Source organism: Asterias amurensis, chromosome 22 (genome assembly GCF_032118995.1).
Source record: "Asterias amurensis chromosome 22, ASM3211899v1".
NCBI classification, from domain to species: Eukaryota; Metazoa; Echinodermata; class Asteroidea; order Forcipulatida; family Asteriidae; genus Asterias; species Asterias amurensis.
The window spans coordinates 7874800-7996695 of NC_092669.1; the positions used below are offsets into that span (position 1 = coordinate 7874800).

Sequence of the window (121896 nt, forward strand, 5' to 3'; positions counted from 1 at the left end):
GAAAAGCCGAATTAGCGTGATTATTTCTTGAGGATACCCCACCCGAGTGTGCCGGTGCAAATTTGAACTCCGTCACTGTTATATTTTGGCGGTAATCGACGATTTTTGGTCAAATTATGACGTCACTTTTGCAACAAAAAATTGTAATTCCCAAGGTTTTGCGAATTTTGCATGACTCCACACAGGAAAGTTGTTCAGAATGCTCAACTTGGTAGATTTGCACCGTCAAAACGCGATTTCCAGAGTTGACTATTAGAAAAACAAGATGGCCGCTCTTCCCTTTTCCCTAACCGGGGAATACAATTTTAATTTTCGAGCAACCCCGAAAAGCCGAATTAGCGTGATTACTTCTTGCGGATATCCCACCCGAGTGTGCCGGTGCAAATTTGAACTCCGTCATTGTTATATTTTGACGGTAATTGACGATTATTGGTCAAATTATGACGTCACTTTTGCACCAAAAAGTTTTAATTCCCAAGGTTTTGCGAATTTTGCATGACTCCACACAGGAAAGTTGTTCAGGATGCTCAACTTGGTCGATTTGTACCGTCAAAACGCGATTTCCAGAGTTGACTATTAGAAAAACAAGATGGCCGCTCTTCCCTTTTCCCTACCGGGGGAATAAACTTTTTAATTTTCGAGCCACCCGAAAAGCCGAATTAGCGTGATTACTTCTTGAGGATACCCCACCCGAGAGTGCCGGTGCAAATTTGAACTCCGTCACTGTTATGTTTTGGCGGTAATCGACGATTTTTGGTCAAATTATGACGTCACTTTTGCAACAAAAAGTTGTAATTCCCAAGGTTTTGCGAATTTTGCATGACTCCACACAGGAAAGCTGTGCAGGATGCTCAACTTGGTCGATTTGCACCGTCAAAACGCGATTTCCAGAGTTGACTATTAGAAAAACAAGATGGCCGCTCTTCCCTTTTCCCTACCGGGGGAATAAACTTTTTAATTTTCGAGCCACCCGAAAAGCCGAATTAGCGTGATTACTTCTTGAGGATACCCCACCCGAGTGTGCCGGTGCAAATTTGAACTCCTTCACTGTTATATTTTGGCGGTAATCGACGATTTTTGGTCAAATTATGACGTCACTTTTGCAACAAAAAATTGTAATTTCCAAGGTTTTGCGAATTTTGCATGACTCCACACAGGAAAGTTGTTCAGAATGCTCAACTTGGTAGATTTGCACCGTCAAAACGCGATTTCCAGAGTTGACTATAAGAAAAACAAGATGGCCGCTCTTCCCTTTTCCCTACCGGGGGAATAAACTTTTTAATTTTCGAGCCACCCGAAAAGCCGAATTAGCGTGATTACTTCTTGAGGATACCCCACCCGAGTGTGCCGGTGCAAATTTGAACTCCGTCACTGTTATATTTTGGCGGTAATCGACGATTTTTGGTCAAATTATGACGTCACTTTTGCACAAAAAATTGTAATTCCCAAGGTTTTGCGAATTTTGCATGACTCCACACAGGAAAGTTGTTCAGAATGCTCAACTTGGTCGATTTGCACCGTCAAAACGCGGTTTCCAGAGTTGACTATTAGAAAAACAAGATGGCCGCTCTTCCCTTTTCCCTAACCGGGGAATAAAATTTTAATTTTCGAGCAACCCCGAAAAGCCGAATTAGCGTGATTACTTCTTGCGGATACCCCACTCGAGTGTGCCGGTGCAAATTTGAACTCCGTCATTGTTATATTTTGGCGGTAATCGACGATTATTGGTCAAATTATGACGTCACGTTTGCACCAAAAGGTTGTAATTCCCAAGGTTTTGCGAATTTTGCATGGCTCCACACAGGAAATCTGTTCAGGATGCTCAACTTGGTCGATTTGTACCGTCAAAACGCGATTTCCAGAGTTGACTATTAGAAAAACAAGATGGCCGCTCTTCCCTTTTCCCTAACCGGGGATTAAAATTTTAATTTTCGAGCAACCCCGAAAAGCCGAATTAGCGTGATTACTTCTTGCGGATACCCCACCCGAGTGTGCCGGTGCAAATTTGAACTCCGTCATTGTTATAATTTGGCGGTAATCGACGATTATTGGTCAAATTATGACGTCACTTTTGCACCAAAAAGTTGTAATTCCCAAGGTTTTGCGAATTTTGCATGACTCCACACAGGAAAGTTGTTCAGGATGCTCAACTTGGTCGATTTGTACCGTCAAAACGCGATTTCCAGAGTTGACTATTAGAAAAACAAGATGGCCGCTCTTCCCTTTTCCCTACCGGGGGAATAAACTTTTTAATTTTCGAGCCACCCGAAAAGCCGAATTAGCGTGATTACTTCTTGAGGATACCCCACCCGAGTGTGCCGGTGCAAATTTGAACTCCGTCACTGTTATATTTTGGCGGTAATCGACGATTATTGGTCAAATTATGACGTCACTTTTGCAACAAAAAATTGTAATTACCAAGGTTTTGCGAATTTTGCATGACTCCACACAGGAAAGTTGTTCAGAATGCTCAACTTGGTCGATTTGCACCGTCAAAACGCGATTTCCAGAGTTGACTATTAGAAAAACAAGATGGCCGCTCTTCCCTTTTCCCTAACCGGGGAATAAAATTTTAATTTTCGAGCAACCCCGAAAAGCCGAATTAGCGTGATTACTTCTTGCGGATACCCCACCCGAGTGTGCCGGTGCAAATTTGAACTCCGTCATTGTTATATTTTGGCGGTAATCGACGATTATTGGTCAAATTATGACGTCACTTTTGCACCAAAAAGTTGTAATTCCCAAGGTTTTGCGAATTTTGCATGACTCCACACAGGAAAGTTGTTCAGAATGCTCAACTTGGTCGATTTGTACCGTCAAAACGCGATTTCCAGAGTTGACTATTAGAAAAACAAGATGGCCGCTCTTCCCTTTTCCCTACCGGGGGAATAAACTTTTTAATTTTCGAGCCACCCCGAAAAGCCGAATTAGCGTGATTACTTCTTGCGGATACCCCACCCGAGTGTGCCGGTGCAAATTTAAACTCCGTCACTGTTATGTTCTGGCGGTAATCGACAATTTTTGGTCAAATTATGACGTCACTTTTGCAACAAAAATTGTAATTCCCAAGATTTTGCGAATTTTGCATGGCTCCACACAGGAAAGTTGTTCAGAATGCTTAACTTGGTCGATTTGCACCGTCAAAACGCGATTTCCAGAGTTGACTATTAGAAAAACAAGATGGCCGCTCTTCCCTTTTCCCTAACCGGGGATTAAAATTTTAATTTTCGAGCCACCCGAAAAGCCGAATTAGCGTGATTATTTCTTGAGGATACCCCACCCGAGTGTGCCGGTGCAAATTTGAACTCCGTCACTGTTATATTTTGGCGGTAATCGACGATTATTGGTCAAATTATGACGTCACGTTTGCACCAAAAGGTTGTAATTCCCAAGGTTTTGCGAATTTTGCATGGCTCCACACAGGAAATCTGTTCAGGATGCTCAACTTGGTCGATTTGTACCGTCAAAACGCGATTTCCAGAGTTGACTATTAGAAAAACAAGGTGGCCGCTCTTCCCTTTTCCCTACCGGGGGAATAAACTTTTTAATTTTCGAGCCACCCCGAAAAGCCGAATTAGCGTGATTACTTCTTGAGGATACCCCACCCGAGTGTGCCGGTGCAAATTTGAACTCCGTCACTGCTATGTTTTGGCGGTAATTGACGATTTTTGGTCAAATTATGACGTCACTTTTGCAACAAAAAGTTGTAATTCCCAAGGTTTTGCGAATTTTGCATGACTCCACACAGGAAAGCTGTTCAGGATGCTCAACTTGGTCGATTTGCACCGACAAAACGCAATTTCCAGAGTTGATTGTTAGAAAAACAAGATGGCCGCTCTTCCCTTTTCCCTAACCGGGGAATAAAATTTTAATTTTCGAGCAACCCCGAAAAGCCGAATTAGCGTGATTACTTCTTGCGGATACCCCACCCGAGTGTGCCGGTGCAAATTTGAAGTCCGTCATTGTTATATTTTGGCGGTAATCGACGATTTTTGGTCAAATTATGACGTCACTTTTGCACCAAAAAGTCGTAATTCCCAAGGTTTTGCGAATTTTGCATGACTCCACACAGGAAAGTTGTTCAGGATGCTCAACTTGGTCGATTTGTACCGTCAAAACGCGATTTCCAGAGTTGACTATTAGAAAAACAAGATGGCCGCTCTTCCCTTTTCCCTACCGGGGGAATAAACTTTTTAATTTTCGAGCCACCCGAAAAGCCGAATTAGCGTGATTACTTCTTGAGGATTCCCCACCCGAGTGTGCCGGTGCAAATTTGAACTCCGTCACTGTTATATTTTGGCGGTAATCGACGATTTTTGGTCAAATTATGACGTCACTTTTGCAACAAAAACTTGTAATTCCCAAGGTTTTGCGAATTTTGCATGACTCCACACAGGAAAGTTGTTCAGAATGCTCAACTTGGTCGATTTGCACCGTCAAAACGCGATTTCCAGAGTTGACTGTTAGAAAAACAAGATGGCCGCTCTTCCCTTTTCCCTACCGGGGGAATAAACTTTTTAATTTTCGAGCCACCCGAAAAGCCGAATTAGCGTGATTACTTCTTGAGGATTCCCCACCCGAGTGTGCCGGTGCAAATTTGAACTCCGTCACTGTTATATTTTGGCGGTAATCGACGATTTTGGGTCAAATTATGACGTCACTTTTGCACCAAAAAAGTTGTAATTCCCAATGTTTGGGGAATTTTGCATGACTTCACACAGGAAAGTTGTTCAGGATGCTCAACTTGGTCGATTTGTACCGTCAAAACGCGATTTCCAGAGTTGACTGTTAGAAAAACAAGATGGCCGCTCTTCCCTTTTCCCTACCGGGGGAATAAACTTTTTAATTTTCGAGCCACCCGAAAAGCCGAATTAGCGTGATTACTTCTTGAGGATACCCCACCCGAGTGTGCCGGTGCAATTTTGAACTCCGTCACTGTTATATTTTGGCGGTAATCGACGATTATTGGTCAAATTATGACGTCACTTTTGCAACAAAAAAATTGTAATTACCAAGGTTTTGCGAATTTTGCATGACTCCACACAGGAAAGTTGTTCAGAATGCTCAACTTGGTCGATTTGCACCGTCAAAACGCGATTCCCAGAGTTGACTATTAGAAAAACAAGATGGCCGCTCTTCCCTTTTCCCTAACCGGGGAATAAAGTTTTGATTTTCGAGCAACCCCGAAAAGCCGAATTAGCGTGATTACTTCTTGCGGATACCCCACCCGAGTGTGCCGGTGCAAATTTGAACTCCGTCACTGTTATATTTTGGCGGTAATCGACGATTTTTGGTCAAATTATGACGTCACTTTTGCAACAAAAACTTGTAATTCCCAAGGTTTTGCGAATTTTGCATGACTCCACACAGGAAAGTTGTTCAGAATGCTCAACTTGGTCGATTTGCACCGTCAAAACGCGATTTCCAGAGTTGACTGTTAGAAAAACAAGATGGCCGCTCTTCCCTTTTCCCTACCGGGGGAATAAACTTTTTAATTTTCGAGCCACCCGAAAAGCCGAATTAGCGTGATTACTTCTTGAGGAAACCCAACCCGAGTGTGCCGGTGCAAATTTGAACAACGTCATTGTTATATTTTGGCGGTAATCGACGATTATTGGTCAAATTATGACGTCACTTTTGCACAAAAAAGTTGTAATTCCCAATGTTTGGGGAATTTTGCATGACTTCACACAGGAAAGTTGTTCAGGATGCTCAACTTGGTCGATTTGTACCGTCAAAACGCGGTTTCCAGAGTTGACTGTTAGAAAAACAAGATGGCCGCTCTTCCCTTTTCCCTACCGGGGGAATAAACTTTTTAATTTTCGAGCCACCCGAAAAGCCGAATTAGCGTGATTACTTCTTGAGGATACCCCACCCGAGTGTGCCGGTGCAAATTTGAACTCCGTCACTGTTATATTTTGGCGGTAATCGACGATTATTGGTCAAATTATGACGTCACTTTTGCAACAAAAAATTGTAATTACCAAGGTTTTGCGAATTTTGCATGACTCCACACAGGAAAGTTGTTCAGAATGCTCAACTTGGTCGATTTGCACCGTCAAAACGCGATTTCCAGAGTTGACTATTAGAAAAACAAGATGGCCGCTCTTCCCTTTTCCCTAACCGGGGAATAAAGTTTTAATTTTCGAGCAACCCCGAAAAGCCGAATTAGCGTGATTACTTCTTGCGGATACCCCACCCGAGTGTGCCGGTGCAAATTTGAACTCCGTCATTGTTATATTTTGGCGGTAATCGACGATTATTGGTCAAATTATGACGTCACTTTTGCACCAAAAAGTTGTAATTCCCAAGGTTTTGCGAATTTTGCATGACTCCACACAGGAAAGTTGTTCAGGATGCTCAACTTGGTCGATTTGTACCGTCAAAACGCGATTTCCAGAGTTGACTATTAGAAAAACAAGATGGCCGCTCTTCCCTTTTCCCTACCGGGGGAATAAACTTTTTAATTTTCGAGCCACCCGAAAAGCCGAATTAGCGTGATTACTTCTTGAGGATACCCCACCCGAGTGTGCCGGTGCAATTTTGAACTCCGTCACTGTTATATTTTGGTGGTAATCGACGATTATTGGTCAAATTATGACGTCACTTTTGCAACAAAAAATTGTAATTACCAAGGTTTTGCGAAATTTGCATGACTCCACACAGGAAAGTTGTTCAGAATGCTCAACTTGGTCGATTTGCACCGTCAAAACGCGATTTCCAGAGTTGACTATTAGAAAAACAAGATGGCCGCTCTTCCCTTTTCCCTAACCGGGGAATAAAGTTTTAATTTTCGAGCAACCCCGAAAAGCCGAATTAGCGTGATTACTTCTTGCGGATACCCCACCCGAGTGTGCCGGTGCAAATTTGAACTCCGTCATTGTTATATTTTGGCGGTAATCGACGATTATTGGTCAAATTATGACGTCACTTTTGCACCAAAAAGTTGTAATTCCCAAGGTTTTGCGAATTTTGCATGACTCCACACAGGAAAGTTGTTCAGGATGCTCAACTTGGTCGATTTGTACCGTCAAAACGCGATTTCCAGAGTTGACTATTAGAAAAACAAGATGGCCGCTCTTCCCTTTTCCCTACCGGGGGAATAAACTTTTTAATTTTCGAGCCACCCCGAAAAGCCGAATTAGCGTGATTACTTCTTGCGGATACCCCACCCGAGTGTGCCGGTGCAAATTTAAACTCCGTCACTGTTATGTTTTGGCGGTAATCGACAATTTTTGGTCAAATTATGACGTCACTTTCGCAACAAAAATTTGTAATTCCCAAGGTTTTGCAAATTTTGCATGACTCCACACAGGAAAGCTGTTCAGAATGCTCAACTTGGTCGACTTGCACCGTCAAAACGCGATTTCCAGAGTTGACTATTAGAAAAACAAGATGGCCGCTCTTCCCTTTTCCCTAACCGGGGAATAAAGTTTTAATTTTCGAGCAACCCCGAAAAGCCGAATTAGCGTGATTACTTCTTGCGGATACCCCACCCGAGTGTGCCGGTGCAAATTTCAACTCCGTCATTGTTATATTTTGGCGGTAATCGACGATTATTGGTCAAATTATGACGTCACTTTTGCACCAAAAAGTTGTAATTCCCAAGGTTTTGCGAATTTTGCATGGCTCCACACAGGAAAGTTGTTCAGAATGCTCAACTTGGTAGATTTGCACCGTCAAAACGCGATTTCCAGAGTTGACTATTAGAAAAACAAGATGGCCGCTCTTCCCTTTTCCCTAACCGGGGATTAAAATTTTAATTTTCGAGCAACCCCGAAAAGCCGAATTAGCGTGATTACTTCTTGCGGATACCCCACCCGAGTGTGCCGGTGCAAATTTGAACTCCGTCATTGTTATAATTTGGCGGTAATCGACGATTATTGGTCAAATTATGACGTCACTTTTGCACCAAAAAGTTGTAATTCCCAAGGTTTTGCGAATTTTGCATGACTCCACACAGGAAAGTTGTTCAGGATGCTGAACTTGGTCGATTTGTACCGTCAAAACGCGATTTCCAGAGTTGACTATTAGAAAAACAAGATGGCCGCTCTTCCCTTTTCCCTACCGGGGGAATAAACTTTTTAATTTTCGAGCCACCCGAAAAGCCGAATTAGCGTGATTACTTCTTGAGGATACCCCACCCGAGTGTGCCGGTGCAATTTTGAACTCCGTCACTGTTATATTTTGGCGGTAATCGACGATTATTGGTCAAATTATGACGTCACTTTTGCAACAAAAAATTGTAATTACCAAGGTTTTGCGAATTTTGCATGACTCCACACAGGAAAGTTGTTCAGAATGCTCAACTTGGTCGATTTGCACCGTCAAAACGCGATTCCCAGAGTTGACTATTAGAAAAACAAGATGGCCGCTCTTCCCTTTTCCCTAACCGGGGAATAAAGTTTTGATTTTCGAGCAACCCCGAAAAGCCGAATTAGCGTGATTACTTCTTGCGGATACCCCACCCGAGTGTGCCGGTGCAAATTTGAACTCCGTCACTGTTATATTTTGGCGGTAATCGACGATTTTTGGTCAAATTATGACGTCACTTTTGCAACAAAAACTTGTAATTCCCAAGGTTTTGCGAATTTTGCATGACTCCACACAGGAAAGTTGTTCAGGATGCTCAACTTGGTCGATTTGTACCGTCAAAACGCGATTTCCAGAGTTGACTATTAGAAAAACAAGATGGCCGCTCTTCCCTTTTCCCTACCGGGGGAATAAACTTTTTAATTTTCGAGCCACCCGAAAAGCCGAATTAGCGTGATTACTTCTTGAGGATACCCCACCCGAGTGTGCCGGTGCAATTTTGAACTCCGTCACTGTTATATTTTGGTGGTAATCGACGATTATTGGTCAAATTATGACGTCACTTTTGCAACAAAAAATTGTAATTACCAAGGTTTTGCGAAATTTGCATGACTCCACACAGGAAAGTTGTTCAGAATGCTCAACTTGGTCGATTTGCACCGTCAAAACGCGATTTCCAGAGTTGACTATTAGAAAAACAAGATGGCCGCTCTTCCCTTTTCCCTAACCGGGGAATAAAGTTTTAATTTTCGAGCAACCCCGAAAAGCCGAATTAGCGTGATTACTTCTTGCGGATACCCCACCCGAGTGTGCCGGTGCAAATTTGAACTCCGTCATTGTTATATTTTGGCGGTAATCGACGATTATTGGTCAAATTATGACGTCACTTTTGCACCAAAAAGTTGTAATTCCCAAGGTTTTGCGAATTTTGCATGACTCCACACAGGAAAGTTGTTCAGGATGCTCAACTTGGTCGATTTGTACCGTCAAAACGCGATTTCCAGAGTTGACTATTAGAAAAACAAGATGGCCGCTCTTCCCTTTTCCCTACCGGGGGAATAAACTTTTTAATTTTCGAGCCACCCCGAAAAGCCGAATTAGCGTGATTACTTCTTGCGGATACCCCACCCGAGTGTGCCGGTGCAAATTTAAACTCCGTCACTGTTATGTTTTGGCGGTAATCGACAATTTTTGGTCAAATTATGACGTCACTTTCGCAACAAAAATTTGTAATTCCCAAGGTTTTGCGAATTTTGCATGACTCCACACAGGAAAGCTGTTCAGAATGCTCAACTTGGTCGATTTGCACCGTCAAAACGCGATTTCCAGAGTTGACTATTAGAAAAACAAGATGGCCGCTCTTCCCTTTTCCCTAACCGGGGAATAAAGTTTTAATTTTCGAGCAACCCCGAAAAGCCGAATTAGCGTGATTACTTCTTGCGGATACCCCACCCGAGTGTGCCGGTGCAAATTTGAACTCCGTCATTGTTATATTTTGGCGGTAATCGACGATTATTGGTCAAATTATGACGTCACTTTTGCACCAAAAAGTTGTAATTCCCAAGGTTTTGCGAATTTTGCATGGCTCCACACAGGAAAGTTGTTCAGAATGCTCAACTTGGTAGATTTGCACCGTCAAAACGCGATTTCCAGAGTTGACTATTAGAAAAACAAGATGGCCGCTCTTCCCTTTTCCCTAACCGGGGATTAAAATTTTAATTTTCGAGCAACCCCGAAAAGCCGAATTAGCGTGATTACTTCTTGCGGATACCCCACCCGAGTGTGCCGGTGCAAATTTGAACTCCGTCATTGTTATAATTTGGCGGTAATCGACGATTATTGGTCAAATTATGACGTCACTTTTGCACCAAAAAGTTGTAATTCCCAAGGTTTTGCGAATTTTGCATGACTCCACACAGGAAAGTTGTTCAGGATGCTCAACTTGGTCGATTTGTACCGTCAAAACGCGATTTCCAGAGTTGACTATTAGAAAAACAAGATGGCCGCTCTTCCCTTTTCCCTACCGGGGGAATAAACTTTTTAATTTTCGAGCCACCCGAAAAGCCGAATTAGCGTGATTACTTCTTGAGGATACCCCACCCGAGTGTGCCGGTGCAAATTTGAACTCCGTCACTGTTATATTTTGGCGGTAATCGACGATTATTGGTCAAATTATGACGTCACTTTTGCAACAAAAAATTGTAATTACCAAGGTTTTGCGAATTTTGCATGACTCCACACAGGAAAGTTGTTCAGAATGCTCAACTTGGTCGATTTGCACCGTCAAAACGCGATTTCCAGAGTTGACTGTTAGAAAAAACAAGTAGGCCGCTCTTCCCTTTTCCCTAACCGGGGAATAAAATTTTAATTTTCGAGCAACCCTGAAAAGCCGAATTAGCGTGATTACTTCTTGCGGATACCCCACCCGAGTGTGCCGGTGCAATTTTGAACTCCGTCATTGTTATATTTTGGCGGTAATCGACGATTATTGGTCAAATTATGACGTCACTTTTGCACCAAAAAGTTGTAATTCCCAAGGTTTTGCGAATTTTGCATGACTCCACACAGGAAAGTTGTTCAGGATGCTCAACTTGGTCGATTTGTACCGTCAAAACGTGATTTCCAGAGTTGACTATTAGAAAAACAAGATGGCCGCTCTTCCCTTTTCCCTAACCGGGCATAAACTTTTTAATTTTCGAGCCACCCGAAAAGCCGAATTAGCGTGATTACTTCTTGAGGATACCCCACCCGAGTGTGCCGGTGCAAATTTGAACTCCGTCACTGTTATATTTTGGCGGTAATCGACGATTTTTGGTCAAATTATGACGTCACTTTTGCAACAAAAAATTGTAATTCCCAAGGTTTTGCGAATTTTGCATGACTCCACACAGGAAAGTTGTTCAGAATGCTCAACTTGGTCGATTTGCACCGTCAAAACGCGATTTCCAGAGTTGACTATTAGAAAAACAAGAAGGCCGCTCTTCCCTTTTCCCTAACCGGGGAATAAAGTTTTAACTTTCGAGCAACCCCGAAAAGCCGAATTAGCGTGATTACTTCTTGCGGATACCCCACCCGAGTGTGCCGGTGCAAATTTGAACTCCGTCACTGTTATATTTTGGCGGTAATCGACGATTATTGGTCAATATATGACGTCACTTTTGCACCAAAAAGTTGTAATTCCCAAGGTTTTGCGAATTTTGCATGACTCCACAAAGGAAAGTTGTTCAGGATGCTCAACTTGGTCGATTTGTACCGTCAAAACGCGATTTCCAGAGTTGACTATTAGAAAAACAAGATGGCCGCTCTCCTCTTTCCCTACCGGGGGAATAAACTTTTTAATTTTCGAGCCACCCGAAAAGCCGAATTAGCGTGATTTCTTCTTGAGGATACCCCCACCCGAGTGTGCCGGTGCAAATTTGAACTCCGTCATTGTTATATTTTGGCGGTAATCGACGATTTTTGGTCAAATTATGACGTCACTTTTGCAACAAAAGATTGTAATTCCCAAGGTTTTGCGAATTGTGCATGACTCCACACAGGAAAGTTGTTCAGAATGCTCAACTTGGTCGATTTGCACCGTCAAAACGCGATTTCCAGAGTTGACTATTAGAAAAACAAGTAGGCCGCTCTTCCCTTTTCCCTAACCGGGGAATAAAATTTTAATTTTCGAGCAACCCCGAAAAGCCGAATTAGCGTGATTACTTCTTGAGGATACCCCACCCGAGTGTGCCGGTGCAAATTTGAGCTCCGTCACTGTTATGTTTTGGCGGTAATCGACGATTTTTGGTCAAATTATGACGTCACTTTTGCAACAAAAAGTTGTAATTCCCAAGGTTTTGCGAATTTTGCAGGACTCCACACAGGAAAGTTGTTCAGGATGCTCAACTTGGTCGATTTGTACCGTCAAAACGCGATTTCCAGAGTTGACTATTAGAAAAACAAGATGGCCGCTCTTCCCTTTTCCCTACCGGGGGAATAAACTTTTTAATTTTCGAGCCACCCCGAAAAGCCGAATTAGCGTGATTACTTCTTGAGGATACCCCACCCGAGTGTGCCGGTGCAAATTTGAGCTCCGTCACTGTTATGTTTTGGCGGTAATCGACGATTTTTGGTCAAATTATGACGTCACTTTTGCAACAAAAAGTTGTAATTCCCAAGAATTTGCGAATTTTGCATGCCTCCACACAGGAAAGTTGTTCAGGATGCTCAACTTGGTAGATTTGTACCGTCAAAACGCGATTTCCAGAGTTGACTATTAGAAAAACAAGATGGCTGCTCTTCCCTTTTCCCTACACGGGGAATATACTTTTTAATTTTCGAGCCACCCCGAAAAGCCGAATAAGCGTGATTACTTCTTGCGGATACCCCACCCGAGTGTGCCGGTGCAAATTTGAACTCCGTCACTGTTATAATTTGGCGGTAATCGACGATTTTTTGTCAAATTATGACTTCACTTTTGTACCAAAAAGTTGTAATTCCCAAGGTTCTGCGAATTTTGCATGACTCCACATAGGAAAGTTGTTCGGGATGCTCAACTTGGTCGATTTGCACCGTCAAAACGCGATTTCCAGAGTTGACTATTAGAAAAACAAAATGGCCGCTCTTCCCTTTTCCCTTCCCGGGGAATAAACATTTTAATTTTTGAGCCACCCCGAAAAGCCGATTAAGAGTAATTACTTCTTGCGGATACCCCACCCGAGTGTGCCGGTGCAAATTTGAACTCCGTCACTGTTATAATTTGGCGGTAATCGACGATTTTTGGTCAAATTATGACGTCACTTTTGCACCAAAAAGTTGTAATTCCCAATGTTTTGCGAATTTTGCATGACTCCAAACAGGAAAGTTGTTCAGGATACCCAACTTGGTCGATTTGCACCGTCAAAACGCGATTTCCAGAGTTGACTATTACAAAAACAAGATGGCCGCTCTTCCCTTTCCCTACCCGGGTTATAAACTTTTTAATTTTCGAACCACCCCGAAAAGCCAAATTAGCGTGATTACTTCTTGCGGATACCCCACCCGAGTGTGCCGGTGCAAATTTGAACTCCGTCACTGTTATAATTTGGCGGTAATCGACGATTTTTGGTCAAATTATGACGTAACTTTTGCACCAAAAAGTTGTTATTCCCAAGGTTTTGCGTATTTTGCATGACTCCACACAGGAAAGTTGTTCAGGATGCTCAACTTGGTCGATTTGTACCGTCAAAACGCGTGTTCCAGAGTTGACTATTACAAAAACAAGATGGCCGCTCTTCCCTTTTCCCTACCAGGGGAATAAACTTTTTAATTTTTACGCCACCCGGAAAAGCCGAATTAGCGTGATTACTTCTTGAGAAAACCCTACCCGAGTGTGCCGGTGCAAATTTGAACTCCGTCACTGTTATATTTTGGCGGTAATCGACGATTTTTGGTCAAATTATGACGTCACTTTGCAACAAAAAGTTGTAATTCCCAAGGTTTTGCGAATTTTGCATGACTCCACGCAGGAAAAGTGTTCAGGATGCTCAACTTGGTCGATTTGTACCGTCAAAACGCGATTTCCAGAGTTGACTATTACAAAAACAAGATGGCCGCTCTTCCCTTTCCCTACCCGGGGAATAAACTTTTTAATTTTCGAGCCACCCCGAAAAGCCAAATTAGCGTGATTACTTCTTGCGGATACCCTACCCGAGTGTGCCGGTGCAAATTTGAACTCCGTCACTGTTATATTTTGGCGGTAATCGAGGATTTTTGGTCAAATTATGACGTCACTTTTGCAACAAAAAGTTGTAATTCCCAAGGTTTTGCGAATTTTGCATGCCTCCACACAGGAAAGTTGTTCACGATGCTCAACTTGGTCGATTTGCACAGTCAAAACGCGTATTCCAGAGTTGACTATTAGAAAAACAAGATGGCCGCTCTTCCCTTTTCCCTGCCCGCGGAATAAACTTTTTGATTTTCGAGCCACCCCGAAAAGCCGAATTAGTGTGATTACTTCTTGCGGATACCCCAACCTAGTGTGCCGTTGCAAATTTGAACTCCGCCACTGTTATATTTTGGCGGTAATCGACGCTTTTTGGTCAAATTATGACGTCACTTTTGCACCAAAAAGCGGTAATTCCCAACGTTTTGCGAATTTTGCATGTCTCCACACAGGAAACTTGTTCAGGATGCTCAATTTGGTCGATTTTCACCGTCAAAACGCGTATTCCAGAGTTCACTATTAGAAATACAAGATGGCCGCTCTTCCCTTTTCCCTGCCCGGGGAATAAACTTTTTGATTTTCGAGCCACCCGCAATGCCGAATTAGCGTGATTACTTCTTGCGGATACTCCACCAAAGTTTGCCGGTGCAAATTTGAACTCCGCCACTGTTATATTTTGGCGGTAATCGACGATTTTTATTAAAATTATGATGTCACTGTTGCAACAAAAAGTTGTTATTCCCAAGGTTTTGCGAATTTTGCATGACTCCACACTGGAAAAGTGTTCAGGATGCTCAACTTGGTCGATTTGTACCGTCAAAACGCGATTTCCAGAGTTGACTATTACAAAAACAAGATGGCCGCTCTTCCCTTTTCCCTGCACGGGGAATAAACTTTTTAATTTTTACGCCACCCGGAAAAGCCGAATTAGCGTGATTACTTCTTGCGGATACCCCACCCGAGTGTGCCGGTGCAAATTTGAACTCCGTCACTGTTATAATTTGGCGGTAATCGACGATTTTTGGTCAAATTATGACGTAACTTTTGCAACAAAAAGTTGTTATTCCCAAGGTTTTGCGTATTTTGCATGACTCCACACAGGAAAATTGTTCAGGATGCTCAACTTGGTCGATTTGTACCGTCAAATCGCGTGTTCCAGAGTTGACTATTAGAAAAACAAGATGGCCGCTCTTCCTTTTTCCCTGCCCGCGGAATAAACTTTTTAATTTTCGAGCCACCCCACTAAGCCGAATTAGTGTGATTACTTCTTGCGGATACCTCAACCGAGTTTGCCGGTGCAAATTTGAACTCCGCCACTGTTATATTTTGGCGGTAATCGACGATTTTTGGTCAAATTATGACGTCACTTTTGCACCAAAAAGTTGTAATTCCCAAGGTTTTGCGAATTTTGCATGCCTCCACACAGGAAAGTTGTTCAGGATGCTCAACTTGCTCACGAGAAAAGCGAAATAATGGTGGTCCACAAACTGGAAATGGGGGTTGTCACTAGGTTTTTTGAAAAACCAAATACCCAGGTATGTAATGTTTTCTCTCCTCACACCCCCACCCCCCTTTCTCTTTTTTTTCGGACGGAAAAGTGGCGTCCACCCCCCCCCCCCCACGCCACCTCTGGATCCGCGCCGTTAAGTGACCGTAAAAGCGCCTCTTGAGTGTAGTTCTCGTTTCACCTATAATATTGAACACCACAAACTCTGCAAGATATACGATATATTATTATTGTTCCTCGACTGACAAAATGCCGACATATAGCGATTCCACTTACGTTTTATATTGATTGGTCGGTTTTGTGTTGACGAGTATTCAGAGAGATATTCATGCATAACTTTATTAAATCACTATTTTTCTATCACTGAAGATCCACTATGTACAGGCTATAATCGCTATGTGATTTATGAATTGCTATACTAGCCAAGGGCGTCGCCGATCGCTACTGAAAAGTGGGGGGGGGGACGGGCGAGCAAGTTTTAAAAATACCTTACATTATTTTCACCCATACCATTATACCTTCATGTCTAATTTCTGTGTTACACGTCTTCCCTATTTTTTGTTTGACCAGGAAGCGAGTTACAGGGGGTAGTAATTAACAATAACATCATCCGATGGAGTTTTGGGAATGGGTTTCCCTCATGTAAAACCGAGATTCTACCAAATACAAACATCGTATGCACAGTCCTTTTTAATTGTAACAACATCGCAACAAATTTATTAGATAAAATTTCGAGAATTCTTTATGTTTTGTTTCCTTTCTTTTTCTTTTATTTTAAGATATTTTACCTTCAAATTTACTACAATTTCTACCGCGTGTATCAGCTGACCTGAGCCGAAATTCCCGTCCTGCACAATGGCTCAACCAACCCCTCTCTTTCACACTCTTTTAAAACATTTTGATTTATAGTATTTGCTATAGCTGTCTTTAATATGTTTACTTGTATATACTGTTTTTGTGAACGTTATTGTCTTTGAATTTTGGTCAAATAAATAAGTATTTATGATCTTTAGAAAAACTGACCGTGCAGTATGTTGTTCTTCTCGAAGTTTTGAGTCGAGTTTTGCACATTGATATCAGGTTGGATTCTTCAATATAAGATTTTCAGAAGCAAGGTTGTGATTGGACACTCATGTTGTCTAAATTTATCTGTGCTCTTCTTCGTCCGAAAATCCCTTTGACACAACTGAACAGTGGGCAAGCCGAGTAAGACTTTGCGGAGTAGCACTAGCACACAGAACTTAACTCGTCCCACGAGTTTTGTGAATTGGACGGTTGGTTGATATCCATTTTGCTTCTTTGACAACTGAGCCCAAACTGCTCCTATGGATTTTACTGAATTTTGTGCCTTGTGATTGAAAAATAAAAGGAAAACATTTTGCACACTGTATCGTATATTATAGTGGTTTCCATGTATCCCACCATAGATTCCGGAGACTCGGTGTCAGCAATAACCTTAAACCTCTCGACCCCCTCGAACCCCACAACCCAGGACCCCTCGACATCCGCCCCGTGTTCGAAGAATGTCCCAATTCCGCATTCATAAAATGTCGCTTTACGGCCGAGTAAGAATTAAAGATGATTTTTTTTATGTCAGATTTTTTGCCCCCCCAAAATAAAAAAATTAATTTATTTGAGTGAATGGTATTTCATTATTTTCTCGCAACTTCGATGGCCGATTAAGCTCAAATTTTCACAGGTTTGTTATTTTATGCATATGTTGAGATACACCATGGAGAAATGGATACACCAACTGTGAAGGCTAGTCTTTGACAATTACCAATAGTGTACAATTTCTTTAAAGAACGAAAATAGGCCCCAAATACCATTCTGAGCGTGGTCGATCAGAATCATGATCAGAATAAAGATGAAATTGAAGAAGACATTTCACCGTTTGTCCGCAATTCTTTTATTTGAACAAACATTGCAATAACATCAAGAAAATTATGTATATTTTATACTTTGGTGCATATTTTCTAAAGACAGTCAGTTAAAAAGTGGGGGGGGGGACATCTGATATGCTGCCCCCCCCCCCCGCCCCAGTCTGAAAAGTGGGGGGGACACATATGTCCCTCCCCCCCCCCCCCCCCCCCCCGCCATCACCACCACCATCACCCATCGATGCCGGGCATAGGGCTACGTATTCAATTATCATAATCTCAGCTCATTTTTAACGTGTATAATGAGTGGAAACTCACGATAAATGCACATAAATTAGCTGCGATCATTCACAGTAGTCAAGGAGCCTTTTCTGATTAGCTCTAGCCGGTGTCCGCTGTCAACAAAACCGTGTCCCTCTTGTCGAAAATGGTACATTCCAAAAGAAGAATGAATCAAAATGATGGCTGAAATCCTAGTGGGTAATAGTATAGAATCGCCAATTTTTCGCACCTATAACACCACAATTCCAATATGTGAGGAACTGACATGCTGCTTATTATGAATACTGGGATCATTTCATAACATTGTGTCCACCTATATGCTGAGCTTTAAATTATAGCACAAAGCTCATCAGATAAGCAAAAGAACTGGCTGATAAATTAGATGTTTGAGTGTGTCAATGCGTACATCTGCATCAAGTTCAGCATGACACTCGTATACACAACGCGACCAATTGCCATCAACAATGCCAATAACGGCATGGAGAAAACGGATTCCAAGTTCAAAGACAAAGGAATTCAAGTTAGTCTGATGTTTCGACAAGAATCTTTCCGTGGTCGCTTTGTTCCACCTCTCAGGTAAGTTGCATTTAGCTGACATTTTATTTTGATGGGAATGAGGTCGGGTCAATAAAGTAGCACAAACAACCACAGCCACTTGCTTGGACATAATAATTATGTTTACAATTTGAGCAATTAATATTTTTAAATTGTAGCTAGTCCTGTGATACAAATCTCTAGATGATGCTGTTTGTTAATATAATGTCCGTGTTTTGCTTAACTTAGCATACTTGAATGTAAGCGATAGTGTCCCTACGTTAATCGATGATTGTCGGCAAAAAGCAACATGCGTTTCATGGTGCCCATTTTGAGCTGCGTAAGCCGACAATTATTTTGCAAATTCTGTGCTAAGCAACAAATTAGCAGGACCAGTCAGAATTGGCAGTGGGCATGGTTTTGGGGTTGAGGTTATGCCGGTAATTAGCACAATTTTGTTAAACTGATCGAATTTCAGGCTGATCTGGGAAATCAGAGCATGCGGTAGGAAGAGAGATATTTCTAGTACATAATGGAACTATTATGATGCATGTTATCCGCCAAGTGTGAGCATTCTTGCACCCCGGTCGTTTAATAGGCAGCATCTCCTTGGATCCGATGCAGCCTGCGTCTCTTAGTTGTCAAGTGTAATGTGTTAATGTACACAGGTGTCATTGACCTGGAAACACTGACTGGATTCTGTACAGTCACATCTTTACAATTCAGACCAGTCGACCATAACACTCTATAGGTTCGTTCATGGTCGCATATCATTACTGACAAAACGCTTGTCTAAATTTATAATAGGTACGATCATCAATGGATTCCTTTGACAAGGTGACAGCATTTTTCGGTCGTAGTCTTCAATTTCATGCTGACGATGGGAATGCAAATAAGTGCCCGAATTCATAAATGAAATTATGCGACAGGCACATTGTGTTTTGTTTCTCAGCATAAATGGTGCCAGTAGAACAAAGAAGGATCGCGCCGACTGAATTCAGCTTTTCAAACTGCGCAGACTCCTTTCCGTCAGTCAATCACGATTTGATGAACGCATTATTCCGTCACAGCCGCACGTCGTTACCATAGAGAAAGGTCAACTCGGACGACCCTCCGTCGTTCAATCACAACGGGCAATTAAAAAACTAATCGAGTTTACAGTTTCAAGTGAAACGTGGGTAATTGGAAATGTCACCAGGCCTACTAGGCCATGGTGGGCTGTTGTTGTCTACGGCTGTCTCGTCAAATCGTGTAATATTATTGTTAGATAACAATTTATGTTATGCTGTTGTTTATTAGTACAACAGTAATATTCATATCAAATACAAACCTCGACCATCTTCATATTCCTCTTATATCTACAAACGAAACATGCATGAGTTTGGGTTGACCCTCCTGAAATATCAGACAACGGGGCTCGGTTTCACCGCTTCAGAAGTTTCAGATTAAAAGGCCTGCATCAGTCTTTTCTCTTTGTGATACTGGCCATCAACTCTTTCCCATCAGATGAGTATTAACAATATATTAGGCAAAAAGGGTAAGGGGCTTACATTTAAATAAGTAACAATTATTTTATGTTTTCATCAGAGAAAAATATTGACAGTTAGGGATCGGCAGGGATATTGGCAGTATTTGCACCAGGAGTGTCATTTATGACAGACAAGCTGCATTACAAATTTGCATTTTATATTCTTCTTCTTTGATATTACATAAGCCCCAACCCCATATTCCCATTGCCCAGCCTTATGGATGCGCCGCATTTAAAAAATGTCTTTAGTAGAATACAATGATCCACACACATTTGCCTCCAAATTTGCATGGTTTTCCTTTTACTTTGCGAACTAACACGGTCGGCCTATTATGGGAGTCAAACATTTTTTAACTCCCATAAATGGCCGACCGTGATTATCGACGGGGTAAAAGGAAAACCAAGCAATTTCGAGCGATACTTGTGTGGTTCATTATATTCTACTTTTAAAATATCTTTCCAATCATATGCATTCTATAACAAACGGTTACAAACGCTTTTCAAAGACCAACTCGACCGATCCAAGGCAACGTGTTCATTTAATATTTGCCTCGAAATTGGGTGGTTTTCCTTTTACTTTGCGAACTAACACGGTCGGCCATTTATGGGAGTCACCATAAATGGCCGACCGTGATTGTCGACGAGGTAAAAGGAAAACCACGCAATTTCGAGTGATACTTGTGTGGATCATTATATTATACTTTTAAAACAAACGGTTACATACGCTTTTCAAAGACCAACTCGACCGATCCAAGGCAACGTGTTCCTTTAATATTTGCCTCGAAATTACGTGGTTTTCCTTTTACTTTGCGAACTAACACGGTCGGCCATTTATGGGAGTCCATGGCTGACCGTGTTGTTAGCGACGAGGTAAAAGGAAAACCAAGCTGCGCAATTTCGAGTGATACTTGTGTGGATCGTTGTATTCTACTTTTAAAATATCTTTCTAATCATATGCATTTTATAACAAACGGTTACAAACGCTTTTCATATACCAACTCGACCGACCCAAGGCAACGTTTTCCTTTAACTATTTTTTAAATGTACGATGCAGCAAGTTAACTAACCTATTCCAGCTACCCACATATACGATGTTATTATTATGGTAGTCCTATCTTCGGAGTTGAAGGTTGATATGAAATTGGTTTTCCAAGAATATCTAAATTTTAAATTTAGGAATACGTGTATCGATGTGTTTTCTCTGTGTGAAGGATGAAGATGAGTGTTTTCGTCGAAGGACAATTCTAAATATTCTGTCTCCAAGGCCAAGGTTACTCGATTCTTAATCGCCGCTCTGTTGATCCTTGCCGCGCTTTATTAGAGCCAATTTGAATCCACTGCATCTTCATGTTCAACCTCCTCGATACACTATAACATAACGAATACAAGTAACTCAGAAAGCTATGAAGAAACAAAAAACGAAAAATCTACATTTTTTTTCCATTTCGTTAAACACGCGCCTATCGTCCGACGTGTTGGCTGGGTGGGCAGCTTATTTATGTAACAAAACCTTTCGTCGCGAACCCCGCTTGAAACAACGCTGATTGGTTTATACTACCTAAGGTACTGCACGCACGCCCTTGACAAATTGCAAGTTTTTTGACGCAATCCACTTCAATAAATCGTGTTTTTAGGAGGCTACGACGTTATCTTAAACTGCAAAGACACGACTTTCGGTACGACCGATATTGACAAAATTATAATTTCTAAAAATATGTGTCTTCAAACCTTATATGTGACTACAATTATTTTGTTACAATGGGTGATAATTACAGTCAGTGAATAACCATAAACAAATCGATGGACTTAAACCGTGCCATGGTTGCAATATCGACCTAACTTGAAGCTATATAAACTGATATGCTTAACCCTTTGAATAGCTTCCAAATTAGAAGTAAAAAGTAATTGTTGTAAATTTTCTCAAACTCATTTAAAATATCAACACACAGCCGATTGTATACGCACTTCCCTGTCTACCATAATTGTTCAATGGAACTCAAACGTAACTATCCCGGGCTACTCGAGAGCTATTAAATTACAAGAAATCGTAGGCCTACGTTCTAAAAGGAAACGGACACGTTTGGTCATTGGACCCGCTCGATTAATTCAATCCTATATCAATGTAGATGTAGGCCCCTATACAATAAAAAACTATCATGAGAACATTTTACTTCACAAGGTGGTCGCGTTTTTGAGATATCTCCGGAACTCCGGATAAATCCTCATGAGTAGACAATCTGAGAGGCGTTACCGCGGTAAACGCCTCTCAGGTCATAAACACTGATAAATCCTCATGAGTAGACAATCTGAGAGGCGTTACCGCGGTAAACGCCTCTCAGGTCATAAACACTGATAAATCCTCATGAGTAGACAATCTGAGAGGCGTTACCGCGGTAAACGCCTCTCAGGTCATAAACACTGATAAATCCTCATGAGTAGACAATCTGAGAGGCGTTACAGCGGTAAACGCCTCTCAGGTCATAAACACTGATAAATCCTCATGAGTAGACAATCTGAGAGGCGTTACCGCGGTAAACACTGATAAAACGCCTCTTGGGCATAAACACTGATAAATCCTCATGAGTAGACAATCTGAGAGGCGTTACCGCGGTAAACGCCTCTTGGGCATAAACACTGATAAATCCTCATGCGTAGACAATCTGAGAGGCGTTACCGCGGTAAACGCCTCCCAGGTCATAAACACTGATAAATCCTCATGAGTAGACAATCTGAGAGGCGTTACCGCGGTAAACACTGATAAAACGCCTCTTGGGCATAAACACTGATAAATCCTCATGAGTAGACAATCTGAGAGGCGTTACCGCGGTAAACGCCTCTTGGGCATAAACACTGATAAATCCTCATGAGTAGACAATCTGAGAGGCGTTACCGCGGTAAACGCCTCTCAGGTCATAAACACTGATAAATCCTCATGAGTAGACAATCTGAGAGGCGTTACCGCGGTAAACACTGATAAAACGCCTCTTGGGCATAAACACTGATAAATCCTCATGAGTAGACAATCTGAGAGGCGTTACCGCGGTAAACGCCTCTTGGGCATAAACACTGATAAATCCTCATGAGTAGACAATCTGAGAGGCGTTACCGCGGTAAACGCCTCTCAGGTCATAAACACTGATAAATCCTCATGAGAAGACAATCTGAGAGGCGTTACCGCGGTAAACGCCTCTTGGGCATAAACACTGATAAATCCTCATGAGTAGACAATCTGAGAGGCGTTACCGCGGTAAACGCCTCTTGGGCATAAACACTGATAAATCCTCATGCGTAGACAATCTGAGAGGCGTTACCGCGGTAAACGCCTCTTGGGCATAAACACTGATAAATCCTCATGAGTAGACAATCTGAGAGGCGTTACCGCGGTAAACGCCTCTTGGGCATAAACACTGATAAATCCTCATGAGTAGACAATCTGAGAGGCGTTACCGCGGTAAACGCCTCTCAGGTCATAAACACTGATAAATCCTCATGAGTAGACAATCTGAGAGGCGTTACCGCGGTAAACGCCTCCCAGGTCATAAACACTGATAAATCCTCATGAGTAGACAATCTGAGAGGCGTTACCGCGGTAAACGCCTCTTGGGCATAAACACTGATAAATCCTCATGAGTAGACAATCTGAGAGGCGTTACCGCGGTAAACGCCTCTCAGGTCATAAACACTGATAAATCCTCATGAGTAGACAATCTGAGAGGCGTTACCGCGGTAAACGCCTCCCAGGTCATAAACACTGATAAATCCTCATGAGTAGACAATCTGAGAGGCGTTACCGCGGTAAACGCCTCTTGGGCATAAACACTGATAAATCCTCATGAGTAGACAATCTGAGAGGCGTTACCGCGGTAAACGCCTCTCAGGTCATAAACACTGATAAATCCTCATGAGTAGACAATCTGAGAGGCGTTACCGCGGTAAACGCCTCTTGGGCATAAACACTGATAAATCCTCATGAGTAGACAACCTGAGAGGCGTTACCGCGGTAAACGCCTCTTGGGCATAAACACTGATAAATCCTCATGAGTAGACAATCTGAGAGGCGTTACCGCGGTAAACGCCTCTTGGGCATAAACACTGATAAATCCTCATGAGTAGACAATCTGAGAGGCGTTACCGCGGTAAACGCCTCTCAGGTCATAAACACTGATAAATCCTCATGAGTAGACAATCTGAGAGGCGTTACCGCGGTAAACGCCTCTCAGGTCATAAACACTGATAAATCCTCATGAGTAGACAATCTGAGAGGCGTTACCGCGGTAAACGCCTCTCAGGTCATAAACACTGATAAATCCTCATGAGTAGACAATCTGAGAGGCGTTACCGCGGTAAACGCCTCTCAGGTCATAAACACTGATAAATCCTCATGAGTAGACAATCTGAGAGGCGTTACCGCGGTAAACGCCTCTCAGGTCATAAACACTGATAAATCCTCATGAGTAGACAATCTGAGAGGCGTTACCGCGGTAAACGCCTCTTGGGCATAAACACTGATAAATCCTCATGAGTAGACAATCTGAGAGGCGTTACCGCGGTAAACGCCTCTCAGGTCATAAACACTCATATCTCTTTACATATCCACCTTCAAAGTGATTTTTTTTAAATGCTTATGCCACCAAAAGCTGTTGTAATAGGATTCTAACCAAAGGTTGTTATCCATTTCGATAACGTATACACCTTCCCTTTAACGTTGTTTGAGAGATACAAGATTACTAATAAATAGGTCTAGATATGTTATGAATATAGAGTTAAACATTTAAAGATTAATTGTATTATAAATTACAATTAAGGTGCTTTAAACTAAATAGGCCGTTGACTTTGATACGGCACATTACTTTCAACTGATTCAGTCAACTCAACGGCGGAGTGTTAGTTATAAAAATACGTGGATTTAAATGAATGAAAAAATATGATTGTAAAGTCACAAAACTAAAAACAACTTTAACTAGTGTCAATACAAATGAATTCATTGTACATTATGAAAACAGCCATTGCCAGATTATCAATTGCCAGAGGGGAATTTTTCATTTATTGTCAGTCTAAGGGTAATCGTGCTAGAAGCTGTTGGAGATCAAGAATATCACATAGCCTCAGGCTTTAATCATAGCTTGAAATCTCCATTAAATCTCCATTGAGTCATGGTTAGGCTGCATTGATTTAATTAGGCCTATCCCAACAGCGTTAGACTGTTCATAATCCACACCCAGCACACAGCAATGGTAACAACTGGAGTAAAATGGCTATGCATAAAATGAACCGCATAAAATGCGACCGGACACAATTGCATTATGGATAACTATAGGAAGATTGGTGGGCGGATCTTAATTCGTTGATGTTGTGGGGTTTTTCTTTCTATTTCATCTGATTTAGGATTGGGGTTTTCAAATAATATATCATATTGGGTTGGTAGAAATAAATATAGGCCCTGACCATAATTATGTACAAAATAAATATATAAAAACAATTGAGCAATTATTTTCAGTTTGAACGAAAGCTAGGCCTAATATTGGTAACATTGTGGTGTCATTGGTGCCAAGATTTGAGTAATATGAAGCTTTGAAAATTTTCCGCCCCAGAAATGTACCCTGATATCCAGAGGAAGAGTCCTATATAGGGCTACCCCAAACATGTACCTAAATGTAGCCCGGGCCTAAATGAAGCCCAAATTTAGGTCCGGGCTACATTTAGGTACATGTTTGGGCTATATTTAGGTCAGGCTACATTTAGGGCTCGGGCTACATTTAGGTGCCGCACAGACGTCTCACTGGAAAACGTTTTACCCCGTGGTTAACTCCGTCCCTCCCCTGAAGAGCTATATGAGGGACAATTCTTTTTCGAGTGGTCTTCCAGTCTTTAAGATTGAAGTTTGCATCTTTTGAGTGACTTTTTACTCTGTCCTGATGCGTGGAGTGAAACCCCCCTAAAAGAGTAAAATAACCACCTCTCTTTTTAAATTGCCATAATATTGAGGAACAACTCGAAATGTAAAGAGTGGTGTTTTTCACTCTTTTACATTTAGAGAGCAGGTCTATGATTCCCCCCCCCCCCCCCCCCGGCCATGCTATCAGTGGGTTTACTTGGCAAAAGGACATCTCACTCGTGTTTATCTTAAAAGTTGGAGAAAGCGATATAGATTTACAACTTGTTTCTTGCTGCTTCTTATTGTTTGGATACTGATAAAATCATAATTAATACGATCATTTGAGCCCGTTTTTCTTCGTGTATAAAAAATGGGTTCAACTTATCATTATTGTTTTGAAATTCACATTTCAAACATTTTGTAATGCATCTTGATGGCATGGATATAAATATTGGAACTGACCAGCGTCGGGATAAGTGCAAGGGATGACACGCCCACGGCTACAAGGGTTAATCATGCACTTGCTTGCAGCTGTTTGATGATGATTTTAGTTGTGACGATGTGTTGTGTGCTCTTCATATTGTTGGATTAATGCATGCCGTGAGTGGGCATACATAGAGGATATGATGAAGTCACTTGTTTTTACATTATGCAATTCAATTGCTTGGAATTGTGGGACATACTCCAGATAGTATTAGAAGCATTGTGTTATATAGCCTTGCTCAAGGCAGTCGCATTATTCGCTCCGAAAAGACGCAGCTGTAAACCCACCCGCCGTATACCCTGTGCATGGTGTGTGCGATCAGTGTTGTAGCTAGGACATTTTTAGTGGTGGGCGCAGCTGAATTTAAACTTGGTCAGGAATTGCGAGCAGTGCGCACGTACTTTGTTGTGAGGATCGTTTTCAGGGCTAAATATTAACATTCCAATCGTGCCAAATGCACATTATGTAAGATTCAAGAATCACAATTTTTAAGTATAATGACAATTGTTATTACAAAAAAAATTGTAAATTTGTTAATACAAAATAATTCTGATGCATTTGTTGTGGACAGACTGTTTTTGAAACAGTTTCTGTTGTTTGCTTGTTGTAATCCCGCCGCGATGAAGTTGAAGTTGAACTTTGAAGGTGGAGTAACTGTCTCGATAGCCTCAGGTACAGTTTCATTCTCAGCACTAACTGAAGCTGTACGAGATACTTTTATATCATCTTCCAATCTTTTCCCGTTTTCCAAAAAAATCGTCCAGCTTACCGTACGTTGCGAGGCCATCTAAAAATTTACACAGAGCGCGCTGTCACACGTGTGGACGAAGTGAACGTGTTTACATGCCTACATCCGGGACACGCGAACTCGCACACTAGACTTTACACAGCCCTTGTACTGTTGTTGTGTGGCGATACTGTTTGTGTGTACATGGAATGCGTGAAATCCCCGCGAAAACCTCACGACTAGACTTGTAGTGCACTCTAGGGTCTACCACAGCGCGCGCTGGTGTACACCACATGTACTTACATACATCGTGTACATGTGCACGGTACCAGCACTGCTGTCAGCCTGTATAGACGGTACGCCTTCTACACTGTACTATAGTCCGTTCAATCAAAACGTCAGGGCACATTTCACGAAGAAAATTTCACAAGATGGCAAGAGGCGCAAGTTACGTGGGAAAACACGTTTGAGATTTTTATTGCTCGTAATTCTGGCTCAAAAAAATTACAAACTGCATTTGAAATGACAAAACACAAAAAAACATGACATTTTAGTCTTGCAATGTAATCAATATCAGTAGAACTTTTACTTTTTTATTAATTTTGGGGGAAATTTTGTGGTGGGCGGCAGTCTATTTTTCAGCTGAAGTGCCGGGCGGAAATTGTCAGTGCTGGGCGGGCCCGCCCACCGCCGCCCACCGTGGCTACAACGCTGTGTGCGATCACACCGAATGACCAACCCGTATACACACTGTCACATCGCACGAATACTGTTCACACAAGTCATCGCACTCGTACACCACTAACCGCATGCGGAGGCCGTCAGGCCGACAGCCTTGTCGGGTCTGTATCTTCCCGTTTTAATGTGTTGTATTGAAAAAATTCCAATAGTGGACGAAATTGGGGGGGGGGGGCTCTAGGATATGCTAGTATGCAGCTCATGAATATGTATATCGTTCGTCAGACCTATCAGACAACACAGGATGTGAGGCAAATGAATTATTCATTTTGACGTCCAATCACGCACTTCCCTTATCACGACCTTTGGACCCTATCATGCGTCCGTGGTGGTGGTGTGTGAGGTAAACATGTCTCGTCTTTCGCGGGCATTATGGTAATGAGCTGACCGTGGGAACTCCTCGCTTATTATAGTAATGAGGTCAGTGGTTTCAACACAGATCCTACAAGGCTGTCGGCCTGACGGCCTCCGCATGGGATGCGGATAGTGTACGGGGGGGGGGGGGGCATCGTGTCGTGTGATGTTACGCACAGTGAATACGGGTGGGTTTTACGCACAGTGAATACGGGTGGGTTTTTATACAGCGGCGGTCTTTTTTCGGAGTGAATAATTCGACTGCCTTGAGCAAGGCTATGTGTTATATCGTTTCCAACAACTATTTATCTCGACTCCTTGTTGAGTGACGACACACACTGATCATTCTGATACATTAATGTTTCTTAAGCTCGATATACATTTGCTAAAGACGTCCTCCCCAAAAACGCGAGTCAAACTACATCGGTATTAAAATGTTTACTCATGAAAATAACTTTACCGATACTTTAATAAGACCAATTGATCTTTGATTGACGTCAAATCATGGAGGTCTACCTCCACCGTCGAAGGATTTGCCTGATCCGTATTTATGCCGGTTTTTTATAAAACATTGATATACAGATAAATGTCACGAAGATTTGACAGTTGCAACGGCCGGAAACACGTATACACTGGCCTTTTACCGCTTTTTTTTTTTTTTTTTTTTTTTTTTCGCTAATAACGTGGCATTTTGATGATTTTATTTTTACAGCAACCATCTTAAAAAAAACATTATTTATGATTCTACACCACTAAATTGCGTACGGTGAGCCGGTGTGCCCCTTTAATTAAAGCAATAGGCTCCAACATTGTTGTTGTGGATTGACAATCAATGATTTTATTTGCCTCGCTTGTGTCAGGATCAGTTACACAGTCTCCCCTATCATACTCTTTCCTGACACCAACAATATGGCACGACGTCGTATTCTCAGCCATCTATCGGCCACAATACGATCACACACTCTCAGGAGACTTGCCCTTTATGCACAACTCACTCAACTCATTGTATCAAAACCAAGCTATAGTTGGAAAGTTATTCTAGCCAGCCTCAAGGGTAGAACTAAGAGATTTGTCAGATCCCTGCAGGTTCAGCAGCGTGTTGATCTTGTGAATACCTTGTGTGCAATAAGATATCAATAATCCCAACAAAACTCGACCATTCTGTTTGACTTTATTTACTATCTGTTCAGACAAAGCCTTTTTCAACCTTGACAGCAATTTAACTTGGGTAAAGAAGTGTTGCTTAATTTAAGCATGGTTTAAAACGTGCACTGATTGATTGACAAGATTTTACAATGGACAGTAGACAAAACTTGTTTTCTATTCACACAAGGTTTATTTTGTAACATTTAATAACTAGCAAGGGATCCTTGCTAGTTTCCTCTACTTTGAAAGGGACCACCACAGGGCTAACTCGACACAAAATTATCGGTAGGATTGAAAAATTAAACCAATAAATTTATGTCGCCCATCTCGTGCGCACGACTTATCGGTATTATCTCGTGCGCACGAGATAAAAAAAAAATAGGGGCTCCGTACCCATCCGTTTCTAAACTCTAAAAGAAAAGCTATGTGAACCATCTCGATCAGTTGAAAAATCCTTGAAAAATCCCATGAGAAATTCGCCTGAGTCCATAAGTTTTTTAAAACTCAGTGTAATCCCCGCGCTGGATTTGAACCAGGGACCTCCGACTCCGACTGGCCCAACTCCATCAGTTTAAAAAAAAAAAGGGGGGGGGGGGGACAAAAAACGATCCAGCAGATGAATGCAGACTTTAACATCAGATAATGTGATTGGGAAGTAAGAGATGACATTAATGAAAATGAGACCAAACCTTCTTACAGAAACTATGGCAGGGCCACCACATGTAAGCGGATGTTTGCAAGCTTACTTTGTAACGAGTAATGGGGAGCTGTTGATAGATATAAAACATTGTGAGAAACGGCTCGCTCTGAAGTAAGTAACGTAGTTTTCGATAAAGAAGTAATTTTTTCCGCGAATTTGATGTCGATACCGCAGATTTAGAATTTGAGGTCTCGAATTCAAGCATCTGTCCTGAAAGCATACACTCAACTTCGTGTCACAAAGTTGTTTTTTTCTTTCACTATTATCTCGCAAGTTCGATGACCGATGGAGCTCAAATTTTCACAGGTTTGTTATTTTATGCATAGGTTGAGAATTGAGATACAGCAAGTGAGAAGACTGGTCTTTGACAATTACCAGTAGTGTCCACTGTCGGGGCCATTCAAGTGTATGTCAGCAAAGTTACCGCTAAATGTGTGTGTAGAATGTGTAGACATTCAAGAAACCTGCAGCTGCACGCAATTAATTGTAAAGTAACTCATGAAAATAAGAGAGGACATTGGAAAATGAGACCAAACCTTCTAACAGAAACTATACTTTTGACTGGGACAACAGCCTTGGACTAGGGCAATAACAGACTGATGTGTAGATAAAGCATAGGGCCTAACAACAGCGCTTGTATATACCATGGGCTGAATGAGCTGAATCCGTTCCTCATTCAGCCCATGGTGTAGACGGGTGCTTTTGTTATTGACTTAGGCTTGGTGGTCAAGGTACCATGCCAACGATCAAACAGCATGCTGCCCTATCAGTCGGTGATGTCATCGTCAGCCAATCACCCGTGCAAGAAAACCATTCTGTCTAATAGTTGACTTTTTCGTAATGTGAGATTTGGATTAACGGTGGAAATCGCTGTATCCTGACTGGACTAGGAACGCTTTAAAGCCATTGGACCCTTTCGGTACAGAAAACAAAAAAAGTTCACAGATTTACAAATAACTTACAGGGTTTACAGAAGGTAGTGGTGAAATACTTCTCTTGAAATATTATTCCATGAAATGCTTTACTTTTTGAGAAAACAGTAAAACAATATCAATTCTCGTTAACGAGAATTACCGATTTATTTTAAACACATGTCATGACACGGCGAAACGTGCGGAAACAAGGGTGGGATTTCCCGTTATTTTCTCCCGACTCCGATGACCGATTGAGCCTAAATTTTCACAGGTTTGTTATTTTATGTAGAAGTTGTGATACACGAAGTGTGGGCCTTGGACAATACTGTTTACCGAAAGGGTCCAATGGCTTTAAAAATTTCCTGGTAGAATATGAAATAATCTATCCATACATACCAGTTGGGAACTGTTGCCGACATTCATAACATGAAATCTTTTCTTTTCAGAACCACCCCAACTCATTTAGAGATTGTTATTACATGGTGTTACCGCAAACTCTTCTATATCTTATCTCCACCATGCAAAGTTTCGAATCCTACTTAAATTTTTCCGTGTTTTTGTGACTTGTTTTCTCTGTTTTGGAAGCCATTTTTTACGTACAAATTTCTCTTTTTAAAATTTCAGTTGCAGCGATTGTTTTTATACATAACGACAGATATGCTCTTCGTTTCAATTTACTGGTACCTTATTTTGGTTGAGACTTTTCAGAAAAGGCTGAAAATGACCGATTACCAGCAGAAGCCCTTTTGACTATTTAATATTCACGTAGAGGTCACGCATGAAAAAACGCTACATATCCCCCCAGATAATAACAAAGGAGATTAGTGTACTGCAGGTAGACTGTACACTAGTTACCTCATTGCCTGTCAATGTGTACAACAGCTCCTCCCCCCCCCCCCCCCCCATGCTGCTTCCGTCCGCCCTCACCATCCGTAATAAAGAAAGGTACCTAACCTCAAATCTCATTGAACCGTACCAAAATACATGACCTTCCCGATTGCCTTTATGACGGTCACCTAAAAAAAGAGAAAGTGGTACAACTGACTGGAAAAGAGCATTTGAGTGTCACGACCAAAGATGGTGTTTTGTCAACAATGGATAACTCTCATAACTATAGGTGAGAATCGGAAACTTGTCACAATGTCTGACTGTTACACCAGTCCGATATTTATCATTGATTAAGGATAACTTTCCGTATGGCGTCACCACTTTTCACTCATTTTTACAAAAAGGGATATATCAATCAGGTAAATTAGATACTATATTATTTTATTTCGAATGAAAAGTGGTGGCGCCATACGGAAAACTTTTCCTTAACTGTTAGTTAGTATTATGTTAACACTTACTTACTCCATAGAGCAACTCCTACATGTACCTTGTTGAGCTGTAAATGGCTCCGCTTTTAACATCGGTCTCATCACTGTCGCCATTAAGCGGAGCCATTTACAGCTCAACAAGAACCATTGAACCATGGAGGTAGAATTACGGCCCGCTAAGCCCCCAAACCATATCCTGGTGTCATGTGTTTTCAGTAGGATAACAGGAAAATCAAAAACTGAATGTGGTTTTTTTTCAAATCATCTATCCATTTTTTTTACAATAAAACTTACACTTCATGGTGTGTTGAAATTTAAAGTTTTGGTTTTACGTTGCAAGAGACAGTCCGCCATTAACGGTGCTTATGCATGCACGACATTGGAGCAACGTCATATGTTTTCACACCTTTCATTGGTTGGTATTTTATTGAATATCCAGAAGCTAGTATGGCGTGCAAAATAAATCAAAAATATTCAATAATTACTACTTAACAAATTTAATTACATTTTTGTCCTATATAGTGTAAGGCATTATGGGTATTAGAATCCAGAGATATCATAAGGCATGAAAGTAAAACACCCCACCCCCCTTGAAGCACACGCACTTCATAAAAAAATGTTTTCCCCCATAACAGACCGGTAATGTTTGGTTTCAGGAGATAAGAAACCAATCTATGATATTTTCTCTTTAATGTAGACTTAATATTTATTACGCTTATCGGAATTTATTACAGTATGCAGTTAATAAAATAATAAAAATTGTCATTTTCACTTAAAAATTTTAATTTTTCCCCCATATTGGCACACCATAGAATCCCAAATATTAACCACCTCACATGATCCATCTAGTGATTAAAGCAGAATGAAACTCAATCTAGCAGATAGTAATTTTGTTTTGAACTTTCGAGGTTGGATGATGTTTCTTTGACTCATTTGAAAGTTGGCAGAATAATTTGCACTAGTGATTTGTACCAAAAATCAATCATTTTATAAATGTTTGAGCATAACCAACGACAGGAAACTTTATTCTCAGCATGATTAAGCCTGATGAAAATACAGACCGTGAGTAAACTGCATAGCTTCTGTCACCAGGTGCAACTTGCACAATCTCGCAGTAAACGGGAATCAAAGTTGGGGTTTTGAAATCATATGAGGGTCGTTAACTAAGACGCGTACGATACATATAGGGGGATTATTGATCAATTTATAAGGTTTATTTAAAATTCAGAAACGCAATGCATTGTGGGAAGGAATATGGGGTGGTTTCTATGCAGTTTCTACGACTCGCGCACAGCAACGCCTATACCTTTGTGTGGGTTCAACAGCGCCCTCTCTTGATATTTTGCTATTCGCGATAAACCATGGACTGCGTGCTATAATATAGTAGCCCTTGTTCCATTGAACTTGATAATCAGGTTTGGACTGCAGTCTGTGCGCAACTTCTCAAAAATGCTATAGTTTCTCTGCAAATATTCATGGTACGCACGCATCAAAGCGTGTTTTGAATACATAGTGAGCTGTGGGTGTCCTTTTTAAATAATATCTAAACCTCAAGTTTGATCAAATAAATGAGTTAGTTTTGTGGATCATAAAGGTTTACATTTTTGATCAGGCCAATTGTTTATTAATTTAAAAAAAAAAATGTAGAGGTTTTTTGATGAAAACTTTTACGTTTTTTGTACTAAAATTTAAGTCTCAGCAAATGTCTATTTTTGTTATAATGTTATCGAATCCCCGCACTAGATTTGAACAAAATGTGCGGGAAAGGTTATTTCTTCCTTCATGTAAATCACTTGTTTATTTTTTCTGATGTTACAGGAAATAGGCAGGGTCACAGCAAACGTCAGTGTGTGCCGTCTACGTTTTTAAAAGGAAACTTATTTTGGGGAAGATGTATGCTGTTTAGTGTAGCCTGTTCGTCAATACTCAAAAGAAACAAAACAAAGCGCTCGCCTAGCGCATTAGTGCTGCTGGAATAGAAGCGCGTATGTCATGTAACCTTGAAGTCATAATCAATTCCATAAAAAAAATTGAAGAAATTTTAACAGTTTGCCCCTTTTTTGACACCGAAAAAATGTGTTTCCCGGTTTCCCACAGTAAAAATGTTAAAACCTAACAAACGGCAAAATTCGTCAAGATACTAAAATATTCGTTAAAATCACTACTACAGTTGGGACTGAGAGTCCCAACTAGAGTAATGACTGTCCTAACTGTACCAATGACTGTCCCAACTATAGTTGAGACCATCCCTACCAAATAAAAATATTATAAAATAAATTTGGTCTATCCCCACTACAGTTGGGACAGTCATTACTACAGTTGGGACTGGGGGTCCCAACTAGAGTATAACAACTGTCCCATCTTCTATGAGGAGACCATCCCCACCACTGAGCTATATTACCAACCCCAGGCCTATCCCACTACACTGAGTTTGGACAATCAACCCATTGGTACAGTTTGGGACGGCAGTCAATTCAGTGTGGCTAATGCAGAGAAATAACCGCAGTCTCAGACTTGAAATCAAGTCTACACAGTCTGGTCCCGACATCGACATGCACGGTACTGTTGAGGTCTATGTGAAATCCCAACTACAGTTGGGACGCCCCAACTTCAACATTCAAGTTGGGACCAGTCCAGTCCCTAACTATAGTTGGAAACGATTATCAAATGGGGACATCACCATGGATGATTAAGTTCCCTTTGTTTGTGCACAGGGTCTGTTACAGTTTCGGGACTGCACAGTGGAGAAATTACTCTTTTTTGTTTTTTAATAGTACAAAATTCTGAACAAACGAACAAAAACAGTAATTGCATGCGCAGTAGCTACCACAGTGTTAGCTTTATTGTCCATCCGATGCGCAGTGAGATTCTGATTCTGCTGGCGTTTCCTGCATTTAAATCCGACTTTCAGAAGGAAGGTTACGCTGATATTCCGGTAATGCAACTATTGATATTGATATGAATGAAATAATGCTTAAATATTTCTGTGATTTTGATAACTTTGGGCCAAGTGTGGCTGTTAAAATTGACGGTATTTGCTCAGTGAACCCTTTATCTACGCATTCGTGCAGACATTTACGTGTTGCGTATTTTTTTTGGGGGGGGGGAATCAAATGAAAATCTGACTTTGAAAAGAATATTGGAATATTGTACAACGCCACTATCTTGTAACTGAGGTCCATGCAATGCATGACATAATCTTTTAACCTCGGGTCCATATGGCGCAAGCGCACACGGAGAGACAGCTTTTCTCGCGTGCGGCGGTTTAGGAAATCTGTGGCGGTACCAGACCTTGGACGTTTGATCTCCTGTTCATTGTAGCTCCTCGTGTATTATTCCTCCATGTTTAAACCATGGAGCGAGGACAAGCCGTCCCTTGTGGTTTTAATGATATCTGAAACAAAAAGTCGCATCCCCTTAAGGTGATCCCCTGGCTGCCGCTTCCCAGGTTGTATCGTAATTTGGGTGTGATCCCTGGCTACACGGCAGTTAACGGTTGTATGGCTTTTGACTGGCACCCTCGAGCAAAGATATTGACAAAATAGGGACACCCCCAATATAGGGCTAGATAGCTCAGTTGGGTAGAGTGCCGTTGGTTGTTGGTTCGAATCCCACTTTAGTCAATTCTTTGTTCAACCCCAAAAATGTATCATTCGAATTAAACAAAATTATCCAAAAAGTGTGTACTTTACTGTGTTTATAAAGACCATTTAAAGGCAGTGGACACTATTGGAAATTGTCAAAGACTAGCCTTCACAGTTGGTGTATCTCAACATATGCATACTAACCTGTGAAAATTTGAGCTCAATCGGTCATCGAACTTGCGAGATAATAATGAAAGAACAAAACACCCTTGTCATACGAAGTTGTGTGCGTTTAGATGGTTGATTTTGAGACCTCAAGTTCTAAACTTGAGGTCTCGAAATCAAATTAGTGGAAAATTACTTCTTTCTTGAAAACTATGGCACTTCAGAGGTAGCCGTTTCTCTCAATGTTTCATACCATCAACCTCTTCCCATTACTCGTCACCAAGAAAGGTTTTATGCTAATAATTATTTTGAGTAATTACCAATAGTGTCCACTGCCTTTAAAAAAGCCTTCATGAATGCTACAATCTGGAAAAAAGAAGAATGCTCACAATGTATTTGCATTGATCTTATTGTCATACATTTTAAAAAACAAATTGCATGTTTGGCAAGATCCACACATTTTTCCTATTTAACCAACAGTCTGCAAATGAAAATATACTGAAAGGTTCAATAAACAACCCCACAAAACAACAAAACAAAACAGAAAGTAATAATTTAAGACATTTCGACTGCTTTAAAGTTTGCTTATTAACATCAGTAGGCCTATCATTGTCAGTGCCATTAACATTGATCCAGTTGTGCATATTTTTTGTCAGGACAAGAAAACATAATTTGAAGCAAGGTGTAGTGATTGTTTGCACCTAATAATATCTAATACCTGTAGTTAATAATGAGTTACTAATGATAATAATTTATAAGAACCCTCAGAACTGCTGATTGACGATTTGAACCAAATCAAAGTTCATTCTTCATTTTTGCCCATAGCTACTGTACACCCTACTCTAAAGAGTGACTTAGTAAGGATGGACAGCTTCTTACCACTGCCACAACAATGGGGTTATTATTGTACGTGTTCTAGTATTGTAGGATGTCCTGAAAATGAAGAGTTTTAGAGATAATTGACCTAAAAAAATGTATTTACCTAAATGCAAGTAAGGTCCCTTCTGGGTTGAAACTCTTGTCCCATTTTGGATGTCATCAATAACCACACAATAAACAAAAATCAACAATAAAACAAACTGTTGCAAGTTATTTTGAATTAACATGAAACAAGTCTAAATCTGGTTCGTTGTACATATTGTTTTAATTTGAAAAGTGTAACAAAAAATAGTAGGGCCTAATTCATGTCACAAGGGGATGATATTTTATGTTAATTTCAAATGTACTATTACTCAGAATTAGAGCATATATATACAATGTGCTCCTCAAGTGAGGAATGTGCATTAATCATACAGCTATATAAATGTTGACTTAACGCTAACTCTTGACTCAATATAAATGCACAAATTTATTTAAGCCTGAACAAAAAATTAAATTACGTTAGAACTGATTTAAGACTGGACACTATTGGTAATGGTCAAAGACTGTACTCTTCACAGTTGGTGTATCTCAACATATAATGCATATAAGATAACAAACCTGTAAAAGTTTCAGCTCAATCGGTTGCCGCCGTTGCGAGATAATAATGAAAGAAAAAAACACCCTTGTCACACAAAGTTGTGTGCTTTCAGATGCTTGATTTTGAGACCTCAAATTCTAAATCTGAGGTCTCAAAATCAAATTTGTTAATAATTCATTCATTCATTGATTCATTTTTATTAAAAAACCAACTGGCAGCACAAAGCTGAATAATGTGGCCTTACAAGATAACAATATTGATAAAATTGCAGAGATAAATACACAAAAATTGCACCACCACGGGGTACATAGGAACATTATATAAGAAGATGACAATAAGTAAAAATAAATATTAGATAAACCACTAAAAGACACTTAAAAAAATGCACATGGTGTTGTGGGAACTCTCTTATACATTGAAACCCCACTATGGAATAAACCAGCTAAAAAGGGAACCCTAGCAGTTAAAAACTGAACAGATGACAAAAACAATGATGGCAAAAATGGGAAAACAAATTTGATAAAACAGGATGTGGGAGACCCTCATTTATGAGGGCATATAGCATTGACAAAAAATATTTACAGCCCACACGTACACCAATAAAACAAAAGCAAATATGGAAGCTCCAGTCTAAGAAGATTGGTTTAAAAGTTGAGTAAGGAATGGGATTGCACTATTGCCATAACGCTTAGTCCTATGTTTAGGCACCGTATATTTAGTAGCACTACCTGCGAAGTCCCATACTGTGAGTGTTGTTGTTATGAGGGAACCAACCAGCATATATATCTATCAGAGGTACTACATTTTACAGAAAAATTAGTACATAATTGATCACGTAATTCTTTCTTGAAAACTACATTACTTCAGAGGGAGCAATGTTGTATACTATTAACCTCTCCCCATTACTCGTAATCAAGTAAGGTTTTATGACAATTATTTTGAGTAATTACCAATAGTGTCCACTGCCTTTAAAGCCATTGGACCCTTTCGGTTCAGAAAAAAAAAAAAAAGTTCACAGATTTACAAATAACTTACAGGGTTTACAGAAGGCAATTTTGAGCATGGAGCTATAAAAAGCTCCATGGTTTGAGTGTATCAGAAGGCGGGTCATGTGATGTGTACATCTGATAAGGTTGGTTCATGCATAGAGTAAGGACAGAGGTTCATGCATGTACTGACCCAAAAATGTAGACCATGTCTGCATAGTTTAGCTGTAGGCATAGAGCTTTAGAGAATGTAGGTCAGGCACATTGGAAAGTGATCATAACTGGAAATCTTCCATCTGACAGTAGCAAAAAAACAAAAAATCAAACTGTAATTTTAGTAAAAAAGAGTGTAATCGCATTATGATATTGTACTAGAGTGTCAATTTTCAATGATATTATGTTACAGTTGAGGTATCGGATTGGAAGCATGCATACCAGAAATGACATATTTGTCATTGTAAGTGACACATGGAATGGAATTGGTATTGCACTTCCTGGTGTACGTTGTACATTGATTGGCATTTAGTGGGACACACTCTCTGAGATTGCAATTGATTCATCATGGATACACTTCATGAACCGCAGCATTTTAAACCAGCAAGGTAAGAATCTTGTACACTGAACGTCTCTGGCCTTTCAACTTACACATTACGTACTTATGTAACAAGCAGGGAGGATTTCCTTCCTCCGAGGTACAATAGTGAAAAGCAGTAATGTATTTGTAAAATAAGTTATTTTATTATCTGTGACAGTTGCGATAGACAGTTAGGATTTACTGTAATGTTAGTTTGGAGAAGATTATCCTCAAATACATTTGCTCTGTTCGTTTGTACTATAAGCAGACTGTTGCCACATATTATAAGCAGGCATGTTGCCATAGTTACTAAATAAGAAGTGTTGTACTAAAGTAAACATGTAGCCTACTGTCGTCAGTAAGTTCACCCAGATGTTGTTCTGTATGCCTGGTACATTGAACTGACTATTGTACACATTATACACACCTAGTGCTTGTAGTTTTGCCACTAAAACAAAAGGATTCAAGGATCTCAAAACGCCTTGGACCTGTCTTAGATTTCATCCAAGTTGATATACTGTTGCTTTCATTGTAACCAAGTACCCAGCCATGTCCAAGGATTGTCTCAGTTCACTACTAGCATGTGTGCATGATGAGGACAATTAATGCAACAGTATAGAGGTATACGTGTAGTGTACAGAATTCTATCATTTTACTTCCTGCTATATTTTACTTTGATGCATTTTGATTAACCTTGTAATGAAACACCACACCAACCTTTTTATTTCTACTTGGGGTACAACAATCATACATAGAGGAATCATTGGAATCAACAAAGAGAAACCAAGTACAAAGCATTTCATGTCCAAAACTAGTGTAAAAAAACTAATTTTTTAGTTTTTTAAAATCCGTTTCAGGAAATTGTCCGAGTATGGAGTATTTGAGTGTAGGCCAAAATTGTTGTTAATCACCAGGCCGGCTGGCAGGCATGGCATTCCAATTGTATGTCTTTAGTATCTTGAGTTTTAAAACAAATAATAATATTAAATAATAATCAAGGTTTATTGAGTCTTGTACTGTTAACAAGGGTACTCAAGGTATTTACATGTAGTATACATTAAAAGAACGCTATTGAATATTCATTTTTATTTTGGCATCGATGCAATGCAAAATTTGTAATCTGTTTTGCACTATTTTCTCGTGATCCAGATGGCCGATCGATTTCGAACTTCTACAGCAGGTTTGTCAGTCTATGTATGGTGAATTACATAAAGTGATTACACTGCCAGCAACTGTTTTGTTAGCAAAAACCAATTCTGTATTGTTCCTTTAAATAAGGATAGGTCATTTAAATTATGAATTGTAAGACCCATTAGCACCTCGTAAGGGTTAACAAGGTGCTGCGGTGCATTCAGTTGCCACAGCCAGGACCACGGGGTGAACCCTTTTCTCTTTTTTGAGTGCACTTGATTTTTTTACATGCATTACAACGGTCCAGGGACCAACGGCTTTACGTCCAATCCAAGTGACGAGGCAACGGTTAAGTGTCTAGATTCGAACCCACACTGCTGATCAGAAACACCAAATTTTGAATTGGGTGCTCTAAACCGCTCGGCCACGACACTTGAAATGTACCAGATAGTGAATGGAGGACTCATAAAGGCCTAAGATCCTTCACTAATCTGTATGTTCCATTCACTTGCACCACTTACATGTACTCTATGGTCCTTGTTAGATGATTGCATTAGATCTAAGCGGTCCGTGAGTCTTTTTAAGTCTTCTTTCAAACGTCATTAAAATGATCTCCCATTATGTACAGCTTCCCATCCTATGTAATCGAACCACATCCATCTCTTCAATACTTGTCTTGTTTATTTTCAGCTTAAAAACTGTTCTGCCATCTGGTCGCTTTTATTACGAATTCGTTTTGTCATGTTTTATGTTCATCTGTCCTTTTGTCTGTTTGTCTGTCTGTCTGGGTTGTCTTGTTTTCTTGTCTGGCTGGCTGTTTTTCAAGCTCATGCTTACCAAAACGGCTTGTACTCTATTTATTTATTCATGTTTACTCTTACTTAAAGATATAAGTGTTGCTTTACTGAGTAATACATGTCAGAGATGCCAAGTCAAGAGGCCAGCTATGCATGAGATTTTTCAAAGAAGGGCGTAATAAAGTAAGAAACTCTGTCAAACTTATCTGTGTTCGACGTGCTTGAGCTCTGACGTCAGTGTGTTGCATTGTTATGACTGAGACGACAGTTTTCGGATTTGTTCGTGCGCGTATAGTCTTGGTGCAAGACATTCTCGTTTTCCTTTCACACACAGTGCGGCCAACTAACTGACAGCGCCTGCATCGCCCATAACAAGAAACGTCTTGCACCAAGACTAGCGCGTAGTATCCGAAAACAACCAGTTTTAAACAGAGCTCCAGCTGGTCATAAAACCGTTTCTCCATAAACGGGAATAGCGAAACTGTCTGAGGTATAAAGAATTGAGACAGAAAAATTGCACAATACCAACAATTAAAATAGGATTATGCAAATAATAGTACAGTAAGTATTGAGACAGATTAATTGCACGATGCCAAGGCATTGCGACAGAATAATTGCACAATATTAAAGCAATTAAGATAATCGCACTACCAAAGCATTGCCACAGGATAATCGCACAGTATCAGCATTGAGAGAATATCATTGCACACTATCAAAGAAAGTATTGGATATTTGAACAGCACTGATTCTATACAAACTTAGCTTTCAGGTTTGATAAAAAAAAAGTTAAAAAAATTATACTCCGAAGTAATAAACTACTTTTTAAAAGGTATTTTTAAAAACCTGAGAGTTTTTTTTTGTCCCTTTCCTTGGGGCGATTATTATGAGTTGTCAAAAAGGACTGATGAATCGTAGTCTTCCAATAGTAATCAAAATTGTTTATAGTTTTTAAAAAGAGAATAAAATATTGACTCAATACCGGGTATGTTTATGTGTTTAACCTAGAGTATTGGATGTATTGGCCAGCAGTAGGCCATGCATGGATCTCTTGATGAGGGTTAGACACACCTTGATGCACTTGACATCACTTGACATCATAGCAGGAACATACTGTAACGTTATGGTGAAAGATGATAGTCATAGTGCTGCCCAACAGTATTCTAAGGAGATGATTAATGTTTCATATGAAATCAAGGAGACAGGCATGTGCATGTAAGTATTCAAAAGGCCTCTACATTACAGAAGCTGAATGTATCATGCAAGCTGTGAATGTATGATACTATTTAAACACTGGGCTTTTTTTGCACATGACATTTTAGGCAGCTTTAAACATGGTTTCAATCCTAGGAGTGTCAAACCTGATATGGTACATGTATGATATGACAATTGCATTAAATGATTCCAATCTGCCTAACATTCCTGCAGTATCAATGTGTGCATTCTGATGCAAAGTAGACAAATCATAATCATGTAAGAAATTATAACACAGCAGGTCTGGCGATTGTGTCAAGTTGATCTACCACTACTAGTAATGTTTGTGATATGCTATATATATGCACCGTATTGTTTATGATGTAGGCCCTATGATCTGATATTGTGGTGCAACTAAACAAATGCAATTTTTTGTTTAACTCTATCAGGAATCATTAAATTCAGCTTCTACTTGGATACTTAGGGTCCACAAAGATATGTAAAGCTGCAAAGTGGCAAAACATATTCTTATTTTTGTCCTTTTTAAGATCTGTAGTTGCATGGTTAACCTTTAGAACACTTTTAGGCAATAAAGCTATAAATACAACAATTTTGTGGTCATACTTATGTCTAATTTGTATCCTTTTGCACAAAATGGTAGTTTAAAATATCGTTTTACTTGTAATTCGTTTTTTCACAAAAAATGGTGTAGTGACTAATTTCAAACGGGAGTAACTCAGCAACACAATACACCCCAAAGCTTAGACACATACCAAATTACTGCTGCTGATGTGTTCTTTCCAGCCATGCATATAACTCAATTTTTGAAATTGCAAACATGTGACTCATTTTCACAGAGCGGGTCACTTTTATCAACTATTTTATTGAAAAGAAGTAAGTTTTTGTTAAAGCTATAGCAACAAACCTACACCATAAGCACAGCAGGCTATGAGCTACTTTTAATCAAGTGTAAAAAGGATTAGCCATGTGTACAGTATTAAAATTATCATTCACACAACATTCATGTGTAGTGTTTATTGTAACCGTTACAGTCACAGCATGAACAAAGCTCAATTCTTAAAGCAAAACACATTTTTACTGTTATTACAATCTTTTTTTGTGTGAAAACTTAGCATGTTTTTAATCTGAGATAATAAAACATTTTTTGAATGGTTTACAATTGGAACAAATAACAACAAATTTATAAAGTAGACACAGTTATAAGACATTTGAGTGTGTAAATTTTCACAAAGCTGGCAATGCTCGTTGAGATGGTGATACTGTATTATCAATTTCATCATTTTTTATCAATTCAGTCCTACATTACACTATGCCAGTGATGCCAAGGGAAATTGACAATAAATGATGCACCTAGCATGGGATGGTCCCTGTAGAGCCTTTGGCCTACATATCCTTATCAGATTGTGCATCAGGGTATTGCTAGCAAATGCTGCTCAATATTGATAAACCATGTACAGGTCTATACACTGGTAAAACAAATTTCAGTTACCTTCCCTCAGTGTCCCAATGAGTTCAATGGATAAGTGGCATTTGTTGTATTTCTGTCAGGTTCAGGGATGCATTTAAATGCAGTATTTATCACATTGGACCAAATTCTGCCTGTCCCTAAGTGTTTTATAACACACCTTGATTTAATTCAACAATTTACCCATGAGCAATTAAGACAAAAGCGATTCAACAACAAAAGGAATTCATTTAATTGCCCCAGATTCAGTTGTTTAGTTGCTGTTCATCACATTCACATCATGAGAGGGTGAGCTGTAACCAAACAAAACATGTAATTCTAACAATGTCGATGGGAACTATTCCCCACAAAACATGCGTGCGCGAGGTCTTGATGCGTGTCGATAGTTCACGGTGCACAAATCTCATACCATGTAAGTTAATCCCATGTGGCCGTGTTTCAGCCAAACGAATTAGCAACAGGGTGTGTTATCTTTCAATTTCCTTTTAACTTTTATACATCGCATGCAATCAACACGGGCTTTCCTTCAAGGTTGTGTACACAACTTTATGCAAATACATTTAGTGTATTTTTCAGTGAGATATTGTTATACTGCTACATGTACATATATTTAGACCTGTACCTTACCCAACCTTTATACAAAGAGCAGGGAGTGACTACACCAAAATGACCTTGACAACCAATCCTTGTCACTGTGAAGCATTTTGTGAAGTTTTTAAGACTTGAATAACAAAGAAGTATCAATTATGTATTGTTGATATCAATGCTACTTGTACAGCTTGTTATTTTAGCAAGTTTACAGTAGGCCTATTGCAAATATTACTGACGTACATTGTGTATTTTGCTTTTAGTTTCAAGTCGGCATTTCCTTGTTGTATTCAAACTTGTATCCTGATCCTTTGAATTGGAAACAAATACATGTACTTGAAACAAAGTCATGTCAGTGTTCAGATTGTTTATACACGTACATGTATATTGGTATATTCAGTGACTTTGTATGTTTGTCAGAATTGTGTCAGCTGATGGTCGGGTTGTATCAAGGATTTTCTTTGTGAGCTTAAGATTTCCAAATACAACATATTGTTGAATAATGAGTGCAACAAGCTCTGAAGATGTTACATGTACCTTTAAAGATGATGCATGGAGGTAGGTACCTGTTATCATACAATTGCTACATGTAGTGTACATTTTGGTGAACGCTTGACAAAACTTTCACAAAATTCAAACAACATGCAATTCCATTACATGCAATTCCATTACATTTTGGAGAGTTTTTAGCAAAAAAGATAAAGTTGTTTGTACTGAGATTTATTGGTTTTGTGCCACAAGTCCCCAAAATGTAACTTTTTATAGAAAGGTTTGTGAAGCATATTTAAACATTTTGACACAATTGGTTTTATGAATGACATGGGGGTACATTACATACAACTATAACTATCACCAAGTGGTACGATTGACAAACTAGTAATGACAGCGGAGGACACCCTTTGCAGATGCAGTTATTTATGTCACTTATGAACTTTCAATGTATACAAACTAATTAGCCCTATCTGATGTCCATTATGTCAGATTGTAAAGTAACATCCTGGTATCAACCATGTTTTAGTTTGGTGTTAAGTGTGTAAACAGGTTGATGTCATGTAATTGTAGATGGCTTGTTGATAAATACAGCCATTTTAAGCATTGTAATTAATCATATAAACTAAAAATAATATATCATATAAATTAAAAGATCATTAATTCAAATATTGATTAATGCCATAAATGAAATTGAGATACGGTTGCATCCAACAGATAATCAAAATAACGGTAGCGTGGAGAATTGAAAATGGGGGCAAAAAAAACAGAAAAGCAAAAGCTTGTGGTAGGCATGCCCTGACAAACAAAAACTAATGGACTAACATGAACATTAACAAGTATTAGGTACGATATTAAAACCATTGGACCCTTTCGTTAAACAGTATTGTCCAAGGCCCACACTTCGTGTATCACAACTTCTATATCAAATAACAAACCTGTGAAAATTTGGGCTTAATCGGTCATCGGAGTCGGGAGAAAACAACGGGAAAACCCACCCTTGTATCTGCGCATTTCGCCGTGTCATGACATGTGTTTAAAATAAATCCGTAATTCTCGTTAACGAGAATTTATATTGTGTTACTGTTTTCTTAAAAAGTAAAGCACTTCATGGACTAATATTTCAAGAGAAGTATTTCACCACTACCTTCTGTAAACCCTGTAAGTTATTTGTAAATCTGTGAACTTTTTTTTTTCTGTACCGAAAGGGTCCAATGGCTTTAAACTAAGACAGAATAGACTCTATGCAAACTTAATTGACATCACAGGGATGCAACTTTTTTTTTACAACGATACGATACATTAGCGTAACCTCATTTATCACTCTATCACATATTACAGTGCTGTCAAGCAACACATGTAGAACGTGGTTTAATCCAATACAATACACTATCAAGTTGGTATGATGGATCTAGGCATACATGTAAGCTTGAAATTCTGAAAAACATAGATCACATGAGATGAATTTTATAGTAAAACCGAGGTGCTGTTTTCTGTATGATCACGATGAGCGACTTAACAGCCAAGATACAATGTTATTCTCTTTTCTGCATTAGAAAAATTATACAACCTTACAGTGAGACTTCATAGTTATAATCAAGCAATTTGATTAACTTTTAATACAGTTTTGTGTCATTATTTCATCGAGTGTTCAAATTAAATTCTAAGTTTTAACGATTCAATAACTCTTATCATAGTACCAACTACCTAAACTTCAGATTCAAACTACCTGTAGCCACGCCACTGGCTGACATCCAGAGCTCTAGCAATGCAAAGGTCCTACCTTCAAATCACACTTGATTCATTTCATGTGGATTATTATCACAGAACTTAGGAAAGTACAGAGTATACAGTACGTGCTTTAAAGTATACATCGGTGTAAGGTGGAAAACAAAACTAAATTAGAGAAATCAATCACAAACTATTTAAACTGTTCAATGAATGCTTGCAACTAAAGTCGTCAGAAGAGAGGTCTAACAAAAAGAGAAAAAGGGTAAAACAAGTATTCCCAAGGCCTTAGAACTGCTTCATATTATGTACCTCATCCCTTCAAATTGCTTTATTTCTAGGCGGAGGAAATATAGCCTAATGTCATGAATGTAGGAGGACTCTTTCTCTGTGCTGGAAACAGAGACACATGTACAGGGTCATAGATAGGCCTACTGGGTTAATATCCGGGGCAGACAATCTTACTGGATTAACATTCCATGGCTGCATGCATGTTTTTGGGGCAGTGGGATATGGACCATTTATTCCTTGTTGTCATTTCCAGGATATAATTCCAATTGTGTTGAGAATTAAACAATAGACAGATTATGCTACAAATGTCACGTGACCTGAGATGGGTAATACTATTACACATCAACAAACACGGCATATTGCATATCAATGTGCGTTAAAAACGCACAATATTGTTGCATTTCTTTTGTTCTAGAAAGCACTGAAGAATATTTTGGAGTTTGTACCATGAGACTTTACGGTGGCTGAACAATGCCAATTATGGGTACAATGTAGTAACCATTCCACCAACTAGGAAATTTTAGAAGAATGTTCATATGATGTCATGTGTTTAGTGCACGGAAAGTGCGGTTTTACATTGCCCTCATTGAAATGATTTCGATTCCAATAGTTTCAATAAAAATCTTCTAAAGAAGCTGGATATTCCTTTACTTTAACCCCCAAATTATTTTATTAGAAGTGGTAGTTGTCAGCTAGAGTCGGACAATTTCACGGTCTGCCTTGGCACAGCCCAACTTCACGCCGTGCACAACACTTTTAACCATGGCGTGTGAGCTCAATCAAACCTCAGTGATTTCTGTAGTCTAACCATAGGATCACAAGAAACCTCTCTTGTAGAATTAATATGTCAAAATGAAAATGTGATGTAAATTAATGTCACAACATTCACCTTTATTAGAAGGGCTTTGTTTTGAGTTAAAAACTTTGTAATTTATCGAAAATACAGCTGATTATGGTCCATCAAACCGAGTCTTCCCTTGACTTGACTGTGTACAATGTAATTGTGTTTTTCTATACCCATCTTAGGTCACGTGATCATGTGTAAACATTGGTAGCGCAATCATTCTATTTTATGCATGTTTAAATATACAGTAGTGTATGGTGAGTTATACACTGTAAAACAAGACAAGCAAAGACAAAAGAAGAGTCAATAAACATGTGTGACATTTTAGAAATAAATAAGGTCACATTAGCAGAATCTTTCCTGAAGTCTTGAAAATGCCACACACAACATAATTGATGCTAAATACAGCGCACCATTTACCCAAATTAGGCTAAGTGTGACTACAAAACATACATTCTTGCACCTCACTGGTGCAAAGGCAATAAAACAGAGAACGTCATAAAACAGAGATCGTCAATAAAACAGATCGTTTTGGGTTTTATTTTTCTATATATGGGATTTTCTGTAATATTTTTGTAAAATTAATCTTTTATAATTCAGCTTTTCATGTAATATAAGTTATCACACAAGTGTGAGTGGAATACGAAAAAACATAGCGCTTATCGTCCCATATCTAACGAGGCCGAAGGATGATTGTTGGCTGTTGTTGTGTTTAGAGGCGTTGACATGACTCGTTTTTTGTCTATTTCGTCTCAGAATGACTAGCAAAGTGTTTAGGAGCATTATGTTTCTTAGAAATGTTTAGGTACGCCATTTTGCTTATCGAAGAGTTGGCTGTAATTAATGGAAGTAATTTTGTATGACAAGCGTCAAACATGCAGCGCGCAAAGTTTAAAATTTCAGAGCGTTATTTCGTGATCAACAGCATGCACGCGCACAAAGTTTATAATGTGTTTTTTGCACGGTTTGTATACGGAGCGTGTTAAATTGACATTTCACAATCCGCACTGTGTAATAAAAACAGAGGAAGTAGGATACAAAACAGAGCTCGTAGCATATATGTTTTTATCCCCCTAGTACTGTAGTTCAAGCTTCTGATTGGTGGATTAGCGCGTACTGGAAGATAAATACATTTATAGACTTTGTGGCTTGTAGTGTTTTTTGTGTGTTTTATAGATAATAGTTTTATGTAAATTTTGTAAATTTGTTGTATAAAAGGCCGAAATGAATTTCCCATTGTGGATAACAAAGTGAATTGAAATTGAATTGGTATAACAATCATTCATCATTCTCACAAAAAAACTAGTGACTGTAAAGCACTACACATGATGAACTTGCAGGGTACTTTCCAAATCTCCAATGAAACTAAACAATTGGGGTCTGTGTTTGGGTGGGTTGCCTGGGTCCAGAACCTGTTGACCTTTTAGCTTGATAATAAGTTCCATAATGAGAATTAACTTTTAATTGTACAGTTTTGTTGTGTTGTTATCCTGTGTTTATCATGCTACACACAATGCATATAACGCAACATAATTCATCAAATGTGGTGCACAGACAAGTACACAGACACGTACAGTCCAAAGTTTTTCCAGCAAAAGACATGAAAGAGGATACATGTATGATAAAATTGTGTTACGTAGTGAACAATTTGATAGTTGAATTTTCCTTTGATGTCTGCCAAGATGAACAATCGTACGTTTTTGTATTTTGTGTTGTGCTTGCAATGTATATGGAACTACAATTGCTTACAACTGGAAATGCATATTGTTGATTGCCATATACAAGCAGTGATACATGTACTGCATATACATGTATATTATGTGTTGAGTATTGAGTAACAGCAGCAGACTCTCAATTCATGGATTTATTCTTTAATAACAGTCTTATCCCTTTCTTTTGAATTTCAGGAAGCAAAGCAGTGGAGATCTACAGAGTCGACTCAAGACAAGGAAGTTGCTTGGAGTAGGAGAATGTGAAGATGGCTCAGTACCAGTGTCTAAGGTAAGGTACCCTAGTCAACCCTGGCTCAGTACCAATGTCTATGGTAAGGTACCCTAGTCAACCCTGGCTCAGTCCAGTGTCTAAGGTAAGGTACCCTAGTCAACCCTGGCTCAGTCCAGTGTCTAAGGTAAGGTACCCTAGTCAACCCTGACTCAGTACCAGTGTCTAAGGTAAGGTACCCTAGTCAACCCTGACTCAGTACCAGTGTCTAAGGTGGGGTACCATATGCAACCCTGACTCAGTCCAGTGTCTAAGGTAAGGTACCCTAGTCAACCCTGACTCAGTACCAGTGTCTAAGGTAAGGTACCCTAGTCAACCCTGACTCAGTCCAGTGTCTAAGGTGGGGTACCCTAGTCAACCCTGACTCAGTCCAGTGTCTAAGGTAAGGTACCCTAGTCAACCCTGGCTCAGTACCAGTGTCTAAGGTAAGGTACCCTAGTCAACCCTGACTTAGTGTCTAAGGTAAGGTACCCTAGTCAACCCTGGCTCAGTACCAGTGTCTAAGGTAAGGTACCCTAGTCAACCATGGCTCAGTACCAGTGTCTAAGGTAAGGTACCCTAGTCAACCCTGACTCAGTACCAGTGTCTAAGGTAAGGTACCCTAGTCAACCCTGACTCAGTCCAGTGTCTAAGGTGGGGTACCCTAGTCAACCCTGACTCAGTCCAGTGTCTAAGGTAAGGTACCCTAGTCAACCCTGACTCAGTACCAGTGTCTAAGGTAAGGTACCCTAGTCAACCCTGACTCAGTCCAGTGTCTAAGGTAAGGTACCCTAGTCAACCCTGGCTCAGTCCAGTGTCTAAGGTAAGGTACCCTAGTCAACCCTGGCTCAGTACCAGTGTCTAAGGTAAGGTACCCTAGTCAACCCTGACTCAGTCCAGTGTCTAAGGTAAGGTACCCTAGTCAACCCTGGCTCAGTCCAGTGTCTAAGGTAAGGTACCCTAGTCAACCCTGGCTCAGTCCAGTGTCTAAGGTAAGGTACCCTAGTCAACCCTGACTCAGTCCAGTGTCTAAGGTAAGGTACCCTAGTCAACCCTGACTCAGTACCAGTGTCTAAGGTAAGGTACCCTAGTCAACCCTGGCTCAGTCCAGTGTCTAAGGTAAGGTACCCTAGTCAACCCTGGCTCAGTCCAGTGTCTAAGGTAAGGTACCCTAGTCAACCCTGACTCAGTCCAGTGTCTAAGGTAAGGTACCCTAGTCAACCCTGGCTCAGTACCAGTGCCTAAGGTAAGTTACCCTAGTCAACCCTGGCTCAGTACCTTTGTCTAAGGTACCCTAGTCATAACTCTGGCTGAGTACCAGTGGGAATGTCAAAAGAGTTGCCAATTTATCTTGTTAAAATAATTTTAAATAAATAAAATCATGTGTTTCCTTCCGTCATGGTTTATTGAGTGCCTTTTTTAAGAACTAAAAAAAGAATGTCACATTTTGGATGATTGAGGAAGTTGTACTGCAGTGATTAACTTTATCCATTCTATCCATTCTATGCCTTAGATCAGTCAGATCCTGGGCAATGATGACCACTATTTGCTCACTCTGCCAAATGGACTCAGGTTATGGCAAGTTGCTACAGCTTTGGTCTTCAGTGCTGTAGCCCTGCTGGTAAGAAAAAATACAGTTTTTGTTTTTATGCAAAAAAAAGAGGACATACTAAACTGTACAGACACTTTCTCCTGCTTATTTATTGGACACATTTGGAATACCTGTAGAATTTTTGAATCTCTAAAAACAATGTTGAAATAAAGCAAAATGCCCCAGGATATCCTGATCCAAAGTACTCTACTAAAATGTGCAGAAGGTCATTTAGTTTGCTGAGTCATTTGATGTGCATGTACAATGAGTCTCACGCTGTAATGTGGACATTGGTGAATGACCATTAAATGAGACGTGAGACCAATGGTAAATTGCAGAAATCAATCCACACTCTTTAGGAAATATGTTGAGGTTTCAGAAAAAAATTGTCTTCATAAACTCGTCTTAAACAGCTCAATCTAGTTGTAGGGAATAAGCAGGAGTAGAGATTAGATCAATAATATGGTAATGTGACTGCTTTTGAAGAACTGTCTATGAGTGGAATAAAAGATACACTTCAGATATTCCCTTGATCTAGATGTAATCCCCCATGTTGATGCTCATACTGCTGTTAAAGGGCTTTTAACAAGATGGTTATTACCAGTCTATCCTCATTTAAAGACTCTAGACACTATTGGTAATTGCAAAAAATAGTTAATGGCCTGACGTTTCGACCCTAGCAGAGTCTTTCTCGAAGGCTAAATGACAACACAACAAACATGAACAGGTAACTAAGTGAAACAAAAGCAGTGAAGTGGAAATACATTAATGGGGTTAGAAAGCATGCATAAAAAAGCAGGGGGTAAACAATGAATAGGGGGACAGGAAAGGGGGGGAGGAAAGGGACTGGCTTGACCACAAGCAAGAAGATGGAAACACAAAGGACAACATCAAGGGTGGTGAGGTTGGGTAAAAAGTAATTAATTAGTGAATGAGGCTCAGGCTAAAAGGCTAGGGGGAAAAAAAGAAGACGGCAAAACAAAAGGTTTATTAGTCGTTTCCTTCTTGGATGTTCAGACCGTGGGGTTGAATGGTCTGGAGGCGTCTAATCCAGAGTTTCTCCCTACTCAAACGCACAGTCTCTCTGTGGTTGCCTCGTGCCTCTATGCCCTGTAAGATCATGTCAGAAATGGAGTGATTAGGAAGATGGAATGTAGGTATTGGTGTTTATCTGTGGGTTTAACAAAGAGATCTGTGGTTAAGCCTTTATCTGTCTTGAGAACCTTGACATCCAGAAAGTGTGTATCCTTGGTTGAGTATTCGCTCGTGAATTTGATGGTCCTGTGGAAGGAATTGATGTGGTTAATGAAAGCTTTGAGGCTTGCTTCATCGCTTGTCCAGATGAAAAAGATGTCATCGATATAGCGCCACCAGACCCACGGGCGGCAAGGGGCTGATGCCAACATGTGCTGTTCAAGATGGCTCATGAAAAGGCTCATACGAGTGGCCATTGCAGTGCCCTGTACCTGTAGGAAATTCTTACCCATGAAAGAAAAGTTGTTTTTTGTTAGAACATGTTGCATAAGGGATACAATGTCTGAAATGGGCGGTGATGTGTCAGAACAGATTCAAGTTTAGTTAAACCAGCTTCGATCTCACTGGTGAATTGCTCAAAACGGGCACTTGAGCAGATGGACCTAAGTTCCACTTCAAGATAGGATATATCTCGGTTGAAGCTGTTGAGACAAACATCACAGTGTTCTGTTAGAATACGAATGAGACTAAGTGGCGTACTATGGAGTGTGTTGTTCCACTGTCTGCGGAGTGGGGTACACAAAGACCCAAGGGCTGGGTCAAATTTCACCTGTAAACCTGTGGGAATGAAACGGGTTAGTGTGTAGAACCTGTAGTTGTCTCGATGATACGAATAACGTAGTGTTTTCTCTTTTAGTTTCCTAAGTTCCTGAAACAAGCAAACGCAACTTTGGTTAGACATGGTGAAAAAGAAACAAACAGGAGCAAATCTGTAGAGAAAAGCAATAAAAAATGTTAATAAACTGAGGCTGGCGGTAACACCAAGGGATGATAATCTAAAGAGGATAAAGGGTGGTTCTGAGAAGAACCTTTGGTTTCAATTGGAGAAAATGTTAAGTTGACAAAAACATGAATAAACTGCGGGAGGAAAACAACATTAAGATACAAAGGGAATTGCACTAAAAAGGAGACAGATTGGTAATTGTCAAAGACCAGTCTCCTCACTTGTTGTAACTCTCATAATTAACAAACCTGTGAAAATTTGAACACATTGGTCATCGAAGTTACAAGATAATAATGAAAGAAAAAACACCCTTGTCACACAAAGTTGTGTGCTTTCAGATGCTTGATTTCGAGACCTTAAATTCTAAATTTGAGGTCTCGAAATCAAATTCTTGGAAATTACTTCTTCAAGAATGAGCCGTTTCTCACTATCCGCAGCTCCCCATTACTCGTTACCAAGTAAGGTTTTATGCAAATTATTATTTTTAGTGTTCACCAATAGTGTTCACCAATATTGTCATTAAGTAAGGACACTTGTCAGCTAATTGATATTCCCCCCCTGGTAGATAGGCTGGAAAAACTATCCCTCCTCAACTCCCCAATGCACCAAGACTGGCTCCCTCCAGCTAGAAACAACAATTTGAGGAATTCCAATAATTAGTCTGACTACCCTCTTGAATAGGCAGTAATATTGTGGTTTAAAGCCATGTTTTTGGTGCAATTGCTCACTACTTTTTTACTTGCCTCTCGCTTACTGCTCTTAGTGCAATTGTTTATTTGCTTCTATTTGTGTTTAACTTTTTTTAGTTTATTCTAATGCTCCATATTTTAAAGTGCATTCAGCTTTGTCTGCAATGTTTGAATGCTTTTAATAAATTAATAATAAATAAGTAGGTTAAGTAGGTTAATGCCCCATATTGTAAGTTTGCTCAATGACATCATGACAGATTTAACCAGCAACATACATGGCGTGTTATATTTCCCTGGATGTCTCATGGGGATGCAATTTTTTATTTAAAATAACTGGAACAAAAATGTCACAACGCTTTCTTTTATCCACACAAATAGGACTAGTGGTGATGGAAATAATGCTATGCTATGCCAATGGAGACTGCGAAGTTGTCCAACTCTAGCTGATACAGCTATCCCTTCTATTAAATCAAATAATTTGATGGTGAAAATAAAAGAATTTGCAGCTTCTTTAGCAGATTTTTGTTGAAAAAATTGGCAGCAAAATTGTTACAATGAGGGCAATTTAAAACAACACTTTCTGTGCACTAAACACATGACATCAGGTGAATATTTTGTATAGGCTTTCCTTGTTGGTGGAACTGTGGTTACCCATTACTGGCATGTACAGCCACCGGTCTTTGGTACAAACTCCAGAATATTCTTCAGTAATTTCAAGAAATGCCTTGATTGAACAATCAAATGCAACAATAATCGTGTCTTTGTAAGGCTTGTTGATACTCAGTATGTCATGCTTGTTGATCTTTAATACCCATCTCAGGTCAATCACGTTACGTTGGTCGCACACGCAGTCTTTTAGTGCATTTATAAGTGTTTGATTTGTGTGTTTTTCTTGCAGGCCATCATGTTTCCTGTGCCATTATTTGATGTCATATTTGCCTCAAACTGTGGTCCAGATGCTATATTGCCCATCCGTCTATTTGGTGCAGCTTTATCATGTATGTATTAGTGATTGATGGTTAGTACCATGGTGTTGTAAATGCAATGATGAATAAGGGGTCACATGACTTACTCCATATTTGCACATGTTTGAATGACTCCAGGCTCTTTGTTTAGTAATTATGATGAGATGAAATATACTTTGACTTGGACTTGATATGCTCTGTGATTAACGCTGTGGTGTCAAGCCAAAAGAATTGTATCAAATGTGCCCTCAACCAAAAAAGCAGCAGACAAACTAATATGCCTCTCTTAAAGACAGCTTCGACACTCTTGGTAATTGTCAAAGACAGGGTTCTCACTTGGTGTATCTCAACAGATAAATAAAATAACAAACCTGTGAAAATTTGAGCTCAATCGATCAGTCGGAAGTTGCGAGATAATATTGAAAGAAAAAACACCCAGGTCACACGAAGTTGTGTGCTTTCAGATGCTTGATTTCAAGACCTCAAATTCTAAATCTGAGTTTTCAAAATTAAATTCGTGGAAAATTACTTCATTCTCAAAAACCATTCCACTTCAGAGGGAGCCGTTTCTCATAATGGGTGTGTTCGTTTAGCTTCCCTGGGTCGACCCTGTCGTGTGGCGGGTTTTTCCCCAGGAAAAACGTGTGCAGATAATTACCCACCTTCGTCCTGGAAAAAAAACGCCACACACCGGGGTCGACCCAGGGGAGCTAAACGAACGCACCCAATAGTATTATACTACCAACCTCTCCCAATTACTTGTTACCAAGTAATGTTTTTTGCTAATAATTACTTTGAGTAGTTACCAATAGTGTCCACTGCCTTTAATATTCATGCATGACGTCATAAGTCTTACCCAAAATGAGGCTACAGGCGCACATCCGCCACCACTGTAATGGCTGCTCCTATAGCATTTTTTGGCTTAGCATTGTGACGTACCTCATACATAAATATTAAGAGAGATCTGTTTTAACATTTGGTTGAGTAGAAATGTTTTAGAAACATCCCTAGTCTGCAGATTTAGGCATTGCCTGAACAAACTTACATTATTCTTGATAACGTAAGTGACTATTAAGAGATGTTGATGTTTTGTATGTCAGGTCTTGGGCTGTTGTTCTGGAGTGCTGTCAAGTCAGTTAGTAGATACATCATTAGATGGACATTGCTGTCACAAGTTTTATATCTCTCTATTCAAGCTACAGGTAAGAGAGACAAAGCAGCCTTAATTGCTTAATCACACACAGACTTGACAAAGTTGTTTGAAATACATGTTATACACTATTTTCATTAGACAACAACACTCTCAATAGTCATTACATGGTGTTACCGCAAACCTTCCTATAACACTCTCAATCAAAACTTGATAAATGTATTCAGTCATCCTAATTGTCAATTTTTTTGGGGGAGTGGCAGTCAGACATGTCAGAAGCTATAAAAACATTAACTGGTGTGTAGCCAGGAATCAAACCTGAGTTTATGCTGGCAGCAGATGCACAAACCTGCGACGTTCAGACAAGCATGTCAGCTCTCTGCCAACTGAGTTATGTAATGAAACAGAAAGTTACATCCTCGTCTGAGTGACGCTTGATGAACAGCTTCTGGCTGGCAACCCCAAACACAGATATTGACTGACAGGGAGACTGGTTAAATAGCTATTGAGGTCATACATGTAGGTTCAACTATCACTCAAGTCAATTTGTCAAGTGTTTGTTGTTGAGTGCACAATGCTTTGCGTATAGGTCTTTCTTTTACATTTTCTTTAAAGGGTTTGATACCTTTTGCAGGTCAAGTTGCTGGCAATGAAGATGTTTGTAATACAATTTACCTGTAGAAGTTTCAGCTTAATTAGTCATAAAGTTTTGAATGAAAAAGTGAAAATCACAGAGCAATGTTTTCGGGAGATGTGTAAATAAGTTGTATGCTAAAAACAAATTTGTCTCTCGAGTCAAAAATAATTTTTAGATTGCTATCATCATTAGCATGAAACAGCGGAAGTTTAATGTAAATCTGTGGACACTGTGTTTTGTGTCACACAAAAAGCACTTTTTAAACGATCAATATGGTTCTGAAACATTTCTTTGAAATAGTTAAGAATGAAACTTGGCTTTATCTAATCATGGCATTGTGACTGATGCTCTGAATGAAAAACCGTTTATAAACATGTACCTTTACACCTGCATACAAGTACATGATGGTTATCCCTAAAACAGATGACTCTAAGCCATTTAGCCACTACAGGTGTGTATGTCATGGGTAAAAGGAAGTCCCAAATACATGGAATACAAGATGTACTTATATTGTGTATGAATGAGTTAAGTGCATTGGTGATATTACACTGTTTCATTCTATCTGGGCCAATTTCATAGAGCTCCAAAACATTTGCTGAAGCATGAAAATAGCTCGCTTATTGTACACATGTTTCTGGCCAAAATTTCATGCCATATACAATGCTTATGACTAGTATTCAGCTGTTGTTTACTTAGCATAACAATGGAGTGGAGTCTTGGCCGGTAATCTGATTTTACTAAGCAATGAAATTTTTGCTTAAGCAGCTCTATGAAATTGGGCCCAGGTCACATGTATTCTATCCCAAGTCCATGGTGTGTCATTACTGACATATGGTCTACTGTATTTACATGTTGACTTACACAGATTGCTCTTATTACATTTATTTGTCTTTCATTTCAGTAATGATGTGTACATTGTGTGGGAGCTTGTCATTCAACTTCCCTAGTGTACTTGTCTTGTTAGTGGTTGTCATGGCAATCACCATCAGCTTGTACTTTTATGCCATCTTATCTGGATTCAGTGCCAAGTGGTTATGGAAACCCAAGATGATCATATACGACATGCCTGTAGATAAGAATGATTGAGGAAAACACTTCTATAAGATTATGGGATGGAATTACCAAAATTGCTGTTGTTTTCTTTTGCCACTGTTTTATTTTAAATATGTTTGATGTGTTTATCTAAGTGAGGGACAAGCTTGTGCTTTTGAAGTTTACAATCCCTTTATTGTTGCAGTTATTTTGTGGTTGAACTGTGTGAGTTTGTTGGGCTCTGCTTCTGTTAATATTCTCCTGCAACGTTTGCTGTTATACATGTATGTGTACGTGAAAGAGTTTTTTTGAAAACCTTTACAAAACTGGATGGCCTTAAACTACAGGTAATATTTTACATACTACCCGTTCTCAACATACATGTACGGCAAATAAATGAAATTACAATCTCGCAGCCAACTTTCTCTTTTCAAATTTTAGACAAAAAAGTACGTTTAACAGAACAATAGGTAGGCCCCTATTGACTGTCAGTGGGTCTCTGGGCACCTATTCTTGGAAACTAATGCTTGGATTGTTTTCAGAGATGTGATGCATGATTTGACAATAACAATCAGTTCTGGCTCTTATCACATGTCAATATTGTAAATATGGATTGAAACTGAATTGAACCTTGAAATTTATCAGACAATTGAACCTCAATAGTTACAGTGTTCTTCAGTGTATAGGGTATTGAAATCAACATTTTTAAACGCCAATTATTTTGAATGGCCTATTAAATTGTTGTTTTAAATTTGAAATACAAAAATAAACTGCCATTATTGATCAAAACATATTAGGTAACTTTGCATTGAATTGTCTGTATATAAATCATACAAACATGTGTATAAAGCTATTTTTCTAGATTGTACATGTAGGCTGGACTTGAAACCATACATGTGGATGTTAAGTCCATTGCCATGGTGCTTACTTGTCATTCAATTGTTGTTGATGTCACTAGTTTTTATGTTCAGCAAATATACTGCATTGTAGTTGATTTTTTATATGCCTTTTGACCGTTTAAGTTACCATTTGGAGTATTATTTTGAAAGATAAGCTGTTCTTCAGTTAAATGTACATAAGCACATTATCATCTAGAATTAAGGCAAACAAAACCAACACGTTTTTATACCTCATGTTGCAGTTGAAGTACTCATAATTGAACTCAGAGATGTTGAGATGTTACTGGTACTGGGTACTCAACTGATGGACTTGGTACTCAGACATCGGAGTACTTGGTACACACTAGTGTTGTACTCAGCCCAGTACTTGATACTCGACTTAATATCGGAGTACTTGGTACTCAGACATTAGTGATGTACACGTACTCGATGGCCTCTCAATCAAGTACACACTACATGTACACGGCCCAGTACTTGATACTAGACTTGATATCGGAGTACTTGGTACTCAGACATTAGTGGTACTCGATTGCCTCTCAATCAAGTACTACACACTACATGTACTCGGCCCAGTACTTGATACTAGACTTGATATCGGAGTACTTGGTACTCAGACATTAGTGGTACTCGATTGCCTCTCAATCAAGTACTACACACTACATGTACTCGGCCCAGTACTTGATACTAGACTGAAATGTACTTGACTACAACTCTGCCAAAAATTTATAGTACCGTAGACTCTTCATTGTCCCATGCAAGCACATTGGATGCATGCATAGACTCTTCATTGGGCCATATGCGAACATATTGGATGCATGCATAGACTCTCCGTTGGGCCATATGCGAGCATATTTTATGCATGCGTAGACTCTTTCGTCATTGGGCTACATGTATATGCGAGCACATTGGATGCATGCGTAGACTCGTCATTGGGCCAAATGCGAGCACATTGGATGCATGCGTAGACTCTTCATTGGGCCATATGCAAGCACATTGGATGCATGCGTAGACTCTTCATTGGGCCATGCGAGTATATTGGATGCATGCGTAGACTCTTCATTGGGCCATATGCAAGCACATTGGATGCATGCGTAGACTCTTCATTGGGCCATGCGAGTATATTGGATGCATGCGTAGACTCTTCATTGGGCCATATGCGAGCGCATTGGATGCATGCGTAGACTCTTCATTGGGCCATGCGAGTATATTGGATGCATGCGTAGACTCTTCATTGGGCCATATGCAAGCACATTGGATGCATGCGTAGACTCTTCATTGGGCCATATGCGAGCACATTGGATGCATGCGTAGACTCTTCATTGGGCCATATGCAAGCACATTGGATGCATGCGTAGACTCTTCATTGGGCCATGCGAGTATATTGGATGCATGCGTAGACTCTTCATTGGGCCATATGCAAGCACATTGGATGCATGCGTAGACTCTTCATTGGGCCATGCGAGTATATTGGATGCATGCGTAGACTCTTCATTGGGCCATATGCGAGCGCATTGGATGCATGCGTAGACTCTTCATTGGGCCATGCGAGTATATTGGATGCATGCGTAGACTCTTCATTGGGCCATATGCAAGCACATTGGATGCATGCGTAGACTCTTCATTGGGACATGCGAGTATATTGGATGCATGCATTGTTTGAAATTACACAGCACAGACCAAGATTGCACAAATAATAAATGGTCGGATACATGTACATGTACATCATAAATGCATAAACAAGTCCTTTGTGTTAGATACACAATTCTGTGACAATACATGTAGCATTTTCAACATAGTTACTGTATGTACACATAATTTTAAGTAAATTTCGCATTTTGACTGAATTTAAAACTACATGTACATTTCTGTTAACTGGTCGAAGTAAGTTTTGTTTGTAATATGGTACATGTATGATATTGCAACTTTGATTTCTTGGTTTTGTAAGTTTAATGTGATTAGATAATTAAATGTTCAGCATTATACATTTGTACTGTCAGTCACACACTGTAAGAACGACACATCCAAGCCCCACTTCTGCACTTGTTAAGATCAATACCAGGGTGTCAACTTGTCTGGAACATTTGACCACTAGTTAATCTCCTGGGGAACTGTTACACAATACAGTTCATGTTATATCACATGGCAGCCGATATTATTGTTATGACCACCTCAAATGTGAAAGTTGTGCTCGTTTTATGCCGTCTAGGTTTTATTTGAAAGAAATTTGGGATGCAGTTTGGTTTTCAGTTTTGTAACATTGTATAAGCATAAAGCGTTAACATTTTTCAGTAAAATTGTCAAAAGTTCACTGGTTTGGAAAAAAACTACCAGGTTATAAATACTGTGTCCAAAGAATTGACCGACTTGCCAGTTGTGGTGAGGGGATCTTGTATGTACATTGTGGCAAATACAAGTACATGTACAAATAATTGTTGGGACATTTCTTCCGAATTTACTTGAAGGTTCCATTGCAATTTAAATGAAAGTATGGAGGATGAAAAGTGGCCATTTGCTTTTCTGTTATCAGAAAAGCAGATAAACAGGTTTTATGTTTTTTTGATATGAATTTTCTCCTTTTCTACTTTTCTGCTACCTGAAAAAGCAGATTGAACGTTTTATGAAAATGCATTTTCTACTTTTCTACTTTTCTGTTACCAGAAAAGCATGTTTTACTTTTAATCCTCATGCTGGCGGACGAAAAGTGGCCATTTGTATTGCCACCTGAAAAGCAAATTTTACCCTGGCGAACGAAAAGTGGCCATCTCTTTTTCTCCTTTCAGATACCAGAAAATCAAATTTTCCATATGTGGCCGAAAAGTGGCCATTTGCTTTTTTTGTGTTCAAAGGACGGCTTGTGAACGTGAACCATAAAATGCCCACAATGCACAATCGCCGAACTGTGTTTGTGTTTGGAAACCAATCACATACGTCAGTGAAGACCTCGCAGGCAGCGCGGCATCTCAAAGGATATATGCCAGTTGAGGTTTCACTGCTACCATCTAATAGGATTCTCTCATTACGCAAGATACACGGTCAGTTTCCCTTGTGGTTCACATTTGGACGTGTTCAATAACCCAAACCCTTCACGGGCAGTTCTTTGAAAGCAACAAGCTTTCTGCTTTTCAGGTAGCAGAAAAGTAGAGAAGGAGAAATATTGAAATGTAAAAAACCATAAAATCTGCTTTTCGGCAATTCAGAAAACAGATGTCCACTTTTCGTCCTCCATATGAAAGAGATGTTAAGTCCAGTAACAAGGTCTTTGTATCTGAGATCCATTATGTCAACAATGTGTGCCTTTTTTGCAGTCTAACTTTATTTGCACCTCACATGAAATACATGTAGACAGAAGTAGATATGTAAATAGTGTACATGTATGTATGTAACAGGAAGTATTATGTGTATTTTAAATGAACAAAGGTGCATTTTTTAAATTGAAATGCTGACGTAAGGAACAGTACTACTTAAGGGAGTAAAATGATGCCCTTAAAGGTGAAGTGGATTACGATGGTTCAGTGCAATAAGCTACTCCCTGGATTTGGTCATGTTGGTATGCAAGGCCCAACCACGTCAAATAACACCACTGGCTAACAAGTAACTCAAGTTCAATTCACTTCATAAATTTATTGTCAGACATTTATAAAACATTACAAGTATTTGAATGCAGCTCAGGGCAACATTCTAGTTATCATAATACTAGTTACATGTATGTCAATTGTACAGTTATGCTACAATGTCCATTTACAATGTATTATTTGCAGCAATTCTGCTGACATTAAACTAGAGTAAACAACTTGCCTTAATACAATGTAAAGTCATCTATTATTTGATTGCACTTGACACACTTTGTGGACATCCCTATTGTACATAATAACAACATCACATCCAAACACATGAAGTTACTGTTGATTGCATATCATTTTTGTTGTTGAGTAACATTAGAGCCCTAGTTATGTTACCTTCAAACAAACTTTATTCTATGATTGTGATTGGTCAACTCAAGATTCTGATTGGAATATTGATAAATGCTAGCATGTGTGCGTCCCATGTCCAATGCAGCTGAAGATGGGGGAGCACTCTAAAGGACTTTTTTTACACTATCACCATCTTGGTCATGTTCCCCGTTTCCATAACAGTAATGAATGCTAACATTCTTTGCGTAACCATGGCATCAGACTATTACTTCGTCCAGCCTCAGTTTGGTTGCAATGAGTGGGAATGGAGTAAAATCAAGATGGCCACACCGTGATCAAGGTCTATGGTCTGATTCCACTGGTGCAATAGGAATCTGATATGATAATGTGATAACTTAACTGACGGCACACACAGAGCAACAGCATTTAATTGGTGGAATCAAAAACAAAAACCTGGAATCTCAAATCAGGGCCTTGCTTGTGAATTGGGTTTTTTTCTGATTGTGTAGGTTTCCATAATTGAGGTGTTTTCCTTCAACATCTGAAACTGACATTTAACCTGAGACTTAACAAAAAGAAGGATGGCACATTAAGAAAATTATAATAAATTTAAAATACCACATGTGTTTGTGGAAAAATTAAGCTGTTGCATTGCATAATGTTAAAGAAATTTGTATTAATGATTGCAATTTTTTGATGACCAGAAACAAGTTTATGTGGCGTAACACTCATTGATAATTTTATTTTTTAACGGCTACACTAGTAGATGAATGGACCAGAAAATTTCTGACGGCTGTTTTTGTAACACAAGTTATCTTACTCCTATCTTTTTGTATCTAACATGTTCGGGGAAGGTATGTACATGTACATGTGCGAAACTAATTTGTTTAAAAAAATGATTTTTTAATATTCACAGGCAGAGTATTGTCATATATTATTTAAAACAGGTGCTAGCAATTTATTAACAGTTTGGTCAATTTCTGTCGAAAAAGGGTGCTACAAGGGGTGCTGCACAACAGTGTGGCACAATTGTTTGATGATGTTAACCCGAGAACGGCGGAGGGCCTTACCATTTCATAGCTGGAGGGGTGTTTAATGATTTCTTTCAACACAACACCCCTCAAGCTATGAAATGGTACAGCCCTCCGCCACCCTCGGGTAAACAACTCCTTATAAGGGAATGCTGTGTGCGTCGCGTATATCGCGTGATGTGGCACAACTGTTTCAGCCGTTGCTCTCGACCAATAGGAATGAAAAAACAGTCTTATAAGAACAGGTGCAAGGTCGCGTGTCACGCCCATGAATTAACACTTTTTACCGGTCATAAACAAAGGTTTATACACACCCACGTGACGCGCTCTCCACCAATAGGAATAGCGAAACTGTCTGAGGTATTATGAATGTGTGTTTATGTTTGTTGTGTTGTCATTTAGCCTCAGGAAGACTCTGCTACATGTGCTAGGGTTGGACCCTCCAAACATGAAGGTCAATAAACACCTCTGGCATGATGTTGTGCTTGGAATCTCGGTTGCGACCGTTAAATGATGATGAAACGTCAGGCCACTAACTATTTTTTGCATTTATACTATTTAGGATCCTTTTGGTTGGTAAGCAGTTTGCAACAGCTAATTTTATTTTCTCAGGTATGTTTGAGATTAGCATACATGATTACTGAACACACGGCACATTTTAAACTTTAGTATTATTTCTACTAGTTCGCCTCTGAGGTATTCTGTTGTTACCTTCAATGACTGGCCCTCGACTTCTTCCACTAGGAGCTGAATTGGTCTTGATGGCCGGAAAACGAACTTGCTCAAATCCTATTCAAACAAAAGGGGAGAATTGTACATGTTAAGACTGGGTTGCTCTAAAAATCAAAGAAGTGGTGGCAGACTTTCAAAAATGGATTTCGTTTAAACTTTGCACAAGTGAAGGCCATCAACCAAAATGTAAAAATAAAGCATAAGTTTTGCATTTACACCTTCGTTGCCATGGCAACGTTCAAAAGTAGAAAATTACCATATTTCACATAATTTAGCTCTTTTCATGAGTAAAAATTACCCAAAGTTGAGGGCTCCACTGTGTAAAAACCAAATAGTAGACCTACCTCTCAGCTGGATATGATAAATATGCATCCTTAATCTTTCCAAAAATGCGTTTGACAAAAGTACAGTTAATTGTGAATGGAAGATTCCATTATTTCAAAAAGGGGTGTTTTGAGGAAAAGTCAATTTGGGAAATACAGGGGGTTGCTAAAATTGTCAGAAGTCCCAAAGTGGCATATTTAGTTTTGCTTCCAGGCATGCCTGATGAGATACTGGTCTGTAAGAATTTCAAAAAAAAAATTGGTATTTGTTGTGGTGGGGAGCAGTGCTGCAATAAACTTCGTCCTTTTTTGAAAAAAATGTGTTTATTTTCAATTTGTATAACAAAAAAATATGAATTTTTGTTTTAATGGATTTTGTTTACTCTTTGCACATGATAATTCCTTCAACCAAAGTGTAGTTTTTGCATTGCACTTTGGTTGCCATGACAACGGTTAAAAATAAGAAATTTGCCATATTTCACCTAATTTAGCTCTTTTCTGAAAATTACCCAAAGTTGAAGGCTTCACTGTTAAAGACCAAATATATTACCTGCCTTTCAACTGAATAATATAGTAAATATACACCCTTGGTCTTTCCAAAAGTGCACCTGACACAGGTACAGTCAATTGTGAATGGAATAATCCACTATTTCCAAAAAGGGGTGTTTTGAACAAAGGTCAATAATTGTGGAAATAGAGGGGGTTGCTAAGTTTGTCAGAAGTCCGAAAGTAGCATATTTAGGAAAGTTTGGCTACCAGGCTTGAAAGATAAGATACTGGTCTGTAGGAATTTCAAAAAAATGTTTTGGTATTTGTTGAACTGGTGAGCAGTGTTGTCAGAAGCTTCATGCTTTTTGGCGATTGTATAGATTTAAAGTTATAAAATAATGCTCTTTTTATGACTTTCTACATGCTTAACAATGATGAAGACTGACAAAATATCAGGACAAAATATAATAAAGCATCTTATGACAACATAACTCCCAGTTGTATAAACAGGCATCACATAATTAAAAAAGCAAGTTTTGTATTTTTTGAACTGTGGAGCAGTGTTGCCAGAAACTTCATGCCTTTAACAAAAAAGGGTGTGTTTTGCAAATTTCATAATCACATGAAAAAATAATGCTCTCTAATTACTTTTTACACGCTGAACAATGATGTTGATTGAAAAAAAACAGGCACACAATAGAGCAAAGCAACTTACAAGTATACAAATATAACTCTCAATTGTATAAACACGCATCACAAAGAGATTCTGTGGTATGTTTGTGGTCATTTACGTTTGGCTATAGCAGCTATACAATCTTAAACAAAATGTTCAATTTTCTTGACAAAATGGACGTTCACAGCTCTTTGTTTGAACATCAAAAATGTCTAACACGTCCTTAACACTGCACAGAGGCATCACATAATCAGTGACTGCGTGTACAATTAATGGTTACGTAAATCAATTAATTTCCAAGTTCCCTAATGGAACATAGCCGGATAACACTATTACCAGCCGAATTAGTTTGGGGTGAGTCTTCGAACTATACATTGTATACAGTTATATTTTTTATACTTGTAAGCTGCTTTGCTTTTTTTTTTTTTTTTCAATCAACATCATTGTTCAGCATGTAAGAAATGCCAATAAAGATAATTAATTTGTTCTGTTTTTTTTTTCTTCAAATTTTACCATGTTGAGGCAGTGTCACTACATGATACAGTTGCCTATTTGTGCTCCCCAGACATGAAAACACAAACAATCGCCCAATCACATCCGAAATGGCAAATATTCCCTAAAGGTGACTGAAGACAGCACAAACTTTCCTACTAGTAATGATGTGCAATGGAAATTTTAAAAAGGGACTTTAAAAGGAGGCGCTTTGTAATGCATCGTCAACAAAATTTGATATGCTTGGGGGCTGGGCATGCAGGGGAGGGGGGGGGGGGGGTAGTATAAAATCCAAAACTTAGGTCATTAAAAATATTCTTGATCAATGTTGGGTAGTCCACAAGGCTACAGGGTGCTCATGAAAGGTGCCGGATTGATGGAAGACTTAAAAGTATTATTTTATATGTTTAAAAAATATATAAAGTTGTTTGGGGGGCTGACTCCGCCTACCCCTTTTGTGACGTCAATCGAGGCAGACTTTGCCTGCAATGCGTATAGTAAACACACGTGCAAAGTACATGTACGTCCAAGTCGTGAGTTGGGACATTTCTAAAAGTGTTTTTCTGCATTCAGCAGCAATACACCTGGTCGGCATTGCCAGAAAAAACCTTTTTTTTTTTTTTTTTTTAACTTACAAACTCACGACTTGATCCGTTACATGTACTTTGCAATTGTGTTTACTCTACGCATTACAGGCAAAGTCTGCCTCGATTGACGTCACGAACAGCGCCCTCTCGGGTCGGGGTCTACTCTTAAATTTGTAAATAACATAAGAACTGATTTTTTAAAACCTTAGTTAACTGTTTATTCACATTCCACTCATCAAAACACATATATTAGTGATGAAAGCTTTATTTTGAAAAAATACCACTTCCAGGTGACTTTAATGTTATTTATTCAATCTAAAGAAAACAAGTTAAAAATGCATTTTTTTTTTAGGCAGTACTGTTACAACAGGATACAATTGCCCAAGTTTTTCTCAAATGTTTTTCTCAAAATGGAAGGACCAATGTTAGCCCGAAATACAACCGAAAGGAAAACATTCTGAGACCCCTGGCAAATTGTAATTTTGAGGGCCAAAAATAGGGTAAAAATGTTGATTTTGCAAATTTCTAAAAACATGCGCTAATGATGTTCTAAAAATAGCATTAGGGTAAAAGTTAAAGCAATAATTTTTTTGTCTCAAGTTAAGCATAGGACGACTCAATGTTTTGATGTGAAAGGTTTTATGAAACAAAGAATGCACATTGGCTGGGTAGAGTTGCAAATGTATGCTAAAATACAGTTTTTAAGACCCCAAATTTGGCAAAAAATAGCCAAAACACAAATGAGCTGTTACCATGGCAACGGGCTATACAGTGATTTCAAAAGTTGAGTTTGTTTGAATGCACCTCAAGTCCCTTCCACCCATAAGGTTTAAAAAAAAAAAAAAATCCTAATATTTTTACCCAATAATAATGTATAATTTTTTGCCATTTGTTGCGTTTTTGCCCTGACAAAGTGCTAACTTTCCTGCAAAACTCTGTTCGCGCACTTAAAATACCAAAACATTTTATTGCATTTTTATGTAGGTTGGTACCTTATCTTCCAACTATAAAAGTGTCATAGTCCACAAAGTGCCACTTTCGGACTTATGGCCCCAGTCGATACCCCTATTTTTCGCTATAAGAAAATATGACAAAAACACCCCTATTTGAAATAGTGGTTTGATCCAAAGTTGATCGCACACTTAATTTTTAAAAACATTTTCTAAAAAGAGTAAACATGGTTGTGCAACATGTGTGAAAGAAAAACTTCAACGTTTTCCCCTTTAGACGTACCAGTGCTTTCAATTTACCTATATTTTAACTCTTAAAAAAGGTAAAAACTTGGAAAATTTGCTGAAAAACTTATTTTGGCCGTAACCATGGCAACCAATGTCTGATATAACTTATTTTTCGATTTTTGTGTATTGTGTACCCATACCTACTCATACATGGAGTTTTGCCAAAATCCATTTTTTGAAGTCTGCCAACATTTTAAAAATATCTTTGATTTTTACAGCAACCCAGTCTTAAACCTTAATGCAAATATGACATTTGGAACCAATAAACCATTTAACCAATTTTACCCATATCAATCTATCAATCATTGACTGGTCGTAATCATGGTAGGGGTGAACTAATCTGCAGTTGTGGATATATTCAGAACTTTGTATCGCCAAACTGAATCACTTTTAACTGAAAAGGATTATTATATTCTAATTTTAAAATATCTTTCTAATCATATGCATTCTATAACAAACGGTTACAAATGCTTCTCAAAGACCAACTCAACCGATCCAAGGCAACGTGTTCTTTTAAATAAATGTTGTCAGATATCTAACTAGCGTCTGTGCAAATGCTTAAAGGCACATGCAGTCTTTTGAATAATTACCGGTAACTTTACATAGGTTTATGTAAGCTATTCTTCAAGCCAACACAGTTATTTCTTCAAATAAATTACAACATACATGTACATATAGGCAACGGAAAATACCAGAAGCCGGAACACCCTTCAATCATGCTGCCTATCCCGGTAGCAATCTCTTCACTTCCATGCAGCAAGTGGAATTGTTAATCACGTCTTATCTTCAGTGTAAACAAACCAAAAACAAGCGGGGCCAGACGGCGCAATTTCATAATTGTTCGTACCATGGAGGTTTTTTCTATTTCTACCTGCATGTTCGGACTAACAACAAGAGTGAAGGATCAAGCCAAAAAAATGGGATATATGCAACCCTGAATAACTGTCGGTCTTTGGTGCACTGTTTTTAAGCTTCTTCTTGCACACGGGCAACACTTGATGTATCGTGTATCGATATTGAATTTTCAATGATATCGGTTATTGAAAAAAACTATGACGCCAACAGACATTAATACTACTAGCTGGTGTTGCAGACAGCTAACAAAAAATAGACCATGGTGAAACGCAAGTCTGCACATTTCATCACAGTCATTGCATCACAATGACAGGGTCTTAATGGTGTTAATAAACAATTTGCTAATTATTGTTATTCTTAAACACCAAACAACACTATTTGATTGAATATGGACAATTCAAAGCCAAGTTTCAACAGTCAACTCTTGTCAATAATACTGTATGTAATTACCTTGTTGTGATGATAGAGAGTGACTCCTTGGCCTGTGTGGTATACTGCTGATGCTACTAGCTCCATCAACTGATTGTAACTCCAATAAAGGACTTCCCTAATCAAGATATAGGATTATAAATCTCATCAATTCTCAATCAATCATATCTATAAAGCAGAGCTCTGGCATTTAAAACAAACACTTTTTCCAGTCTTACAGTCTGATAATCATTCAGATACATTGTTCGTGGGCTTATTTGTCAAAACTTGATCAGTTGGTTTTGAATTTGAGAAATGTCCCTTATGCATAATTATGACTGCTTTTCAGCAACTCTCCCCAAACATCTGCCAAAACCATGCTGTAGTTAAATAATTTCAGTTTTCTTAATGTTCAAGCAGTTGTTTGACCTTTAATGAGTGTAATTACACAACTTTACGTTACAAAATCTGTAGCATTTCAGACAAAACACTTTTATGTTAAAGTTTTATGACTTTAAACTTGGGGGAACAATTCATGTCAATAATGTAATGTAGATACAAAACTTTAACGTTTCATGGCTTAAAACTTGGGGGAAAACTGATGTCAATGATAACAACAAAAGTGTGTACAACTCTGATTTGCCAAAAAGTATGATTTTTAGAAGAATTGGCTGTTCATTGCCAAAAAGTAATGTTTTTTTAAAGAATTGGCTGTTCATGGAGACAGTGACAACATACGTAAAGTGGCTTCCCTACCTTGACTAATTCAACACACACGTAAATACAATGGATTGAAACATACCATAAGTTGAACCCTGCCTTGTAATACATCAGGACTCATTACAGGTAGGTTTGGTTCACTGTTGCTTTGTCTTCCATTCTCAATGTTTATTCCAGCAGTTGTATGAACCCATCTGCAATATACAGTAAGTAAAGCATTGTAACTCTTACATTATTGGGACCTACTGCCCATCTCAGCAAAGTATATGCAGCCAAACCATTTGCACAATACCAATACAGCTGTTCCTTCCCCTACCCCATTCACACACGCATCCACGCCCACAACCTCACGGATCCAGTCTATTGTTGTTCGCCTATTCATTTGCACTTCATATACTTCATTTGTAATCCATATAATTGGGACAATGCAACCCTTCTTAAACAAGAAATCAATAGAAAGACTTGTCCACGAACATGTATATGTCAAGCATTGATTTTTGTAATGGCATATTTAATATTGTATGGACTTCTGATGTTTGAACTAACAAGCTTCCAAAGAACCCAAAGCTTTGAATTGGCGACATGTACTCATAAGCGTGACCACATTTCTCCTATTTTGCATGATTTACATTGGTTTCCGATAAAATACTGTATACAGTATTATACTTTCATTAACATTCTTATGTTTGCAAGGTTTGAGCCCTACATATCTCCCAGACCTCAACTAAAAATATCATCTCCACTCAAAATCTGGGTCTCTCTTAGTTTGTCCCTCGACTTTCACTCAATTTTATGGGGCAAGAGGTTTTGCAGCAGCAGCAGAATTATGGAATAGTCTTCCAGACAACATAAAAAAGCGAATTCACTTCAGACAAAGCTACATAAAAACACATTAATTTTTGCAATAGACATCAGCATTTCTTTCTATAAGAACTACATCTTTCTTTGTGTAATATACTTCTTGTCTCTATTGTCTAACTTTAAATTCTCAATGCTGACTAATTGTTGTACTCACTCAAAGGTTCTTGCATGCTTGTGTTCTTTGTCTTGTGTCTCTTCTGTAGTAATACGTCTGAGTTCATGGTCCCGAGCTAGAAAGTAAATTAGATTGATTGACTTTATTTACTGGAAATATGACACTCGATCACTGCACATTGAAATGAGCTAACTCTGATTAGGAGCCAATAATAGCATTACAAATACAAAAACAACACGCTAACGTACATAAGATTCAGTTATACTGGAAAATCTAATGGTCTTTAGATCTGTCTTCTAAAAACTACTAAAGATTATGAATAGTTTAGAATGTATATCCAATTGAGGAATGGTGATGGAGACAGACTTGTCAGCCAAGTTTCCACTTGCAAGAGATGAAGAAACAGTCCAGATTTCACCTTGTGGTTATAATCACTCAGTGAAATCTGGTTTATCCATTTCAAGAGACTAAGAAACAGTCCAGATTTCACCTTGTGAATATGTTCACTCAGTGAAATCTGATAAACCATTGCCAGAGATGAAGGAACAGTCCAGATTTCACCTTGTGATTATAATCACCCAGTGAAATCTGGTTTATCCATTTCAAGAGATTAAGAAACAGTCCAGATTTCACCTTGTGGTTATAATCACTCAGTGAAATCTGGTTTATCCATTTCAAGAGATGAAGAAACAGTCCAGATTTCACCTTGTGAATATATTCACTCAGTGAAATCTGATAAACCATTGCAAGAGATGAAGAGTCCAGATTTCACCTTGTGATTATGATCACCCAGTGAAATCTGGTAAACCATTGCAAGAGATGAAGGAACAGTCCAGATTTCACCTTGTGATTATAATCACCCAGTGAAATCTGGTTTATCCATTTCAAGAGATTAATAAACAGTCCAGATTTGACCTTGTGAATATATTCACTCAGTGAGATCTGGCTCATCCATTGCATGAGATGAAGAAACAGTACATATTTCACTTTGTGATCATAATCACTCAGTGAGATCTGGCTTATCCATTACAAGAGATGAAGAAACAGTCCAGATTTCACTTTGTGAATATCATCACTCATTGAAATCTGGCTTATCCATTACAAGAGATGAAGGAACAGTCCAGATTTCACCTTGTGATTATGATCACTCAGTGAAATCTGGTTTATTCATTACAAGAGATGAAGGAACAGTCCAGATTTCACCTTGTGATTATGATCACTCAGTGAGATCTGGCTTATCCATTACAAGAGATGAAGAAACAGTCCAGATTTCACCTTGTGATTATGATCACTCAGTGAGATCTGGCTTATCCATTACAAGAGATGAAGAAACAGTCCAGATTTCACCTTGTGATTTCATAGTGCACCATTGATGCATCCAATTTTAATATACTATCGGTCATGACATTTACCATCTTACATGCACATCAATAACATACAATCAGACAGAACCCAATACATCATTACACTTTATTTTGGGTGTGTAGATGCTCGATGCAATGATTAATTTTACCTTGAAAGAACTCTTGTCTTTCAATCCTCTTCTTGGGAGGCACTACAACTCTTGAAGACTCTTGTCCTTTTTTCATTATTTGATATCTTTCCAAAGGATCTAGAAGGAGACACACATTTTAATTTAGAACGATAAAAGTACGAAACAAATTGCAGCGATGCAAGAAGGTACCGTAATTTCCAGCGGATAAGACGCTTGACGGACAGATACAATACCCCAAATTACAAAAAAAATACTTGATGTCCAGCGTACATGTACAAGGAGCCCTGCCGAACAAGACGTAAAATGTCAACAAACGTTGCCTTTTTATTTCTGTAGTAGAACCGCATTCACTGCTTGTACATCAACACATACGGGGGTCACTGTGATGATATAAGAACACAATAACCTAAAGGGATTCTAATTTTGGTATCACGATGATAGATTTTTAAAGATATAGAAGAGTTTGCGGTAACACCATGTAATAACAATCTCTAAATGAGTTGGGGTGGTTCTGAAAAGAACCGTTGGGTTAACTCGACGTTTCGATCGGTATGCTCTGATCGTCTTCTGGAGAATGCTGGACTCTGATGCTGCATGCTGCTTAAGTACTAGGCGGTGGATCAGCGGTGATGCACGAAGGCGGGAAATGTAGGCGGGAAGTGAACTCGATGAAGCGTGGTGAAACCTGTTGTGGAGCCTTGGAGGTTGTGTGGGGGGTGTGTGCTCACTGAACCGTGTCAGTAGGAACAAGCACAGGGGATAGTGAGGGTGTGGGGACTAGGTGACTGAGGGTATAGATGACCCAAAGCAGTCTAATGGTTGGGGCCTAGGGGGTGACCGTGGATATAGCAGATCCATTGGTCGGGAGAAGGGGGAGCCAGATGTCGCTGATGTGGAAGCCGATGTCTTGGGGTACGGTGTCATGCTTGTGGATCTCGATGGCCTCTCTGATGCGTCTAGGGTGCCACGCCTGGATGGGAGCAATGATTTCAGCAGCATCCCAGTTCACTCGGTGGTCAGCGATGTGGGAATGCTTGACGATGGCGGATTTATCGAAGTCCCCCCTCCTTCCGTGTGCTCGGTGTTCCTTAAGATTTTTAAAGGTTTTTATTGTCACACTACACTGTATGAGCGTGCAGACACAAGCGTTTTCCCACTGTTTCCCAATAAATGGACTGTAAGCTACAAGAACCAGCGAACGCTAGAGGGCACTTTGTGCAATCTTTGAAGACGGTATTTTTCTCTAAGATTGCGCAAGCATTTTGGAATTCAAACAATTCTTTAGAAATGTACAGAGTATGTAAAATGTGCAACTTAGTAAAAACCTAGCATCTGTCATCTATTCAGGCTGAAGTCATTCTCTCCCTCTGCTGAGGCTTCATTTTACTCGCTCTCGCCACAGAATAGTTTTGCTTCATTGCTTTCGTTAGGGGGGTCCATACTCGACAAGCTTTGCTCTATATGGGCCCCCTCCAACTCCATCACCTTGTGCTCTGTTTTGGTTTTTGCTTTGTTTTCCGTAATTTATATTTTGCCTTTGCTTGTAAATGTTGTATTATAGTATTACTTCATGTATTATCATTATTCCATTTGCTTGTATTACTTAATTCTTTATTCACTCCTAATTGTTTTGTTTATTTGTTTGGATTTGGAAATAAAGTGAATTGACTGAACTGAATATAGAGCGCTCCAACCATCACCTCTAAATGATAGTTTCACTTTTAATGCATTAAATAATTATGCATATACAAAGATATGTGGCCAGCTAATGTAGTAATTATATTCTGTATCAATATGAAACTATGTTAGTTGGAATAGAAACATCTTTTTTCTGATTTGTACTAACCTTTTGTTTTTTTTCTATGACTTTTAGCTCCTTTAGTCAGTTTCTTGGCTCGTTTCATCATTAATTCTGCTGTAGTAGAATCTTTAAAACCCCTAGAAATTCAGGTATCAAAGTTGATTAACATTAGAGACAATACATCTAATATTAAACAAATATAACATGGTTTTAGGGTGACTAGTCGATACTAGCTTCCCGATGTATTGGAAGTTGTATTGGAAGTTGACATTGACAAAAGCCGACAGAACTAGTTTGCCAACTTCCAATACCGAGGGGAGCTCATATCGTCTAGTCAATAAAATAAACCATATAATAGATGTTAAATTTGCATCGGGGATAAAGAATATTAATTTTGGTTTTTACCCATACACCGATGTGTGTTAGCACTGTATACTCAGTACTTTCCCGAGTCCTGTAAAAAAATATCACAGGCATATTACTCGGGTGGGATTCAAACCCACGACCCTTGCAATTCTAGAGCAGTGTCTTACTAACTAGACTACCGAGGTTGCCCGGCAGCTAGAGGCAGTTCGAATCCTATGTTTTGGCAGCGGGTACCGCAACGATATAATAGATGTTAAATTTGCATCGGGGATAAAGAATATTAATTTTGGTTTTTACCCATACACCGATGTGTGTTAGCACTGTACACTCAGTACTTTCCCGAGTCCTGTTACCCGAGTAACATGCCTGTGATATTTTTTCACAGGACTCGGGAAAGTACTGAGTATACAGTGCTAACACACATCGGTGTATGGGTAAAAACCAAAATTAATAAAATAAACCATGTGATACTACATACATATTCAATTACCGTAACATGATTTGGAGCAAGGGAAAATGACGACTGTGAAATACAATGCGCCACGATATAAAGTTTGTTCGTGTTGGATGTCGCTAGAGCAATGTTGGGCTGGCATGCCGCACATAGTAAATGCGCATGACAAGTATAGTAGCAACTGGGCTGCTCAATTGACTGCTCAATTGACTTGTATGCCCATCTGGGGACAATGGAGGTACAATGTAAGTATCCTTTTGATTCTCTCCCTGCTTGCTAGACCATTGTACTGTACTGACTCATCTGTGGTCAGCTTTGTTCCATCAGCATCAATTGTGTCTGGTGCTTGCATTCTGCCAAAGACACATCTAGGACTCATCCAGTGTCGTAAATATCTGAAATGCCCTATTTCTTACTATGACAACTCCCCAGCCACTTTTCATTTGGAAATTGTGATTTTTGGTGACATTGCTGTAAATCCCAGCCCTGAAGGTGTAAATAACTCAAACTCAGCAGAAGCTAGTCTAAACTCTGCAAATTCCTACTCACGAAACAAGCTTCTCAGTCTCCGTTATGCCCCATCCACACGTGCTACTACTCTGCTGCCTTCCTGTATATTATCATTACAGAACCTTGGCCTTTTTGTAAATCCCAGCACTGTTTACCGACCTACACATCGTGGTAAAAAAGCTGGTCGCCGTAGAACTGTTCATAAACCCCCTATACCCGAAGTTACACTCCCATCTGTTCCAGTACCAGTGACTCCAGCCAAATCTCAACTCAGCCTTTGTGTTCTAAACACACAGTCCATCTGTAACAAGTATGACGATTTTGCTGATTTTGTTCTGCAAAAAGATCTGGACCTTGTTGCCGTTTCAGAAACGTGGCTGAGACCAGACTACGACTTAACATGTCGTCAGTGTACCCCTGCTGGCTACTACTTTCATCACATCCCAAGACCTCACAAGACTGGTGGAGGAGTTGCAATACTGTACATATCTACTTTATCTGTCTCTGTGAAAAGTAATGACGTCCAGTACACAGTTTTTGAATCTCTTCATGCTGAAGTTTCCAGAAACTCTAAATCTGTTCGCCTTGTCATTGTATACAGACCTGAGAGGGATTCAAACGGCCAACATGTGACTTTCTCAAGTTTTCTAAGGGAGTTTGAGAATTTGATTTTGGAAAATCTGCTTCATCCATCGGAAATCATCATCGGAAATCATCATCACTGGCGACGTTTACATTCATGTTGATGACATTCACAACACCAATGCAAACCAGTTTACGCATCTACTTCAGGCTTTTGGTCTTACCCAGCATATCAAGGAGCAGACTCATCGTCTCGGTCATTGCCTGGACCTTGTCATAACTCCTGAAATCTCCCCACCAATTGTCTAAAACTTTGTTATTCTACCTGGATTATCAGACCATTATGCAGTCATGTGTAACTTGAGTCTGTGCAATCCCAAAGTCCCAACCGTTCTTATAAAGAGCCGACAATGGAAATATGTGAATTCTCCCGAAGTGTTCCGCGACATAGGCACCCATTCAGCCAATCTAGAATTTGATCACGACTGCTTGGATTCCTATGTCAGCCAATATGAGAGTACAGTCAGTGACATCTTGGTTAAATACGCACCTTGGAAAACGAGATCAGTCAAGGTCCGAACTGAAGTCTCCTGGTTCAATGATGATATTAGACAGCGAGAAATATTTGTCGTTAACTGGAGCGGAAGTGGCGGAAAAATGGCAAATTGGCAATACAACGACAAGAATATCGCAACCAATGTAAAGTAGTTAGGAATTTTATCAACCAGGCAAAGATCATCCATTATTCATCTCAAGTACAAGAATCCTCAGGAGATCAAAAGAAGCTCTTCAAGATAATTGGTAAGTTGTTGCTCAAACCCAAAACCCCTGTCCTTCCATCCACCTACAATGACCAGGACTTAGCAAATGAGTTCCAGAAATTCTTTGTCACCAAGATTTCAGACATCCGCTCATCATTTTCATCAGTCCCTTACAACGTACCGCAGACATTGCCACATCTTCAACCAGAGTGTAGACTATCTGTGTTTGAGCCTGCCACTGTTGCTGAGATTCAAAGGGTTATTATGAAATCTCCTTCAAAATCCTGTGAGCTGGATCCAGTATCAACATCCATGATAAAGCAAAACATTGATATATTTGTACCCTACATCACTAAGCTTGTAAACGAATCTCTCAGTTGTTTCCCTGATAGCCTCAAAGTTTCCTACACCAGGCCGCTCATCAAGAAATTAAACCTGGACAAGGAGATATTTAAAAACTACAGACCGGTTGCAAACTTTAAATATCTTGGAAAAGTCATCGAGTAGTTTCATCACGTATTTCTGATCACATTCATACTTTCAACCTGTCCGAAGTGTTCCAGTCAGCATACAAGCCTTTCCATGTACCGAGGCTGCACTAGTCCGTGTGAGCAACGATATTCTCTCTTCTATGGACAATGGTAACCTTACAGCACTAGTCCTGCTAGACTTGAGAGCTGCTTTTGACACTGTTGATCATAACATCCTTCTCTCTCGGCTCCAGAATCACCTTTGCATAGAGGACACAGCCCTAGCATGGTGCAAATCGTATCTCTACAATAGAGCTCAACATGTATGTATTGGCACTGCGATATCCGACCCTGTTGTTTTGAACTACTCTGTACCACAGGGGTCTGTACTCGGCCCGCAGTGGTTTACGCTGTACACTTTACTGATTCGTGACATCATCCTGAAATTTAATCTGAGTTACCATGTGTATGCAGACGACACTTAGCTATACATCACTTCCAATACCGAGGATGTAAGTTGCACCATTATCTTAATGTTGTTATCTACATACTAACAGATCACTGCATTAAAAGCAGATCACTGCATTTAAAAACATTACTTCTATACGTAATTTAAGGAACCTTTTTAGTAAATTTGATTGGGGTAAACATCCTTACATCAAAATTTACCCTCTAAAACCCTTTAAGTGATGTTGTTCATTTAACTTGTTGTAGTGTGTATTAATATGTTCCTACCATTCCTGTGTAATCTGGTCTTGTTTGTGACTCTTGTTGGATCTTGGAGTATCATTCAGAGTGTGTATTGGAGGGATAGGGGGTTTGCTGACTAGTGTAGGTCTAGTATCTGGTGATGCACACCATGCTTGTCTAGCTGAGGGTGGTTCAGGAGCTAGCTTGGGTACACTATGTGTATCAGGAACCAGTGGATGAATTCTTGGAATAGATGGCATCTCTGATGGCAACCACTCAATGTCCATCTTAGCCTGCAACAATCAAAGTAGAAATTACAATCAAAGACCATCATTCCCATTTCAGCATAGTCTCATTTTGCATATAAACCTTATTTGCAAATTACATAAAGAAGACAACGATTGTTCTGGTAGACTTGATGTGTTTTGACAGTGTACACGTACTTAAATCATTGTCAATGCACATTGGCTGACACATTGTACTTACATCTGTATAACATATTGCTATGGCTATTTTGATTTTCAAGAATTTTGTAGTCTTTGTTTTGAGGGTTTTTTTTCTTCATTTTTGATACTTGTGAGACTTGCAGTCTGTACTGACAAAGTGACTTTTATTGTGACCTCACCCTTTGCTCAGTAATTAAGATTGAAACACATCTTAAGATTAATCTTTGTGAAGTCCAGCCCAGATGCTTTCTTACCACTTAAGCCCAAGATTATTTTACTGTCACTTCAAGTGGGCTTCACGATTTAGGTTTGAATCATCTCTTTAAATACAAGGAAGTTACAATTGATCAATTGCAAGTTTAGAATGTTTCGAACTTTTCCCTTAATACTTGATTCATCTGTACATCAAGGGTACAATCAATAGATGAAATAAAGCTTATACAACTAACCTGGGCCAAGTCCCATGACATTGGGTCTATCTCATCATATAACATGTCATCCTCCTCATTATAACGTGCAGCTTGTCTTGCTACAGCAAGTCTCTTCCGCACTCTGTAACCTCTCCACAATGCCTGCAACAGAATACAATATTATTACAATCATTATATGGCGCAACCATCAACAGCTAGGCTCAATACACATTGCAATCATTATACCATGATGCTACCATCCACAGCTAGGCTCAATACACATTGCAATCATCATACCATGATGCTACCATCCACAGCTAGGCTCAATACACATTGCAATCATTATACCATGATGCAACCATCCACAGCTAGGCTCAATACACATTGCAATCATCATACCATGATGCTACCATCCACAGCTAGGCTCAAAACACATTGCAATCATCATACCATGATGCAACCATCCACATCTAGAAGGCTCAATACACATTGCAATCATTATACCATGATGCTACCATCCACAGCTAGGCTCAAAACACATTGCAATCATCATACCATGATGCAACCATCCACATCTAGAAGGCTCAATACACATTGCAATCATTATACCATGATGCTACCATCCACAGCTAGGCTCTATACACATTGCAATCATCATACCATGATGCTACCATCCACAGCTAGGCTCAATACACATTGCAATCATCATACCATGATGCTACCATCCACAGCTAGGCTCAATACACATTGCAATCATTATACCATGATGCTACCATCCACAGCTAGGCTCAATACACATTGCAATCATTATACCATGATGCTACCATCCACAGCTAGGCTCTATACACATTGCAATCATTATACCATGATGCTACCATCCACAGCTAGGCTCAATACACATTGCAATCATTATACCATGATGCTACCATCCACAGCTAGGCTCAATACACATTGCAATCATTATACCATGATGCTACCATCCACAGCTAGGCTCAACACACATTGCAATCATCATACCATGATGCTACCATCCACAGCTAGGCTCAATACACATTGCAATCATTATACCATGATGCTACCATCCACATCTAGAAGGCTCAATACACATTGCAATCATTATACCATGATGCTACCATCCACAGCTAGGCTCTATACACATTGCAATCATCATACCATGATGCTACCATCCACAGCTAGGCTCAACACACATTGCAATCATCATACCATGATGCTACCATCCACAGCTAGGCTCTATACACATTGCAATCATCATACCATGATGCAAACATCCACAGCTAGGCTCAATACACATTGCAATCATTATACCATGATGCTACCATCCACAGCTAGGCTCAATACACATTGCAATCATTATACCATGATGCAACCATCCACAGCTAGGCTCAATACACATTGCAATCATTATACCATGATGCTACCATCCACAGCTAGGCTCAAAACACATTGCAATCATCATACCATGATGCTACCATCCACAGCTAGGCTCAATACACATTGCAATCATTATACCATGATGCTACCATCCACAGCTAGGCTCAAAACACATTGCAATCATCATACCATGATGCTACCATCCACAGCTAGGCTCAATACACATTGCAATCATCATACCATGATGCTACCATCCACAGTTAGGCTCTATACACATTGCAATCATCATACCATGATGCAAACATCCACAGCTAGGCTCAATACACATTGCAATCATTATACCATGATGCTACCATCCACAGCTAGGCTCAATACACATTGCAATCATTATACCATGATGCAACCATCCACAGCTAGGCTCAATACACATTGCAATCATTATACCATGATGCTACCATCCACAGCTAGGCTCAAAACACATTGCAATCATCATACCATGATGCTACCATCCACAGCTAGGCTCAATACACATTGCAATCATTATACCATGATGCTACCATCCACAGCTAGGCTCAAAACACATTGCAATCATCATACCATGATGCTACCATCCACAGCTAGGCTCAATACACATTGCAATCATCATACCATGATGCTACCATCCACAGCTAGGCTCAATACACATTGCAATCATCATACCATGATGCTACCATCCACAGCTAGGCTCAAAACACATTGCAATCATCATACCATGATGCTACCATCCACAGCTAGGCTCAAAACACATTGCAATCATCATACCATGATGCTACCATCCACAGCTAGGCTCAAAACACATTGCAATCATCATACCATGATGCTACCATCCACAGCTAGGCTCAATACACATTGCAATCATCATACCATGATGCTACCATCCACAGCTAGGCTCAATACACATTGCAATCATCATACCATGATGCTACCATCCACAGCTAGGCTCAATACACATTGCAATCATCATACCATGATGCTACCATCCACAGCTAGGCTCAATACACATTGCAATCATTATACCATGATGCTACCATCCACAGCTAGGCTCAAAACACATTGCAATCATCATACCATGATGCTACCATCCACAGCTAGGCTCAATACACATTGCAATCATCATACCATGATGCTACCATCCACAGCTAGGCTCAATACACATTGCAATCATTATACCATGATGCTACCATCCACAGCTAGGCTCTATACACATTGCAATCATTATACCATGATGCTACCATCCACAGCTAGGCTCTATACACATTGCAATCATTATACCATGATGCAACCATCCACAGCTAGGCTCAATACACATTGCAATCATTATACCATGATGCTACCATCCACAGCTAGGCTCTATACACATTGCAATCATCATACCTGTATATGTGACGCTGCCATCCATAGCGTGGTATGCTTGTCAATATCTCGTCTCACAATGAAACCTCTCCATCTTGACTGAATTCTTACTGCAGCCTTCCTGGAAAGGAAAACAAAACAAAACAACATTCAAGTTTGTCTTATATAGTAAATGAATGACCTAACAATAAGAATCCATGGTGAACTAGCGGCAAAGAGGGCTGCCAAATTTTCCTGCTGACATGTGAAACACGTTTACACCTTAGCAAATATTTCTACTTCAGTAAGCACAAAAATGTGCTTACCGTTAAAAAGCGCAATGAAATTGTGTCCTAGAATTGAATGAAGTATACCTTTGGAGTTGTAGTTGCGTGTCTGTTTCATGATGGTCATCCCTTAATATTAGGTCATTGTTAGTAACTGGTGACTGATGGACTGGAGTCACTCCACTTTGATGCAGATGAACATTGACTGATGAAGGTGTATTTGCTGCTACACATTCATTAAATGATGAGATAACATCCCTTGAATCCAGCATATTACCAGACTCCTGCATACGTCGATGTTGTAAAGCCTGTGTCAGACTACATTTCATATAGGACGACATGATAGAACATCTCTCTACCAGGTTCCTTGACAGATCTCCATCATGTGACCTATCAGATACATGAGATAATAGCATGTCAAGGAAACATGCAAAAAGTTTAGATCAATCAAAGATTATTGATTGCAAAGAAATCCCCTTTCATTAATATAAACGCAGTATTTCAAAATTTTGGCTCTACACAATAGGTGCGCTTAAAAAACTAAGAAAAAAATTACTATAAATACAATGACTTTGACTTAAAGGATTTGGGTACCTTTTAAAAATGCCCATAGATTTACATTCAACTTACAGGGTTTGAAGATAATGATAGTGGAAAGCTTCCCTTCAAATATAACTTACTGAGGTGCTGTAGTTTAAAAAAAAAATGAGTAAAACAATGTCATGAGAATACCTTTGTAAATGATTAAGATAATTTTCGTCTCACGAGACGAAAATTATTTTCATGACATTGTTTTACTCATTTCCCAAAAACTACAGCACCTCAGCACGTAATATTTTCAGGGAAGCTTTTTTACTATCATTATCTTCAAACTGTGTAAGTTTAGTGTAAATCTGTGGACATTGTATTTTTTGTCCTACAAAAGTTACATAGACCATTTAAGACATTATAATGATTGGAAAGTGAACAATGGATATTTTAAAAAGACATCATCAAAATAGCAAAAAGAATAAAAGTTTATTTGATTATGAATGAACCTACTTTTGGTATAAAGTGTGAAGTTGGTCTTGGGCTTGTAGTTGTGACCTACACATTATTTCATAAGCATTTCTACATGGTTGCAGTGGTGAATGCACAGCAATAACTTCAGTATCCAATGTCTGTAACCATGGTAGCCTCTTCAGCACTTGGCCCCTGAAAATACAACATATTTGAATGTCAAACCTGTAGGCTGTTTCAATTCTTTAATTGAATCAGTCAATCAGAAAAAAAGACTATTCTCAATTCTGGTTCTTATAACAAGAAAGATTTTACTTTTCCGTAATAGACTGTGCAAGTCTTGCAGGTATCAAAAACTGGGGAAAAAAACTAAAATGAAATTCAAAATTCTTGAAAAACACCCATAGCAAGTTGTTTTAGGTAAGGCAACAAAAGGGTAGCGACGAGATCTAAACAGCCATTTAAAACCGGCAGGGTCGTAGGCGTGTGATTAAGGCGTGAGCCAAAGGCAAGGGTTTTTATCCCATGGCCAAGACCCTGCAAGGTTTTAAGCGGCCGTTTAAGAATGAGTCACTACTCTTTTTTTCCCATTTATAAATGCCCTTTTGTTAAAAAACGAAACAATTTCAACTATAGACACTTTGAAACAATGCTCTGTTGCTTTCACCATGTCAAGTTCCAAACTGAGAACAATCCTTTCAACAAAGTTGCAGCTAAATGAATTTTTTTGTGTTTAACATACAATGTGTTTGAAGCACTGTATACTTGGTACTTCTTTTAGTTTATCATACAATGTGTTTGAAGCACTGTATACTTGGTACTTCTTTGTGTTTAACATACAATGTGTTTGAAGCACTGTATACTTGGTACTTCTTTGTGTTTATCATACAGTGTGTTTGAAGCACTGTATACTTGGTACTTCTTTGTGTTTAACATACAATGTGTTTGAAGCACTGTATACTTGGTACTTCTTTGTGTTTAACATACAATGTGTTTGAAGCACTGTATACTTGGTACTTCTTTGTGTTTAACATACAATGTGTTTGAAGCACTGTATACTTGGTACTTCTTTGTGTTTAACATACAATGTGTTTGAAGCACTGTATACTTGGTACTTCTTTGTGTTTAACATACAATGTGTTTGAAGCACTGTATACTTGGTACTTCTTTGTGTTTAACATACAATGTGTTTGAAGCACTGTATACTTGGTACTTCTTTGTGTTTATCATACAGTGTGTTTGAAGCACTGTATACTTGGTACTTCTTTGTGTTTAACATACAATGTGTTTGAAGCACTGTATACTTGGTACTTCTTTGTGTTTAACATACAATGTGTTTGAAGCACTGTATACTTGGTACTTCTTTGTGTTTATCATACAGTGTGTTTGAAGCACTGTATACTTGGTACTTCTTTGTGTTTAACATACAATGTGTTTGAAGCACTGTATACTTGGTACTTCTTTGTGTTTAACATACAATGTGTTTGAAGCACTGTATACTTGGTACTTCTTTGTGTTTAACATACAATGTGTTTGAAGCACTGTATACTTGGTACTTCTTTGTGTTTATCATACAGTGTGTTTGAAGCATTGTATACTTGGTACTTTCTCAAAGTCATGAAAAAGAAATCTACATGCATATTACTGTGGTAGTAGACAACCTTAGCCATTCACAACAATGATGTAAAATGTGCATCAGGGATAAAACACAAACACTCTTCTTCATTCCAGAAGCAAATTCAATACATATAAAAACAAGCCTAAAAGCCTCTTACCTGTACTGATCGTCTTGAGTAACTGGGTTACCCTCGAGACATAAATCTTCTAGATGGATACAACGATTCAATCCACTCAAAACTGTGTCAATGTCTAAAAGCAAGACAAATAAGACAACTATGCATTAGTTCTATTTGGTGTTTTCAAGAGTCTTTTTTGTGATAATTACTTATTGGTGAAAATGACCAAAACATTGCCAGCAACATTTAAGACATTGTTCACCTAAGATTGACTTGTTAAATTAAGAACGTGCTACAAGAAGAAACATGCAAACACATTTTCTGAATTTACTTCATTTTATACATTCTATACTTTACCAGACATCTCAATTTTCTGTTCTTATGAAATCTTCTTTGTTTGGAGTTTATTTTATAGTATTTTCATAAAACGTGACGCTTAAAAGGATTATTGATCACCATAAATAAAGGCTGCTTTAATTCCCTAATACCTAAATGTAGATTTGAGAGATTACCGGTTATGCAGTTGTTACTCATGTCCAATGTCTTCAACATCAAGCAAAATTTCACATCAGCCACATTGACTAGACTGAAATGAAATGCAACAAATTAATCAATAGTAAAATAATAACTTGTACACTTTCTTTAAGTTCTAGATTATTACTTGTTACTCCAACATTGTTAAGTTATTATAGGTAGGACCATTCAGTGGTTGATCTGCAAGCCTCTCTGTTTGGCATGAGAGTTGATCAGTTTAACATCATCACTTAGCATCATTATTTTTTATGCTCTGTTTTAATGACCGAGTTGCCTGATATTGGCTTGATGCATATATCAATGCATATATCAAATGTTCAAGTCAAACTAGCATCCTGAATTATTCCTTCAACAAAGCCAGTGAGAATGAGAGAGATGATGACTACAGTTCAGTATTTAGTGATTTCCTTTTCAATCTTGGGCCAACAACAATTAGCCAATCACATCCACATCCCAGCCAAATCTTTCATGTCTTCATGTAAAAGTCTTGTGAGTAACCTTTAATTCTCACTCATTGAATCCTATGCTTTATGTGGCTACCTCTGATACCTCACATACCATAAAGCTACAGACAGTTACTACATATACACTGGACCTTCAATAATCAACTGTTTTACTTTGTAGTTACAATGTCAATTCTAAATGCAAGTTTGAATATTGAACATCACGGAATTTCTTTAAAGGAGCATGTTGATCGGACGAGTTGGTCTATTAAAATCGTTTGAAACCATTTGTTATGAAATGTATATGGATGGAAAGATGTTTTAAAGGTAGAATATACTGATCTAAACAAGTATCACTCAAAATTGCACGGTTTTCCTTTAACATTGCGAACTATCAAGGTCGGCCCGTTATGGGAGTCAAAGTTTTGACAATTCCATAATCAGCCGACAGTGTTAGTCGACGAGGTAAAAAGAAAACCACGCAATTTCGAGGCATGTTTTTGTAGATCATTGTATTCTACTTTTACAATATCTTTCTAACCATATGCATTTTATAACTAACGGTTACAGAACGCTTTTCAAAGACCAATTCGACCGATGCAACGCTATGTGTTCCTTTAACCATGGTTACCAAGCAATTTGGATGCTAATTATCATACATTGACATATTTTGACATTCCAAAACCATTTTTTTTTTGCTGTAATACATGTACAATGTCTGTTTGTTGATTTGTTTTGCAGATTTTCCAAGTTTACTTTTAGATGTCCATTTAAACCTTGCAAGGTCATTGTTAAGGACCTTGCCTTGGGCTTGGTCCTTAATTGCATGATCACGACCCTGCCAGTTTTAAACAGCTGCTTCAGACAGAGTCACTTCTCTTTTATTCACTTCATTGGTCAAGTTAGATCCTAACTGGATTGATGCTAGGTTTAATCTGGGTTAAAATAACTGAACTAATGTTTTAGCAAATTGAACCTTGGTTGAGTTGAACTAAATCTGGAATGAGATTAATCTCCAGTAAAGATAATGTTTGGACGAGTTCAATTAATCTTAGTTGAAGTGAAACAATCTGAGAGAGGAGCTTACCCATTTTGAGCCAGATGGAGATGTTGAAGTAGGGGCAACCAAGCATCTGATAATATTGCTACACTGCTTATGCTGTTATCATTAAGCTGCAACTCACGAAGTAACACAAGATTATCAACTGGTGGCATCTGAACATGAAGTTGAAAACAAATTGTTCATTACCACTGACATTTAAGCATTATTTGTGACTTTGAGATTGCACAAAGAAATAATTGATTGTGTAAAAATAACGCCCCTTAGGTGAAAGCCATGTTTGATATATTTGATATATTTGCCAGATTTATGAGCACGAGTCTTAACATCCTACATGTAGCAATACAATGACAATACAAACAAGTGTGTATGTATAGCTACAAACATGTACATATTACACCACCAAAGCTGAAAAAGAGATGTTTTACATAAATTTGATACAAATTATCCCTTTTTTAAGAATTTTAGTTCTGTCACTCACCCCCTTCATTTATATCACTATATTGTGCAGATCAACTGCACCATTCACATTATGTCACAAAATAACTTCGTTTTGCCATGGCTCTTTTCGTTTTGCGGTGGCTCTTTTCGTTTTGCCATGGCTCTTTTCGTTTTGCCAAAGCTCTTTTCGTTTTGCCGTGGCGGTTTTTGTTTTGCCGTGGCGCTTTTTGCTTTGCCGTGGCACTTTTTGTTTTGCCGTGGCGGTTTTTGTTTTGCCGTGGCGGTTTTTGTTTTGCCGTGGCGGTTTTTGTTTTGCCGTGACAGTTGTGGGCCACCGTAATTTAACATGAAGGGATAGTTTGTATACTTGTATCGAATACGGGACACTTCAGCACCTTGCAAACTCGGCACCAGCAAACTCGGCACCTCTCAAACTCGGCACCCACAACCTCGGCACCTTGCAAACTAGGCACCCACAAACTCGGCACATTCACAACTACAAACTCGGCACCTGGTTGAAAACACTCAATCTGCCACGGTTACAAGTTCGGCACCCAGTTGGAAATTGAAATAAATCCGGATCCTCGTCGTGTGTATCGACGGGTTCGACGTCGTACTGACGACGATACATACATACAGACCTACCAAGTCTCACGCATTAGGCGTGAGACTCCTGCATTTGGGCTCTGTCTCACGCTCACACGCACAGCAACCATTTTATAAAATAAAACTGAAAACGTGCGGAGTTTCCGGGACAAAAAAAATCTCCGATGCCAATTTTTCAAAAGTTCGGAACCGGTTATGGTCATATAAGCTAGCATAACTACTAATTATTTCAACGAAATTCAAACCAGTTTTTATGGTGTTAATACTACTCTTCGGGTGGTATTTGCTGTTGGTGCCGAGTTTGGTTAAGTGGACCAAAATAGGCCGATGCCGAGTTTGTTTGGTGCCGAGTTTGTTGGACCAAAACAGGCCGGTGCCGAGTTTGTTTGGTGCCGACATTCTTGGTGCCGAGTGGGTGCCGAGTTTGCGAGGTGCCGAGTTTGCGAAGTGCGGAGTTTGCTGGTGCCGAGTTTGCAAGGTGCCGAAGTGTCCGGTACCCCTTGTATCATGTAGTACAATGTCGCATACCTCAACAAGACAGTTACTTTGTATATTGAGCCTTTGTAGCAAACAACATGTCTCAAGTTCTTGCACTGCTGATAGATGGTTATGTGAGAGGTTGAGATCCTGTAGACACACTAAGTTACCAAGTCCCTTGATGCTAACCAGTTGATTATGTCCAAGATCTAAATGAGTTAAACTTGACAGACACTTCAACCCATCTGGAATTCAACAACAATGGAAAACAGTTACAATTGATTATCTGCAACATCATGGCAATGAAATTTTAATTAACATACCACTGTACACACTTTGAGATCACATAAAATTAAGAGTCAATGTCAATTCCTTCAAGTATGCTTATTTGTTCTCACCATTGACAGAATAAAGTGATTACCTAACCATTCAGATTCGGCTGATGTAATTTTTTAACATGATGTTGACATGTGCAATTCAGTTTTTAACTGTGAGACATGTTTTAATAAACCATTTTTGAATTGAATTGAATTGAACTCAATTCAAACCACAGAGGGCCACAGGTTCTGTTGCCCTGGTCTTGGTCTTGGTGCCCCTTAAAATGCTTCCTATAGGCTTAAAGGTTTTGTAGTGGAAGTGACATTGTAAAGAGACAATGGCCTTGCCCTCTCAAAGACGAAATTCCAGGCCCACATGCTATAAGTACAATGCTGTCTCTGAGATAACTGGATGTGCGATTACAGCAGACTTTCTACTGGTAATATGGTGTGACAATTTATATGTTATACATGCACACGATTTAAGTCAATACAAGTACCTGTTCTAGTGATGCTGTTATGTGACAATTGTACATAGTAGAGTTGATTACAACCTTCCAATCCATGAACTGATGTTAGTTGATTGTCTCCTAGAAGCAGTTGAGTCAGCTTAGTCATGTCTCTGCAACATACATTCTCAACTTTGTTGTGCTTCATTGTGGGTAAATAGGATACAATAAGGTTAGTCTCTGCAACATACATTCTCAACTTTGTTGTGCTTCATTGTGGGTAAATAGGATACAATAAGGTTAGTCTCTGCAACATACATTCTCAACTTTGTTGTGCTTCATTGAAGGTAAATATGATACAATAAGGTAAGTCTCTGCAACATACATTCTCAACTTTGTTGTGCTTCATTGAAGGTAAATAGGATACAATAAGGTTAGTCTCTGCAACATACATTCTCAACTTTGTTGTGCTTCATTGTAGGTAAATAGGATACAATAAGGTTAGTCTCTGCAACATACATTCTCAACTTTGTTGTGCTTCATTGTAGGTAAATAGGATACAATAAGGTAAGTCTCTGCAACATACATTCTCAACTTTGTTGTGCTTCATTGTGGGTAAATAGGATACAATAAGGTTAGTCTCTGCAACATACATTCTCAACTTTGTTGTGCTTCATTGAAGGTAAATAGGATACAATAAGGTAAGTCTCTGCAACATACATTCTCAACTTTGTTGTGCTTCATTGTGGGTAAATAGGATACAATAAGGTTAGTCTCTGCAACATACATTCTCAACTTTGTTGTGCTTCATTGTGGGTAAATAGGATACAATAAGGTAAGTCTCTGCAACATACATTCTCAACTTTGTTGTGCTTCATTGTGGGTAAATAGGATACAATAAGGTTAGTCTCTGCAACATACATTCTCAACTTTGTTGTGCTTCATTGTGGGTAAATAGGATACAATAAGGTTAGTCTCTGCAACATACATTCTCAACTTTGTTGTGCTTCATTGTAGGTAAATAGGATACAATAAGGTTAGTCTCTGCAACATACATTCTCAACTTTGTTGTGCTTCATTGTAGGTAAATAGGATACAATAAGGTTAGTCTCTGCAACATACATTCTCAACTTTGTTGTGCTTCATTGTGGGTAAATAGGATACAATAAGGTTAGTCTCTGCAACATACAATGTACATTCTCAACTTTGTTGTGCTTCATTGTGGGTAAATAGGATACAATAAGGTTAGTCTCTGCAACAAACATTCTCAACTTTGTTGTGCTTCATTGTGGGTAAATAGGATACAATAAGGTAAGTCTCTGCAACATACATTCTCAACTTTGTTGTGCTTCATTGTGGGTAAATAGGATACAATAAGGTAAGTCTCTGCAACATACATTCTCAACTTTGTTGTGCTTCATTGTAGGTAAATAGGATACAATAAGGTAAGTCTCTGCAACATACATTCTCAACTTTGTTGTGCTTCATTGTGGGTAAATAGGATACAATAAGGTAAGTCTCTGCAACATACATTCTCAACTTTGTTGTGCTTCATTGTGGGTAAATAGGATACAATAAGGTAAGTCTCTGCAACATACATTCTCAACTTTGTTGTGCTTCATTGTAGGTAAATAGGATACAATAAGGTTAGTCTCTGCAACATACATTCTCAACTTTGTTGTGCTTCATTGTGGGTAAATAGGATACAATAAGGTAAGTCTCTGCAACATACATTCTCAACTTTGTTGTGCTTCATTGTGGGTAAATAGGATACAATAAGGTTAGTCTCTGCAACATACATTCTCAACTTTGTTGTGCTTCATTGAAGGTAAATAGGATACAATAAGGTAAGTCTCTGCAACATACATTCTCAACTTTGTTGTGCTTCATTGTGGGTAAATAGGATACAATAAGGTTAGTCTCTGCAACATACATTCTCAACTTTGTTGTGCTTCATTGAAGGTAAATAGGATACAATAAGGTAAGTCTCTGCAACATACATTCTCAACTTTGTTGTGCTTCATTGTGGGTAAATAGGATACAATAAGGTAAGTCTCTGCAACATACATTCTCAACTTTGTTGTGCTTCATTGTGGGTAAATAGGATACAATAAGGTAAGTCTCTGCAACATACATTCTCAACTTTGTTGTGCTTCATTGTGGGTAAATAGGATACAATAAGGTAAGTCTCTGCAACATACATTCTCAACTTTGTTGTGCTTCATTGTGGGTAAATAGGATACAATAAGGTTAGTCTCTGCAACATACATTCTCAACTTTGTTGTGCTTCATTGTGGGTAAATAGGATACAATAAGGTAAGTCTCTGCAACATACATTCTCAACTTTGTTGTGCTTCATTGTGGGTAAATAGGATACAATAAGGTAAGTCTCTGCAACATACATTCTCAACTTTGTTGTGCTTCATTGTGGGTAAATAGGATACAATAAGGTAAGTCTCTGCAACATACATTCTCAACTTTGTTGTGCTTCATTGTGGGTAAATAGGATACAATAAGGTAAGTCTCTGCAACATACATTCTCAACTTTGTTGTGCTTCATTGTGGGTAAATAGGATACAATAAGGTAAGTCTCTGCAACATACATTCTCAACTTTGTTGTGCTTCATTGTAGGTAAATAGGATACAATAAGGTAAGTCTCTGCAACATACATTCTCAACTTTGTTGTGCTTCATTGTGGGTAAATAGGATACAATAAGGTAAGTCTCTGCAACATACATTCTCAACTTTGTTGTGCTTCATTGTGGGTAAATAGGATACAATAAGGTAAGTCTCTGCAACATACATTCTCAACTTTGTTGTGCTTCATTGTAGGTAAATAGGATACAATAAGGTTAGTCTCTGCAACATACATTCTCAACTTTGTTGTGCTTCATTGTGGGTAAATAGGATACAATAAGGTAAGTCTCTGCAACATACATTCTCAACTTTGTTGTGCTTCATTGTGGGTAAATAGGATACAATAAGGTTAGTCTCTGCAACATACATTCTCAACTTTGTTGTGCTTCATTGAAGGTAAATAGGATACAATAAGGTAAGTCTCTGCAACATACATTCTCAACTTTGTTGTGCTTCATTGTGGGTAAATAGGATACAATAAGGTTAGTCTCTGCAACATACATTCTCAACTTTGTTGTGCTTCATTGAAGGTAAATAGGATACAATAAGGTAAGTCTCTGCAACATACATTCTCAACTTTGTTGTGCTTCATTGTGGGTAAATAGGATACAATAAGGTAAGTCTCTGCAACATACATTCTCAACTTTGTTGTGCTTCATTGTGGGTAAATAGGATACAATAAGGTAAGTCTCTGCAACATACATTCTCAACTTTGTTGTGCTTCATTGTGGGTAAATAGGATACAATAAGGTAAGTCTCTGCAACATACATTCTCAACTTTGTTGTGCTTCATTGTAGGTAAATAGGATACAATAAGGTAAGTCTCTGCAACATACATTCTCAACTTTGTTGTGCTTCATTGTGGGTAAATAGGATACAATAAGGTTAGTCTCTGCAACATACATTCTCAACTTTGTTGTGCTTCATTGTAGGTAAATAGGATACAATAAGGTTAGTCTCTGCAACATACATTCTCAACTTTGTTGTGCTTCATTGTAGGTAAATAGGATACAATAAGGTTAGTCTCTGCAACATACATTCTCAACTTTGTTGTGCTTCATTGAAGGTAAATAGGATACAATAAGGTAAGTCTTAAATTGAAACATTAGTTATCACCAATTAGTTCAACAAAACAATACTTTAAATCAAACAAATCTGGGTTGTTCAACTATCTCTCAAAAATCCATTCTTGAGATCGTACTTTTAAAGATATGTGAATACTTCCAGGCTCCTCAAACTTATCTGGGGAGTGCAAACAACCAGTACTCCTAAAGATTTAAGGTCCACTGCAGAAGATGAACTAACAATGAGGCATTTATTTGCTTGGATCATGTAACAATTCAATCCTTCCAATCTAGTATGCATATGAATCAGATGTACACTTGTGTTTAAACTAAACATCATTAAAAGTCAGAATTCTTGTTTCAATCAAACGAGGCTTGAGTTTTAAAGGTACTTGCGATGTTGAAGTTTGCTAATAATTAATTTAGGATGTATTACTTGTCAAGCTCAAAAAAGGGTCTATTGACAGCTGCATTTGCGAGTGCTGGATACAACTCATTCCCGTCTGAATCAACAATTATTTCAATCTCAGTTTGACAAAAACAACATTCTACTTCATTTTGCAGGACCATGAACCCATTTAAATACTCACAGTCACTTCATCAAATGCTTAGCTTGCCAAATGGTGTAACTCAAAAGAAAGAGAAGAGAGAATAAACATGAAAAACATCAAAAACAGCTTAGTGATTCTCACCTGTAGATTAATATAGGCTATATGATGATGCTCTTGTAGACCATGTAGATGTGTAACTCCACAATGAGTCATCTCTAGACACTGTAGATTAGTACATTGACTAAGGGATGTAAGAGAGCAGCCTGATACATCATGTAGTATGATGGTAGTAACCTGAATCAATAACAATTATAATAATCATCAATTATCTTAATCACAATCATGTTAGCGATAGTACTGTCAAATTAACAAACACCATCAAATGAAAGAAAATAAGAATTGTTCATTATTATTCATTATTTATTATTATGTACCTTGTCTCAATGCTGAATTTTGAAGGTCCTATACATATCCAGTAAACAATCCTTTTACTCAAATTTAAAATACAACTTAAGTTATCGTTTGGATTCAAATGTTGTTGATTATTCAGTTATGATGCTTTTGACAGTCACTTGTCAAGTAGCCCTATACAGGACTCTTTCTTTGTACACAGATACAGAGTCCTAACTATTAAGGCCCGTTTCTAGGGCGGAAAATTTTCAAAGCTTTATAACTCAAATCTTACCTGCAACAAGCCACTAATTTCAACAGATTCACATTCCATGGCGGGCATACATTTTTTTGCAGTGGGTTTTGATTGTCATATATTCTTCACAAATCCATCATTTTCGTGAAATAATGCAGCTCCCAACGTTAAAAAATTCCCGTTTTGATCGTTTTCTCACAGTGTTGTCTGCTGCCATGCGTACGCGTATACAAGACGCAAGATGCAAGACGCATGAATTCTGGGTATTCTCCGTATCTTGACTGCACAACGTTTAACACGCAAACACAACGCAAGATTTGCTTGTCGTGCGTCTTGCGTACACACGTCAGACTGTGAGAGTACGAACGAAAATTTGAATTTCTTAACTTTGGGAGCTGCATTATTTCATGAAAATGACAGATTTGTGAAGAATATATGTCGATCAAAACCCACCGCAGAAAAATATATGCTGCCATGGAATGTGAATCTGTTGAAATTAGTGGTTTCTTGCAGGTAAGATTTGAGTTATAAAGCTTTGAAAATTTTCCGCCCCAGAAATGGACCCTGATATCCAGGACGTCACTGTAGTACAATACGAAAATGTAAGGCCGCCAGGGCTACTTGTCAAGCAAACTTTTTCTCATTGCAAACCCATTGCATATAGAGGCTACAATGCATATTGCATGACAATAATTTGTCCATATTTGCTGGCACAACACAACCAGCTGTAGCCACTTCTATATTCCTTATACATTGTACCACTTATCTTCACTTGGTTTCTGTAGCCACACAAAGAATCAAGAAATTGTTTTTAAAAATGTTATTGGTTTTTAGAAGAGTATATTATATTTTAAAAAATTAGTTTTCAATAATAAAACCCCCAATCAACCAACTTGTGAATTCAAACAGGGTGTTTGTTCATAGATCTTTAGCACCTTGCAAGTCTCACACATATTTTAACAACTTTGGGAGCATTTTGCTTTTAAAACACAAGAAGGAAACAAACTCGTCACTTTTATGGGTCTCAATGTTTGAAAACCTGTGAGACTTCCACAATCCATTTCAATTGCTGGCAAAAACTTCAAATTCTCTCTGCTTTCAAATTGAAATTAATCAAATAATTCTCAAGAGAGGCAAATATGATGTGAGTGTATTTACCTGTGCCAGTGGCGTCTTTGGTTGTGAGGATGACAATAACTGTGCAACAGTAAGATCAGGAAACTTCTTCAAACCATGGGACTTCCTCAACACCTTCCTTGCTTCATCATACTTCATTGAACTCATTAAAGAACTGTACATTAATAATATAACCAATGAAAGAAGACTTTACTGTATTATGTAATCCTACCATAGTTATTCACTTTCACCCTTTATATGTAATAGAGAGAGAAGTATGCATTTCTGTGGGTGCGTTCTATTAGCTTCCCCATGTCGACCCCGCTGTGCTCACTCTGGTGAGCCCCCGACAAGAGCTAATCGAATGATCACAAACGCCCTCTCGTGGTGATGTCATGCACCTCCGGCCAGCCCCCAGAGTGACCTGTTCCACAAGCAGTGCACTTGGGGCTGACCCGGGTGAGCCCCTGGAATGACGTCAAAGCTATTCGAAACCACGGGGGGCAGGACCGGGGGCGAAACGGGGAAGCTAATCGAACCCACCCTGTATAATCTTCACCATCACGGAAACAGTCAAATGTAATTGTGCTGATTTTAAGACTTTTTACATTAAAAATTATTAGAAGTTAAGTTTTGTTTGACAAATATGCATTGTGTTTTAAAACATGGAAATACATCTGGAAATGTCAATTAGGAACTGAAAACTAGCACCAGGACCTCAGTCCACCACCACCCTCCTCTTAAGCATGACATCATGTCTATAACGGTGTCCGTCATTATTACCTCTTACTAATCTGTTTCACTCCTCGCACCGTTAGGCAAGGATTTTTTATATTCCTGAAATCATTCATTGGCACCAAGTACAACAATCATTGCCATTGTTTAAATGGCTTGGCTAGAGTTAACATTAAACATGACAGTACACAAGAGAATACAAGGAATCTGGCTTTACCTGTGAGACACACAATTCTGCTTCCATTGTGACCATCTTGACTCTATATCCAATGAATTACTTTGGCTGTCTTCATTTCCATTCTGGACAATTTCATTATGAGAAGTGTTGACCTTACTAGGTTGAATATCAAGACTTGCACTGCTCACCAATCCATTAACTTTAATATCTCTAGTTTTTATCTGACTTGCATCACTCACTGTTTGAGGATGTTTTACAATTGTGTTACAAGAAGGATTCACAGATTCTGTTACATCATACTGGCTGGATGGTGTTGCTGTTTGAAGATGACTAGCTTTGAATAATACAGAATCTGCTGTAGAATGTTCGGACTGCTTAGCTACATTTGGTTCTTTCCTCCGTTGTGGATAATTATCAGTCATTTCAGGTTGCTTCATGGCCGTAGGTGGTCCTTCCTTCTCTTGTAGATAATTATCAGTCATTTCAGGTTGCTTCATGGCCGTAGTTGGTCCTTCCTTCTCTTGTGGATAATTATCAGTCATTTCAGGTTGCTTCATGGCCGAAGGTGGTCCTTCCTTCTCTTGTAGATAATTATCAGTCATTTCAGGTTGCTTCATGGCCGTAGGTGGTCCTTCCTTCTCTTGTAGATAATTATCAGTCATTTCAGGTTGGTTCATGGCCGTAGTTGGTCCTTCCTTCTCTTGTGGATAATTATCAGTCATTTCAGGCTGGTTTAACACAGTGGGTTCACCTTTTTGCTGTACTGAATCAAGTAATAACTGCTTGTCATCTGGTTGCTTATTACTCGATACCTGTGAAAGGTTTTCATTTGAAATGTTATTTGGCATCATTAATATCGCATCTTCTGAAGAACCAGTGGTAGTGCTGTGTTCCTGCTGCAAAATGCTATCATTACTGGTCACTATGTGATGTTCCTGTATGCTAGTATGTGAAGTGAGCGATTGCTCCACTGTAGTTTGTTTTGATGTCAAAAATACTTCCTGTAATGGGGGATGGGTTTTGTTATCAACCGTAGTTGATACAACTTCCTTTGTAACAATAGCTTTCTCCTTTTGGATTTTTGATAAAATTTCTTGAGTTCTGTCATGTAGATATTGCTGCTGTCTGCTATCCTCTTCTTTTTGCTTCTGTTCTTCTTCTAGCTTCTTCTTTTCCAATAGTACCCGCCTTTTCTGTTCTTGCTCTCGTTTATCTTGTTCTAATCTTTCTTTCCTGTCTCTTTCTTCCTCTTGAAGTTTTTCCATTTTTCTCCTGTGTCAAGAAAAATCTTACATGATTGTGTGTTACATTGTGCGACAAGGGTTCGACTTCAATGTTAATGATAATACAAGGAACATCTAAAATAAAAAAAATGGTATCCCCACCACTGATCACTTCTTATGACTTACAAGTTTTTCTGATGTCACCCTGCATGCACCTGTGCTACATAATGTGTAAACAACAAAAAACACTCGCATTCACAACTGTGGATCCTGCGGAGATTTCTGTTTGCTTGTTTTTTGAATCCTTGTGGAACATTCCCTTCTATATACTTCCTATTTGGAGACCTTTTGTTCCTGATGTCTTTTTTCTCCATCAGGAAGCAAATATATTGAGGGTTGTTAACTGTTGAACGATAGAATAGTTACATGTCGACAAGTTATGTATCATTTTTAAGCTAAGGAAACACTCTTTCTAGCAATGATACTTTTGTAAAATTTGGTTTATGTTTAGTATTTTTTATTGTCCCAGGAACAACTTGTTTTTTCAGTTGTTCAGGTATCACATTTTCCTGTTTTTCATGTGACTGTAAATCATTATGGCAGCTACAAAATGTGACAAGTTTCACATCATAATACATAGTGTTTCTTTCAATGATTGCTTTATTTATATGATAAATGTTTCAAGATGTGTGAATAAACAACAAGTGTAGGCCCTATGTGTCGGCGCTTATACAAATTAGAAACAAACCTTTCATCCTGTTTTTGTTTCTTTTCAGCTTTTTCTTTTTTCTTCTTCTGCTCTTCAGCTCTTCTCAATGATATGATTTCCATCTGCCTATTTTGAAGCTTTCGCTGTAGCCTTTCCTCTCTTAAACGATTCAGCCGGAACTGATACTTCGTTCTCACTCTACAGGTAAGGATAAAAATCATCAACTGATATTTTTTTTTTAATAAGACAACATCAATTAACAGGAATCTTGGCTGACCATCTGACTGGCCTCGCTAGTAAGGTTAATTTGTTCATTATCCTAAATAAAATACATCAAATATGGTAGCAAATAAGCATACGCAGGTACATGTGTATGAACAGGAATTGAACATCAATATTGAAAATTTACAAGTTAAAAGAATCAAAACAGATAAGTTAGTCCAACAGAGGGTGTACATTGTTCTAATAGCATCCAATAGCGTAGAATGGTCCTTGCTTGTGCTAACGGCAGAAAAATAATGAAGACTACCATTAACCATTCATTGGAAATTAAGTGAACACATTTTGTACCTTCAGTGATGATTTCGAGGAAGTACCCATACGAGGAACGAGTACTCGCAAATCACTCGAAGCAACTCCTTTACCACACTCGAGTTTTGCGTGCGTGGAGCGAGCGAGTGCGAGCGAGGAACGGGGGAGTTCGAGGGAGATTCGAGGGCTATCATTTTGTCCCATAGATTCCACTCTTGCGAGGAGCGTTCATGCGTAAAATCTGACCTCGGATTCAGCGTAGTTGCCTGACTGGGAACTCAGAATGTCCGCTCAGCCAGCACATAATAAAAAGGCTGACGATAAGGAATCTCCATCAATACAGGGAGCAGTGGCGGCGTACAAAGCAAAAATGTTGAAGTATTGTTATACTTTGTATCAAGTTACAACATAGTATAACAATTTTGTATCTTTTGCGATTGTAGCTACAAGTGCGGCACATCTAAGGGAATTTTGATGCCTGGAGTGGCTGGCTTTGGGAGCATCACGTTTTTTTATTTTATCCATGGCAATTATTTAAATGGTTGGAGGTCCGGCTGTTATCATGTCCCACAGTCCATATTTTTTAAAGAGCAAAATCAGCGCCATGGTGACGACCGGTAAACATCACGATGTGGTAAACGTTTTGAAAGGAACATTTTGAATAAAATAAATATTACAGGGGTACATCCTTAATAATTTGTATTCACTGTATATCAGACTAATAATATAAGAAGGAAGCGAATTCGAAAAAGAACTTTTTTTTTAAATATAAGTTCAGAATGTCTGACCTCCCCTCTGGTATATTTTTGCCGTTGTTGGACACATTCAGTAAACAACTTTTTTATTATTATTAAGAATATCGGTATTTTAATATTGGCCGGCATTCGATCCTTTTGTTATATTTTTGCCGTTGTGTGATAAATGCATTTAAAAGACCTTTTTTCTTTTTATTACAGAAAAATCCGTATTCGTCTTTTAATAATGCCGGAATTTGAGTATTGGTGAACATTTGTAAACAAGTTAAGAATGTCCGACCTCCCCTATGTTTTATATTTTTTTTCCCCTTTTTTAATTACAAGACGGTCCGTTTTCCTTCTTTTAATAATGCCTGCACTCGAGTATTAGGGAACATTTGTTAACAAATTGACCCCCTCCCCTCTGGTATATTTTTGCCGTTGTGGGATAAATGCAATTACAAACTTTTTCAAAAAATAATACAAGAATACCGTATCCGTCTTTTAATAATGCCAGCATTTGAGTTTAATGGAACATTTGTTATTAAGTTGACCTCCCCTCCGGTAATATGTTTGCCGTTGTGGGATAAATGCAGTTAAAACCATTTTTTTTTTTTTTTTTTTTTTTTTTATTTTTTATACAAGAATGTCCGCATTCCGTCTTTAAATAATAACGGCATCAGTATTGGTGATTTTTTTTTTACAAGTTGAGAATTAATGTCGGACATCCCCTCTTTGTTATGTTTGCTGTTGTGGGATAAATGCAGTTTAAAACGGTTTGTTTTAAATTACATGAAGGTCCAAATTCCGTCTTTTAATAATGCCGGCATTCGAGTATTGGGGAATATTTTTTCAACAACCTCTCTTTGTTACATTTTTGCCGTTGTGGGATATTGCAGTTAAAAACTTTTCTATTAAATACAACCATGGAGCATACAATGTCCGTATTCTGTCTTTTAAAAATGAACACGTTAGAATGTCCGACCTCCCCTCTGTTATATATTTTTCCGTTGTGGGACAAATGCAGTTAAACACTTTTTTTATTACAAAAAATTCCGTATTCCGTAATCTGTTAAAAATGCTGCTTACAGTAATTCTAACTCTCAATCAAATTGGCCCAAACCAGCTCTAGTTTACCCAACAACAACTGGTCTTAAAAGCTTGTGTGGTATTTTTACGTTTTCGAACTTATTTCCAAGAACCATGAACTGAAAACTAGCAAGGGCCCTGATGATGGGAGCATACTAAAATCGACTACAGGATCCTGGATTGGTCGTGGCTGTTTTATGTATAAATAATCGATTAGTAAAAACAGATTTCAAATATTCAAATTTTCAAATAATATGAAGTTAGGATGGTCCTATAGCCTCTGAGCATTGCTTTTTATTTTGTACATAAGGTATCAAAACTTCGCTGTTTTGAAAGCACTTGCAAACGTAAAGGAGTTTGAGTTAGTTGGTGCGTTGGTGCTCATAGTTTCTTCCACTATTGGCTCACTTTAAACCCCAACAACAAAACCGTCTTCACAAAAGCTGCGTTCGCACCTCTGTTGTGGTTTGTTATAATTAGCTGAATCATCCAAACAAGCCTGATCTCTCAAAATTTGCCAAACAATGGCGGACCAACGCCTCACTAAACATCTCCTCATGTGTGCATTGTTTGCGATGCTCCTTGCTGGGTCTGACATTGTAAAAGAGGACACAAGCAGAAAGGTTTTAAGACACTTCCAGGTACTGGTTGCTAGCGTTCTGGTAATGCCTCTCTGCTTTCAAATACCAAATAAAGTACTTACAACAACGCAGTTCTGATGATCAAATAAAAAAAAAATCCCGATCGTGGAAACTTCTTCAATTGTTAACTGCATTTATCCCTAAACGGCAAAAATACAACATAGGGAAGGTCGGACATTTTTAACTTGTAAAAAAAAATGTTCCCCAATACTCAAATGCCGGCATTCTTATAAGACGAAATACGGATTGTTTTTAAAACAATTTTGTAAATAAAAAAGAGCTCCTTTCCCCTCCCAGGTGTATTTTTTCTTCCCATTTACGCTCAGTCGATTAATATTTTCCCTGTCCTTTAATATTTGCTCGTCCATGTTCATTTCCCCGTCCCATGTTTTATTTGTTCTTCCCATGTTTTTCTCAGTCGATTAATATCCCAATGCCTCCCCACCCCAAGGGTTATTTCCCCTTCCTAGTTTTTTGTTTTCCCATCCTGGGTTGTTTCAATCTATTTATCTACCCAAAATACACCAAAATGCCCCATGCAACAACTCCTGAGTGACATCAAAGGTAAAAAAAATCAAAATATCCCCTTAGATGTGCCGCAATTATACTGGGGTTCTTATACAACATGTTACATTTGTTGTAACTTGATACAAAGTATAACACTTCGACATTTTTTGCTTTGTACGCCGCCTGCCCACATTTTTTGACCACACTTATTGCTGAGACTCTGCTGGTTGGGATGGTGCAATACTAGGGGAGAAAAAAAAACTGGGTATAGTAGGAATTAACCTGGGAGAGGGAAGGGAGGGGGAATATTACGGGGGGGGAGAACAAAAACGGGAAGGGGAATAAACCTAGGACGGGGAAATAAACCTAGGACGGAAATAAACCTAGGACGGGAATAAACCTGGCGGGGAAATAAACCCGGGACGGGGAGATGCTTAGGGAGAAAAAAAAACAGCTGAGGGAAATAAACCTAATGGGCGGGGAATAAACCTTGGACGGGGAATAAACCTGGGACGGGAAAATGCTTGGGGAGAAAAAAAAAAAACAGGAAGGGAAAATAAACCATAGGACGGGGAATAAACCTGGGACGGGGAAATGAACCTGGTACTGTGAAATAAACCTAGGACGGGAATAAACTTGGAGACGGGGAAATATACCTGGGACGGGGAAATATTAAGGGACAAAGAAAACAGGGGAAACAACCCAGGACGGCGAAATAATTATTACGGGACCGAGAAAAAAAACTGGAAGTGGAAATAAACCTGGGACGGGGAAATGCTTAGGGAGAAAAAAAAGGAAAGGGAAATAAACCTAGGACGGGGAATAAACCTCGGACGCGAATAAACCTAGGACGGGGAATAAACCTTGGACGGGGAAATAAACCTAGGACGGGAATAAACCTTGGACGGAAATAAACCTGGGACGGAAATAAACCTAGGACGGGAAATAAACCTAGGACGGGAATAAACCTTGGACGGAAACAAACCTGGGACGGAAATAAACCTTGGACGGAAATAAACCTAGGACGGGAAATAAACCTAGGACGGGAAATAAACCTAGGACGGGAAATAAACCTAGGACGGGAAATAAACCTAGGACGGGAATAAACCCGAGATGGGAAATAAACCCGGGACATGGAAATATTAAGGGACAGAAAAAAAGGGAAAACAAATGGCGAAATAATTTTTACGAGACCGAGAAAAAAACCGAAGTGGAAATAAACTGGGTCGGGGAAATAAACTTGGTACGGGGAAATACTGAGGGATAAAAAAAGGAAGGGAAATAAACCTAGGAAGGGAATAAACCTGGAACGGGAATAAACCCGGGACGGAAAATAAACCCGGACGGAAAATAAACCCAGGATGGGAAATAAACCTGTTCTGTCAATATGGAAATGTAATACATTCGTTTTTGTAACAAAGATGTGTTACACTTTTCAAAACCCTTTCTGTGTAGCCCCCCTAGAGAAGCTGTATGGCACCGTCTTCAATTGGGTGTTATTTTTCAATCAGAAATCAACGTTTGTCTTCACGGGTCAGTGATCCTCGAAGACCCCTCGAAACCCCTCGCTTCCCAGTAGTTTCTACAGCTATGTGGATCGTGTGGCTTGCGTGCGTTTGCGTGCGAGGGATTTGACTTTTCGAGGGGTAAAATTTGCCCTCGTTAAAACTCGATAAAACTCGACCTCGCTCGTCTTGCTCGAATGTTTTTGGGGTACTGCCTCGAGATCACCACTGTTCATGTACACTGTGATCACAATTGATTAGCGCTTAATACAGTTCAGTGTTACATTACAAAATACTCTATCATTGCATGTATGGGGAGCCTGGTGGTTTTTTCCCTCCTCAAATGAGGTTAAAATGGAGAATGTCAAATTGCTGGGGTTTGTTTTAATGTGTTTATTTTATTCAATAATTGTTTAATGATCATCACAATCACAGTATTTTCTTTTTTTGATTGCTATACAAAAATCTAGAAAGAAATAGTTCAAGTCCACCTGGGTGTCTTTGCTTCCCAACAGACCCCCATTTTCATTCAAGCTTAATTAATGGAGCTACATTTACAGAGTGGAGGGTAAACAAGTTTCCATTTGTTGTTTGTTGTGAAAGCAATGTCAAATGACAAGAATCTATACGAGTTATAATACAAATAGTAAAATGCCTTATGAGTGGCATTGTCGCAGAATATAATCAATATAACATTTGGCTTTTCCATTTCTGTGAATACACTCTGCCACAACACACTAGTATGCTTCCAATTATGTTAGTTTGTAAGTTGCACTCCAGTGATTCAAACCCTATATTGAAGACTGAACCACACTTATGCTGATGACCTACAACTCAACATAACATTTGATCATAAGAATCCTATATTGAAGACTGAACCACACTTATGCTGATGACCTACAACTCAACATAACATTTGATCATAAGAAGGCTTTCAGACTAGATGAAGCACTAAAGTCACTTTCTTCTTGTGTGGTAGACATCAACATTTGGATGACAAATAACAAATTGGTTCTATTTATAGCCTTCGTTGCCTTGGGAATGTTACTCTCAATGTAGGTTCCACAGTTATTGTACCTTCTAAACCAGCCAGGAACCTTGGTGCTTACTTTGATTGTAATATGTCTATGTTAGAGCAAGTTAATCATTTATGTAAGTCTGTTACGTTCCATCAAAAAACATATCTCAAATTAGGAAGTACATTAATGAAGATATCTGTCATAGTGCTGTACGCTGTCATAATTTGTCCAGATTAGACTATTGCAACTGCCTTTTAACATCTGTTCCCCAGTGAAGCGGCTGCAAAGTTTACAGAACTGAGCAGCTCGCATTATCTTTAGCTAGATTGTCGTCATGACTCCAGTCCTCTACTTAAATCTCTCCACTGGCTTCCCGTAAAAGAAAGAGTTCTCTTCAAAATCTTTTGTTTGTTTTTAAAGCCTTCCTGACCAGACGCCATTATACAACGTATATCAAGGATTGCTTTACTTTTCATAATTCATCTCGCCCTAATCTCCGCTGTTCTCGAGACCCATTTTTGCTTACCATTCCTAGGACCCGTAGCAAATCTGGCGATCCCACATTCACTGTAACTGCATCCACAGAATGGCACAACATCCCTTCTTTCGTTAAAGCCGCAAAATCCACAGACCAATTCAAAAAACTTCTGAAACACATCTCTTCCTTGTTTAAGCTTTCTTCTTTTTCTGATGCTTTTCAAACATTGTGTATGTAGGGTTTCTAATTACCTATTACCTAATTATTATTATTATTATTATTATTATTATTATTATTATTATTATTATTATTATTATTATTATTATTATTATTATTATTATTATTATTATTATTATTATTATTATTATTATTATTATTATTATTATTATTATTATTATTATTATTATTATTATTATTATTATTATTATTATTATTATTATTATTATTATTATTATTATTATTATTATTATTATTATTATTATTATTATTATTATTAATATTAATATTAATATTAATATTAATATTAATATTATTATTATTATTATTATTATTATTATTATTATTATTATTATTATTATTATTATTATTATTATTATTATTATTATTATTATTATTATTATTATTATTATTATTATTATTATTATTATTATTATTATTATTATTATTATTATTATTATTATTATTATTATTATTATTATTATTATTATTATTATTATTATTATTATTATTATTATTATTATTATTATTATTATTATTATTATTATTATTATTATTATTATTATTATTATTATTATTATTATTATTATTATTATTATTATTATTATTATTATTATTATTATTATTATTATTATTATTATTATTATTATTATTATTATTATTATTATTATTATTATTATTATTATTATTATTATTATTATTATTATTATTATTATTATTATTATTATTATTATTATTATTATTATTATTATTATTATTAAAGGGTACTTTTTCCTAACAAAAGACACAATGTCCACAGATTTACATTAAACTTACACAGTTTGAAGATTATGACAGTAGAAAGCTTCCCTTGAAATTTTACTTACTGAGGTGCTGTAGTTTTTGAGAAATGAGTTAAAGTAATAATTTTCGTCTCAGTTTTAGCATGTAAAAACGTATTAACCAGTTATGCTATGGTTTTGGTATAATATCATAACTGGTTAAGGGGATTTTACATGCAAAAATTAATTTGGTCTCATGAGACGAAAATGATTTTGTGACTTGTTTTACTCATTTCTCAAAAAATACACAACCTTAGTTGGTAATATTTGAAGGGAAGCTTTCTCTTCAAACCCTGTAAGTTTAATGTAAATCTGTGGACATTTTGAAAAAGTACGGTTATCCTTATTTGTTGCCTATGTATTCTACACTTTATACTGCACTCTGTTTACAAGTGTCTGCCAAGTCTTGCAGAGAAAACAGGCACATGTAACTTGGGCTTGAATAAAAAGACCCCTGCGTTCTAGAACAGATTATCTTAACCACTAGACATCACACTATCGATGTCTAGGTTTAAACAATAATACCACACATTTACAGATTAAATATTAACTATTATATACCTAATGTATAGAATCCTCTAATCTGATTGGATGGAAATAGCTATGTCCCGTTCTTCTACCAAGATGACGTCATAGTGACTATGCCCGGGGCATAGTCAACTGACTATGCCCGCTCTGAAAATGACGCAATTTTGATCTGTATGATGTACGACTAGCGTTCCGTGTCACGGCGTGACCTTTCTTCGCAGACGACCTTTCACCGTATAGTCAGAGTGTTGTTGATAAGAAGACTTTATTCGGTATATAAAAGAAATATTGACTGTTTTATAATCGGGGAACAGTTAAATTATAGGCCCTCGGTGATGTCAAAACCATGGCTATGCCCTTAGCCTCGCTTCGGGCATAGTCATGGTTTTGGCACCACCTTGGGTCTATAATTTTAACTGTGCCCCTCATAGCAGTCAATATTTCCATACTATAACATCATTTGTCTCAAACAAATTAAATGACATTATTTTTAAAACAGTGGGTTGAAGCCACTGCTATGTTACTCATTCACAAAAAAAACACTCAAAGTTCTCTTCAACTGTTAAATGTTAAAGGTATCAATGTGTGCTTTACCTGTAGGAACGGAATGCTGCTTGTATCTTGATAGTAGCGTGCAATCTCTGTAATTGTTGGCGTTGTCTTACTGTAGCAAGATGTTGCTCAAACTCTTCTCTCTCCTCCTCTGTCCTACGAGCAAACTCCTCAATATCAGCCTGAAAAACAAACATAATGGAATTTTACTTCATGTAGTTGAAGTGTTTGCAATAAAAACTGCTCAAAACTTGACAAAACTACTCTTCAAGACACTGGACACTTTTGGTAATTGCCAAAGACCAGTCTTCTCATTTGGTGTATCTCAACATATATATGCATAAATTGGTCATCAAAGTTGTGAGATATTAATGAAAGAAAAAAAAAACCTTGTCCCACAAAGTTGTGTGCTTTCAGATGCTTGATTTCGAGACCTCAAAATCTAATTCAGAGGTCTCTAAATCAAGTTCATGGAAAAATACTTCTTTCCCCAAAACTATGGCACTTCAGAGGGAGCTGTTTCTCACAATGTTTTATACATCACCCTCTCCCATTAATCTGTACCAAGTAAGGTTTTATGCCACTAATTATTTTGAGTAGTAACCAATAGTGTCCAGTGCATTTAAGCAAAGTAAGTTACTTTAGTGTTGAGCGACCTCAAATAATTACAAACAAGTTGGCTTCTCTGGTACAAAGCCAATACGCAAAAGGTTGTAAATTGAATACTCTCACAATTATGACAATAGTCCCAAACATAATCTCAAACTGGAATGAATGGGCCATATTTTTGACCATGTGAGGGCGCTCTCAATCACTTCCGGGGGTATATTTATTCGTACGCAAAACATATATGAAAGACCGGAACACGTTAACAACACAGACATCTAATCCATCACGGACAATAAGACATTTGAAGGAGCCTTAAAACTACGGTGCAACAAAAGTGACAGAACGCCTATTGAAACTGTGCACGACGACAAATCGCATATACCCCCGGAAGTGATAAAAATACTCTTGAGGGCGCCCTCACGCGACCAAAGATACGACGCATTGAAGAGTTTTTCAGTCATTAATTCTCAGCACTGAGAGTTGTACACAATCTGACAGAACTTACAAAAACTGTTCATTTTCAACCTTACTTTCATGGTTATAAGTGATTGGTGAAATATGGTTCTATTTGCAAATGATCTTGAGCACTAAAAATCAACCCTAAAGTATAGGAGCAATCAGATCCTCAAGCTCTTAATCAACCCTAATGTAAAGTATAGGAGCAATCAGATCCTCAAGCTCTTAATCAACCCTAATGTAAAGTATAGGAGCAATCAGATCCTCAAGCTCTTAATCAACCCTTATGTAAAGTATAGGAGCAATCAGATCCTCAAGCTCTTAATCCACCCTAATGTAAAGTATAGGAGCAATCAGATCCTCAAGCTCTTAATCAACCCTTATGTAAAGTATAGGAGCAATCAGATCCTCAAGCTCTTAATCCACCCTAATGTAAAGTATAGGAGCAATCAGATCATCAAGCTCTTAATCAACCCTAATGTAAAGTATAGGAGCAATCAGATCCTCAAGCTCTTAATCCACCCTTATGTAAAGTATAGGAGCAATCAGATCCTCAAGCTCTTAATCCACCCTTATGTAAAGTATAGGAGCAATCAGATCATCAAGCTCTTAATCAACCCTAATGTAAAGTATAGGAGCAATCAGATCCTCAAGCTCTTAATCCACCCTTATGTAAAGTATAGGAGCAATCAGATCCTCAAGCTCTTAATCAACCCTTATGTAAAGTATAGGAGCAATCAGATCATCAAGCTCTTAATCAACCCTAATGTAAAGTATAGGAGCAATCAGATCCTCAAGCTCTTAATCCACCCTTATGTAAAGTATAGGAGCAATCAGATCCTCAAGCTCTTAATCCACCCTAATGTAAAGTATAGGAGCAATCAGATCATCAAGCTCTTAATCAACCCTAATGTAAAGTATAGGAGCAATCAGATCATCAAGCTCTTAATCAACCCTAATGTAAAGTATAGGAGCAATCAGATCCTCAAGCTCTTAATCAACCCAAGCTCTGTCCCTTTTTTTATTGTTAGATTCAAGTAAATTTATGCACTTTGGAGAGTCACTTCATATTCCTGACTAAATAATGCATTTTACAGAAACTACATTGTTGATCTGTAGACGACACTTCATTACCTGTTGTTTCTCAAGATTGTCTTGGGTTTCCTTGGCCTCTAACAGCAACTCTTTATCTGCTCTGGCATTAGCAATCTTAAAGACAAACAAACAAAACTTTAAGCATTGCAAATTGTTGAGTATTTGGTACATAGTACATGTATAACAGTATTCTTGAGTGGAAACCACACATGAGAACCAAAATCAAGCATGAGAGTAGGCTGTTTCACATCATCCTGGCTTGAACACCATATCCAGTGGGATCAATCTTATTGCGGTTGAAAACAAAGAATGAATTTTGGTACATAGAATGTTAGAACCTTAATGGACAATTCGGCCCAACCTGAATAGAGAACTGCTATCGTTGCCATTGAGCTCGCACAATACAATTTCACCATCGCTGCCCTTAGCGGAACAAGACGGGCGGGAAAACTGAATGAGTTAGGCAGTAGATATACCTTTTTCTGGTAAGTAATTCTATAGATGACCAGCGTTTACATGGAGTTGGTTTTACAGCTAAAAAACGACTCCTTAGGCAAATGTATGATCAGGGATGCCAGTGGTGCTGAATTTTTTTTTTGGAAGGAAAAGGGGTCACCCCCCCCCCATACCAAAAAACAATAAAAACATTACAGCACTTTTTTAATAAAACATAAAGAAAAAGAAAATTCTGACCCCCCCCCCCTCATGCAAAAGGGCATGAATAGTCTGATTTTAGTCTTGAATTTTCCAATTCTATATATCACAAATTTCAAATTATTTTTTTTCCAGTTTTAGGACGATCTTACCCTCTTATTTCTGCTTTTATACTCCCTTTTTTGTCAACCATTTTGATGGGTTCGTAATGTGAGGATCGGTTGTATAAAAAACTTCTTTTGCAATTAAATTTTTCGATCGGTGTCAGCAACGCACATTACTGGGAGGGTCCAACAACTTATCGTCAACTCGCTTGGTGCCGTCAACTCGTCGTCAACTCCTCCAAAATAAATTTAAAATCCACAAAAGATGCATAAAACTATACAATATAAGCTAAAAAAGAATTTGAAAAGTTTTAGGCTACATTTCGATTGGAAGAATTTTGTTTTTTGATCATGAAAAAAATATCTCTAAGCTACAAAGCCGTCGGTCGCCATCGGTCGCCATCTTGCTTTTTCACAGGCCTGACAAAAATGGACAACAGAGGGCGCTTTCCTGCATTTGGAATAGTCTTGCCTCAAGGCGTGAATGATTGGTACTGCATGTGTAGTATGTACTGCAATTTTTGTTAGTTGATCGCTGAGGCCTTAGGTCAAGACTAGTTCATACCTGCCATCTTGAAAGTGGTTCAGTTGACGAGTTGACAGCGAGTTGACGGCAGATATTATATTATATATTTTCTCTGGCCAGATGAATTACGGAGCGCCGGAAATTTGTTTTCAATAAAATATATTTTCTCCAGCCAGATGAAAAACGGAACGCCGGAAATCTATTTTCAATAAAATATATTTTCTCCGACCAGATGAAACACGAAGCGCCGGAAAAGTTTTGTTTGTTTTGGGTGTTTTTTTTTCGGCCAGATGAAACACAGAGCGCCGGAAAAAATCGGGGTAAATTTGAAAAAGCCTGAATTCTGGCAATAGCCGGAAAACTGGCATCCCTGTATGATCAGTGAGCGTCCGATGACTCTGCATCTTAAATTGACCAACCAACAGTATGTCATAGTTATTAATGCCTATGCACCAACCCTGGATTCTGATGAGGAAGCTAAGAACAGTTCTATGCTGCCCTTAATAACGTCCTTACTTCAATTCCCAAGGATGATAAGATTGTCATCGAATCATTGGTAAAGAAGGTGTAGGGAAAACCAACTCCAACACTCTCCTTCTTCTTAGCAAGTGGCTGAGCATAAAGTAGTCATCAACAAAACCATCTTCGGACCGAGAGATAAGTATAAGTTAACCTGGAGACACCCCCGCTCGAAAAATTAGCACCTCCTTGTCCGGCGTTGAGGTCTAAATGATGTTCGCATCACACATGTCATAAGAGGTGCGGAGTGGACGGAGTGGATGGAAAACTCTTCAATCTTGCCCAATTACATGCCAAAACCAAGACCACTGTGACTGCAGTAAATCTGCTTGAGTATGCAGATGATTGTGCAATAGTTGCACACTCCGAAGCTGGCTTACAATCCACTCTAAACCTCTCATGATGCAAACAAACGTCTGGGGCTGTCTCTCAACATTAACAAAACTAAGGCCCTTCATCAACCTGCTCCTGGTCAACTCTCACCTGCTCCTAAAATCCTCATTAGTGGACAAGAACTTGAAAATGTAGAGCACTTTGCCTATGTCGGCAGTCACCTTTCCCAGAAAGCCAACATCGATAATGAGATTCATCACAGAATGAAATGTGCGAGTTCTGCCTTCGGAAGGCTGATGCATCGTGTTTTCAATGATCATGATCTACAAACTCAAACCAAACTTCTTATTAACAGTATTGTTGTAATCCCCTCACTCCTGTACGGTTGCGAAAACTTGGGTTACATATTGCAGGAACTTGCTGACATTGGAACGCTACCACCAGCGATGCTTCAGAAGGATTCTTAACATGAAATGGCAGGACCGCCACATGAATGCAAGTGTCCTCACTGAAGCAAAAAAAAACACCAGCACTGAAACTATGATCACCAAACACCAGCCGAGATGGTCGGGCCAATGTGTGCAGATATGTAAAATGAGCGCATTCCGAAGAAAGTAATCTTTTCCCAGCTAAGCCACGGACATCGAAACGCTATGAAGACACCCTTAAGGCATCGCTACAAAAGTGTACATGTAGCATCAACACTGCATCCTGGGAGGAGCAGACAGGAGATGGAGCCTCATGGCAACAACTGTAGCACAGAGGCATAGCTACGTAGCTTTGAAATAAATCGTCTAGCTCAGGCAACCGTGACGCACAGTTTAGAAGAAGAGGGACAAGAAAGACATCTACATGGTCCAACTCCCTTTAACGACAAACTGTGACATCTGCCTGAGAGTATGTGGCTCACGGATCGGACTTTTGAGTCATCGACGGAGTCACCTAATAGGCACCAACTACCTCAACCCTAATAACTTTGTTTATCTGTGGAGAACATCCCCCGACATCGGGGGATTGCCTATTATTATTATTATTACTATTACTTTACCTACATATTAAACGCATTTTTATCACAAATTTCTTCAAAAACATTAATACTTTTAATGAAAAGAAGTTTCCAAACACAAACCATAATTAATCAATCCAGTGGACTATAATTTTAAGAGAGTCGTTTAAATGTAAGTGAAACTCCAGTCTAACATCACTTCAGTCTGTTCAGTTCAAGAATTATCCAATATTTGGCATAATCTGTGCAAATTACCTGTCTGTTGAGTTCCATTTCATGAAGTTCATCGTTGTGTTGCTTTTGCTTTTTTTCTCTGTTTAGGTTCTTTGCTTTATGTCTTATTTTGTCTTGTTGAACCCGTTCTTCAATTTCTCTGTTCATATCAAGATCACGCTGTTTGAGTTTATGATGTAATTGTTGTAGTTGCAACAAGGCTTCTTGCTCTAATTGGGCAGCTCTTACTTTTTCTATAGGATCAAAATCTGAAACATAAGAATCAACCAGAAAAGATTATTATTTGAATCTATATCAAGCAACGATTCAACATTCCCGATTGCATACCTGCAAGATGTGCAAGATGGTGTAACCCTTTACAGACCAAATTGGCTGTAATAACCTAGTACCACAAGGTGGGAGGGATTGGCTGCAATGTGATAAGATGGCCACTGGTGATATCTAGAGGGCTCAGAAATGTGCAAAATTTAATACACAGAAGGAAAATTATACCCATGAATGGTTGCATGTGCGCTGGCAGTATACTTTTAAGTATAAAGAGGGCAACCAAGGTCAAAGTCAGTTTCATTCAGACGCATTCAGATGCATTCAGATGCATTCAGATGCATTCAGATGTATCCAGATGCATTCAGATGCATTCAGATGCATTCAGATGCATTCAGATGCATTCAGATGCATTCAGATGAATTCAGATGAATTCAGATGCATTCAGATGCATTCAGATGCATTCAGATGCATTCAGATGCATTCAGATGCATTCAGATGCATTCAGATGCATTCAGATGCATTCAGATGCATTCAGATGCATTCAGATGCATTCAGATGCATTCAGATGCATTCAGACGCATTCAGACGCATTCAGACGCATTCAGACGCATTCAGATGCATTCAGATGTATCCAGATGCATTCCAATGCATTATTCAGATACATTCATTTCCCAATAAATAGAGTCTCCATAAAAAGTGGGGGAAAATGCAAGCCTTTCATGCCATTAATAAAAACTTTTTGTATTTTTAATTGTTTTGCCACAGAGTTAAAAGATTGAATAATTAGGAAAATTTGCCTGGGGTGTCTTGGCCGAGTGGATAAGAGCATCAGACTTAAGTTCTGGTGGTTAAAACATTGGGATGTGGGTTTGAATCCCGGTCGTGACACTTGTGTCCTTGAGCAAGAGACTTAACCATTGCTTCTCTCCATCTAGGGGTAAATATGGTTTATGAGGGCAGAGATGGTTTATGTGAATGATTAGCTTGGAGCACAGCAACTTGCAGCACCGACTGTATACTCCCCAGGGAGCTTGGATGATTTAAGGAATTACATATAATGGCTCAGTGACCAGGGATAATAATGTCAGAAGCGCTTTGATACTCTCTTCGGGCTGTGATAAAGCCCTGTATAAAAATCTACTACTTAATATTCTATATTTCAACAGGGGATGGAATAAACAGTAGAACGCCGCTTTAACAATAATCACTATGAGATTAATAAAGATCAGGACGCAGTGATCTTATTTCATGGCTTTACATTATACCTTACAAATGGTACTTCCACATTCATGGAGGATTTTGAATATCACTACAGAAAGTATGTACTCCCTTGAAACGTTGATGTAATGATCTTGTTCTTCAGTCTAAAAAGAAAGTGACTGTCAAATTGATTCTAAGGCAAATGCTTAATTACCATTTTGCAGTATACCTTGCTGAGGAATATGTGTCATGGTTGATTCTTCAAATCCAACTGCTTCAATCTGCTCTTCATCTTCAACTTCAGCAAGGACCTAATACACAATAAGACATCAATGGCTAAACTCAACCTCCATGTTTTGAAAAATTACAACCTCACTAATAAATATTCCACACTAAAGTATTTAAAAGTTATTATTCATTAGAGTTCTGATGGACTTGAATGTCATGGCTTTTACGGTTCTGCACAGGACATTAATCTGTTACCTCTTCATACGAGATTCACTGTCTGATACAGACTATTTGGAGGGTAAACACCAAACTATAATGAGCTCACACTCTGTTTTCTCCTTATCAGTAGGGTGCACTCATACCTACAGACATGGAAGCATTCATGATTCACAATAAAATCTAGGGTAATCCTTACAATCTGTGTCTTGAGAGATCACAACATGCTCATACAACACCAACGGGTGGTTTGGGATTAGCACACACCTTGTATCAATCTAGATTTTCTTTAATGTAAATCACATGTGCAGTACAAAGATTGTACCTGCACCATGTACTTAAAATAGGTTTTTATAATTTTGAATCATTTTACCCTCTCTCGAAGTTCTTCTGGGTCCTCGCCTACTATAAATGCAATCTCTTTCATCTCATCAGACTGGTAGTAAAATTCATCATTGCCTTCACCTATGAATAAAACAAATGAACAGCTCACATTTTATTACACATTTTATTACACATTAGTCTGGTTTTAACAAATTTGTTCTTTACCAACAGAATCATTTGCGAGGTTGTCTGGGCAACACCCAATAACCTCTTGTTTTATATTCAGTTTATTAGCCTGCTTCTTCTTCTGAAAACACGATATGTTGTCACTGTTTTTACAAGTGGTGTTTTGGTGCCAAAAAACACAACATTTGAAAAATTATTTGTTTGTATAAATTATTAACATGTACTCATTACTGTTAATATTTTTAGCAAGTTTGAAGACCTACCACATAATTCATGTAGTTTTGTAATGACACACAACAACTGACGTATCACTAGATTTACATTTGTGAATTTCAACAAAGTGACATATCATGATCATTATCCATTGAAATATAATGCATGACATGTATAGCACTGGCATGATACCAGAAGTGCGTTTTCTAATTCCAACAAAGTGATGTAACTGTTGACCAAGTTAAGTTTAGCATTTTACCACGTGACCTACATGACCTATATCTTCATTATGCATTGGTTTGCAGACAGTGTTCTTAAGAATGTGTCTAGAAATTATTATAACTCATCAAAACAGTTGCAAGATTGAAAACACATTGACAGTTATTGAATACAAGGGCTGACCAACATCTACACATGGTGTCTGCTTTCTTAGACTTTTCAGGGCTTATTAATAACAATATCTGATTTTTCCCAAGGGTAAACAATCAGAAACTAGACAGAAATACATGTAGGAAGAAGTATCTTGCCTGTATTTATAAGAGGTACATGTACCTAGCAAGATATCATACACAATTTTGACGACCCACGCCTTTCAAATAAATCAAGGTACATGAGAAGATTTTGAGGCCCTAACGTAAGCATTTGTGACAGACCTCAACAACCTCTTAGATAATTGAGGTATTTCAACGATCAAATGTTCATATTTGCAGCATTTATTTATCTTTTGGATGCGCAGGTGGTGGGGGATGTTGACAAATAGTTTAAAAGTCTGACAATTAAAACAAAAAATTGTAATTTTTCTCTGTCAAAAATATCAACAAAAAGAAACATGTGAATTAACAAATTTTTAAAGATTCAATAAGTTAGAAAAAACTACAATGAAAACACATTCATACCTCAGACAGTTTCCCTATTCCTATTGGTGGAGAGCGCACCACGTGGGTGTGTATAAACCTTAGCTAATGACAGTAAAAAATGTTGAAAAATGGGCGTGACACTAAGTTACGTGACACTAGAGCTTGCACCTGTGCTTAGAAGACAGTTTCTGCATTCCTATTGGTCGAGAGCAATGGCCGGGACAGCTGTGCCACATCACGCGATACGCGCACAGCATTCCCTTATAAGGAGTTATTTAACCGAGGGCCTTACCATTTCATAGCTGGAGGGTTGTTGTGTTGAAAGAAATCATTGAACAATTATAGTTTTTGCATTTATTTTATTTTTTGACCAAAAAGTGTTGATGTTTTTCGACCGAAAAGGTATTTATGAATGGGAATCAAAGAGTGTTGAATCGACTTTGTCTCGGTAAAATTATCAAGAACCAGGCCTCGTTGGGTTTAAACCACTAGTTGAAAACCTCTTCACCACACATTGATTCCCTTATTTAAATAACAATGTTTGTATGAGAGAGAGATTGGCTGTTGCCAGCTTGGCGTTTATATCCCCTTGCAGGTGTTTTGCCCTGAATTGGAAGATGACCATCGTAATAAACAAACAACAACAACAAAATTAATGCAGGGAATGTACATACCATGTGCAGTTTGGCTTAAGAGATGTTCACATTCATCCAAATCTCTTTGTAATCCATCTGCTCGATGAATGACTTTATCAAGATATTCCTTAACACTTTTTGGAACGTTGTCATCTTCATTGTAGTCATTCAAGGACAAGTCATCAATCCCATTCAGCTGCTCAAAAGTTAAGAACGTCAAGAGTTTGGCAAACAATCAGTTAAACAAGTTACACAAATATTCATAAATACCTCAGACAGTTTCGCTATTCCTATTGGTGGAAAGCGCATCCGTGGGTGTGTGTAAACCTTTGTTTATGACCAATAAAAAGTGTTGTAACAAGGGCGTGAGACGCGAGCTTGCACCTGTTCTGATAAGACAGTTTCTTCATTCCTATTGGTCGAGAGCAACGGCTGAAACAATTGTGCCACATCACGCGATACGCACGACGCACATAGCATTCCCATATAAGGAATTATTTACCCGAGGGCGTCGGAGGGCTTTACCATTTCATAGCTGGAGGGGTGTTGTGTTGAAAGAAATCATTGAACAATTATAATTTTTGCATTTATTTTACTTTTTGACCAAAAAGTGTTGATGTTTTTGACCGAAAAGGTATTTATGAATGGGAATCAAAGTGTGTTGAATTGGTTTTCAACTAGTGGTTTAAACCCGCCAAAGCCTGGTTCTTGATAATTTACCTCAACTTCGTCTCGGTAAAATTATCAACAACCAGGCCATGTTGGGATTAAACCACTAGTTGAAAACCTCTTCACCCCACATTGATTCCCTTATTTTTTTCCTTTGTAACACTTTGATGAGATCGACTCTAACCATACTAAAACAGAAACATGTATAATTGATAACTCATTTTTGATAATCATCTTCGTTGCAAATGTGTACCTTGTTTGAAGCTTCAGAGATATCCTCTTGCAGTCCGTCAGTCTGAACCAGTTCATTGTCAGAAATACTGATTGCATCAAGCTGCCGTTGTATTTCTAGTTCAATCCATTCCTCATCAGTATCAGGATCCATGGTTAACAGACATCTACTTGTTCTCATTACAATCCAAATTAATCACTTCACCTGTAATAAAATAACAAATAATGCTTGTTATATGGCCCCACGGCATGGAGCAATCAGAACCTAAGCATCGGGGCATTATACCATACCGCGCATGCCGTGTCTCGTGGGGGGCTGGAGGTGTAATCCCAGGCACTACAATGTATGAACTCCAAGCGTGCGGGTCTCGCCGTTAGCTTTGGAGGGGTTGGGAGCCAGACATCAAAGTACATGTTTGTCATTGGGGTTTGTCAGTCTGTACACCTCGTGTCGATTCCATTATTTCTTATGATCGCATAATGCTCTGTTTTGTTTCATGGCTCCTAGTTTCTTTTTGTTATGAGTTTTCAGGTAATTAAAAAAGATTGATTATGTCAAAACGTAGGAATACCGCATTTTGTTATGTTGACAGTGTTATTGTGTGAGTAGCTTAAAAAATGTTTTACAAAGAAGAAAAAAGGATAAAAAAACGGAGCCCCGATCGTAAAAAAGGACAGTGTAATAAGAATTTTTTTTAAAAATTCATCAAAGCATTATTTTGTCAAAAAAATATAATTTTTTTATTCTGTGAATGAAGTGTTATTTTTGAGATTGTCGAGGTATTATTTGGTTCTGTTCCAAGCTACGCAGATACTCAGCTACGTTTACGTTCCTTCAAATGAGTTACGCTATAATATCAACAGGTACATTTTCAAGCCCGAGTCAAGCTACGCTTACGTTCCAAGATATGCTTAAGTTCCAAAAGATAAGGTTACGTTCTAAGCTACACAGCTACTCAGCTACGCTTACATTCCAAGTTTTGCTTACGTTCCTCCAACTCAAATTACGCTATAATAACAAAAGGTACACTTTAAATCCTAAGTCAAGTTAAACGCTTACGTTCCATACGCAGCTACGTTTACATTCCAAAATACCCAGCTACGCTTACGTTCCAAGATATGCTTACGTTCCAAAAGATATGCTTACGTTCCAAAAAATATGGTTACGTTCCAAAAGATATGGTTACGTTCCAAGCTAAACAGCTTCTCAGCTACGCTTAATCCAAGATAATATTAGGTTCCAGTTATGCTATAATCAAAAGGTTTGCTTTCAATCCCGAGTCAAGCTAGGCTTACGTTTTAGCTAAGTTTACGTTCCAAAATACCCAGCTACGCTTACGTACAAGATATGTTTACGTTCCAAAAAATATGGTTACGTTCCAAAAGAAATGGTTACATTTCAAGCTACGCAGCTACTCAGCTACGCTTATACAATCCAAGATATGTTTAGGTTCCAGTTACGTTATATTATCAAAAAGTACGCTTTCAATCCCGAGTCAAGCTAGGCTTACGTTTCAAGATTTGCAGCTACGCTTACGTTTCAAAATACATTCTCACAAGGACGCTTTTGAATCCCTCAAGATGCACTCTCCCCCCCTTCCCCCCCCCCCCACCGAGATAAAAAAATATTTCACTGTGAACAGGGCCCATTGATCAGTTTCATCTGTTTAGCAGAAAATACTGCTTACAAATTTTCTTTACTGTTTAAAATTTAGTCAGGCACCAGCCAAAAGTTTTCAAATTTAATTAAAATTTGGCTGGTAATCAGTTTCAGCTTTGCAATACTATTTTGTGCTAGGAAAATTTTGTGCCACAATGAAGGCATTATGAAATTGGGTCCTGGCACGTCGGGAGCACATAACGCCACGATCGCATTCCAAACTGCATCATGGCTGTGCGGTAGTATGCCTAGTTTATTGGGGCCAGGAATGCTTTATTTACTTTTCCCTGTCCCATCATATTCTGGGGTAGTTTCTTTGTGTTCTTCATGACGATCTTTGGACGTACGTCGAAGCACGAAGGTCTACCTCCATCGTCGAAGGATTTGCCTGATCCGTTTATGCTGGTTGTATGGATAGACTGGATCCTTATGCTGCGTCATAGTAAAACGTTGCTATAAACAAAGCACCAGTCTACTTACAACATTGTGCGACAATGTCACAAAGATTTGCAGCATCTGGAAACACGTATACGCTGGCCTTTTAATGCTTTGGGTTTTTTAAATCATTTTTTGCTAAATACGTGACATTTTGATGATTTTTTTTTACAGCAACCATCTATAAAAACATTATTTATGATTCTACACCCCTAAATTGCGTAAACGGTGAGCCGGTGTGTCCCTTTAACCAGCACTTTGTATTGATGTAATTTGCTCATTGGATTAATTTATCATACATGTTGTTATGCCCTTACAATAAATATGCTACATGTGGCCTTTTAAAACTCCCTTTTTTAATAGCCTTGCTCAAGGCAGTCGCATTATTCGCTCCGAAAAGACGCCGCTGTAAACCCCCCCACCCTATACACTGTGCGTGGTGCATGTAATCACACCGCACGACCCACCGTATACACACTGTCACATCGTACGACTACTGTGTACACAAGTCATCCGCACTCGTACCACTAACCGCATGCGAAGGCCGTCAGGCCGACAGCCTTGTCGGGTCTGTAACTTCCGGGTTTAATGTGTTTCATGAAAACAAAATCAACTATTGGAAAAAAATGGGGGGGCTCTCGAACATGCTAGTATGCAGCTCATGAATATACGGTGTATCTTTCGTCAGACCTATCAGACAACACAGGATGTGAAGCAAATGAGTTATTCTTTTTGACGTCCAATCATGCACTTCCCTTATCACGACCTTTGGACCCTATCATGCTCGCTGAGCGCTCATGGTGGTGGTGTGATGTAAACATGTCTCGTCTTTCAAGGGCATTATGGTAATGAGTTGACCGTGGGAACTCTTTGCTTATTAAAGCAATGAGGTCAGTGGCTTCAACACAGACCAGACAAGGCTGTCGGACAAGGCTGTCGGCCTGATGGCCGATGCATGCGGATAGTGTACGGGGCATCGTGTCGTGCGACGTGGTTACACACATTTTACGCACAGTGAATACGGGTGGGTTTTTATACAGCGGCGGCATTTTTACAGAGTGAATAATTCGACTGCCTTGAGCAAGGCTACTTTCTTAACCGTAGTGTGAGTCCTTGACTCGTGGATGCATGATTCCATCTTTGTTGGGTTGTCAAGGGCAGGTTGTTTAAATGGAATCTTCTTTTTTGTATGGACCATTTGTAAGTCTAAAATTTTGACCCTGATATTTAAATAATTGAAAGCTATTTCTTTTATTTAGGCCTATTGTAATAAACCAAGAGGTTAGTGGCATAAAATCTAACACAATTTTGACAACTAAATCAAGGTAGAAAATTTCAAGTCACGAAACGCAGCATTGTTGACGGACCTTACCAACCACATAGCCTTATTTTAAATGATCAATTTTTCATATTTGCAGGGGTGTTTACTCAGGAAATTAAAGGGTAGGGACAAGTTCTTTAACGTCCATTTACAACCGGCAAGGTCCTTGCCTTGTGATAAAGGCCTGAGCCGAAGGCGAGGGCCTTTTTGGCATTGCAACGATCCTGCAAGGTTTTAAATGGATGTTTAAGAATGAGTCACTACTCTTTTATTCCCATTCATACATGTAAATGCCCTTTTGATAAAAAACGTTAACAAAATACAGTATACTAGACACTTTGACAATTGAAAATTTGAGTTTGAAGTATTTTTTTTTTAAACTTTGTGAAGAATCTGTTCGGGTGGGTTGCGTGTACGTGCGCGAGCTTAGAAATAGATTACGCGCGCGCTTAGAAATAGATTGTCAACCGTTTTAACACCCCCACGTGAGGCGCTCTCCACCAATAGGAGTGCCAGGGTATTTATGAATATCTAATTAATCTTACGAATGTGCATGTATAGTGGGGGATGTTGACAATTGTGTCCCAGCTAGGCAATTTTTATTATATGTGTAGGCAAACTTGAGTTCAAAAATTATGCGCATGCATATTTTAAAACTGCCTTGCGCAATTTTTTTTTAAAGGCCTTCATCAAAGATTGCGACAAACAGGGTCAAGGGTAGGCCCTACAGGTTGTTCTAAAAAAAAAACTCGACCCACGAAATGTTCCCCACAAGTAGTTATTGAATAATATTTTGATTTATTTTGCACGCCATACAAGCTTCTGACTAATCAATGAAATACCAACCAATGAAAGGTGTGAAAACATATGACGTTGCTCCAAATGTCGTGCATGCATAGCCTAACCACTGTTACTGTAATGGCGGACTGTCTCTCGCAATGTAAAACCAAAACTTCAAAAATTTCAACACACCATGTGTTAAGTGTCGTTGTTAAAATTGGATAGATGATTTGAAGGAAAAAAAAATCAGTTTTTGATTGTGAACAATTTTCCTGTTATCCTACTGAAAACACATGACACCAGGATAAATAAAGCATGAACAGATGAAGTGAACTTTTATTTATTTGTAATGTTTATAACTTATAATCATCATCATGTGAACAGAGAAAGAACTATAATACTCACTCCACTACGTACTGCAACATACATGCCAGAGGATGTATTTCGAAGTTTCTGCGGTAAGTAAATTAACAATTACACGGCCATGGTTCAGGATGACAAGCAGCAGATTGCAGGATTGATGATTTTAGTTGCCAGCGACGCTGATGCTCAACCAACCCCAAAGCTGCGCAACCGAGCCAGCCGCGTATTCGATTCCCGGGGAAGGCCAGCCGCGTATTCAGAAAACAGAACACATACAGTACAGGGAGGTTACAAATATGTAATTCTTACGGTGAATCCGATATTTTATACGAACGAATTCTGAAATATTAGGCATAAATTGTAATTTTTAATTGATAATTTTAACAGTTCTATAGCCGTGTAGGATTTGAAAGCAATAAACAAAGATTCATTCATTAACAAATTGTTAGAAAAGGAACCGCAAACACCAATGCAAAAGTGCGAGTCTTTTGTTTTGCGTTATAATTATTATGTCAAAATACAATGAAAAGAATTTCCCAGACTGATC

General features: G+C 38.6%; 2 protein-coding genes across 5 annotated transcripts; one reads left to right on the forward strand and one right to left on the reverse strand.

Moving 5' to 3' along the window:
* Nucleotides 1-31576: 31576 nt before the first annotated feature.
* On the forward strand, nucleotides 31577-62110 carry LOC139953504 (tumor protein p53-inducible protein 11-like). 3 transcript variants are annotated; one of them, XM_071952933.1, is made up of 7 exons: nucleotides 31577-31782; nucleotides 38582-38777; nucleotides 49202-49295; nucleotides 50788-50895; nucleotides 54431-54530; nucleotides 55598-55699; nucleotides 57186-62110. In XM_071952933.1, the coding sequence occupies exons 2-7, from the start codon at nucleotides 38737-38739 to the stop codon at nucleotides 57368-57370; spliced, it is 630 nt and encodes a 209-aa protein (XP_071809034.1). In that variant the 5' UTR covers nucleotides 31577-31782; nucleotides 38582-38736; the 3' UTR covers nucleotides 57371-62110. The 3 variants fall into 3 exon arrangements, with proteins under 3 accessions (XP_071809034.1, XP_071809036.1, XP_071809033.1); XM_071952935.1 differs by lacking the exon at nucleotides 38582-38777; XM_071952932.1 differs by lacking the exons at nucleotides 31577-31782; nucleotides 38582-38777 and adding an exon at nucleotides 43025-44500.
* LOC139953503 (uncharacterized) lies at nucleotides 59348-121520 on the reverse strand. Of its 2 annotated transcripts, none has more exons than XM_071952931.1 (28): nucleotides 121392-121520; nucleotides 116813-116995; nucleotides 115930-116086; nucleotides 114049-114140; nucleotides 113461-113542; nucleotides 111786-112012; nucleotides 108428-108502; nucleotides 106271-106410; nucleotides 97647-97805; nucleotides 95715-96947; nucleotides 94805-94937; nucleotides 93142-93294; nucleotides 88799-88949; nucleotides 88033-88226; nucleotides 86485-86612; nucleotides 84933-85006; nucleotides 84460-84553; nucleotides 82727-82879; nucleotides 81773-82075; nucleotides 81441-81540; nucleotides 78675-78797; nucleotides 77825-78072; nucleotides 73992-74083; nucleotides 72164-72262; nucleotides 70690-70765; nucleotides 69757-69868; nucleotides 68997-69093; nucleotides 59348-63946 (listed from the first exon to the last, which is right to left on the reverse strand). In XM_071952931.1, the coding sequence occupies exons 2-28, from the start codon at nucleotides 116969-116971 to the stop codon at nucleotides 63816-63818; spliced, it is 4785 nt and encodes a 1594-aa protein (XP_071809032.1). In that variant the 5' UTR covers nucleotides 116972-116995; nucleotides 121392-121520; the 3' UTR covers nucleotides 59348-63815. The 2 variants fall into 2 exon arrangements, with proteins under 2 accessions (XP_071809032.1, XP_071809031.1); XM_071952930.1 differs by having other exon boundaries at nucleotides 113446-113542.
* Nucleotides 121521-121896: the final 376 nt, after the last annotated feature.

Coding starts and splice junctions, on each gene's coding strand:
- LOC139953503 (XM_071952930.1), bottom strand. CDS start 116,971: ATGAGAACAAGTAGATGTCTGTTAACCATGGATCCTGATACTGATGAG. Junction 113,543..114,048: donor CAGAAGAACTTCGAGAGAGG/GTAAAATGATTC, acceptor ATTGTGTATTAG/GTCCTTGCTGAAGTTGAAGA. Junction 85,007..86,484: donor CTCCATCTGGCTCAAAATGG/GTAAGCTCCTCT, acceptor ATTTCATTTCAG/TCTAGTCAATGTGGCTGATG.
- LOC139953504 (XM_071952932.1), top strand. CDS start 44,445: ATGAGTGCAACAAGCTCTGAAGATGTTACATGTACCTTTAAAGATGAT. Junction 50,896..54,430: donor TCAGTGCTGTAGCCCTGCTG/GTAAGAAAAAAT, acceptor TTTTTCTTGCAG/GCCATCATGTTTCCTGTGCC. Junction 55,700..57,185: donor TCTCTCTATTCAAGCTACAG/GTAAGAGAGACA, acceptor CTTTCATTTCAG/TAATGATGTGTACATTGTGT.